Source organism: Microchirus variegatus (assembly GCF_963457635.1).
Source record: "Microchirus variegatus genome assembly, chromosome: 2".
NCBI classification, from domain to species: Eukaryota; Metazoa; Chordata; class Actinopteri; order Pleuronectiformes; family Soleidae; genus Microchirus; species Microchirus variegatus.
The window spans coordinates 1,273,007-1,413,006 of NC_139803.1; the positions used below are offsets into that span (position 1 = coordinate 1,273,007).

The 140,000-nt window shown below is 42.5% G+C and overlaps 7 protein-coding genes across 14 annotated transcripts in view; 3 read left to right on the forward strand and 4 right to left on the reverse strand.

The window, feature by feature from the left end:
- Nucleotides 1-11,636, reverse strand: part of septin7b (septin 7b) — a 14,120-nt gene extending 2,484 nt beyond the window's left edge. Inside the window, exons 1-12 of one of the 3 annotated variants that reach the window (XM_083909725.1) lie at nucleotides 11,540-11,556; nucleotides 10,510-10,539; nucleotides 9,859-9,965; nucleotides 8,406-8,506; nucleotides 8,142-8,276; nucleotides 6,729-6,846; nucleotides 5,331-5,423; nucleotides 5,152-5,248; nucleotides 4,158-4,209; nucleotides 2,853-2,981; nucleotides 2,530-2,550; nucleotides 1,433-1,568 (exon numbers count right to left, since the gene is read on the reverse strand). In XM_083909725.1, coding sequence (XP_083765851.1) covers nucleotides 1,433-1,568; nucleotides 2,530-2,550; nucleotides 2,853-2,981; nucleotides 4,158-4,209; nucleotides 5,152-5,248; nucleotides 5,331-5,423; nucleotides 6,729-6,846; nucleotides 8,142-8,276; nucleotides 8,406-8,506; nucleotides 9,859-9,965; nucleotides 10,510-10,539; nucleotides 11,540-11,549 — 1,029 coding nt within the window. In that variant the 5' untranslated portion in view covers nucleotides 11,550-11,556. Of the gene's footprint in view, nucleotides 1-1,432; nucleotides 1,569-2,529; nucleotides 2,551-2,852; nucleotides 2,982-4,157; nucleotides 4,210-5,151; nucleotides 5,249-5,330; nucleotides 5,424-6,728; nucleotides 6,847-8,141; nucleotides 8,277-8,405; nucleotides 8,507-9,858; nucleotides 9,966-10,509; nucleotides 10,540-11,539 lie in introns of all 3 variants that reach the window. The other 2 variants (XM_083909727.1, XM_083909726.1) reach the window with 2 other exon arrangements.
- A 12,888-nt stretch (nucleotides 11,637-24,524) lies between these two features.
- On the forward strand, nucleotides 24,525-40,250 carry LOC310944579 (adhesion G-protein coupled receptor G2-like; the record flags this gene model as incomplete). Its single annotated transcript, XM_083910380.1, has 18 exons — nucleotides 24,525-24,811; nucleotides 26,790-26,920; nucleotides 27,000-27,075; nucleotides 30,343-30,470; nucleotides 30,604-30,718; nucleotides 30,883-31,106; nucleotides 32,403-32,607; nucleotides 33,882-34,035; nucleotides 34,203-34,340; nucleotides 34,419-34,535; nucleotides 34,657-34,702; nucleotides 35,490-35,593; nucleotides 35,679-35,803; nucleotides 36,596-36,967; nucleotides 37,050-37,333; nucleotides 38,511-38,612; nucleotides 38,712-38,864; nucleotides 40,147-40,250. 18 exons carry the CDS (start codon nucleotides 24,525-24,527, stop codon nucleotides 40,248-40,250), a joined length of 2,865 nt encoding a protein of 954 aa, XP_083766506.1.
- A 497-nt stretch (nucleotides 40,251-40,747) lies between these two features.
- sms (spermine synthase) lies at nucleotides 40,748-50,222 on the reverse strand. Its single transcript, XM_083910484.1, has 11 exons — nucleotides 50,097-50,222; nucleotides 49,127-49,247; nucleotides 47,333-47,420; nucleotides 47,177-47,241; nucleotides 46,896-47,071; nucleotides 45,317-45,465; nucleotides 45,142-45,237; nucleotides 44,215-44,329; nucleotides 44,037-44,116; nucleotides 42,166-42,281; nucleotides 40,748-41,990 (listed from the first exon to the last, which is right to left on the reverse strand). Exons 1-11 carry the CDS (start codon nucleotides 50,140-50,142, stop codon nucleotides 41,960-41,962), a joined length of 1,083 nt encoding a protein of 360 aa, XP_083766610.1. The 5' UTR covers nucleotides 50,143-50,222; the 3' UTR covers nucleotides 40,748-41,959.
- Nucleotides 50,223-54,368: 4,146 nt separating this feature from the next.
- LOC310944761 (ryanodine receptor 1-like) lies at nucleotides 54,369-99,120 on the reverse strand (the record flags this gene model as incomplete). Of its 5 annotated transcripts, XM_083910573.1 has the most annotated exons (107): nucleotides 98,935-99,120; nucleotides 95,942-96,061; nucleotides 95,754-95,852; nucleotides 95,641-95,661; nucleotides 95,453-95,527; nucleotides 95,286-95,364; nucleotides 95,078-95,190; nucleotides 94,886-94,985; nucleotides 93,937-94,033; nucleotides 93,777-93,851; nucleotides 93,534-93,690; nucleotides 93,283-93,447; nucleotides 93,089-93,210; nucleotides 92,817-93,003; nucleotides 92,592-92,727; nucleotides 92,410-92,505; nucleotides 92,172-92,290; nucleotides 91,956-92,089; nucleotides 91,639-91,880; nucleotides 90,416-90,608; nucleotides 90,104-90,320; nucleotides 89,932-90,036; nucleotides 89,740-89,843; nucleotides 88,799-88,882; nucleotides 88,537-88,696; nucleotides 88,272-88,419; nucleotides 86,879-87,084; nucleotides 86,612-86,786; nucleotides 86,322-86,530; nucleotides 85,206-85,564; nucleotides 84,997-85,126; nucleotides 84,745-84,905; nucleotides 84,499-84,661; nucleotides 84,279-84,365; nucleotides 83,962-84,188; nucleotides 83,436-83,874; nucleotides 82,716-83,261; nucleotides 82,440-82,640; nucleotides 82,228-82,339; nucleotides 82,001-82,144; nucleotides 81,641-81,914; nucleotides 81,424-81,538; nucleotides 81,195-81,327; nucleotides 81,013-81,107; nucleotides 80,798-80,933; nucleotides 80,532-80,718; nucleotides 80,331-80,442; nucleotides 80,119-80,239; nucleotides 79,827-79,996; nucleotides 79,518-79,738; nucleotides 79,341-79,431; nucleotides 78,712-78,852; nucleotides 78,470-78,633; nucleotides 78,290-78,368; nucleotides 78,104-78,193; nucleotides 77,881-78,021; nucleotides 77,731-77,808; nucleotides 77,577-77,652; nucleotides 77,387-77,510; nucleotides 77,149-77,264; nucleotides 77,006-77,073; nucleotides 76,792-76,913; nucleotides 76,609-76,658; nucleotides 76,405-76,465; nucleotides 76,193-76,319; nucleotides 75,989-76,100; nucleotides 75,816-75,897; nucleotides 75,609-75,739; nucleotides 75,214-75,534; nucleotides 74,895-75,135; nucleotides 74,612-74,699; nucleotides 74,433-74,525; nucleotides 73,640-73,654; nucleotides 71,580-71,750; nucleotides 71,446-71,505; nucleotides 71,225-71,359; nucleotides 71,025-71,137; nucleotides 70,855-70,951; nucleotides 69,677-69,786; nucleotides 69,541-69,592; nucleotides 69,351-69,446; nucleotides 67,674-67,773; nucleotides 67,503-67,582; nucleotides 67,328-67,404; nucleotides 67,151-67,224; nucleotides 66,573-66,590; nucleotides 65,176-65,256; nucleotides 65,004-65,092; nucleotides 64,783-64,911; nucleotides 64,587-64,691; nucleotides 61,853-61,934; nucleotides 60,437-61,758; nucleotides 60,269-60,351; nucleotides 59,956-60,115; nucleotides 59,769-59,855; nucleotides 59,415-59,687; nucleotides 59,192-59,322; nucleotides 59,071-59,113; nucleotides 58,851-58,984; nucleotides 58,712-58,772; nucleotides 58,421-58,567; nucleotides 56,928-57,062; nucleotides 56,689-56,845; nucleotides 56,267-56,331; nucleotides 55,069-55,169; nucleotides 54,905-54,956; nucleotides 54,369-54,793 (listed from the first exon to the last, which is right to left on the reverse strand). In XM_083910573.1, the coding sequence occupies exons 1-107, from the start codon at nucleotides 98,980-98,982 to the stop codon at nucleotides 54,698-54,700; spliced, it is 15,246 nt and encodes a 5,081-aa protein (XP_083766699.1). In that variant the 5' UTR covers nucleotides 98,983-99,120. The 5 variants fall into 5 exon arrangements, with proteins under 5 accessions (XP_083766699.1, XP_083766700.1, XP_083766697.1 ...); XM_083910574.1 differs by lacking the exon at nucleotides 66,573-66,590; XM_083910571.1 differs by having other exon boundaries at nucleotides 59,415-59,855.
- A 1,372-nt stretch (nucleotides 99,121-100,492) lies between these two features.
- Nucleotides 100,493-107,656, forward strand: nfrkb (nuclear factor related to kappaB binding protein). Of its 2 annotated transcripts, none has more exons than XM_083910396.1 (25): nucleotides 100,493-100,810; nucleotides 100,904-101,105; nucleotides 101,178-101,305; nucleotides 101,407-101,578; nucleotides 101,681-101,785; nucleotides 101,884-101,957; nucleotides 102,035-102,116; nucleotides 102,205-102,400; nucleotides 102,489-102,600; nucleotides 102,696-102,822; nucleotides 102,912-102,989; nucleotides 103,061-103,137; nucleotides 103,245-103,291; nucleotides 103,367-103,430; nucleotides 103,522-103,696; nucleotides 103,787-103,893; nucleotides 103,978-104,101; nucleotides 104,175-104,254; nucleotides 104,341-104,543; nucleotides 104,622-104,892; nucleotides 104,978-105,151; nucleotides 105,252-105,935; nucleotides 106,008-106,114; nucleotides 106,189-106,324; nucleotides 107,365-107,656. In XM_083910396.1, the coding sequence occupies exons 1-25, from the start codon at nucleotides 100,706-100,708 to the stop codon at nucleotides 107,506-107,508; spliced, it is 3,774 nt and encodes a 1,257-aa protein (XP_083766522.1). In that variant the 5' UTR covers nucleotides 100,493-100,705; the 3' UTR covers nucleotides 107,509-107,656. The 2 variants fall into 2 exon arrangements, with proteins under 2 accessions (XP_083766522.1, XP_083766523.1); XM_083910397.1 differs by having other exon boundaries at nucleotides 103,370-103,430.
- A 428-nt stretch (nucleotides 107,657-108,084) lies between these two features.
- On the reverse strand, nucleotides 108,085-113,446 carry tmem45b (transmembrane protein 45B; the record flags this gene model as incomplete). Its single annotated transcript, XM_083909398.1, has 5 exons — nucleotides 108,085-108,193; nucleotides 108,455-108,597; nucleotides 110,010-110,194; nucleotides 111,288-111,500; nucleotides 113,251-113,446. The coding sequence occupies 5 exons, from the start codon at nucleotides 113,444-113,446 to the stop codon at nucleotides 108,085-108,087; spliced, it is 846 nt and encodes a 281-aa protein (XP_083765524.1).
- Nucleotides 113,447-121,960: 8,514 nt separating this feature from the next.
- Nucleotides 121,961-129,886, forward strand: LOC310944581 (neurexophilin-1; the record flags this gene model as incomplete). The annotated part of the gene is made up of 2 exons (XM_083910382.1): nucleotides 121,961-122,032; nucleotides 129,083-129,886. The coding sequence occupies 2 exons, from the start codon at nucleotides 121,961-121,963 to the stop codon at nucleotides 129,884-129,886; spliced, it is 876 nt and encodes a 291-aa protein (XP_083766508.1).
- Nucleotides 129,887-140,000: the final 10,114 nt, after the last annotated feature.

A 140,000-nucleotide genomic window follows, 5' to 3' on the forward strand; every position in this document is an offset into this window, starting at 1 on the left:
AAAAATGCAAGAATCTACTTATACGTGCATGAAAAACACTCAAATCTACTTATTTCTACATGGAAAACACTCAAATCTATTTATTTCTACATGAAAAACACTAAAATCTACTTATTTCTACATGAAAAACACTCAAATCTATTTATTTCTACATGAAAAACACTAACATCTATTTATTTCTACATGAAAAACACTAACATCTATTTATTTCTACATGAAAAACACTAACATCTATTTATTTCTACATGAAAAACACTCAAATCTATTTATTTCTACATGAAAAACACTAAAATCTACTTATTTCTACATGAAAAACACTAAAATCTATTTATTTCTACATGAAAAACACTAAAATCTATTTATTTCTACATGAAAAACACTCAAATGTTATTATTTCTACACGAAAAACACTCAAATCTACGTATTTCATTCATGAAGTAGATATTTGTAATTGTGTTGATTTATAATGTGGACATGCTGGTCCTCACTCTGCCGCAACTACAAGAATGTGTGTAAGTGTGTGTGTGTTCTTGTACTTGTAGCATACTGAGGACCAGTGCGGGTTTTTAACCAACAAAGTGAGGTCATTTTTACAAAGTGAGGACATTTTGGCCGGTCCTCACTTTGTATTCATTGAAATCACTTCCTTAGGTTGCTAAAACAGGCTATACACAATTTGTAAAAAAATTATAAAAAATAATACATTTTGGACGACATAGTATAGTATGACGTATTTGTCAAATTTCGGACCAAATTTTTTTTTTTCAATTTTTGCATAACATGGTATAGAACGAAGTTTTTGTCAAATTTTGGACCAAAATTTTTTGTCAAAGATTTTTTCAAATTTTGGAAGACAGTATAGTATGACGAATTTGTCAAATTTTGGACCAAATTTTTTTTTTTTTCAACTTTTGCATAACATGGTATATAGGATGAAGTTTTTGTCAAATTTTGGACCAAAATTTTTTTGTCAAAGATTTTTTCAAATTTTGGAAGACATAGTATAATATGACGAATTTGTCAAATTTTGGACCAAATTTTTTTTTTTTTTTTTTTTTTTTCAACTTTTGCATAACATGGTATAGTATGAAGTTTTTGTCAAATTTTGGACCAAAATTTTTTTGTCAAAGATTTTTTCAAATTTTGGACGACATAGTATAGTATGACGTTTTTGTCAAATTTTGAACCAAAAATTACAAAAAAAAATCGAAAAAGTTTTCCAGCCCTTTTTGCTCTGGGGCTCCACCTGCAGACATTTTATGGTACTGCAACCAGTAGTTCTTTATTGATGTCATTCATGAAGTAGATATTTGTAATTGTGTTGATTTATAATGTGGATGTGCTGGTCCTCAATTTGTCAGCAACCCAGTCCTCAGTATGCAGCAAGTACAAGGGTGTGTGTGTGTGTGTGTGTGTGTGTGTGTGTGTGTACCTCTGCTTCAGAGTCTCGGAGCTTCTGCACCTTCTCCTTGACTTTCATCTCAAACACCTGCTCCATCTCCATCTCCATCTTCTTCATCTTTGCCACATGTTCTCGCCTCTCCTCCTCCATCTGAGCCAGAGGACTCCTGCGCGCACACACACACACACAGACAGACACACAGACACACACACACACACGCACACACACACACACACCATGAGAAACTAAACCATGTCCAAAATCTTTGAAGACAAACAGAGAGCTGGAGTTCAGGAGGAAAAAAAGGTTGAAGATTAGAAGGCTGGAGAAGCAACAAGGACCAGAACCAGGAGAATCAGAACCAGGAGAATCAGAACCAGAATCAAGAGTTAATGCGTGGAAAAGAAACGTTAGTAAAGCTCAACATGAAGATTTATCTCAGTGGAAGAAAAGAAGCCATGCCGTGAATTTAAAGCTGCAGTCTGCAGGATTATCCTATCTTAACTATCGCGATAACATCGTATCGTGACTTAAATATAGCGATAACATAACGCGATAACATCGTATCTTGACTTAAATATCGCGATAACATCGTATCGTGACTTAAATATCGCGATAACATCGTATTGTGACTTAAATATCGCGATAATCGTATCGTGACTTAAACATCGTGATAACATCGTATCCTGACTTAACTATCACGATAACATCGTAGCGTGACTTAACTATCGCGATAACATCGCATTGTGACTTAAATATCGTGATAATCGTATCGTGACGTAAATATCGCTTTAACATTGTATCGTGACTTAACTATCGCGATAACATCGTATCGTGACTTAAATATCGTGTCTTTTTCTCGTTTGATAAACGTGGCGTTTACGGTGTGACATTTGTTTTAAGCTTTCTCTGCAGTGAAGCCACTTAATTCACAGTTTATCACCAGTGTTCCTGGAAACATGGAACACACACACACACACGCACACACACACACACACACACACACACAGAGGGAGGATGATGGTGATGATGATGAAGAGGAAAACTGAAGAGAGGAACAATCCAAACACAGCCAAGGAGGACGGGAAAAAAAAGATCTTAAAGTGAAAATAAATATGACCACTTACATTCCTTCAACTGTGTCAAGTCTATAAATGAAAACACACACACACACACACACACACGGCATGCAGTGATGAGGTCATGCAGTAAAAATAAACACAGCCTATTAGTCGTGTTGTGTGACTCAAACTGCTCCAGATGATCGGGGAAAAAAATATATCAACTTGAGTGACAGAGATGAGCGTGTGAATGTTTAGCCGTGTGATAGCATTAGCTAGCCGTGTGTGTTAGCGTTAGCAGCGCGACGCAACGTCAGAGCCTGTGGCTTACATTTGGACGGGTAATAATCTACGATCTGTTTCCCCGTCTATGCTGGATTAGGACTTACTTGGTGCACAGTTGACCTTTGGCCCTGTTGTTGTCCACGCCGTTGTAGGTGACGGCTGCCAGTTTCCTGCTGCGGTAGTTTTCATAGTGGACGTTGTTGGTCACGTCCTTCAGGTCCTGCATGTGGGTTCTGATGGAAGAGGAAAAAACACCGGAAAATTAAGGAATTGACAACGTTTTTTTAAAGTTGCTTTTAATGTTTAGTTTAGTCTGATGTGTTTTTCGTGTTTTTCTTATTTGATGCCGTTTTTACTGCTTTTATGATGTATTGTAAAGTGTCTTTGAGTACTTATAAAAGTGCTTCAATTGAATTGTATTATTATTATTATATCTCAGACATACACGTATATATACATATACATGCATATCTACACATATATACACACGTATATATATATATATACACACATGTATATTTATATACAGTATACATACACATGTGTATATATATACACACACACACGTATACATACTGATATATATATATGCACACGTATACACACACACACACATATGCACACGTATACATACGTATATATATATATGCACATGTATACATACGTGTATATATATATATACACACACACATGTATATATATATACACATGTATATACATATATATATACACATGTATATACATATATATACACATGTATATACAAATATATATATATACACGTATATACATACATATATATATACACATATACACACACATATATATATACACACACATACACACATATACATATATATACACACATATACATACACACATATATATATATACACACACGTGTATATACACGTGTATATATATATATATAGATATATATATATACGTGTGTGTGTATATATATAGATATATACACACATATATATGTAAATATATATACACATATATATATATGTATATATATATATATACACGTATATATGTATACACATATATATACACATATATATATATATACACATACATATACACATATATATATATATACACATACACATATATATGTATATATATATACACACACACACACGTATATATATCTATGCACACACACACACGTGTATATATACACATGTATATACACACAAATATATATATATACACACACGTATACATACGTGTATATATATCTATAAACGCATATATACACACGTACATATCTATATATATGTATATATATATATATACACACACATATATACATATATACATACATACATAAATAATTGGGAGTTGTTTAAACTTCTATATTTAAGAGAATCAGAATGAGAAATGGCTGGAGTTTGTACCTGATGAGCATGTCCCTGAGGATGGTGAAGTCACAGTGGTCACCGTTTTCAACTGGAAGGGAAAAACAAACCCAACAACAACAACAACAATAACAACACATTAGTCACAGAAAAGTCGGCCCGCTTCAAACCTTTAAAAACAAACAAGTCTTTTACAAAATGAGTGGGTGCACACGCAGCATTCTTAAGGACAGGTAAAGCTGCCAGAGAGTTCCCACAACACAAACCTGTCATTCACAACTCAAGTCATGGGTCAAATTCAGGCAGTTTTCAAGCACTTTAAAGTTTATTTGTAAGGCTTTTCCAGCACCTTAATATGAATATAAACATACTCAGAATGATTATTCTGCTCTTTCTATCACTCTGTGTTTTAGTATTTACTCCTCTGTCTTATGAGCAAACCTCCGCCAATCCTCTATTTTTGGAACAGAAACACGGTCAAGTATTTGAAGCATTTTTTTAAAGCAGTTTATACAAAATTCAAACCGTGAAAACTCAACTTTAACAAAGTCAAGCAGAGATCAAGTGAACAGCAAATGACTCAAACTCAACTCGAGGGGCGGGCAGTTCAAATTCCAACCGTAAAAACCTGTTTGAGGTCAGAATGTACAGCCTTGAAGTACATCAGACACTTCTTATGTTATTCCCACGAGGCCCAGCAGAGGGCGCTGTGACCACAACGCAAAGTAGGGATCAAATCTGCAGACTCGGCTTTCAGCTCGCAGCTCTGGTTAAGCTACGCGAGACGACTGCGGTCAAGCCTCACGAGGGTTAGGTTCGTTTGTCGTCGTCATTAAACCAGCGTCGACCTCGAGTCATGTGACCTGGGACCGGACGCTGCCCGGGTTCAGGTGATTTATTTAAGCCACATGTTTGTTTATATGTGTTTGTACAAAAGCAGCTCATGAAACATGTTTGGTTGCGATGTTCTCGTGTTTGATTTCAGTTCTGGGGAAAATCATTTCTTATCCACTTTGGCTCCATGTTTTCCTACCTTCTGCAACTCCCCACGGATACTGTCTCCCTCGGACTCTCTTCCCGTTGGCCTCGATGATGGTGTTGCTTCCTACGACAGCCAGTGGCAACTTGTCCTGGTCAAAAAAAAACCACGACATATTGTTTTAAATGGGTCCAGATGGTTGTTTGACGCGTGGACCCAGGAGACGACGGTACCTTGATCTTCTTCACCAGCCTGTTCTCCTCTTCGTCGTCCGTCTCGGGAAACTCGTAGATCCTGATTTTGTGTTCTTGGATTTCCCGCATGATCTGGTGAAGCAGAGGAGGAGAGAACTCTAGTCAATGTGTCAAAGGTCACCGGTTGCGGACGTCGATGTAACGTCTACGCAAGTCTGCGTAACGTCTGCTAACGTCTACGCAACATCTACGTAAGTCCGCGCAACGTCTGTGTAACATCTTTACTGTCTACGCAAGTCTGTGTAACATCTTTACTGTCTACACAAGTCTGCGCAACGTCTGCTAACGTCTACGCAACATCTACGCAAGTCTGCGCAACGTCTGTAACGTCTGCTAACGTCTACGCAACATCTACGTAAGTCTGCGCAACGTCTGCTAACGTCTACGCAACATCTACGTAAGTCTGCGCAACGTCTGCTAACGTCTAAGCAACATCTACGCAAGTCTGCGCAACGTCTGCTAACGTCTACGGAACATCTACGTAAGTCTGCGTAACATCTACTTAAGTCTGTGTAATATCTGTAATGTCTACGTAACGTAGGCGTAATGTCTACGCAACTTGTGTAACGTCTGTAATGTCTATGTAACGTCTATGCAAGTCTGTAACGTCTGCGTACATCCACTTAATGTCTACGCAACTTCTGTAACGTCTACATAACGTCTGCGTAACGTCTACTCAAGTATGTAACGTCTGCGTACATCTACTTAATGTCTACGCAACCTCTAAATAACGTCTGTGTAACATCTACTCAAGTCAACGTAATGTCTACGCAACTTCTGTAACGTCTACTTAACGTCTGTGTAACGTCTACTCAAGTCTGTAACGTCTGCGTACATCTACTAAATGTCTACGCAACCTCTGAAACCTCTACATAACGTCTGTGTAACATCTACTTAAGTCCGCGTAATGTCTACTCAAGTCTACGTAACGTCTGCGTAATGTCTACGCAACTTCTGTAACGTCTACATAACGTCTGTGTAACATCTACTTAAGTCCGCGAAATGTCTACATACGTCTGCCTAACATCGATGTACCGTCTGGGTAACGTCTGGGTAACGGCTAAGTAACGTCTGCGTAACTTCTGTAACGTCTGCGTAACTTCTGTGTAACGTCTCGATAACTTCTGTGTAACGTCTGCGTAACGTCTGCGTACTGCGAGAAAACCTAGCATCGCAGAATCTGCCAACAGGAAATAGCTACAATACACCAAGAGCCAACTCAGTCTTGTGCGCTTAAATCAGGCAAAGTAATTCTGGATTCTTATTTTTGACAAGTTAGGGAAAGACCGGTCAAATATCTGTCGTAGCAGTGGCCACAGTAGGAAAAGAAAATCACATGAGACATAAAAACGTAAATTTAGATCTAAAGTCACTGACCTGCTTCTTGAACTGTTGACATTCCTCTGGGGTGAGCGTGTCTGCTTTGGCGATCAGTGGGATGACGTTGACTTTCTCATGCAACCGCTTCATGAACTCGATGTCCAGAGGCTTCAGTCTGTGGAGAGGCGGAGTCACACACAGGGTCATCAACTCTTAACGCCATCATAGCAGGTCATAACAGAATCACAGTGATGATGGGAACAAATAACATTGACCTTAGACGTGTTGTGTTCAGAGGACTTTTGCATGATCGGGACGGAAAAGAATCAACTTTTGTGTTTGAGTCATCGAATCATTTATTTACAACAAAAATAAATAAATGGATAAAAATCCATGCCCATCTTTCAAAGCCAGATTTAAAGGTACTATTACAGAATACAGACTAATTTGTCTTTTTTAATATGATCATTATTAATATTATTTTTATCTATCATCAAAAGTACTTGTTTGGGCTGTAAAATGTAAAAGAATATGTTGAAATTATGATGTTCTCAAATGTCTGATTCAGGTTTTATGGAGCAAAGAGACTAGAAAATATTCACATTTAAGAAGCAGAAAAATGACAGAAACCTGAAAATATTCACATTTAAGAAGCTGAAAAATGACAGAAACATGAAAATATTCACATTTAAGAAACTGAAAAATGACAGAAACATGAAAATATTCACATTTAAGAAGCTGAAAAATGACAGAAATGTGAAAATATTCACATTTAAGAAGCTGAAAAATGACAGAAACATGAAAATATTCACATTTAAGAAGCTGAAAAATGACAGAAACATGAAAATATTCACATTTAAGAAGCTGAAAAATGACAGAAACATGAAAATATTCACATTTAAGAAGCTGAAAAATGACAGAAATGTGAAAATATTCACATTTAAGAAGCTGAAAAATGACAGAAACATGAAAATATTCACATTTAAGAAGCTGAAAAATGACAGAAACATGAAAATATTCACATTTAAGAAGCTGAAAAATGACAGAAATGTGAAAAGAAGAAGATTAAGAATAAGAAGAGTCAGAAGAAGATTAGGAATAAAAAGAGTCAGAAGAAGATTAGGAATAAAAAGAGTCAGAAGAAGAATTTCAAGAACTTGTGGTCAGATGATGATCAGGTCGTGTTCATCTTCTGGACACACTTGAGTTAATGTGACATAAAGAATAACATCCACACCAACATCAGGCTGAAGGAAGTTAACCTCCACTGATTCGTCTTGATCTCTCAGACGACACGAGGATCTGAACCAGCAACCTTCCACTGCAGTAAACCCACCTCTGAGACTTCCCTTCTTACACTACTCTGGCTCATTTCCTGCCTCTGTTGGCTCTTCCTCTGCCAAACCTTTTCTCCGGTCGGACGTAAAACTGTGATTCACGTTTTTTTCACGTTTCCAAACGCACACTCACCCGTGTCCTGAGGGGGCGATGAAGTACAGGCAGCAGTGGGTTCGGCTGTCGGGCATCCGTCGTCGGTTCACCCGCGATTCCGAGTTCAGGTAATCTTCAAACTTGCTGTCTATGTGGTCGATGATTGGCTGCCAGCTGCAGACGACACACGGACGTTAGGTCGATTAGAAAAATGTCAAATAAACTCAAATATCTCCGTCTGTCTGGTTTGTGTTTGTAGGACCAGAACCTCCACCATCAGACTGAGATTCTGGTGATTCTCACCAGTTGCTGTTGTCGACCGCATCTCCAAACCCAGGGGTGTCGACTATCGTGAGCAGCAGCTGGACGCCGCCTTCCCTCACTAGAACCTTGGCCTGCTCCACCTGAGGACAGAGGACAGAGGACACAGTGAGACACCAAAGCCCTCTGATTCATAACAACAGCACGTGAAAAGGAAAATCATTGTCTCCGTGAAGTGACGGGAGCGTGTGGCGACACGTTAAAGTCAGACGGCGGCGTTTAGCTTTAATGTGCAGGTGAACCAGAGACACGCCCACAAGAGTCTGGAGAGGACAAGGATGTCAGACTGTCAGGAGGACGCAGACGTGAGTGAGACAGATGGTGAGACACATGGTGAGACAGACGGTGAGACACATCGTAAGACAGATGGTGAGACACATCGTGAGACAGATGGTGAGACACCATCATGAGACAGATGGTGAGACAGATGGTGGGACACCATCATGAGGCAGATGGCGAGACAGATGGTGAGACACATGGTGAGACAGATGGTGAGACACATCGTGAGACAGATGGTGAGACACATGGTGAGACACATGGTGAGACACATCGTGAGACAGATGGTGAGACACATGGTGAGACACATCATGAGACAGATGGTGAGACACATCGTGAGACAGATGGTGAGACAGACGGTAAGACACATCATGAGACAGATGGTGAGACACATCGTGAGACAGATGGTGAGACAGACGGTAAGACACATCATGAGACAGATGGTGAGACACATCGTGAGACACATGGTGAGACACATCGTGAGACAGATGGTGAGACACATGGTGAGACACATCATGAGACAGATGGTGAGACACATCGTGAGACAGATGGTGAGACAGACGGTAAGACACATCATGAGACAGATGGTGAGACACATCGTGAGACACATGGTGAGACACATCATGAGACTGATGGTGAGACACATGGTGAGACACATTGTGAGACACCATCATGAGACAGATGGTGAGACAGATGGTGAGACACCATCATGAGACAGATGGTGAGACACATGGTGAGACAGATGGTGAGACAGATGGTGAGACACATTGTGAGACGCCATCATGAGACGCCATCATGAGACAGATGGTGAGACACTATCATGAGACAGATGGTGAGACACCATCATGAGACACATCATGAGACAGATGGTGAGACAGATGGTGAGACACCATCATGAGACAGATGGTGAGACACATGGTGAGACACCATCATGAGACACATCATGAGACAGATGGTGAGACAGATGGCGAGACACATCGTGAGACAGATGGTGAGACACATGGTGAGACAGATGGTGAGACACCATCATGAGACACTTGGTGAGACAGATGGTGAGACAGAACGACTCTGATAACGACTCTTCCCTGATGTTAACGACATATAAACGAGTTAATCTAAGGCCACAAACCAAACTCTTTTAAATCGTGGTGAAACTGACCTGAACGGTCTTTTTGATCCGGTGTGAAGGTCCAGGATATTCTGCAGAGTAAAGGTCTGTGAGGAACAGAGAGTTGATCAACGTGGATTTACCCAGTCCTGATTCACCTGAAACACACACACAGAGGGAAAATCAGATCATCAAGTCCTGCATCCAAACTCCCACGTTTGTATTTTTAGACACAGATAAAAAGAGGCTGAAGTGAAAATCTACAGCACATTTCCCTCATTTGCATTTGAGCTAAACAACGTCCAGTGTTGACCTTCAAAGGTCAACATGTGAGTGTTGACATTAAGTCCAGGACATGAATCCATTCAGATAACAGTTAAAAAAAAAAGGGCTGAAAAGAAGCAACAAGTTTGTGCCATTGTTGTGAGCCTGGTTTCCATGAGCACGGGCACAGAGTCAATATTTAACCAGAGAGAAGTGATGTTTGTTTGTTTGTCTGCTGGACAAAATATATCACCGCACAACAAGAAAGAAAGATGTGACACCAAACACTAAGAATGCACGATATTGGAAAAGCTCGGAAACGAGCATCAACACAGATTGTGTTATTTACACATTTTCTTCCCTACGTCACACACACACACACACACACACACACACTGGTGACGCACTGCGTCGCACAGCGGGAACATGTGGACTCACAACTCGTCAGAGCCAAGACACACCGAGTAGCTGAAAAATGACAGAAACATAAAATATTCACATTTAAGAAGCTGAAAAATGACAGAAACGTGAAAATATTCACATTTAAGAAGCTGAAAAATGACAGAAACTAGAAAATATTCACATTTAAGAAGCTGAAAAATGACAGAAACGTGAAAATATTCACATTTACGCAGCTTAAAAATGACAGAAACATGAAAATATTCACATTTAAGAAGCTGAAAAATGACAGAAACGTGAAAATATTCACATTTAAGAAGCTGAAAAATTACAGAAACTAGAAAATATTCACATTTAAGAAGCTGAAAAATTACAGAAACTAGAAAATATTCACATTTAAGAAGCTGAAAAATTACAGAAATGTGAAAATATTCACATTTAAGAAGCTGAAAAATGACAGAAACTAGAAAATATTCACATTTAAGAAGCTGAAAAATCTAAGAAACGTGAAAATATTCACATTTACGCAGCTTAAAAATGACAGAAACATGAAAATATTCACATTTAAGAAGCTTAAAAATGACAAGAACGTGAAAATATTCACATTTAAGAAGCTGAAAAATGACAGAAACGTGAAAATATTCACATTTAAGACGATGAAAAATGACAGAGAAGCTAGATTTGAAGCTTAAACCCAAACTTGAACCTGTTAAAGTCTATCTGGCTGCTTAAAGACGAGTCTCTGCTGTAAAACTCGACAACGAGCGATACACACGACAGGAAATGGTTTTGACCCGGAGAGACATTTTTCCCTGCAAACACGGACCAATCAGCCGCAGAGGATGTTGGCGCCGAGTCAAACGCACACATCCAAGCGACTTTCAAACAATGCGAGACAAACTTCCAGACCCTGAACATCCAAGATTTGTTCATTTCCAGCACACAGGGCGGTGTAATCCTCTCTGACTCAGCAGTTAAGTACATTTACGCCATCGCAGAATAACCACAGAATAGAGATTAAACACATCAGAGCAGCGTGTGTGTGTGTGTGGGTGTGTGTGTCTCTTACCCACGACCATCAGCGTGAACTCAAACCCCCTCTTCACAGACTTCCTGTACACTTGGTTGGGGAGGCTTGCAAAGCCCACATATCCTTCCAGATTCTTTTGTTGCTGCAGTAACAAAGAAAAAAACAGAGAAATTAGAGGATTAGAAAGCACAAAATAGAGCATGCGTCTTTAACACTTAACTCAAAACACACGCATAAAACACTGAAGCTCGCTTTGTCCCCGTGAATTTTCCCAGAAATTTTTTTAATACATATTTTTGGCGCTGGGCACGTTAGCAGCAGTAAACGGCATCAGCGCTAACGCATGACGCGTTTCCATGGCGACTGACAAGGAAAAAGACGCACGTGACGCGACGACCCGATTGTTAAAATTAGTCGCTAAAAGTAACGCTAAACTTGACACTTACACTGCCCCCTGGTGCTTCTCACAAGTATGGTAACAGCTGGAGTGGACAGCTTCAACTTTCAGATAAACTCTACTACGCAGAGCGCTTACGCATCGCAATAAAAGCACGTGAATAAAAACAAACAAAAAAACCTGACGCTATCGTTAACGCATGACACGTTTTCACGATGACTGACCGGGAAAAGACGCGCGTGGCGCCAAGGTTACGTGACTCACGACTGTTGCGCTAGTTATTTGTTGTGCTGCTCTTTTCCTTTAACAAACAGACCGCTCCAGTTCGACTGTAGGCGCGCTAACGGGCGCTAACGCAGCTAATGGAGCTAACTGGTAATGTAAACGTGACGTCACGCGTGTCTTTTTCCGGTCAGTCGTCATGGAAGCGCGTCATGCGCCAACGTTGACGCCGTTAACCGCCGGTTACCAGCAGAATGGTAAAATAGCCGACTTCCTGTTGAGCTGAGGCCATGGTTACGGTCAACTTCCCATCAATTTTTAGGCAAATTCGGCGGGCGCTATCGAGCTCTTGAGCAACGCACGGCTACGGGAACTATGCCAATGTCGCATTACCGCCCCCAGACCTGACCTCCGTGCAAAGTTTCAAGAGTTTTTCTGGACGTTAGCGCCCTCAAAAATGACTGCAAAGCCACGGATAGACCAATAATCTGAAGGATTAACAATAGGCTCTGAGTGAGAGTACGATCAATTCACGACAACGATGAAGACGCTCATCTTTATCGTCGCCTTGTCGCTGTACGTTGACTTTCTTTTTCATGACGGTGGATTTTTATTTTCCGTATGTGTTCGGTGTTACACTGTAACTGCTGCATCTGTTCATCTATAGTTTTAGTTCAAAACCACGGTTTTAATACAGACTTAAATGATCAAACAGCATTCGTATGTACTGATTTGTTGCACTTGTTTTTAAGTGTTCATCGATGATGAACTAGAGAGTGTTTCTGTGATTTTTCAGCTCATTAAATGTTCTTATTTTCTGGTTTCTTTGCTGGTTTTCTGGACCAAACAATTCCTTGATTCCTCGATGATGAAAACAATCTTTAGCCGCAGTCCTACTTGTGTCGCATCACTTTTAGCGATTGATTTTTGCTGACATTTTTGCGTCTTCTCCGTTACTTTCACGTTGCTCATTTGACTTTTATGGATTCTGTTAACAAACGAATCATACATTCAAGTATAAAAGACGCTTTACATTCAAACTGAACCCGCGTCAAACGGATAATCGCGTGGCGGCGGTAAGGTTTCTGACTGCATTTCGGCTCGTGGAGAAACATGCGACGATGCAGCGGAGGTGAGAAACACTCGGAAGAGAAATATTTCGTACTTACAGCTGTTGGGCGCAGATCGACGCGATGCATTTCCAGAAGCACGGGAATAGTTTCCAGGGTCAGAAAGTGAAACGAGGGGAGAAAAACAAGAGAAGACGACAGAGAGTCAACGTCAGGAGATCAGATAAGAAGAAGAAAAAGAATCTGTGGCGCCTGAGGACAGAGGATTCACCATCTTCACCATTGTCTCTCACACACACACACACACGTTGGCCAGTGCGATGCATAATTATCCACTTCACTTGCTCCTTTAAGGTCAGAAACACCATAAAGTAAAAAGCCATTCATCCTGACAGCTTTGTCTTTTGGCCTGTGGCGAGGACACGATTTGTGGAGCGTCTTCTTCTTCTTCTGCCGACTGACAACAGCCCACGTGTCTTCCGTGTGACGCTGTGAGGTTTAAACTCGCCGTCCTACGGCAACAAAGTCAGGACTATGTTCACATGACAGGGATGACATTTTATGGACTACGAAACTCGAATCGCAGCGAAAGCACAAAAAACAAAAGATATTTTTATTAGTGCTGGGCATCAATAACGCGTTTCCATGCCGACTGGCTGTAAAAAGACGTGTGACGTCACGTTAACATGGCTCCCGATTTGTTAAAATGAGTCTGAAAAGTAACGCTAAACTTTAATAACAGAGGCACACATACGCAGTACACAGGTACGCTAGTTATTTTTAGCGCTGCTCTTTCCCTTTAACAAACAGACCGTTCCAGTTCAACTGTAGGTTGTCGCTAAAGAAGCTAACGCAGCTAACCGGACTCCGGTGTCGCGGCACGTAAACATGACGTCACGCGCGTCTTTTTCCAGTCAGTCGTGATGGAAATGCGCCACGTGCTGACGTCCGTTAACCGCCGTTAACGTGCCCAGCGCTACTTATTTTACCAGTAAAAGGGTAAAATAGTCGACTTCCAGTTGAGTTGAGGCCACGGTTACGATCAACTTTTTTTGTCCGTCTTGGTCGAGATCATCTTCCCATCGAGTTTCGGCAAATTCCGCGGGAGGCCATCGAGCTCTTGAGCAACGCACAGGTCGGGGAGCTATGCAAATGTCGCATTTTCGCCCAGACCTGACCTCCATGTTACTTAAACGCCCTCAAATATGATCGCAAAACCACAGATAGAATAATAATCTGAGGGATTTAGGAAAAGGACAACGATGAAGACGCTCATCTTTAAAATACGAGGTTTGGGAAACACTCTTAGATAGAGGTCAAAGTGTGAAGATAACCACCTTCAAACAAAACACAAAGTGCGAGTTACAAGTTCAAGTATAATCCCGACAGTCTCCTCTTCATAGCAGCTGTGTGAGAACTTCCTGCGTTGTTCCCCCCCCCCCCCCCCCCGACTGTCTGACCTAGATGTTCCAATAACTGCACTTTAATCACATTATTGATCACACACTCGGGGCCGCACAACGACAAGTCACCCCAATTTAAAGGTCACACAGAGTGGTCCTGTTGCACATATATGCGAGTTATGGAGGTCTACTTACATACATTAACTTGTTTTTATGCTCAAAAACCTCCTAGTTGCTGTAAACGAGCCGATAGAAATCTCTCCTCACTGAAGCTCTCCTCAGCCGCGCTATTTCAGACATAAATCTCGCCCGAGGTGACAGACTGTGTTGTGATTGGCCAGGACCCCGGAAGTGACATAATCAGCACAACCCGCTCTCAGAAGCGCAGCTCCCCCCTCTGGAACGGCAGATGCACTGCTCCTCATTATCAAAACATTGTGTTAACAGTGTTTAAAAATAGCTTCTTCACGACTCCCCCTTTGACGACCTTTGACCCTGAGTCAGAAGACACTGTCGCTCGTGAAACACCTCCACAACGGACGTTATTCTGTACGCAACTGGATGTGCCCGGACTAGTGCCCGCGGCAGGACCATCTGCTGTTCAGGAGAACCGGTGTTTACGTAACCGGACCGGGTTTTTTCAGAGATCTCGCTGAGCCCGAGATTACAATAAAACACAGCGTTCTCAGCAGTGGCTGAACTGTTTGTTTTGAACCTTCAGGGCTTCGTAAACAAGGTAATGACGCAGATACACACTAAAAAAACAGCGTTAATTGGAACTTCCGGTCTAGGTCCGCTTTAAATAAAGACTTTGAAACAATCTGCATTGGCTCGTTTCTACTGTATAACAAAAGAAATAGAACTGTAAAAAAAAAAATAGGCCTGAACAAATCTTGAATAAATATTTAATTGTGATTATTTATTAATTGAAAACCAAGAAATATTACTTTATAAATCACTAAGTCTTAAAATGCCTGGTGAAGAAGCAAAAGAAACGCCCCCTTGTGGCACTTCAACACAAATCACCAGGACAGTATGATGGCGAGATAACGGTCTCCCAGGTGAAATATGAGCAATTTTCCTCACAATTTACAATAATCCTGACAATGACAATTCACCACAATCAACTCGCCGTAGCTCCTTTTAACGGCAATCCATCATATTATTATAGTCCAGTCTCACAATGAGCTATGTTGTAAAAAAAAGTCATTTACAAGTCATTTCCTCACACATACATTTGCATTAACGGGAGCATTTTAATCTAAAAACGTGGGACACTAAAACGAGCTCAAATCAGAGCTAAATCTAAAAAGACACTCGAGTGTTAGCCTCACAGTCACAACCGGAGGTTGTTAACGCGGTCCGTAATGTTATATCGTATATATATATAACACGCAAACACGAATAATTTCAATGAAATGTGTGTGCGAAAAGAGCTCAAGGCAGGAAATGACACTGTGGGTTCGGTTACACAGCCCTGCTAGCGAAGCCGAGGATAACAGCTAGAACAGCCGGACGGCTAGGCTAGGCTAGGCTAGGCTAGGCTAGGCTAGGCTAGGCTAGGCTAGGCTAGGCTAGGCTAGCAGCCCATCCAACCGGAGGCGGACGACAGGGCGTTGGTTGCTCAGACAACAGCACACGCTCCGACAGCGGGCAAAGCCGTTCGCCGCAAAGTGCGAATCTACGAGCGGAGCTGCGGTTCGGGATGGGGGGGGGGTGGTGGTGGTGTGGGGACAGCGCGGTTTTCCGGAGAAGAAGAAGAAGAAGAAGAAGAAGAAGAAGCGGTGACAGAAGCTAACGGCAGCGGTTCTCACCCATAACGTTGACGCTCCCTGCCGCCGCCGCCGCCTCTCAAATACCGATCATTCACGACCACGAGCCGACATTCCGCTCTCTCTCTCTCGCTGAAGTCGCTCGAGCTCAGCTACGCACGACGACGCACGCACGCACGCAGCGCCGCACGCAGCGCCGCCCCCCGCGCGACGGCCGCTGCGTGACGGAAGGCCGGCGTAAAAGTGTACGTGAATCGCAAATACCCGAGCGGCACATCTCGGGGTCTTCTCGCGATTGTCTATCGTTGTCGTCGTCATAAAAAAAACAGATTTTAATATCATAAACCAGTAGACTCAAATGATTTTCAGACGTTGATTAATATTATTATTATTATTATTATTATTATTATTATTATTATTATTATTATTATTATTATTATTATTATTATTATTATTATTATTATTATTATAAAGGAAGTTGTTGGAGACGAAGCCAGTGTCTTTTATTTTGAAGGTCACGGCGAAAGGAAGTGATCAGGGGTGTGAAGATGACTCTTGTTGATGACAGCTTGTTTAAAACAGGGTTAAAAACATTATTATTTACCGCAGCTTTCCAATATTACCAATTTTAACCACTTTAACTTTCCTTTTTAATGATTTTAATAATTTTAAAATAATGATTTTAAATATCATTAAAAAAAATTGCATGATTTTAAGTTGTTCAATGTTTTTAATTGTTGATTGTTGATCTTAGATTGTTTAATGTTTTAAATTGTTTTGATTTCATAATTGATTTTTGAATTGATTGTGTTTAAATTTCAAATGATTTTAAATTATATTCATTTCTGCTTGTTTTTAAATTGTTGTATTTCCTGCCTGTAAATACGGTGGCCCAGAGGTGTCAGGACAAATACAAAAGCCACAACACGAATACAAAAGCCACAACGGAAGTGAACGGTACCGGATGTTGACAATTTTGTCAACATCCGGTCCTCTCTACCAGTAGGTGGCAGTTTGAGAGTATTTAACTGTGTGCCTGGTTTGCTCATAGCCAGGTTATTGATACAGATGTATTGAATGATGTTGTATAACATCATGTTATGTTTGGTCTTATAATACAGCCATTCTCAACCTTGGGGTCCCCACCCCAATTTGGGTCACAAGATGATTTCTGGGGGTCGCCAAATCATTTTGGAAAAATATTTAAAAAAAATAATAATAATAAAAAAAAATGATGATTTGGACCCTCAGAAAGCATCTCACGACCACAATTGGACCCCCAGGGATCATCTCGCGACCAAAAAAAAAAAAAAAAAAAAATGAAATAAAAAAAAATTATATGATCATTTTCGAAAAAAAAAAAATATATAAAAAAAGTACTTTTTTTTTTTATATATATATTTTTCCAAAATGATTTGGCGACCCCCAGAAAGCATCTCGCGACCCCAATTACTGTGTAAAATTTCAAGTCATTCCGAGATACTTTTTGTTTTCGAGAAGAAAGTCAGCTCACTGTCAAAGTGCATCAGGGCAAATGGATCATTTCCTGAATTTCAAAAATTCATGAAAATTATTCCTTAAGAGATTTGTTAAAAACCAGCCTTAACCTCTTCTTCCCTGACCCTCTTTTTTGAGTCCCTGCTCTAAAATGACTAGTAAGTAAATCTCTGCAGTCACAAACTCTATGTGGATTATCTTGGTGTCAAAATACTGATTACACTTGTGAGATTCCAGCTAATCACATCATCATTGGTCTGGTTCTGCTGTATATTTCTTATTTCTGTAGGTCTTCATTGTGCTGAATTTTTATTTTTACTCAGTAACGGATAGGATTTATAAAGTAACCAAGTACAATACTTGAGTCAATACGTACTCAAGTAAAATACAAAATCCTGATTTTAAATTGTACTTAAAAAAATACAAAATACACAAAAAAAAGTATTCAACACAGTAACTTGAGTAAATGTATTTTGTTACAAACAGACGGTGAACGAACCGTTTAAACGTGGAGAAATTGTGCAGAAATCTAAATCTTGCATAGTTCCACTTCAAAGTAACACTAAATGTGTCCATTTAACACCAATTCAGAATGGGGATTTGTGTTAAATCGATCAAATGCACTGTTTTACTGTGAATGCTTTACTGTGTGTAAATAGAACCAAGCCATTACCAAATCATAGTAAAGGTAAAGACTTCTATTTACTCAGACACTACGGTTGGTGAAGCTGTCGAACAATGAACAATGAAGTTATATAAAGCTCTGAGGTGTATCAATATTTACGCAGCAATTAGAAAAAGAGATGGGACACAATCTTATTTATTTAGAGGAAGACAAATAACCAGGCGAGAGCCTCAGAGTCCACGCTGACACCATGTCTGTGCTCAGCGTTTCCTCCTCGACGATAAAGTCAGAGAAACGTCAAATGACTTCTAAAGTGAACGGTGAGTCAGTTTGGAGAAAATAAACCCTGGAGTGATTCGCTGTGTCACAACAATGAAAGACATAAAAGAGGCAGTGATTGAGCCACAAGCTCCTGCTCCTCCTCCTCCTCCTCCTCCTCCTCCTCCTCCTACACCTGAAAAGCCGGTGTGTGACAAAGAAATAATGCTCGACTTCTTCTGACGCAATAGCAAAGGTCTTTTTTTGACAGTGTGTGATAAAGTGTGTTACCCTGGGAACTGGTGTTTACAGTCGGTCCGTCGGTGACACACCCTGAGGCGCAACGTCAACGAACAAACAAAACAAGAACACAACACACCTCTGCCATTATTAAACACTTAGTACACGCAACAGCTCACTGGGCATTTGCTCAACTGGTGGGAAACTGAGAGTTTTTCTCAAGGTAAAGTGGATTTACGCGCTCACACGGCAGCTCGTCAACATCTGAAAACTGTGATTTGACTTTGTGATGCTTTGGGAAAAAAGTCAAGCTCCCAGGATTTACTCGTGTGAATCTTCATGGTGGCACAGGTAGTTGGTCTGCTTTGGCTTTGTCCTCAGAGTTAGGATTATTATTATTATTATAATAAGGGTTAGGGTTAGAGTTAGGATTATTATTATTATGATTATTATTATTTATAATCATAATAATAATAATTTTGGAGCACGTTAGGATGGGAACTTTACACAGGGTATCCGCGGGGTCTTAAAAAGTCTTAAAAAGTCTTAAATCCAATAATTTGAATGTAAGGCCTTAAAATGTCAATACAATTTTGAAAGGTCTTAAAAATCTATTAATGTTACTTTTATTTAAAAATGTGCATAAACTTAAACAGTCTCGCTTTGAAATGTTTCTATTTTTGAAAACTTTTTTTTGTCGTCCAAAATTTTACAAAAACGTCAGACTATACTGTGTCGTCCATGATTTGACAAAAACGTCAGACTATACGATGTCGTCCAAAATTTGACAATTAAAGAAAAAAAATAAAATAATAAAAATTACTTTTTGGTCAAAAATTTGACAAAAACCTATGTCGTCCAAAATTAGATAAAATTTTTTTTATAGATTTTTGGTCTAAAATTTGACAAAAACGTCATATTATAGTATGTTGTCCAAAATTTGACCATTTTTTTGATAAAAACATTTTGGTCAAAATTTTACAAAAATGTCGTACTATACTATGTCGTCCAAAATTTTACAAACTGCTGTGTTGTCCAAAATTAGACTTTATTTTTTTTTTTTAATTGATTTTTGGTCCAAATTTGACAAAAACGTCATATTATAGTATGTTGTCCAAAATTTGACAATTTTTTGGAAAAAAACTTTTTGGTCAAAATTTTACAAAAATGTCGTACTATACTATGTCGTCCAAAATTTTACAAAAACTATGTCGTCCAAAATTACTTTTTTTTTCTTTTTTTGGATATTTGGTCCAAATTTGACAAAAACGTCATATTATAGTATGTTATCCAACATTTGACAATTTTTTGGAAAAAAACTTTTTGGTCAAAATTTTACAAAAATGTCGTACTATACTATGTCGTCCAAAATTTTACAAAAACTATGTCGTCCAAAATTACTTTTTTTTTCTTTTTTTGGATATTTGGTCCAAATTTGACAAAAACGTCATATTATAGTATGTTATCCAACATTTGACAATTTTTTGGAAAAAAACTTTTTGGTCAAAATTTTACAAAAATGTCGTACTATACTATGTCGTCCAAAATTTTACAAAAACTATGTCGTCCAAAATTACTTTTTTTTTCTTTTTTTGGATATTTGGTCCAAATTTGACAAAAACGTCATATTATAGTATGTTATCCAACATTTGACAATTTTTTGGAAAAAAACTTTTTGGTCAAAATTTTACAAAAATGTCGTACTATACTATGTCGTCCAAAATTTTACAAAAACTATGTCGTCCAAAATTACTTTTTTTTTCTTTTTTTGGATATTTGGTCCAAATTTGACAAAAACGTCATATTATAGTATGTTATCCAACATTTGACAATTTTTTGGAAAAAAACTTTTTGGTCAAAATTTTACAAAAATGTCGTACTATACTATGTCGTCCAAAATTTGTCTTTTGTACTTTTTTACCAGTATGGATTTGAAATGGGTCTTAAATTGTATTCATTATTATGGAAGCGTATTGCATTCACTTGAAAAAAAAAAAAATCCTGTTTTTCTCAGTAATTAATTTTCTGTTTGATTTTTTGAATAATTTTTTTTTCTGTTTTTCGTGCAAATTTTTTTTTCCCTGTTTTTCTGAGTAATTTTTTTCTGAATTATCGAGCACTCTTGCTACGGTACACACGCCGCCGATTGGCGATTCCGGCGCCTCAGCTGCACACCGTGTGCATCCAATATTTTCAGCAGTCTCCTGATCGTCTCTTGAGTCACAACATAGCCAGTCTGAATGCATTTCAAATGCATCATCTCGTATCCATGGAGCATGTCATATCTGTCCAACTAATCCTGGAGAAAGATCGCTATGTCTAGCAGATCTGAACGGGCTTTTCCTTCTGAACAACCGCAAAGTCCTCAGGTGCCTGCGTTAAGTCGACAAACTAATGATAATACCATCTATCTGACTTAAAGACAGTGTCTTAAACTAAACAAGCCGTCCATGTTGTTATAAAAAAAATTACTCTGAAAAACAGAAAATAAATTATTCAAAAAATCAAACCGAAAATTAATTACTGAGAAAAACAGGATTTTTTTTTTTTTTTCAAGTGAATGCAATACGCTTCCGTACATTATGGTCTTAAAAAAGTCTTAAAACGTCTTACATTTGACTTGTTGAAACCTGCAGAGACCCCGTTTACACCGAGCTACTGTCTTAGGTTACAAAGGTTACATTTTTTTAACCCTCTAACCCAAGGGTCACCAACGTGGTGCCCGCGGGCACCTGGTAGCCCGCAGGCAGCCAATACGGTGCCCGCGGGCTCACTTCACTTCACCTCACTTGCATGTATCCGTATGATCGCTCAGTAAAATATCTTTGATATTGTTTATAAAAACTGGTAATCGTTAGGAGTAAGCACTGGAAGGAATGTGAATGCAGTTGAATGCATAATATTAATCATTTAAATGGTAAACAAACAAAAAAATATTATATGGTAGCCCTCCATATTATTTTTTACCCTTAAGGTAGCTCTCTGACTCAAAAAGGTTGGTGACCCCTGCTCTAACCTATTTTGAAATAATAACATCCTTTTAATTTTAATTTTATTTACTTTCTTTATTTACATTTGTTTACAGAAATGAGGCTCAGTTGTTCTAAGCCGGTCAGGAGTGTGATTTTAATCCATATCTACTCATCAGGTCACATTGATCAGCCTGTTCTTCAGCCTGTTCACTCGCACTGATAATAGTTGTCCTTTTGGTCAACTTAGCTTAGGTTTCAGGGAACTATTGGAACCTTTGTTTAACCCCTGACCCTGACCTTAAGCAGCAGGCAGCAAAGTTTGGAGAGTAAATCAGTTAAACTGTTAAACAGCACAGTTTCAGGTCATTAACGATGAAATCACTGGTTACAGGATGAAGCGTCCACGTATCAGAGGTCTGTACTGGTTAGTGCTGCTCGTCCTCCTGTCAGGTAAGTTCTGACGCTGCAGCTAAAACAAGGTCAGACAATAGAGCTGAGAGGGTTCTATTTATAACACACACACACACACACACACACACACATTCCTCTCTAAATGAACGTGTAACCTGATGATCGAGTTTGTTTGCTAATCACACGAAACTCTACAATACAATTTTTTTCCTCATTGCATTTGTGATTATTGATCAAATCCCAGTAACCACAAAGAAACTGAAGTAACAAAGTGAACGTTTCAAGTGTCTTTTGTGTTTTACAGACTGACTGTATTGGTTTTTTACTCTCATCAGATGAAGCTTCCTGTTCAGAATCAGCTGCTGATCCTGCTGTCGTTGTCATTTCTGATTCTTCCATCATTGAAACCATTCCTACAACAGCTGGTAAACCTTTGAACACTGAGATTAGCTCCTGATTTAAGCCCTAATCCAAACTACTGCTGTGTCAATCCAGACTTCAGATGATCTCACTAAACAATGACGACCAATCAATGAATGCAGATATACGACATAGTACAAGACATAGTACAAGACATAGTACAAGACATAGTACAAGACATAGTACAAGACATAGTACAAGAACTTTTATTTAACCTGCATCGGCTGATTATTCATGAATGAATCAGTTGATTACTACAGTCTACTACAGTCTAGTACATTGTCTAAAGTCTAGTACAATTTCTACAGTCTACTACAACCTAGTACGGTCTACTACAGTCTATTACAGTCTACTACACTCTAGTACAGTCTACTACAGTCTACTACAACCTACTACAGTCCAGTACAGTCTACTACAGTCTACTACAGTCTAGTACAGTCTACTACAGTTTCTACAGTCTAGTACAGTCTACTACAGTTTCTACAGTCTACTACAGTCTAGTACAGTCTACTACAGTCTACTACAGTCTACTACAGTCTACTACAGTCTAGTACAGTCTACTACAGTTTCTACAGTCTACTACAGTCTACTACAGTCTACTACAGTCTACTACAGTCTAGTACAGTCTACTACAGTCTACTACAGTCTACTACAGTTTCTACAGTCTACTACAGTCTACTACAGTCTACTACAGTCTAGTACAGTCTACTACAGTCTACTACAGTCTAGTACAGTCTACTACAGTCTAGTACAGTCTACTACACTCCAGTACAGTCTACTACAGTCTACTACAGTCTAGTACAGTCTACTACAGTCTAGTACAGTCTACTACAGTCTACTACAGTCTAGTACAGTCTACTACAGTCTAGTACAGTCTACTACACTCCAGTACAGTCTACTACAGTCTACTACAGTCTAGTACAGTCTACTACAGTCTACTACAACCTAGTATGGTCTACTACAGTCTACTACAGTCTAGTACAGTCTAGTACAGTCTACTACAGTCTACTACAGTCTAGTACAGTCTACTACAGTCTAGTACAGTCTAGTACACTCTACTACAGTCTAGTACAGTCTACTACAGTCTACTACAGTCCAGTACAGTTTCTCTGTACTAGAACACCTGGATAAAGGTTCCAGATGTTCTGAGAACCCTTTAATCATGTTTTTGAAGATCACTTCCCACCAACTGTGGTCGTCACACACACACACACATACTTTGTTGTCTTTTGCAGTTTACTACTTCCTGGATGTCACCGTGTTTGTCACTGGACCGAAGAAGGACGAATCAGACATTAAGGCCTGGGTGTGTTTGGAAAAACTGCTTCTAGACCAGTTTGTTTTTTAAGTAGCAGATTTATGACGTGGGCTGTGATTAAATCTCATGTGCGTCATTTGTACCTCTAGCTTGATCAAGTGTTGCAAAACAAGCTGGAGGATTGTGCGGCTCCGACAAAGTCAACCACCTCCAAACAAACATCGACAGCCGCGACCACAGCTGCAGACATTACTACAGCAGCGACAACCATCACAGACGGAGCCGCTGCAATAACAGCGGCGACGACACCTACAGCAGCACCGACGACGACCACAGCAACAACAACAACCACAGCACTGTCCGCAACCTCTGCAGAAGCAACAACCGCAGCAACCACCACCGCAGCAGCAAGCACGGCAGCAACCACCACCACGGCAGCGACGGCTAAAGCGGCAACCGCGACAACCCCCGTACCACAAATGACATCGGCAACGACCAGAGCAGCAACACTGACCGCATCGCCGACGACGACCACCACCACGACGGCAGCAACTACGGCGGCGACGACGGCCAAAGCAACGACCGCTCCGGCAAAAAGAACGACAACCACAGAAGCGGCAACGTCAGCAGCAGCAGCAGCTGAGCCCGGCTCAGTCATCGCTCTGCCTGCCGACGCCAGGAAGGACGAAGCCTTAAGGACGATCATGGATCGAATCCACAAAGAGAGGGAAGTTCGTCAAGTCGGCGGCACTTTGACAGAAAGCAGGTATCAACGACACGGGTTTTCATGAAAAGCTAACGTTTTAGTCATTGGAAGCATAGGAATCCCAACATTCTCTCAAGTTTAATCCAGCCGAGGCCGTAGTCTGACCAAGAAAGGCAATCGCACAACTTCAGAGTTTTACGCCTGTAGGGGGCGCATGTTTCACGCCTGCTCTTGTGTTTGCCGCGTTGTCCAAAGTGTTGATTTCAGGCCACAGAAATACACTTTTCTCCTTCTACTTCACGGTCAAAGACTGGGCAGGAAACGGCAAGTCCGACTCCAGTCCGACTAAGCACATCAGACTAAAGCCCAATTTATACTCCTGCATAAAGTGCTCTGCGTAGGCTACGCAGAGCTCTCTGCGTCGTCTCCGGCTGCACGGAATATTTTTTAAGTGTCCGTCACTCCGTCAAGGGACAACGGAGACGGCAAGAGCTGCGATTGGTCCTCAGGACAGACCGAGCTAAGCTGCTCTGTGCCGGCTCACAGTGAGCACCGAGCGTCCACAGAGGGCGGAGCTGAACACCGCCGACTTCGTCGCTGCCGAACTATAAATACGTCATATCTTAACACACACAGCACACGTTTAGACTCTAAATGGCCAATTTCTCGCCTCAAATTATCTTAAAACTGCGTTCCGTGACACAGAAAAGTGAGAAACGGCCACTGTTTCAACAACAACAACAGTCTTTCTCCCTCGGACGCCATTGCTCACTGTAGCCAAAAGCACAACAACCTTGCGCAGCGACCCCTACTGATCGGGCGGGAAATTGCAGCGCCTATCCGTCACCACGACGCAGAAGTATAAAGGCTCGAGTGGTCTACGTGGTGACGCAGACGGATAACGCATTACGCAGTCGGAGAAGTATAATGTGGCCTTAAGGACGCTTTCACACCAACAGCAGTTGGTGCGCACCAAACGATCCATTCCGACCAAAAACTCTAGTTGGTTTGGTTTTCGTCGGTGTGAAAGCATCAATCGCACTGGTGCGGTCCCTCTGGTGAGAACGCCAACTCGGGTCCAAACCATATTCTGCAGTAAATGCCACATGGACATAGCCTACCTTGTAGGTCTTTGGAGCAATCTTCGTCTCATAGTTAGCACGACCACATTCATGAAAATAGCGCGTTATACGTCATCGCCGACTCCAGCGCATCAGCAGATTGTTCTCCAGACGCAGCCGCGACTCATTCTCAAATTGGATATTTTGCCAAAAATGGCCAATACAGAGAATTTTACCGGATTCTTCTCTACCGGAAGATATAAACACATTGATGAAACGTCAATCGGGCCAATTTTGGTTCGCACTGGAGTCATATGTTACATAATAACAAATGTGTTGCCTGGTGCGGATCAAATAATCCAACTCGTGGTGTGAAAGCTCCCTAACTCAACCTGAGTCTGACTGAATCAGGAAAACCAAACCAATGCCTAAAATTGGACCTTGAACATTCATGTAAATGCACCGGCTGTGGATAGAAGGAGAAAAGTGAGAGGTCAAGTGAAAACAAAGTCCACTCCACACTATAGTGGTATGGTCCATTTATGACACTGAAGAGCTTTGTGTTTAAAAAGTCAAGACGTTTTTTTATCCACGTTTGCTCTCAAAGCCTCGTGACAACAGGGTTAACCCGAGGATTCAGTTCTGCTGACTTTAATGAATTATATATTTACACTGTAAACTTCATATCGACTCTAAATCACATTTTCCTTCAACGTCTCAATTCATCTTTTATTCGCAGACTCAGTGAAACGGCTGGAATATTCCAAGTAAGAGGCATCTTCATGATATTTGTGTCTCAGTGTGCGACTGAAAGCATCGTACTAATCACACCACGTCTTTTAACAGGGGACTGAGGTTTCGTGCGACGTGAAAACATCAATCAGGTCACTCATTTATGTGCAAATGAACGCATTCTAACGCCAAACGGTGTAAGACGAGGTCTCTCTGTTGTTGACGCTTGTTTTTTCCCGTTGCAGAGAGACTCAGTGTTCGCTCACACTGCGGCTCAGACAGAGCGTAGCTCCGTGTTGTGTTCTCCGTACTCTGTGTGCAGCCGGGAAAACCTCCTCTAACATCCACGTGGTGGGAAAACAAGCGAGTCCAGTCGGTGAGTCCTGAACAAATGTGAGGAACACAATGAGTCCGAGCTCTTAACCTCCTCACTAACACTCTGTGACGCCAAACAGGTGGACTCAACACTGACTGCGGCAGCAAACCACAGGAAAAAAGCTGCGTCTATAACGGCCCAGTGAAGAAGTCATGGTGAGACTCGTCTTATTTCTAATATTAATACTTTCTCCAATATTTACATGTTGGTCACATTGAATGAGTTTGATGTTGCTAAATATATTTATACTTCAACAGTGATGAGTCTGAGACAGCATACCAGGAAGTTCTGATCCCCTCCACAGGCTGTCGTCCAGGTGAGGTCTTTATGTACTCTGTGTACATATACATATATGGACATGTACATATATACTGTATGGACATGTACATATATACTGTATGGACATGTACATATATACTGTATGGATATATATATATATGGAGATGTACATATATACTGTATGGACATGTACATATATACTGTATGGATATATATATATATGGACATGTACATATATACTGTATGGACATATACATATATACTGTATGTACATATATATGTACATGTCCATATATACTGTATGTACATATACATACTGTATGTACATATATATGGACATGTACATATATACTGTATGGACATATACATATATACTGTATGTACATATATATGGACATGTACATATATACTGTATGGACATATACATATGGACATATACATATATACTGTATGTACATATATATATGGACATGTACATATATACTGTATGTACATATATATGGACATGTACATATATACTGTATGTACATATACATACTGTATGTACATATATATGGACATATACATATATACTATATGTATATATATGGACATATACACATACTGTATGTACATATATACGGACATACACATATACTGTATGTACATATATACCGACATATACATATATATATACTGTATGTCCATATATATGGACATACACACATACTGTATGTACATATATACGGACATATACACATACTGTATGTACATATATATGGACATATACATATATACTGTATGTACATATATATGGACATATACATATATACTGTATGTACATATATATGGACATATACATATACATACTGTATGTACATATATATGGACATATACATATATACTGTATGTACATATATATGGACATATACGTATTGTATGTACATATATATGGACATATACATATATACTGTATGTACATATATATGGACATATACATATACATACTGTATGTACATATATATGGACATATACATATATACTGTATGTACATATATACAGACATACACACATACTGTATGTACATATATGCGGACATATACATATATACTGTATGGACATATACATATATATACTGTATGTACATATATACCGACATATACATATATACTGTATTTACATATATATGGACATATACATATATATATACTGTATGTACATATATACAGACATATACATATATACTGTATGTACATATATATGGACATATGTACATATATACGGACATACACACATATACTGTATGTACATATATACGGACACATACATATATACTGTAAGTACATATATATATGGACATGTACATATATACTGTATGTACATATAAATATGGACATGTACATATATACTGTATGTACATATAAATATGGACATGTACATATATACTGTATGTACATATACATACTGTATGTACATATATATGGACATATACATATATACTGTATGTACATATATATGGACATATACACATACTGTATGGACATATATACAGACATACACACATATACTGTATGTACATATATACGGACATATACATATATACTGTATGGACATATACATATATACTGTATGTACATATATACGGACATATACACATATACTGTATGTACATATATATGGACATATATACTGTATATACTGTATGAGTCTTTGTTTCTCTTCAGTAAAAATGTAAATAATGTTGAATGTGTGTTGAACGGAAAGTCAGAGACTAAATATTTGAATGTGTTTTTCTTTCAGAAGTGAAGAACAACACCTGTAACTGCTCGACTTACTGTAAGGGGACAGGTCAGTGTCCACATTATTGTTTTCATTATTACCATCAGAAAACTACATCTGAAGTGACACACGTTTTATCTGTCATTTCAGATGCATACTACACTTTACGACTATCAACACTAAACCCAAAGACACGGCTGTCGGAGGCGTTGCCTAAAGTAAGTGGCCCTGCTCACACAACCATCTGTTTTACATTTATTTGAATTATCGCTGTAACGTCAAAATGTGATGTTTTTCTTGTCAGATTTCCACAGCAAAAGAAGCAAGTGTTTGTACAGAGTAGGTTGGGTGATTCTTGAAGTTTGCATATAATTATATACATATACACATATACATATGTATGTACGGAAGCGTATCGCATTCACTTGAAAAAAAAAAAAAAAAAACTCTGTTTTTCTCAGTAATACATTTTCGGTTTGATTTTTTGAAAAAAAATAATTCTGTTTTTCAGTAATTTTTTTTCAGTTTTTCATGCAAAATTGTTTCCCCCTGTTTTCCTGAGTAATTTTTTTTCTGTTTTCCTGAGTCATTTTTTTAAATACAAATTTGCATGAAAAACAGAAAAAAAAAATACTCTGAAAAACAGAAAAAAACTCTGTTTTTCTCAGTAATAAATTTTCGGTTTGATTTTTTTAATAATATTTTTTCTATTTTCCTGAGTAATTTTTAAAAATAAAAATTTGCATGAAAAACAGAAAAAAAAATTACTCAGAAAAAAACAGAAAAAAAAATTACTCAGAAAAAAACAGAAAAAAAAATTCTCAGAAAAACAGGGGAATAAAAATTTGCACGAAAACAGAAAAAGATGACTCCAAGAATCAGGGGGAAAAAATTTGCATGAAAAACAGAAAAAAAAATTTACTCTGAAAAACAGAAAAAAAAAAATTACTCAGAAAAACATGGAAAAAATTTGACACAAAAAAACAGAAAAATAAAAAATTTAAAAAATCAAACCGAAAATTAATTACTGAGAAAAACGATTTTTTTTTTTTTTTTTCAAGTGAATTCAATACGCTTCCGTATGTATGTATATGTATAATTAAAGCACATATTTGCTTGAATTCACAATGAACGTTTCCTTCTTTGCAGTGATTCATGTCCATCTGCCTCCATCGCATCTCAATACAAGGTAAGAAGCCAACAAAGCTTAAACTCTGTCACTTCATGTTGTCAAATGGACTCAAATTTAAATTTCCACACAGGAACATAAAATGGAGTGTGAATCTACAGAGTGAGTCTAATCCCATCTAATCCCATCTAATCCCATCAGGAGACGACATGACATGAAACACCTTTAACCATGTTTTGTGTTTTTTAACTTCCAGTTCTCTGAGCTGCAGAGTGATCATGCGTTTTGGTCGTCAGCTTCCCATCTGTAACGTGTCTTCGTTTATGACGGACATGTTTGGGGAAAATGAATTTATCACTTTTGACGGACTGGTGACTCGGGCAGGTGTGTGTGCGCGCTCACCACACACACACACACACACACACACACACACACACACATCTACACATCCATTCATGCAGTAAAAAAAACCAAAGGAGAAACTTGTGTCTTGTGTTTGGTGTCAAATGTAACGCAGCACTATGTGGAAACATCAGCGACAACCCACTGACGTCAGAGTTAGGGTTAACGTGGCATAACAGTGAGATGAAGCCTGCGACAGTTTGCTCAGATCAGCCGCTCACCCTCACCTGGTTTGTATGATTAAACTCATCTAACAGATCACACACAATGTCTTTTAAGTGCTAAAAAACAAAGGCCTCTGGACTCGGGGCTCAACAATTCATCACCATGAAATGTGCAGACACTATTTCCACATCACTACGATGATGTTCATGTGTCTTGTTTTTCTTTACAGTGAACGGGACAAACCTGTGGTGATAGAGCTGCAGGAGCAGTGTGTTCCAGAGACTTTAACCACGGCCAGTCCAAACGTCACCACCGTGGAACCGAACGGCACCAGCTCATCCGTCAACGTGACGTGGACCCCTGTGAACAGCACAGAGCAGACCCTTAATACCACAGTGACAACAACCACCAACACCACTGCAAACGTGTCTATGACCACGACTGCTTTATCAGGTATGTAATCACACTCAGCAGCAGCAGGTCATGGCACCACATGCATATTTTTGTGTCCAAGTCCATTATTGGATCCAAACAGAAGCTGTTTCATTTGAGTTTAGTTGGCACAACTGCAGGGAATGTGACTATATAATGCTGTTCAAAGCCCTAACGTTATCCATGACACTTCTAGAATGTTTATTAGTTTTGAATGGAAAGATATTACACACTTTAAATCATTTTGCATGATAATTTGTACATTTTAGATGCCACTATCACTATCAAAACGTAGTTAATTATTAACAATGATCCAGCTGACAACTGTGCTTTGATTACGAACTACACATGCCCCATGGAACAGCAACTATTAAACGCTGGAAAGTCTCTTTGCGCTAAAGCGAAACTTGGCTGCAGATTATAAACTCCCTGCGACATTGACTTCACACCAGAGAACATTCTCTCTCTTTGAGCAGTTAACTAAAGACATCAGCTCATCTGATGCATCTGTTATTCCATCAATTGCAGCGCTAAAGTGTCTTCTACACAAAGATTGAGAACGTGGAGTGAAAACAATGAAAAGTGAGCTTTAAGAGTCTGTCACCACGTTTTACTAACATCTACCCAGATCCCCCTGCACTTCATCGCGACTGTAGTCGATCCTCATCATAAAGATGTAATGTTATGTGAATTGTTTTTGATGGGTTAGGGTTAGGTTTAACTGATGTCTAAAACACATGTTACTATTTGAAATGAAAATGCAAATAGTAACATAACTAATGTGGTCAGGTGGTGCAACCAATTTAAACCAATAAATGATACGTCAAAGGGACCAAATGGTTTATAAATGTAATGTGTGTAGTTATTATACTGAATATATGAATTTGTGTATTTGTGTGATTATTTTCCTGTCTTTAAATGTAAAATTGGACCAAAAATCTGAATAAAAAAAAAACACAATGATAAAAATAATAATGTTTATCTAGTGTAGACACCTTAAGGTATAGTTTCCAAATAATTAATTTAAAAATAAATATTAGGAATGTTCATGTTTTTTTTATAAATAGTTGGTTGTGCCACCTGACATTTTCATGTTAAAAATACTGTTAAAAAATGAGTTGAAACAGTTAGAATAGTTATTCAATATATGAGAAATGTTCAAACACATTGTTCTGGACTCAAAAATATGCATTACATCTATTTTTAAAAGGTACCTTTTTAGAAGCTTTATTTGTCGTCGACCCAGATACGGTCATTTCATCAGTGTAGCATCATTACATCCAAACATCATCGTCTGGATTTGTGTCCAAATTGCAGCTGAAGACAGAGCCTACATTCTTCTGGAAATGACCAGAAACATGTCCAGCCTGAACACCAGCCAGGTGGATTACGTGGTGTCTGAGCTGGAGGACATCCTGTCGGGTCAGGTCACCATCAGCCTGATCCTGGGAAACATCTCGGTGCATATCGTCAGCAATCTGATCGGTGGTACTCGTGAGAAGCTGGCCAACTCTGCAGCCGGGTGACTGACACACACACACACACACACACTTATTCAACAATCGCTAACACACTCTGTGCTTGTGTAGGAATAAGGTATAAGTACATAGATTAAAGGTCCAACGTAGCATAGCATAGCGTAGCATAGCAACATGTCAAGTGTTAAACAACCTTGAGTTGTCATCAAGACTTAGAAAAGCAGACCATTACAGACCCAGTTCAATCTGAAGGTATGCCAACATGTTAGGTCTCAGAGTTAGGGGGCGCTAGAAACAAAACTATGGATTTCAATGTCATTTTGGATCAAATGCATGAATCGGTGAGCGGGAAAAATAAGATCAGCTACAATCGAAATACAAGTTAGAAATGGTGTAATGGTCGTCACTACTAACACTGCTCATGCAATACATGACGGCGCCACCTGCTGCCTCATACACACATTAACCTCACACACACACACTGACATACAGATATCAGAGTGTATTTGTAAAGCACAGTGGACCAAAGAAGTGATGTACACAATGATAATAGACACAATAAAAGCAAAAAGGCTCAAAACAACTGCAATCATTGAAATAGAATAACTAATGACCCTGAGAGTCAAAGGTCAAAGGTCAAAGAAGAAGAGAGAAAGACACAGTAAATGTTTTACCTTCATCTGTTTGTTAGATGTTCTGCAGTGATTGAGTGTCAGCACCTGCCAAAGACAAACAAATCAACGTCTGACCTTCTGTGCTCACAGCGCCCCCACCTGACCACTCAGTGTTTTTACTCCACCTTTGACCACATTCACAGCAAGAGTTGTTGACTTATGAAATATATGAAATAATGAATTTAAATTTAATGGTAAATATAAGGTGTTAAGGTGTTCGGCCTTCAAAATAAGAGCCCTTGGCTTCTTGTCCGAACCTCTTTTAAGCCAACAATAAATTTTTCAAACAAGCATTTATTTTGGTACTTCCTGTTTGAAGCTAAACATTGATGTACCCCATAACCCCAAAAAGATCGACGTCAGATTTAAAAGGAATGCATATTTTTATTTTTTTATTTTTTTAAATACGGGACGTCACGTGTAATCCAGGACAGTTGTCCACGCTAATTATTCATATTCATTTTATTTTGAAGTGATTATACACATATATAAGCATACTTATGGGAAGTCCATTTAATCACTGCCAATGGACCTTTAATGTAGTTTGAGTACGTTTTCTTTGAAATGAAAGGAAAGGCGAGTATAGTATAGTATATACTTATACTTACTTATACTTACATACTCTTTCTGTGACGTTCCATCAGCGTTATAGGGATCGTTGACACAGTTGGACTTAACCTGGTCCTGGATCAGACAGAGACGCTCTTGTCCCCAGACCTGGCGTTGGCTGTTAAACCAGCAGATGGCAGCAACTTTCAGGAGACCAGCTTCTCCATCTCTGAGCCCAGTAACGTTCAGGTGAGCCATTGGATATTTGACATGATATTATTCAATAGAACTTTGCTGGAAGAAACTTACTCCTTAAAAACATCCCTACGGTTTCTTCCTTTTCGTCACAGCGACTCAATAAACGATGGATTGTCATGAGTGAAAGTGGCTTCGGCCGGTTTTTCCTTGTGTTTCAGGTCCGTGGAGACGAGTCCAGAATCCCTCAAGGCTCCATCACGCTTCCCTCCTCCATCACGCGCAATCTGACCTCTGAACAACAGCAGCTGGCTTCAAGGGTCCAGTTCCATTTCTACCAGAGGAGCACAGTGTTTCAGGTCATTCAACGGTCATCGTGTGAAGCAATTTCACTGTAAACACTGCGTTTGTAACACTGCGTTTCCTGGTCTGTGCAGGACACGTCTATGGGCAAACTCAACAGTGGCATCATAGGAGCGAGCGTCGCCAACCTGTCGCTGTCAGGACTGAAGGACAACGTCACCATCACTCTGAAGAACACAGGACCAGCTCCAGTCAGTCCTTTACTCACTCTGATATACTCTGATATACTCTGATATACTCTGATATACTCTGATATACTCTGATATACTCTGAGTTCTTTCACATCACTAACAGCCTCTTTCTTGACTCTAGGAAGACTTTGTGTCCGTGTGCGTTTTCTGGGACTCTGCGTCCAACAGTGAGTTTGTATCTTTTCCACCGTTTTTAAAGCTCACATAGAGTGGTCCTGTTGCACATATATGTGAGTTATGGAGGTCTACTTGCATGTATTAGGTTGTTTTTATGGTCAAAATCCTCCTAGTTGCTGTAAACGAGCCGATTGAAATCTGTCCTTTTCGAAGCGCTTGTCAGTCGCGCTATTTCAGCCATAAATCTCGCCCGAGAAGACAGAGTGTGTTGTGATTGGCCAGGTATCTGGAAGTGACGTGATCTATCACGTCAGCTCTCAGAAGCGCAGCGCCCCCCTCTGGAACGGTGGATGCACTGCTCCTCATTATCAAAACATTGTTTTAACAGTGTTTAAAAATAGCTTCTTCACGACTCCCCGCCACAGTCCCTTTGACGACTTTAAACCGGAGTCAGACCCAGAGTCAGAAGACACTGTTGCTCGTGAAACACCTCCACAACGGACGTTATTCTTCTTCTGCGGTTCAATGTACGTAACCGGATGTGCCCGGACTAGTGCCCGGAGCAGGACGATCGGTGGTTCAGGAGAACCGCTGCTTACGTAACGTTAACGGGATTTTCAGTGATCTCGTTGAGCCCCGAGATTACAATAAAACACAACGTTCTCAGCAGTGGCTGAACTGTTTGTTTAGAACCTTCAGGGCTTCATAAACAAGGTAATGACGCAGATACACACCAAAAAAAACAGCGATAATAGGAACTTCCGGTCTAGTTCCGCTTTAATCACAATAAAGTGAACATATTTTCATATATTCTTCTTCTGTGTTTTGCACCAACAGAAGGCTCAGGTGGTTGGAATCCTGAAGGTTGCTCCGTCCTAAACAGCACAGACAACGTAACCATTTGCAGCTGCAACCATTTGACCAGTTTTGCGATCCTGCTGGTAAGAAGTTTCTAGTATTTTTATCGATCTTAATGATCTGCACTGTGTCGTGACGACTCCTCGTTGTTGTTCTTTGCTCTTAAAGGACCTCGCCAGAGAGACTCTGACCGACCGAGTTCACGCAACAATCCTGTCCTTCATCACGTACATCGGCTGTGGAGTCTCAGCCATCTTCCTGTCCATCACACTCCTCACCTACTTGGCCTTTGAGTTAGTATTTACAGCCGTACATTCAGCCGTTTAATCGCTCGTGGTGCATGAAGTGATGTTGGCTGCGTTTCTTAGAATTAACCATTTTTATGCTCGACGAGCGACGCGGAGCATAAAGCGTTCGCACCATTCCGTCAGTCCGTCCGGACTAAAATGAATACTTTCCTGTTCGCGTACGTCCTTCACATTTTGCAGGATTGTTTAGTGGGTGAATATCTCCAGGCGTTTTTTTTCGTTTTGTCCAAAAACCTTTTTTTTTCTATTTTTCGTGAATTTTTACGCGTTTTTTTGCGGGGAAATGTGAGAAGTGTGTAAACGGCACTTTACAAGCTTGTCAACGCGATAACTTGACAAATATTCGACGTATTGATGTCAAACTGGCACTGTCCACGCCTCTTACAAGTATCTTGGACAAGCTCGAAGATGGGTGACCTTGACCTACTTTTCAAGGTCACAGCTGCACTTGAAACTTGGAAAATAGCCAAAAAAACGGCACTTTTAAACCTTGTCAACGCGATAACTTGACAAATATTTATTGTATTGCTGCCAAACTGGCACTGTCCATGCCTCTTACAAGTATCTTGGACAAGTTCGAAGATGGGTGACCTTGACGTTCTTTCCAAGGTCACAGCTGCACACCACATCCTTCATTGCCTATGCAAATTTTGCTTTAAAATCGGCAAAAAATGTGGGCGCATGGACTCAGCGCGGAGCATTAGTAGTCGTCGACTATCACCCCTCTAGTTGACAATGAACGCGACTCAAAACTATTTCAAACGTTCTTCCCTACAGGAAGCTGCGTAAGGACATTCCATCTAAAATCCTGATCCAGCTGTGTCTGGCTCTGCTGCTGCTCAACCTGGTCTTCCTGTGCGACGCTTGGCTGGCTCTCTACCCGGAGGCCGTGGGCCTCTGCATCTCCACCGCCTGGTTCCTTCACTACTTCCTTCTGGTTTCCTTCACCTGGATGGGACTGGAGGCTGTTCACATGTACATGGCAGTGGTGAAGGTCTTCAACAGCTACGTGTCGCACTACATGCTGAGGTTCTCGCTGGTGGGCTGGGGCGTCCCCATGCTCGTGGTCATTATAGTCATCGCCATTGACAAGGACAACTATGGTGTGGTCTCCTACGGAAGGTTTACCGATGGGACCAGCGACGACTTGTGAGTTTTATTCTCAGATGTTTGAACTTGTGTACTCAGACACTCGGACGTGAACTGATCCTGGACTCCTTCTCTCCCACAGCTGCTGGCTGAAGAACGACGTCGCCTTCTACGTTGCAGTCGTGGCCTATTTCTGTGTCATTTTCCTCTTCAACTTTGCCATGTTAGTCGTGGTGCTGGTCCAGCTGTGTCGCATAAAGAGGCAGAACCCTCACAACGCGCAGCATCGCACCACCTTTCAGGATGTGCGCAGTGTGTTGGGCATCACCATCCTGCTGGGCCTCACCTGGGGCTTTGCCTTCTTCGCCTGGGATCCGGTGAACCTGGCCTTCATGTACCTCTTTGCCATCTTTAACTCGCTGCAGGGTGAGATTTACACATTTTTACTCTTTTCTTATGTGGATTATCTTTTTGTTGAATGGTTAATCCAATGACTATGTAAACAAACTAACATGTTTGGATTCCCGTGTACACAAGAAGCTCATTTATATAATGTGAAGACAAATGGAAACATCAGCAAGATCATCTCTTTCTCGGGGAAATCCAGAATATAACAAACTCACAGGGTGACTCCGAGACGTTCGCCTCCGAGACGTTCGCTTCCGAGACGTTCGCTTCCGAGACGTTCGCTTCCGTGATGTTCCGAGACATTCGCTTCCGAGACGTTCCGAGACGTTCCGAGACGTTCGCCTCCGAGACGTTCGCCTCCGAGACGTTCGCCTCCGAGACGTTCGCCTCCGAGACGTTCGCCTCCGAGACGTTCGCTTCCGAGACGTTCGCTTCCGAGACGTTCGCTTCCGTGATGTTCCGAGACATTCGCTTCCGAGACGTTCCGAGACGTTCCGAGACGTTCGCCTCCGAGACGTTCGCCTCCGAGACGTTCGCCTCCGAGACGTTCGCCTCCGAGACGTTCGCCTCCGAGACGTTCGCTTCCGTGATGTTCCGAGACATTCGCTTCCGAGACGTTCCGAGACGTTCGCCTCCGAGACGTTCGCCGATGAGACGTTCGCCGATGAGACGTTCGCCTCCGAGACGTTCGCCTCCGAGACGTTTGCCTCCGAGACGTTCGCCACCGAGACGTTCACCTCCAAGACGTTCACCTCCGAGACGCTCACCTCCGAGACGTTCACCTCGGAGGCGTTCACCTCCGAGACGTTCGCTTCCGAGACGTTCCGAGACGTTCGCTTCCGAGACGTTCCGAGACGTTGGCCTCCGAGACGTTGGCCTCCGAGACGTTCCTCCGAGACGTTGGCCTCCGAGACGCTCGCCTCCGAGACGTTCACCTCCGAGACGTTCACCTCGGAGGCGTTCACCTCCGAGACGTTCACCTCCGAGACGTTCACCTCGGAGGCGTTCACCTCCGAGACGTTCACCTCCGAGACGTTCACCTCCGAGACGTTCACCTCCGAGACGTTCACCTCCGAGACGTTCACCTCCGAGACGTTCACCTCAGAGACGTTCACCGCTGAGACGTTCACCTCTGAGACGTTCACTGCTGTTTCACTGATCATTTCCACATCTCTGTTCTCGTGTTCTTCTTCAGGTTTCTTTATATTCGTGTTCCACTGTCTGGTGAAGGACAACGTGAGGCAGCAGTGGAGAGTTTACCTGTGCTGTGGCCGACTGAGACTGGCAGAAAACTCAGGTTTGTTCTCGTGTGTCAAAGTTAAAGAGCCATGCACAGGCGGTTTGGTGTGATAACGCGTTACCTGAGAATGACAGAAGAAACGTTGTCTCTGAACAGAATGGAGTCGCACGGCGACGCAGAAGACCACGAAGAAGTCGTCAGTGAGCGGATTGACGTCTGCGCAGTCGTCTCGGTCGCTGCAGTCCAACAGTTCGTCGTCCACGTCGTCCTTTCTGGTCAACGACACAAGGGAGAGGACCAACGGCATTGGTGAGTTTCATCTTTGGTTAGTCACATAACACCGTGTATATAGATCAGGGGTTCTCAAAGTGTTGATACCTGAGGGCCAATTTAGGAACCCAACATTGGACTGAGGGCCAATTTAGGAACCCAACATTGGACTGAGGGCCAATGTAGGAATCCAACATTGGACTGAGGGCCAATTTAGGAATCCAACATTGGACTGAGGGCCAATGTAGGAACCCAACATTGGACTGAGGGCCAGTTTAGGAACCCAACATTGGACTGAGGGCCAATTTAGGAACCCAACATTGGACTGATGGCCAATGTAGGAACCCAACATTGGACTGAGGGCCAATTTAGGAACCCAACATTGGACTGAGGGCCAATGTAGGAACCCAACATTGGACTGAGGGCCAATTTAGGAACCCAACATTGGACTGAGGGCCAATTTAGGAACCCAACATTGGACTGAGGGCCAATGTAGGAACCCAACATTGGACTGAGGGCCAATTTAGGAACCCAACATTGGACTGATGGCCAATGTAGGAACCCAACATTGGACTGAGGGCCAATGTAGGAACCCAACATTGGACTGAGGGCCAATTTAGGAACCCAACATTGGACTGATGGCCAATGTAGGAACCCAACATTGGACTGAGGGCCAATGTAGGAACCCAACATTGGACTGAGGGCCAATTTAGGAACCCAACATTGGACTGAGGGCCAATTTAGGAACCCAACATTGGACTGAGGGCCAATTTAGGAACCCAACATTGGACTGAGGGCCAATGTAGGAACCCAACATGAGGGTCGCCAAAGAAAAAAAAACAGAAATAAATCCCATTTGTAATAACTTTAATGACCAGATTGCAGTTCTACAGTTTAGCGTTAAGTAATATAAGTGTTAATATAATAACGCTTTATAATTTACTGGGTAATTACCCAGTATTTTGGCCATTGTTCTTACCTTCTAATTACAGGTTAATACCAAGTAACACATTTCTGTTACCATATATTTACTGGGTAAATAGCTAGTAATTGGGGGCTGTAACTACCTGCTTATTACCAGCTTATAACCCAATAATACACTAAAATTCACCATATAGAAACCAGGCAAATACCCAGTATTTTTGTTTACACTTGTTGGTCTGTATCCAGTAATGTCCAATAAACATTTAACAAGCTTAGTAATTCATTGCGGGGCCGCCAGAAATGTTTCTGTGGGCCGCCATTGGCCCCCGGGCCGCACTTTGAGAACCAATGATAAAGATGTTTGAGTTGAACTAACCGCGTCCACGCCGTCCTGCAGGAAGTCCGTTTGTGGACAGAATCATCACGGCCGACGAAGAACCCACGCTGGACGTCGTGGCCAACGAAGTCAACGCGCAAAACAGGAACCAGCACACGTCCTGATCCACAGGCCGCTCGTTCGTATCTGCTGTACATTCGCGGACAAAGTAAATTATTTTTACACATATATTTACGTGCCACTATTAACACTAATATTTAGGATATGTTAAAGTACCACTGCTGCTGCTGCAGAGACAGAACTACACTTCTGATAATGAAGTAGATCAGTTTGAGCTTCACGAGCAGAAATGTTGTGTCGTCCATTTCAAAACAGTCCGGCAATTAATATCACATTACAATGAGCATTATATACTTTATACTATATCACAGGTTTTTTTATATATATTAAACTTTTACATAACAGTTTGTTGGCTTGTTTGTTTTTGACTCCTATAATTCACACTTATTATACATATATATATGACTCTAATTACATCCATGTACACTATCAACACTGACCATTTTAGTGTTAAATAAAACACAAACAAAGTCGAGACAGTTTTTCCCCCCAAAACATTTTTATTGTTGAAGATCACAAACAAATCTCTCGTGTGGGACAGAACAGCATTGGATGAAAATTATACGGAATAAATTAAATGTAACTGAGTCCCAACAGAGTGGAAAAACACGTCGGCCGTGATTTCTACTGTATTTGCAAGCTACATTCACCGTCCTTTACATGCACCCAACGCAGTCTTAGAAAAGGCTTAAATAGAGGAGGAGAAACCCGAGGCGCGACTAAAACAGGACATAAAAACAGCGCATGCACACGCGATGCAACACTTTCCCTTTTAAAACACATTTGGACTTCAAGAAAATCGGCAACGCGTTCGAGCGACAGTAACGAAAGCAGGAGAGTAAAAGCTGAACTGAACCGAGCGTCTCATTGGCCAAACAACATTAGAGCTGAAAACTCAATAGAAATGTAAAAAAAAAAGAAAATAAAAAGAATAAAAGATCCCAAAGGAACAGAACCCACCGGTTAAGTTGACTTCCACATCGTCAGTGTACGAAATCAGTGTTTAAACATTCGACAGTTGAACAGAGCACACATGCAAAAGGACGTCCCACAACCAAAGGAAAACGAAAGAAATTACAATTCAAATGGAACCGTAGTAAACAATGGTAAAAGACTGGGGAAGAAAGCTTCACACGTGTGTTCAGACTGAATGTAAAGGAAATGGACTGGACTGGACTGGACTGGACTGGACCACTGGAGGGTTGTTGTACTAAGTTCAAGCAGAGACGACGTCACGCGTGATATAATCTCATAACTGTGGCCATGTTGGCAGGAAAAGAGCAGATTATAGAGCTGTACGTCGCAGCAGAGATCTGCGTCTGTGGTCACGTGATCGGATTAAAAACCCCCCGACTCTAACCTTCGCCGAGGATTATTTGTCCACCAAACGGAAACAATCGGATCAGATATTTGCCTCAAAGTTACATTCAGGTTACGGTTAGAGAGAGAGAATTCACGTACGCGCGCGATACATCGGGGAAGCTTCTGTGTGATTGTGTCGACTCGACATGAAAAACCCATGAACAGTGAAGTCCGGGGTCAAAGGTCAGGGTAAGTATTCACTACTAAGACTAAAACATGCGTGTGTGTGTGACATCACAGGAAGTGTGTTTTTGTTTCTCTAGAATGTGTCCTCGCAACGTCCTCAGGCCAATCAGTGACGTCACGTTCAGTCCGAGCACAGAGCCTCGAGGCCGCAGCAGAAGCTCGACTCGAGCGTTCACACGTTCCAGCAGATCGTCTTCACTTCACTTTACTTCTTCCACACGCTGTAAAAAACCCATCTGAGCGACAACCATTAAGGACTTTGCACTCGAAAACGACGCGAAGGACAAGGAAAATCGCAACCACAGGAAGTGATGGAGAAACAACAACAACAACAACAACAACAACAACAGTTTCTGTCTGAACCAATGACTGAATGATGATGATGATGATGATGACTTGATTAAAGGATACAGTTCTAAGTAGGAGGGCACACTCACCACCTCTTTGGAGAAGTCCACCCGACACGAGAGCTTTCCCAACTGTTCTTCATAGAGACTCAGTGACTCTGACTGACTGAAGCTGTTGCCCTGAGACGGCAAATAATACAGTTACACAACAACAACAACAACAACAACAACAACAGCACAGCGGGTGACAGTTGATATTAGAAAATGAGAAATCACAGTAGAGTCCTCACAGGTGTAGAGTTCTGTCCACGGTGTGTGTGTGTGTGTGTTCTTGTACTTGCCTCATACTGAGGACCAGTGAGGGTTTTTAACCAACAAAGTGAGGTGTTTCAGTGTGTTCTTGTGTCTCAGTGTGTTCTTGTGTCTCAGTGTGTTCTTGTGTGTCAGTGTGTTCTGGTGTCTCAGTGGGTTCTTGTGTGTTCTTGTGTGTTCTTGTGTCTCAGTGTGTTCTGGTGTCTCAGTGTGTTCTTGTGTGTTCTTGTGTGTTCTTGTGTCTCAGTGTGTTCTGGTGTCTCAGTGTGTTCTTGTGTGTTCTTGTGTGTTCTTGTGTCTCAGTGTGTTCTGGTGTGTTCTTGTGTCTCAGTGTGTTCTTGTGTCTCAGTGTGTTCTGGTGTCTCAGTGGGTTCTTGTGTCTCAGTGTGTTCTTGTGTGTTTTTGTGTCTCAGTGTGTTCTTGTGTCTCAGTGTGTTCTTGTGTGTTCTTGTGTCTCAGTGTGTTCTTGTGTGTTCTTGTGTCTCAGTGTGTTTTTGTGTCTCAGTGTGTTCTTGTGTCTCAGTGTGTTCTTGTGTCTCAGTGTGTTCTTGTGTCTCAGTGTGTTCTTGTGTGTTTTTGTGTCTCAGTGTGTTCTTGTGTCTCAGTGTGTTCTTGTGTGTTTTTGTGTCTCAGTGTGTTCTTGTGTCTCAGTGTGTTCTGGTGTCTCAGTGTGTTCTGGTGTCTCAGTGTGTTCTGGTGTCTCAGTGGGTTCTTGTGTCTCAGTGTGTTCTTGTGTGTTTTTGTGTCTCAGTGTGTTCTTGTGTCTCAGTGTGTTCTTGTGTGTTCTTGTGTCTCAGTGTGTTCTTGTGTGTTCTTGTGTCTCAGTGTGTTCTTGTGTCTCAGTGTGTTCTGGTGTCTCAGTGGGTTCTTGTGTCTCAGTGTGTTCTTGTGTGTTTTTGTGTCTCAGTGTGTTCTTGTGTCTCAGTGTGTTCTTGTGTCTCAGTGTGTTCTTGTGTGTTCTTGTGTCTCAGTGTGTTTTTGTGTCTCAGTGTGTTCTTGTGTCTCAGTGTGTTCTTGTGTCTCAGTGTGTTCTTGTGTCTCAGTGTGTTCTTGTGTGTTTTTGTGTCTCAGTGTGTTCTTGTGTCTCAGTGTGTTCTTGTGTGTTTTTGTGTCTCAGTGTGTTCTTGTGTCTCAGTGTGTTCTGGTGTCTCAGTGTGTTCTGGTGTCTCAGTGTGTTCTTATGTGTTCTTGTGTCTCAGTGTGTTCTTATGTGTTCTTGTGTCTCAGTGTGTTCTTAAGTGTTCTTGTGTGTTGTTGTGTCTCAGTGTGTTCTTGTGTGTTCTTGTGTCTCAGTGTGTTCTTGTGTGTTCTTGTGTCTCAGTGTGTTCTTGTGTGTTCTTGTGTCTCAGTGTGTTCTTGTGTGTTCTTGTGTCTCAGTGTGTTCTTGTGTGTTCTTGTGTCTCAGTGTGTTCTTGTGTGTTGTTGTTTACAAAGTGAGGACATTTTGGCCGCTCCTCACTTTTTTTTTTCAATGAAATCTCTTCCTTAGGTTGTAAATGTGCTATGCTCTGATTTTTGGTACAGTTTGGTACAAATACCCGTTTTCCAGCCCTGGTGTTTCACACACTTTTCACTCTGGGGCTTCTTTTCTAAGCAGCAAAGAGAGTTTAAAACCAGATTTACCTGAGTGAAATATTTCCCAGAGGGGTGCAGGACTTTGATTGACAGGTCTAAGATGAGACGCAGGAACTCCCACGTCGAGTCTAAAAAAAGAGAGGATGACGACGTCTTTATACTGCACATAAACATACTATACTACACATTATATACACATGTGGATACGTGAGTCAAATACACAAACCTTCTTCTGGCTCCGTGGATATTGGAACTGCAGTGAGATCATTAATGACGTAATCAAACATCCGTCCGTCCAGGACGTACTTCTTCAGCACGGGGACACAGTCCTCAATGAGTATCTGCAACAAACAACACAACACATTTATGTATTTATATAATATAATATATCAGAGTATGACATTTACTGCATGTATATAAAAGAGACTTCATACACTTCATACGTTAGTTTATTTATTCTTCATTGTTTTTCAGCGGGATTCACAGAATCATCCTAAATATCACAGTTAGCTCCGCTAAAGATCAGTTAGCTTCACTAAAGATCAGTTAGCTTCACTAAAGATCAGTTAGCTTCACTAAAGATCACAGTTAGCTTCACTAAAGATCAGTTAGCTTCACCGAAGATCACAGTTAGCTTCACTAAAGATCACAGTTAGCTTCACTAAAGATCAGTTAGCTTCACTAAAGATCGCAGTTAGCTTCACTAAAGATCAGTTAGCTTCACTAAAGATCAGTTAGCTTCACTAAAGATCGCAGTTAGCTTCACTAAAGATCACAGCTAGCTTCACTAAAGATCACAGTTAGCTTCACTAAAGATCACAGTTAGCTTCACTAAAGATCACAGTTAGCTTCACTAAAGATCAGTTAGCTTCACTAAAGATCAGTTAGCTTCACTAAAGATCACAGTTAGCTTCACTAAAGATCACAGTTAGCTTCACTAAAGATCACAGTTAGCTTCACTAAAGATCAGTTAGCTTCACTAAAGATCACAGTTAGCTTCACTAAAGATCACAGTTAGCTTCACTAAAGATCAGTTAGCTTCACTAAAGATCAGTTAGCTTCACTAAAGATCAGTTAGCTTCACTAAAGATCACAGGGTGATAACAGTGAGATTATACAGAGATGAAACAGTGATTATAATCCTAACACTCACTTGGTAACAGTCCCCCTTCAGGTTGTCCAGAATATTGCCACATGTTTTCCTCATGTGTGTTTTGCATCCGTCGATCACTTTCTGGTCAATGTTGATATTTCACTAAGGAAGAATTCCGAAGAACGTGAGAAAACAAAGACATGTGAGGACGTGTGTTTTTAAAGGATATCTCCACCATGGTGACCATCTTTGGCTTTAGCTTGACCAGCTCAGCGAGGATGCCTCCATCACCTCCTCCTAAGATCAGCACCTCCTTTCCAGCATAATTCTCTTTTCCACCGCCCATGATGGCTTTGGTGTACGACAAATCACTCTCGGACAGATCTGCACGGGGAAAGATCACAGTTAGCTTCACTAAAGATCGCAGTTAGCTTCACAGTTAGCTTCACTAAAGATCGCAGTTAGCTTCACTAAAGATCGCAGTTAGCTTCACAGTTAGCTTCACTAAAGATCGCAGTTAGCTTCACAGTTAGCTTCACTAGAGATCACAATTAGCTTCACTAAAGATCCCAGTTAGCTTCACTAAGGATCACAGTTAGCGTCACTAAAGATCACAGTTAGCTTCACTAAAGATCGCAGTTAGCGTCACTAAAGATCACAGTTAGCTTCACGAAAGATCGTGGTTAGCTTCACTAAAGATCACAGTTAGCTTCACTTAAGATCACAGTTAACTTCACTAAAGATCGCAGTTAGCTTCACTAAAGACCACAGTTAGCTTCACTAAAGACCACAGTTAGCTTCACTAAAGATCGCAGTTAGCTTCACTAAAGATCGCAGTTATCTTCACTAAAGACCGCAGTTAGCTTCACTAAAGATCGCAGTTAGATTCAATAAAAATCGCAGTTAGCTTCACTAAAGATCATAGTTAACTTCACTAAAGATCATAGTTAACTTCACTGAAGAGCGCAGTTAGCTTCAGTTAGCTCCACTAAAGACCACAGTTAGCTTCACTAAAGACCGCAGTTAGCTTCACTAAAGATCGCAGTTAGCTTCACAGTTAGCTTCACTAGACCACAGTTAGCTTCACTAGACCACAGTTAGCTTCCCTAAAGACCGCAGTTAGCTTCACTAAAAATCGCAGTTAGCTTCACCAAAGATTGCAGTTAGCTTCACTAAAGATCACAGTTAGCGTCACTAAAGATCACAGTTAGCTTCACTAAAGATCACAGTTAGCTTCACTAAAGATCACAGTTAGCGTCACTAAAGATCGCAGTTAGCTTCACTAAAGATCACAGTTAGCGTCACTAAAGATCGCAGTTAGCTTCACTAAAGATCACAGTTTGCTTCACTAAAGATCGCAGTTAGCTTCACCAAAGATCATAGTTAGCTTCAGTTAGCTTCACCAAAGATCATAGTTAGCTTCACTAAGTAAAACACACAATAACACAGATTAAAGCACTGAGACCAGGTTTAAGGAAACACAGTGAGCTGCAGTTGTGCCTAAAAAAAAGCCTCACATTAGCGACATTAGCTGTGGAGGTGGAGCTTTAATGCTTCTATTTAACGTTTGTACAGCCTGTGATTGTTGATCATGTGTTTTTGATGTCACGGCAAAATGAAGTGAATAGATTGTGTGTTTAGAATGAAACAAACAGACAGTGGCTCAGTTGTGTACGATAATGTGATAAATGAACAGTGTTCACAAACACAACCTCTGCTCTTGGAAACGTTGACTCTACGACGTTTTCAACGGAGATGTTTGAACGTTTTTTGAAGGTGGTTTGTTGACATCAATGGATATAAAATGTACTCACTAACATCTCCGTCCAGTAACAGAGTATTCCCAAACTCTTTTGAATGATATATTTTGATGTTTTGGTACGGAGATTCCTCCTCGTACACCACCTGGTCAAAGTCGTACTCCAACAGTCGGCCGTCGACCGAAGGCCAGTATCGGTCGACTTTGGCTCCACGTACGAGGGCTGGGAGTCTGGAGGTCAGAAGAGTCGACAACACAACTCGCATTATTATGACGACAACATGCCCGTCACTCTACGACAACATCGGCAAACGCACAAACCCCAGCGACACTTACCTTTTAATTCTTGTTATATTGTCATTCAAGAGAACTTTCAGTTTCTCTTCCAGTGCATTTAAAAGCTGTGAACACACAGGTGAGGTGGTGAATACTTATACATACACACATTGTTGTTGTTTATTTTAGTTGTATAGAGTTTTCTAAGTGACTTACATTGTCTAGTTGTGCAACGTTGTCCTCGTCATAACACTGCAGGTCAATGGTGATCAGGCCGTGGGAGTGAACTCGCAGAACCACCAGCCTGAGTCAACAGGAACACAGTCATGAATAATAATAACAATCACAAAATCACTATACACATGTAGCAATAATGTCACTAGACACGTTGACATTGTTACATGTGTATAGTGTTGACATCGTTACATGTGTATAGTGTTGACATTATTGTTACATGTGTATAGTGTTGACATTGTTACATGTGTAAAGTGTTGACATTATTGTTACATGTGTATAGTGTTGACATTATTGTTACATGTGTATAGTGTTGACATTGTTACATGTGTATAGTGTTGACATTATTGTTACATGTGTATAGTGTTGTTACATGTGTATAGTGATGACATTGTTACATGTGTATAGTGTTGACATTATTGTTACATGTGTATAGTGTTGTTACATGTGTATAGTGTTGACATTGTTACATGTGTATAGTGTTGTTACATGTGTATAGTGTTGACATTGTTACATGTGTATAGTGTTGTTACATGTGTATAGTGATGACATTGTTACATGTGTATAGTGTTGTTACATGTGTATAGTGATGACATTGTTACATGTGTATAGTGTTGTTACATGTGTATAGTGATGACATTGTTACATGTGTATAGTGTTGTTACATGTGTATAGTGATGACATTGTTACATGTGTATAGTGTTGACATTGTTACATGTGTATAGTGTTGACATTGTTGTTACATGTGTATAGTGTTGACATTATTGTTACATGTGTATAGTGTTGTTACATGTGTATAGTGTTGACATTGTTACATGTGTATAGTGTTGTTACATGTGTATAGTGTTGACATTATTGTTACATGTGTATAGTGTTGTTACATGTGTATAGTGATGACATTGTTACATGTGTATAGTGTTGACATTGTTACATGTGTATAGTGTTGACATTGTTACATGTGTATAGTGTTGACATTGTTACATGTGTATAGTGTTGACATTGTTACATGTGTATAGTGATGACATTGTTACATGTGTATAGTGTTGTTACATGTGTATAGTGATGACATTGTTACATGTGTATAGTGTTGACATTGTTACATGTGTATAGTGTTGACATTGTTGTTACATGTGTATAGTGTTGACATTATTGTTACATGTGTATAGTGTTGTTACATGTGTATAGTGTTGACATTGTTACATGTGTATAGTGTTGTTACATGTGTATAGTGTTGACATTATTGTTACATGTGTATAGTGATGACATTGTTACATGTGTATAGTGTTGACATTATTGTTACATGTGTATAGTGTTGACATTGTTACATGTGTATAGTGTTGACATCGTTACATGTGTATAGTATTGACATCGTTACATAGTGTTGCAGATACAAAGTCTCTCACACAGCCTCTCATGGTCCTGGATCAGTTCTCATCATTTGAACGTATTTCTTTAACCTGTTGTGTATTTAGCGTATTTATTTTTAAGCTCTCCACACTTAAGCACAACTACTCTCCTCTTACCCAACACAAATCCAGTCATGAAGCAAACACAAGAATACAACTGTTGACATAGCAACGGCTTTTATACTATGGCAACAAGAACGTGCGAAGAACATGCACCAAACAAGTGAAGGCCACGCCCTCATTATATATTATTACTGTTTTTATGGATTTGATCAACTCAGTGCTCTCCATACTGACTTTTATTAGACTTCTGTCAAAATGGAACATGGAATAAAGTAAATACAAAACAAAGGGTGACAAATGTTCTTACCGTCCATTCTTGCCTACAAAAGTAGCGAGGTATCCATGTCCATTGGTGTCATGGACAGTTTCTGTCATTTCCTGCTCATGAAATATGGACAGAAGTCCAGGAACTGTTGAGGCAGAGTCAACTGATAAAAACACAGAGAACACAAGAGTAAAAATATGACGATGAAAACACACACACAACGGATGATCTTCTCAAAGTCCTGTTCAATAAACTCATGGTTTTAAAACCATGAAGAGGCTCAAACTGAACGTTCACACACTCTGATCACATCCACACGTTCACCAACAACAGCTGGAACAGATGTTTCATTGGCCTTTAATTTGCAGATATTAAATATTGCAGATTATTGCGGAATAAAAATGTCTTTGCTGCCGATAAAGACTTCTTCCAACACAGTTACGTGGTTTCTCAAACTTTCAATCAGGACATTTTATTACTGTACTTAATGTGTGAAATGTCCAGTTTTTCAGGTGCATTTAAAAAGTGGTCATTCTGGGCGGATTTCGACGCTCAGACCTGGCAACCCTGAGCAGTGTGTAACTGACACTGAAGAGTAAATGTGTGACTTTACACACACACACACACACACACACACACACACACACACACACACACACACACACCCACACACTCGTGTAAAAGACATTCAAATTAAACACAAAGACCCCTTTAAAGCCCACGTTGTCCAAAAACACATGGACGTGTGCGGCGTGAGCCAGAGCTTCACCGGAACCAGGAACCGAACTCTTTTCAAGGGCAATGACAGACTAGCCTGATGCTATTAGCATGCTAGCCAGCTAACTAGCATGCAGCCCCCATGCAGGCGGCTGCACACCGGGGGAACAGTCAGTGTTCACCGGTCACACGGGCAGCCGCACGCCGCTCTCAGGCAGCCGCACGCCGGACACAGGCCGCTGCGCACGCCGCCGTCGGGACACCGGTGACCCCGCCGCGGTGCTGTGGGTCTTACCTGCCGCAGAGAGGCTGAAGTCGAGGGTGTAATGTCGCAGTGCCATCGTGTCTATGTGCAACCGTCATCCATGCCTGGAAAGACAGGCTGCTTTTATTTATTTGCACAGAGGCAGCGAGAGGGAGGGAGAGAGGCGGGGAGGCTGAGAGGGAGGCGGGGAGGGCTCGACTCGACTCGACTCGACTCGGCTCGTTCCTGCTCTTCACACTTCCTCTTTGCCCCTGAGGGGGGCGGGGCTTCAGTTTCAGTGCACGCCTCTCTTATCTGCACGGACTGAACGCTGCTCTTTAATTCCTTTGGTTCACTCACTTCTATTTTTCGGAACCAGAACCAAAAATATACATCCAACACATTAAAAAACATAACAATGAACAAAAGAACGGAGAGCACCGTTTTCATCAATGGCTCAATGACTGAGCTCTTCAGGATCAAGTGGTTTCACAAAGACCAGGATGAGCAGACATGGATTCATCAAGTCAGGTTCAACTAATCCTGGATCAGTGCACACACTTTTTTTTTTTTTTTTCTGTGGTGTGTATAAATATAACATTTCTGTGTAATTATTGTAATCGATGATCACAAATGTTACACAGAGTGTAAAGTTAGAGTGAACAGAGTGTAAAGTAAGAGTGAACAGAGTGTAGAGTAAGAGTGAACAAAGTGTAGAGTTAGAGTGAACAGAATGTAGAGTAAGAGTGAACAGAAGTTGTGTTACTGTGAGGAATGTGAAACAGCTGTTGGTGAAACATTTGTTTTTAAAAACTAAACCCACCACAGTCAAAAGCATCAAAATCAGAGTGAGCCACATCAAAGTCAAAGGTGTTATAATGAGGGGAGTCGAGTGCAGCGCCGCCACTGTGGTACGTTCCAGCCCCTCCCACTTCAGAGAACTCCGCGTTGACTGACAGGTGGGGGGCCTCGGCCTCCAGGTGAGAGGGAACACCTGGGCTCAGGTAACCCAGAGCAGAGGAGGCAGCAGCTGCTCCCATCAGCACATAGACGGCCTTCACTGCCTCAGGGTTACTGGTGTTTCCATGACGCAGACACGTCAGCGACTGTGGACGACCTTTAGCAAACACTCCCTGAGGAGGAGAACGACTCTCTCCTGGTTCAACAACAACACAAGACACAACAAGCATCGTTTGACATCGTGTTCTTGTTACGATCCGAAAACAATGCACTTTACAATGGACATAATTCACTCAACTAATTATATACAAAGAGTCACAGCAGTGATAACATCAGCTCAGGGCTAAAACTAAACTGACCTTTCTGGTTTGGTGAGTGTGTGTCACCAACAGGTTTGTCCGTCATCTGCTCAGGAACCAGGTCACAGAGAGTCACAGAGAGTCCTGGTCCTGGTCCTGGTCCTGGTCCTGGTCCTGGTCCAACCTGATGTCTTTGACAAGGCCTCAGAGAGGAGGAGAGACTCTGTCGAGAAGAAACAAAACTCTATTATCTTTAATATAAAGAAAGAAAAGAGAATAGAGTCACGATGTTTCACTGGATCTCACCTGTTTGACTGTTTTCAGCACATTCAGCCACTGACTGAAAAGTGACAACAAAGATATTCACTCATTATTCCTATTGTTCTACAATTCACACGTTCACTTTTCTTTCTTTAATCTTACAAATCGAGTGAATTCCTTTTTGCATCAAGGTCGCCCCCTGGTGGCTAATGATCACTTCTGTCCAGACCTGTGGTAAATTACCCAGAATCCCTTACTGTGGGCTTGTGTGGGCCTTTTCTACAGCGCCATTTGGAAAGCGATGAATTCGAAAACATTAAAAATGCAAAATTACAAATAAAATAATTGACATTTTGTCTGGTTATAAAGGATAAGAAAGCATGCAAAGTGTATTATGTATGTAGATCATATATGTAAAACTGAAATTAGGAAAAAAAACATGTTTTTCAATGACACTGTAACATGTTTAAACTCGGGCTGGACCATTATGGCAAAGATATTAGTCACAATTATTTTTGACTGATCATGATTAATAGACACGATATTCAGAGTATTTATTGAACCACCAAAACTCAACTTTAAATATAATTTAAAAGAACAGCCAGAAATTACGGAGCCCCCGAAGTGACATGAAAAAAAAGTAAGAGTGTAAAGTAAGAGTGAACGGAGTGTAAAGTAAGAGTGAACAGTGTGAACAGAGTGTAAAGTAAGAGTGAACAGTGTGAACAGAGTGTAAAGTAAGAGTGAACAGAGTGTAAAGTAAAAGTGAACGGAGTGTAAAGTAAGAGTGAACAGTGTGAACAGAGTGTAAAGTAAGAGTGAACAGAGTGTAAAGTAAGAGTGAACAGTGTGAACAGAGTGTAAAGTAAGAGTGAACAGAGTGTAAAGTAAGAGTGAACGGAGTGTAAAGTAAGAGTGAACAGTGTGAACAGAGTGTAAAGTAAGAGTGAACAGAGTGTGAAGTAAGAGTAAACAGTGTAAAGTAAGAGTGAACAGAGTGTAAAGTACGAGTGAACGGAGTGTAAAGTACAAGTGAACAGAGTGTAAAGTAAGAGTGAACAGAGTGTAAAGTACGAGTGAACGGAGTGTAAAGTACAAGTGAACAGAGTGTAAAGTACGAGTGAACGGAGTGTAAAGTAAGAGTGAACAGAGTGTAAAGTAAGAGTGAACAGAGTGTAAAGTACGAGTGAACGGAGTGTAAAGTAAGAGTGAACAGAGTGTAAAGTACAAGTGAACAGAGTGTTAAGTACGAGTGAACAGAGTGTAAGGTAAGAGTGAACAGAGTGTAAAGTAAGAGTGAACAGAGTGTAAAGTACGAGTGAACGGAGTGTAAAGTACGAGTGAACGGAGTGTAAAGTACGAGTGAACGGAGTGTAAAGTACGAGTGAACGGAGTGTAAAGTACGAGTGAACGGAGTGTAAAGTAAGAGTGAACAGAGTGTAAAGTACGAGTGAACAGAGTGTAAAGTAAGAGTGAACAGAGTGTAAAGTAAGAGTGAACAGTGTGTAAAGTACGAGTGAACAGAGTGTAAAGTTAGAGTGAACAGAGTGTAAAGTACGAGTGAACAGAGTGTAAAGTAAGAGTGAACAGAGTGTAAAGTACGAGTGAACAGAGTGTAAAGTAAGAGTTTCCAAAAAAATATGTAATTTTTTTTTTTTGAAAATAATCTTTTTTTCCATCATTTTTTGGAAACTCGAGATCTCGACCTTCCCCCAAAAAATATGATTTTTTTTCATTCAAATATATGAAATTTTTTTAAATTTTTTCCCCTCACACCGCCGCGCCATGCGGCGCATTCTTTGTTTTTTCCTGGATTCCTGGATTATAATGTTTTTATGATCGTGAGAAGCCAAAAATCAAAATCATGAATAAGATTCCATTAATGGTCCAGCCCCAGTTTAGACCCCCCCCCCCTCAAATGTTGCCTTTGAGGCTTTCAGGGGTTTCTGGAGTGTTAATCATTGTATTGTGTTTCGCACACTGGAGCTTTAATCCCCGGACTCTGATCCAGTCGAACAAAGTGTCCACACCTGCACTCTGCGGCGCTCTCAGTCAGCAGCAGCAGGTATTTATTCTGACGGAGGATCAGAGCGAAGCAGCCCTCCCTGCATCCGTCAGAGGGTAATCTGGGCAGGTCCAGGATCTCCTTTCCGTCCACAATGGCCTCGCAGCTTCTGTGCAGGAGAACCATCTGGTCGGGAGGAGACGACGCGTCGCGGCTCACGAGGACGCTTCCTTTAGCCGTGAGCAGAAGAAACCTCCTCTTCCACTGTTTGAAAATGAAGCCACCTGGTGAGAAAAGAGTTAGTTTTTAGCCACAGCAGGCTGTGATTAAAGCATCCCGTCATCCCCTCAGATTACACACTGTCAGTGTGGTTGGATGTGACGCTGGAGCAGAAGCTCTGGACAAACATTTTAACGTGAAATAAACCACACGTTTCACAATAACAAGGAGCGAGCGATCGTCCGTGAAACGTCGTCACCACAGCGTTCGTGACAAAGAAGAGGATCCTCTCACCGTAAACCCTGAGCGTTCCTCTGTGGATCTCTGACTCGTCCATGTTCACTCACCAGGAGACAAAGTCACAGCATCACAGAGACGTTTTCAGGAAGGAAAACCACGTGTTAGAGCTCAGCGTTAATCCTCATTCAGGGAGCAGCTTTACAGACTCTGATGATGATGATGAGGATGATGTGAAAAACGTTAAAGGTCAAGTGTGTGCACAACGTCACACACACTTGACCTTTATCTACACACGGACATTTCTGCGTGAAAAAGTCTGAATTATTACAACGACGTTTATTCTTGAACAGAATTCAAACAACAATAAATAAAGTATGAAGGAAGGAAAGAAAGAAAACACTCCGTGAGAAATAAACAGTGAAAATGACATTTGAATGTAAATGTTGTTCATAAACAGAGAGAAAAACGTTTATGTCTATTATTAAATGATGGAGAGCAAAACAACACAATCTTCTTTCACTGGTATTTTCTGTGGAGGTTCCAAAAACATCTGGTCATGTCTTTGATTGTGTACTTGTACTTGTACTTGTACTACTACTTGTACTTTTGTCAGGAATGAAGACAAACTTCTTCTTCTTCTTCTTCGGGCTCGGAAACAAACTTGTTGACTAAGAAAGTTGATCTTCGTATTGTTTTCTGAAGCAGTCTCCAGCAGGAAAGAAGTCCCAGCAACGTTCCTGGTACATTTTCCACACGTACGACTCCTGAGAGACAGGATGTAACAACAGTGAGGACACGAGGACACGAGGAGACGAGGACACGAGACAAGACGCTGACACCAGTGACATAAATCCAAATATATGACCCTCACTCACCTGTCCAGTGTGCTCCGTCTCATCTTTGTTGATTAGGTACATTAAGAAGAACCTGGAAAGGACTTGCATGTTATTATTTTTGCATTTGGGTTAGGGTTATTGTTAGGGTTAGCCTAAGCCTAAGCCTAAGCCTGAGCCTAAGCCTGAGATATCACATGACTCACATGTAATTGGCCAGATTGTGCTCATCAAAAGTGTGCGTCTCAAAGCCGTGAGGTGTCGTATCAAAGTAGTCACTTCCGATGCCACAGATGAAGCACTTTGTCTGCATGGACACCAAAGGTGACAGATGAAGCCATGTTGATATAATGTGATATAATGTGATGTAATGTAATATGTGATATAATGTGATGTAATGTAATATAATGTGATGTAATGTAATATGTGATATAATGTGATGTAATATGTGATATAATGTGATGTAATGTGATATGTGATATAATGTAATATGTGATGTGATATAATATGATGTAATGTGATATAATGTGATGTGATATAATATGATGTGATGTAATGTGATATAATATAATGTGATGTGATATAATATGATGTGATGTAATGTGATATAATGTAATGTGATGTGATGTAATATAATGTGATGTAATGTAATATAATGTGATGTAATATGTGATGTAATGTGATGTGATATAATATAATGTGATGTAATGTGATGTAATGCAATGTAATAATATAATGTGATGTAATGTGATATAATGTGATGTAATGTAATGTGATGTGATGTAATGTAATATGATGTGATGTAATGCAATGTGATATAATGTAATATGATGTAATGCAATGTGATACAATATAATGTGATGTAATGTGATATAATATAATATGATGTAATGTGATGTAATGCAATGTGATATAATGTGATATAATATAATGTGATGTGATATAATGTGATGTAATGTAATATGATGTGATGTAATGCAATGTGATATAATATAATGTGATGTAATGCAATGTAATAATATAATGTGATGTAATGTGATATAATGTAATGTGATGTAATGTAATATAATGTGATGTGATCTAATATGATGTAATATGATATAATGTGATGTAATATAATGTGATGTGATATAATATGATGTGATATAATATAATGTGATGTAATATAATGTGATGTAGTGTGATGTGATATGTGATATAATATAATGTGATGTAATGTGATGTGATATAATATATGATGTAATGTGATATAATGTGATGTAATATAATATAATGTGATGTGATATAATATGTGATGTAATGTGATGTGATATAATTTGATATAATGTAATGTGATATAATGTGATATAATGTAATGTGATGTGATGTGATGTTTGTCAGTGTAATTTCCAAGTCTTCTTGTACCTCCATGTCCTCCTTGACCTGCTCCTGTTGGTCTCTGAGTTCTCCAAAGGCGTCAATGATCAGACCTTCAGGATGTAGACGTTATAGTTTGAGATGTCTTTGTTAGTACTATGGAAGCCTGAGAGGATTCATTATTTAAGTGTAAACATGTGAAAAGTTGAGTTTAACCACACACACATATATATATATATGTACAGTATATATAGTGTGTAAGCATGTGATGAAACAACATTCATTTGGATAGAAGTGTTATTTAAATGAGCCAAAGCTTTAGAAAAGATAATAAAAAGAACAGTTGCATGTTTGACAAAGGCAGGCCTTTCACTGGAGACTTATTATTGTACTTAAGTCATTATTTGAGTTCATCCTCGATATGTTTGTCTTTGCATCACTGACCTGAGAGTCGACATGAAGGTCTTTACCTTGAATGATAGCCAGCAGAATGACGATGACAAAGAAGAAGAAGGTGATATCAAAGACCACTCTGTAAAGCTCATATTCATCTCCAGCAGGATCCTCGATCTCATCTCCAATTCCTCCACCAGCACGGACTCCCACGTACATGTGGAACAGGTAACACTGTGAAGTAAAGCTCATTTACAAAGTGCTGCAGACTTCAGTGTAGAGTAGCGTGTTCTGATGTGACTTTAAAGTGACCTACAGTCATCATGTCATCACATTTCATGTCGGGCTCATCCCCGTCCTCACTCTTGTTGTAAAACTTGCGGAAGAAATTGAAGGCGACGACCGTGTAAAGGTAAACGACCACGGCCAACAATCCCACTGTCATCATGAGCTGTGAGGCACAGACACGTTAGTACAGGTAAACAACAACAATCCCACTGTCATCATGAGCTGTGAGGCACAGACACGTTAGTACAGGTAAACAACAACAACCACTGTCATCATGAGCTGTGAGGCACAGACACATTAGTACAGGGGTCTGTTTCACAAAGCAGGTTTATTGAAAACTCTGAGTCTGTTAACCCTGAAATGAGGGAAACTGAGTTTTCAGTTAGAGGTAGGTAGAGGGAGGTAAGTCAAACCAGAGAAAATCAATTTTTTTTCAGAGTAGATCAACTCAGAGTTCAGGGTTAGACTCAGAGTTTGTTGAACCTGCTTTGTGAAACAGACCCCTGGTTTGCTCATAGCCAGGTTATTGATACAGATGTATTGAATGATGTTGTATAACATCATGTTATGTTTGGTCTTATAAAGCAGCCATTCTCAACCTTGGGGTCCCGTCCCCAAATTGGGTCGCGAGATGCTTTCTGGGGGTCACCAAATCATTTTGGAAAAATATATATATAAAAAAAAAAGGACTTTTTTTTAATATATTATTCCAAAATGATTTGGCGTCCCCCAGAAATCATAGAAGAAAAAAAAAAAAAAAAAAAAAAAAATTGCTTAAAAAAAATGTAAAAAAAATATTAAATTTTTTTTTTTAATTTTTTAATTTTTTAATTTTTTAATTTTTTGATTTTTTAATTTTTTTCCAAAATGATTCGGAAATCATAGAAAAAAAAATTATATATATTTTTTTTAAATCAAAATTAAACCGAGCGGTTTTCCAAAATGATTTGTCGACCCCCAGGGTTGCATGTGTGTGTGTGTTTGATTGAATGAGTCCTGGGGAGTGTTGAAGTCTGTTCTGTCGTCTACATTACAAGTTATATTAGGTGGAGACTATTTTCACTACCATGTGCTTTTGACAGTGATCCCGTGGATGAAGGTGCAGCATTACTGCGCTACTTTTCTTTTTGAGCGGTACAGTTTCACGTCACAGTTCATCATTTACATTCACAACCTAATCAGTCCTTACATTTCAACATTAACAACCAGAGTCATGCTCTCTCATCATGAGCTGTGAGGTACAGACACATTAGTACAGGTAAACAACAACCACTGTGAGGCACAGACACATTAGTACAGGTAAACAACAACAACCACTGTCATCATGAGCTGTGAGGCACAGACACATTAGTACAGGTAAACAACAACCACTGTGAGGCACAGACGTGTCAGTACAGGTAAACAACAACAACCACTGTGAGGCACAGACGTGTCAGTACAGGTAAACAACAACAACCACTGTGAGGCACAGACGTGTCAGTACAGGTGAAGGACCTGATGAATGACTCGGTCCACACTCACCTGTTTGCCGTTGTGTGTGACTGAGGACAGGATGGTGCGCAGAGTCTTCACTCCCATCGCGATGTCCAGCAGGTGACAGGCGAAGAAGAAGTTGTTGTAATGTCCGAGCAGAGACATGATCAGGTACCAGCAGAGATAAAGGAAAGTCTGCAGAGAGAAAACAAAACACCCTTTACTTTAGACTGATGTCATCACTAAATGATGTCCTCTGTGAGTTCTCATGATCTCTGTTGTGATCTAAGAAGCTTTGACAAACACTGTGTGAGAACGTCAGAATAAGGCTTTGCTTACACCGTCTGTGAACACCACACCAAACTTCCAGATCTGGTACTTGATGTCAATGGAGGTGGCCCTGATGAAGCGACAGACTGTCAGTTATAGGTTCTGGTTCTTCGATCAGAGCAGATCTACGTGGTACCGTCGTACGTACCATGCAAACACCGAGTTGTCCGGCTCTTCCTGTTTCTTCTCATGTTGTTGACTCACATCCAGAGACGCCAAGTCGACGCCGAGCAGTTCAGCGATTCTTTCTCTGCCGTAAATGTCTCCATACTTATCCAGAACCTGGACACAAGCGGAACAACATCACACACAAACGAGCTCAACATTTTAAAAAAAACAACCGTTCAAATCGACGGCAACTCTCTCACCTTTCGTTTGACAAATTTATCCCAATAATTGTTTGGGAAAGAGCTGCGAGAAAAAGAGACAAAAAGTATGAATGAATTGAAGAAAGACAATCTTTAGGGTCCAGAGAGTTTTTCCACGTACGGCGTGTTCAGGACCAGTCGATCCCACTGGCCTTTAATGTCGTCGTCCTCCGGCTGCTCGCTGATGTACATGCCGTCAAACTCCAGCTTTCTCGCCAGCTCTTTCTCCCGTTTAAAGATCACAAGTGGAATCTGAGGACAGACGTTTGTGTTTCACTACGTTTGTGGAGGTTTTTCACGATAAAAGTTTGCTTCGTGTAAAAATGTTAAAAAAACGTTTCTACCTTGAGACAGTTGTAGCCGATAATGCAGATGAACGAGATGACCGTGTGCAGGATGGCGACGAAGGCCAGCGTGGGCTGCATGTAGCCCGTGCTCTCTTCTAAATAGAAATACACTGCCACGTCTTCATCGTCCTCATCTCCACCCTCATCCATTCCAGATGCCTCAAATTCTTCTCCTGAACCTTCAAACGACCCAGAGCCTTCAAACAGCCCACTTCCCTCCGACAGTCCAGACCCTTCCAGTTCCTCAGCATCGGGCGGCGTCTCAGACACCTGAAGAGAAACAGAGTCTTCAGACTGGCACGGGAGAACTTTGTGTTTCTGGACTTCATCGCGACTCCGTTTCAAAATCACCTTGTAGAAGAGCAGAATGAAGTTCAGGGCAAACGCAAGGAAGAGAGCCAAGAACCTCAGGTTGTAGAAGTTTCTGGAGAGGTAGTTCTACGAGGCAGAAATGGATATGAATGATTAGGATTGAATCGTATATATATATATATATATATTATATGAATGAAGACAGTAACAGTTCTGAAACACAAACCATAAATTTATTTCTTTGTGTTTCCAGCTCGGTCCAGATCTGAAAACCACCTCCCTTTTTCTGCTTCTTCTCTTTCTTGGTTGCAGACTTCTTCACTTCCACTGGCTGAGTTCTCTCTTTGCTCTGGGATTCTTTCTCTGCTTTCTCTCCACTTTCAACACTGAAAACCAAACCGTCAGAATCCTCGTGATGCACTAAAGCTTGACACTGGTACAGATTAAGATCTCCATACTTCAAATGGATGATATTATTATATACTGTACATACAAGTGTTGACAGTGCAGTATTTTGCCAGTTAACACAAGTTTCTTACTCTGCCTTTTCTGGTTCTGGAGGAGGCTCCGCTACAGGAACAGGTTCAGGAGGTTTCTGGCTGGAAGCCGTCTCTTCTGGTGGCTGCAAGCAAAATATAAGCTTCCCTTTTATCTCTGGGTTATCTTCGGGGACATCAGGTCAACACAAACGGCTGTAGCTGACTCACCGTTTTCCTCTTTGTTATGGGGGTTCCTTCAGGAGTTGGAGGTTCAACAGGTGCCTCTACACCCATGTCTCCGAGCCCACCTGGAGCATCAGTGCCAAATATCCTGCCGCCCTCTTTTTCCTGGGTGTCCTCCTCCTCCTCCTCTCCACTGCCAGTCTCTCCAGTGTCCGTTAGGCCTCCGGTGTCCTGCTCTTCTCCTCCCTGATGCTCCCCTGGTCCATCTCCGTGCACATCATCCTGCGTAGGGTCTGGCATGCTGGCTAAAATCTCAGTCACTGTGATATTTTTAGCGCCCTCCACTAAACCCCCTCCAAACAAAGTTTGCCAGATGATCATAAAGAAGCCCTTGCATATGTTGTAAATGAAGTGCAGTATGCTCATGAGGATGGTCCAGAAGAAAGTGGACAGAGCCACGACGATCTCCTTGAAGGTCATCTTCCTCACTCTGCGATATTGTCTGCGAAGGTTACGGAAGGTGAAAATGCTGAAGAAGCTCAGCAGACTGTTTATGAAATCTGCAAAAGCAGAGCTGGATTCAGGCTGTCCTTCCTCTCCGTTCATGTCCTCGTCACCTGCTCCACTGGCGCCCCCTGCTGGCCCTGCCTCACCCCCACCTTCGTCTCCTTCGTCATCTTCCTCTCCCTTTCCCCCTTCTTCCTGCTCCGAAATCTGTGACGCTATGTTCATCTCAAAGATGGTGTCCTCGCAGAAGTTGACAAACATCTCCATCTTCTCCGATTCGCCGCCCTCGTTGACGACGTCGAAGATGAACTGTCGCTTGGACTCTCTGACCTGAGGCATCTCCCACTGTCTGCGGTTGACCTCACTGATCTCAAAGTAGATGCGCTCGATCTTCCTGCTCGCGCCCATGATCTCAATGCGACCCAGGAACGGACGGAAGTAGTTCAGCACGCTCTCCGCTTGTCCCAGGAAATTCTTCAGCCTGGTGTCATGGGGGACGTGCTCAGACAGGTTGGTCAGCAACACTGCGATATTGAAGCCGATGTCTTTTGCAGGTTCCTGGAAGCGACTGGCGAACTCCTCATAGTTGATCATGTCGTTCTCGTCTGCCTCCGAGCAGGACAGAAGAAACTGGATCTCAGACGGGGAGTACTGCTTCTGACTGTCCATAGACTTCTGGAAGTCCTTCTTGGAGATCAGTCCTCGAGGGTCCGTGACATAATCGCGGAACGCGTCCGAGGCCACGATGTCTTTCAGTTTAAGGAACATGTCAAAGAACTTGAGGATCATCTCCACGTTGCTGGACGACTCGACCAACATGTCTACCATCTGGCGAGCAATCGTACCGTTGACCACGTTGCCTGAATAATACAGAGTGAAATTCAAACACGGGTGTGAACGGACAAGATAAGAAGAGACGTTTGAACGAGAAACAGTGGATAAAAAGCCTTTTACCCTCCAACAATGAGAGCAACATAACAACCATGTCTTTCTGCAGATCAAGAAGCTCCTTCAGCAAACCAATCTGGCTGGAGTCCTGTGACCATAAGAAGATGCAGAAATCTTACAGTAATAACAATAGACTTCATCACACATGTATAGAGATGCCAAAGGTGAAGTTGTGTCAAAGTTATCACACAAAAACTATCTCAAATACTTGTTATGATCGGGGAAAAGAGGTTAATTAATTTGTCAAAAATTCAGGTTTAATCCAGGTTAGTTCCTCTTGTCTGAGTCATTAGAATACAGTTCCTTTGTGAACATACACCTTAGCATTTCAAATGTTCATATCACCTAAAATAAACGTGATATATGTTTGTGTGTGTTATGTTTCTGCCAAAGCAACAGAGAAGACACAAAGCAAAGCACCACAGATGGTGTTAATGATTAATGGAAAGACAATGGCAACCGAATCATAACCTTCAACGTGTGTTACAACACCAGATTATCTCAGATTAAAGTGTATATTCCAGCAGTGGATGTTAAACGTCAGCCTCCCCTCACAGGATGTTTTCATCTGTCATGAAGTATTACATCATCATGTAATCATTCACTATTTCTTCATTTTTAATTTAGTCTGAAGTAGAAAACTGTAAAAAGACATAAAAATGTCACATATGTTTTCAGCCTGCTGCATACAAGTGATGTAGATCATGTATGAGAGTATTATGGGCTGGTTCTGACACTTTGGCGGTACATTGACTCTTTTCTGAGCACTGCACATAAGGTTAGTGGATCAGCATCCATATCATTTTAATATGATCATATATAATACTGAGCTGCCACATTCACTTCACTGATTGGCACAGAGAAAAGCACCTGCTGCCCTCTGCTGGACAACTGGGAAAATCCTCTCCAAATCAATATTCATGACATGTATTTCTGATTTCTCTGTCCATGTATTCATTCAAAGCAGGTGGGTATAAAACAACCTGATGAGGGGAAACCAACAGTGAATAAAGAACAAACTAGTAAACACAATAAATCACAACAACAGATAAATAAAATGGATACATACTTTACCCTGCATTGACCATGTGGAAGACAGTTTGAATAATGAATCAATTATTCAGTTACACTTACACAATTACAATCATGACAACAGTATTTAAGTCAAACAGTACGGTATAGATATATATATGACACTCGAAGGGCCCCGTTTTAACCACACAAACACAGGGACCGGCACCACGTGGAACACCAGGTGGAACACGAGGTGGAACACGAGGTGGAACACCAGGTGGAACACCAGGTGGAACACGAGGTGAAACACGAGGTGGAACACCAGGTGGAACACCAGGTGAAACATAAGGTGGAACACCAGGTGGAACACCAGGTGGAACACCAGGTGAAGCACCAGGTGGAACACCAGGTGGAACACCAGGTGGAACACCAGGTGGAACACATGGTGAAACACCAGGTGAAACACCAGGTGAAACACCAGGTGGAACACCAGGTGAAACACCAGGTGAAACACCAGGTGAAACATCACGTGTTAACCTAGGGTTACCCTCAGGTGCTAACCCCACAGCCAGTCCATGTGTTTGGGGATGTCTCTGGTGCACAGCGTCATTTTGCATATGATTAAAACAGAAGAGCCCAAAGTTTGGTCAGAGTAACAGGTCAAAAAGGGCAGCGCATGGGAAAGTCATTTTGTGTTAAGTGCATCACTGGTTAGTGTATGCTGAGCTGGGGGCTGATAGACGTGTGTGTGTGTGTGTGTGTGTGGGTGTGGGTGTGTGTGTGTGTCGCTCAGCTTTTAATCTCCACGTTTGATTAAAAAGTTACACACATGCAAACACTTAACTAATGACTTCACTGCATAGCGACAAAAAGTCATGTGATTTCTTTCACAGTATTTTCACCGTATATATTTGCAGCATTAAAGCTCCAGTGCGTAACTCGTATTCTCTCGCCGTTTGTGAGCAGAAACAAACGCGCGGTGCACAGACGGGCGGGGACGAGGGCGTTTGTGTTTTCCCGTTTCCTGTAACCTTGCTTTACTTTGTGTGCCGACTCATCAACGATAATCACTTCCTGTGTGCAGCACTGGAATGTTGCTCGGTGAAAGGAGAGTCTTAATTTCTTATTGTTGGTGTTGAAAAAAGTTACGCACTGCAGTTTTACAGCTGCGCCGCGAGGTCTTTGTCAAAGTGATCCCACAGTCAGATTCCACAAAGTTCCCGTAAACACACTGAATCACATTCATAGACGTTGCTGAAGTGTTGAACTCAGGCGTCGCTGATAACATCGATGATGTCTCCGTTCAGTTCCAGTGATTCACTGAGGCCGAAGATTGAAAGACACAGTGAGCCGACATGCACGAGGACCAACAACCCTGAAACTGAAGCAGCTTGCACGGGATTCCACCATGATCGATGTTATCTTTACACCGTCGGCCGTTCAGGAAGAACGTGAACATGCGGCATCACTTTGACAAAATTTGGTGGAAATACTCTGCCTATAGAAACCCAAAGTAACTCTACTAATGTATTATAAAAGCAGAGTATATGCAGTGTTGGTCAGGACTGTGAAAGCTTACTGAGATATATCATGGTACGAGTCCACTGAAACCAACAACATTACACATGATAATGAAGTGATAACCGGCTGATTTTGCACACGCTAGCTTACGTCCACATGTTCCCGGCTAATAAGTGTTTTTCGGTGTGCATTGGTTTGTGTGTACCTGTGCCAGCTTCATCATCATGTGGGCAAAGACGTGAAGGAATCCCACGATAGCGTCCCACAGCCTGCTGTGAGCCAGCGACTGCTGGTTACCAGTGCACGGGCCCTAAAGACACAAACTGTGCGTTATACGAGTGCACGCAACACAACACAACACAACAGCAACACAACCATGTCTGGTGCGGTTCAAACGTTACCTGAATGTATTCAGTCAAACTGTTGAAAATCTGTTTGGCCACCGTCATGGCTTTGGAGAAATTCTTTTTGCCTGGATCGTCGATGACATCCTTCCCAGAGTAATACCAGTAGAAATCACTGATGGACTCCTTGATTTGGGAATAAGATTCAGCACCTGTTTTTAAACGCTAACGGCTGCAGTTTTACAAACTTTGCAGACCACAATATGCTCAGGCAGTACCTGGAGTCGCAGGAGATAATCTACAGTGCAGATGATGACGTTGATTGTGGTCGTGCTGCCGGTCTGTGTCCGTAAATAGTTCTGAAAATCTGCGGAAGAAAACGAGAAGAGAAGTCAACTTTGACAGCGGTTGCGTTTGGTCGCAGACGGGATTTCCTTTCTTTCTTCTCACCGTTATTGTGACCTTCACAAAGCAGCTGTAAGAAACGGAAGAGGTCACAGGTGAACTCGTCGTCCGCCATCACTTTCTCATCTAAAGAAAAGTGTTAAACACATCAGTCATTACAAGAGTCAATTAAAACTAAAGGTTTTCCTCAACTTGGAGTCATCTTTCAGAGGAGTTTAGTCAAAAACAAGTGTGTACATTTAAGGAGTCATACTTAAAGGTCACATAGAGTGGTCCTGTTGCACATATATGTCAGTTATGGAGGTTTATTTACATACATTAACTTGTTTTTATGCTCAAAAACCTCCTAGTTGCTGTAAACGAGCCGATAGAAATCTGTCTTTTCTGACGCTGTTCCTCAGCCGCGATATTTCAGACTCAACTCTCAACCCCAGAAGACAGAGTCTTGTGATTGGCCAGTACTATTCAGCACACCAGCTCCCCCCTCTGGAACGGTGGATGCACTGCTCCTCATTATCAAAACGTTGTTTTAACAGTGTTTAAATATAGCTTCTTCACGACTCCCCGCCGCAGTCCCTTTGACGACCTTTGACCCAGAGTCAGACCCAGAGTCAGAAGACACTGTCGCTCGTGAAACACCTCCACAACGGACGTTATTCTTCTTCTGCGGTTCAATGTACGCAACCGGATGTGCCCGGACTAGTGCCCGGAGCAGGAGGATCTGCTGTTCAGGAGAACCGCTGTTTACGTAACCGGACCGGGTTTTTTCAGAGATCTCGCTGAGCCCGAGATTACAATAAAACACAGCGTTCTCAGCAGTGGCTGAACTGTTCAGGGCTTCTTAAACAAGGTAATGACGCAGATACACACTAAAAAAACAGCCTGAATAGGAACTTCCGGTCTAGGTCCGCTTTAAGTATAATATAATGTAATATAATCATGTTAATGCTGTGGTCTGACAATGGTGCGACGTTAAAAATCAAAAGCCAAACAATCTCCAACAGGCATCGGCATCACATGCATACACTCAACACAGAAACAAAAAGTAAACTCACGTTAACAACATATGTAAACACTCAGCAGATGATGATAAATTACACCGTAGTCACATGATCTGGTTATCTCAAGTGCCACCACACACACACACACACACACATGCAACACACACGCCAGTGTTGCACTAGTGAAGCAAAGGCAGACGTCAGAGAGGACGGTGCACTGTCCATCAGAAGATGAATAACAGGTTCAAAATGAACCTGTTATTCATGTTGTGAAATAAGGGGAACTCTGAACACTGTTGAAGCAGGAAAGACCAGATCTTTTCTTCAATGAAGATGAAATGTGAGCTATGGACACAAACGATGGACAGAGGCATCCGGTCCTCTCTTTGTTAGAAAACAGAAGGGATGGAGTGAGAGAGGGAGGGAGGGATGATGATTTACCCCGATCGAGGTTCAACTCTGAGGACCGTGAAAGAGGAGACAGTGATCATGGAGAAGGAGAGAGGATGTGTGAAGACAACAGTGGACGACGAGGGGAGATGAACGACATTCGTGGCATTTCAAATGAATCAAACACTGGTGAACGTACTGAGGAGTAAAGTCACGATGAATGGATGGATGATCAACAATGTCTTCAACGTATTTGTTAATGTATGTCAAATTCACTGGGTTTGATGATGAGGTCAATGTTTTACTGTGTAAAATATGTGTTGATCACATGAGCAGGATTCTAACTGAGAGCCACAGCACATATATCTTTACCTCCTCAAATATCGACATAATCTCAGACATAATCTCAGACATAAGACAATCCCAGAGAGTACGGCACTGTTTCAGCACATCACTGTAGAGGATTCTACTTTTAATCTCAATGTTCAACTCTGGAATTTAAATTGCATTCTTGTGTATTTGTTAAATGAAGTAACAACTATGGCGCGCTGTGTTCTCTGCTCTATCGTAGTAAATCGTATAATAATATACGTATAATAATAATAATAATATAAAGTGTGGAGACTTACTTGTGCCCTCCTCTGAAACCATACCAAGACCTTCTGCCTTGTTCTGCCTCTCAAAGGCGTTCAGATCCAGGACGCTGTAGAAAACATGAGCTCACTGTTACAAATGAAAACACCTCTATGACTTCATATAATGACGATATATATATATATACTGTGTATATGTGAGTGTTGACTGACCAACATGTCTGCATCAGAGCTTGGACACTTAAAAAGAAACCCACATCTTTCTTATCCTTCAGGTACTCCAGCATTTTCTGACATAAAGAGAGGTCATAAGATCAGAGAGAGGTAAGAAATCATTTCAAACTCAGAATAAGTTCTGTTAAATAATGTTTGTTTTTCGGACACATACTCGTTGAACCTCGCTGTTGCCTCCGTTGAGGATAGAAATGCCCAGTTTCAGTGTGGTCGACACCATGGGTCCAGTCTCGCCTGCAAAAAACAAAAACAACAACAAAGTCAACAACGTGGCAAAGCTAAAAGCGACGCGTTGAGAACCGCGAGGCAGAAGAGAAGAACGGACCTTTGCACGCACTGATCATCTGCAGAACCATCTCTGCAGCTACACGATTATGAAGCCTTGACTGCTGGTACAGGAGCCTCTGCTTCTCCGTTTCTTTTTCCTGAGGTGGAAACACAAACATCATCAGCACAAAATGGACGTCTGCTCAAGATCAACAATCTATCAGCACTTTTACTCTAGGGGCTCATGTTCACCTCGTTTCTTACTGATAAACTTACCTTTTCAACAAGTATTTATCTTTACATTCTACATCTTTAAAGGAGAAATACTCCATACATTTTGTGGATTATCTATTCATACAATTATGGGTTGTTACCGTCCATTTGAAACAATAACTTTATTAGTCACGGAGTTGCTACATTACTTCTTCACGTTTGCTGTGTGGAGCAAGCGTAAGACTACAGGAAACAGCCTTTGAGCCACAGCTCACACAAAAGTGTTGTAAATGCAGTGGTGGACATCTGAGATACTTCAGTGGCGTTTCATGGCGTGCTGTGGCTTAAATATGAACGCGTCGTATCAAAAAACGTTTCTTTAAAACCTGTGCAACACTTCATTCACAGCACAAAGCCGACTGCAAATGAAATGCCACTCTTCAGAGGACAGGCTAACATTCCTTTGTTCAGCCACAACACAAATCAACTTGTATGATATCACACTCTTGACCCTGGACAAACACCCACACCTCCCTCCCACACCTCCCACACCTCCCACACCTCCCTCCCGTCCACCCTCATATGCCTGGCCGTGTTTTACCCTCTATGTGTCAGGCTGCAGCTGGACCTCAGAGGTTCTACTGCTGTCCCTGAATATCTCATCAAACTCTATGTGATGCTGGTGGACTGACACAGAGTCTATGGTCTACACTGGCTTTCGCTGTAGTCTGTAGTCAGTATGCTATGTGAGTGGGGGGGGGGAACATTGATCAGTTTCATTCAGTGAATAAAGACTGGTGTTATTTAGGGTGAGAGAGATTACATGGAGGAATGGCCAGAGAGACAGAGAAAGACAAAACGAGACAGTTGTAGAAACTGTGAGGAACGACGTGACTGGTTCATGACTGTGTTCAATCACAGGCACTTAAAACATGTGACGACAGAGCTGTTTTTCTGCTGCAGCTGAATCTATCAGTGACAGAGATGACTGACCTGGGACAAGGTCAGAGGTCAGAGGTCAACTGTAAAGTATGAACAACTCTTTGAGCGACATGTTTTCACACATTTCCTTAACTTATCCATTTAAAAAAAAAAAAAAGTTCATTGTTATTACATTTATTATTCTAATTAGTATTATTTATAGTGTTATTTTTACAGCCATTAGGTTTAATCTTAGTAGACCCAATCCAGATTCATGCAATGCAGACCAACTGGTCCTTTGGAACTGGAAAAAAAACCCTCATTGTTTCTCAGATTTGAAGTAAACAGACTTTAGTTTTGAGTCCCTGTAGTTTAGAGGAAAACATAACTCCATCTAGATTGGATCTTTGTTTGTAGAAACAAGAAATGAAGCATACGACACAGAGACAGAAGAGACACGGACAGAACAGAGGCAATGAGACAAAGAAAAGAAGTGATGTGGCTGTGAAATAATGTTCCAATGATATGAGGTCACTCATGGATGCGTCGAGAGCTACCGCTCCACTGTGTTCCTGGTCCCTAGCCCCTGGTCGCCCATTACCAGTTCTGACTGTCGCACCTCAAAGGACATCTCATCCTCAGTATTTTCCACCATTTCCTCTCCTCCTCCTTCTTCTTCCTCACCAATATGGCAACTCTAAACACAGAGAGAGACAAAACAAAACCATGAGCATGTTTGTGTACGTGTCAAAACTCAGCCAAATAACCAAAACCTGCCACGCTGACTTCACCTTTGCCATAATATCGGCATAAGCCATGTAAAGATGATCTGTGTCCAGTTTACTGCAACGGGACAAGAAATGATGACGTTACACCGTCGTGAATTGGGAATGCGAGTGTGGTTTTACAGTTTCACTGAGGTCCAACCTCTTCTCCGTCAGAGCAGTGCGACTGAAATGCAGAATAAGCTGGTGGAGTGGATCTGGCTTCGTTTCCCTCTCCTCCTCTTCATCGCCTTCCTCTTGCTCCATTGCTTTCTGCGGCACCAGGAGAGGAAAGGTGAGTCATGGCAGAAGAAGAAGAAGAAGAGGAAGACATCTTGAAGAGCCCATATTATACCCTATTACCCCAAGTTAAAGTAGGTCCTGATGCCCTAATGAACATGAACATGAACACAACAAAATATCACAAGGATGAAGCACAATAGCAGTTCAATAACTCTGTCAAAACAGCCTTTTTCAGAACGCTCGGTTTTGTGCCTGATCATTTACATGTGAATGAGACCCAGGTAAACACACATCCACTGCTTCCAGGGGAGTGTTGATCTAACTTACTATCCACAGCCATACTGTCGCCACTTATCACCTATTGTCATGCAGCGTCGTCACAACCCCCGCTCCATATACCCCATAGTAATGTCCGTTTACCCGTTGTTACTGCGTTTCACCGCAATGCATAGAGTGACCACGATTTTTTGCTTCTCGCGATCATAAAAACATTAGAATCGAAGAAAAACAATTAATGCGCGGCACGGCCTGTATGTAAATTCCTATGCTAGAAAAACACCTTGAATGCACCAGTGTTACTGTGGATCAACAACACGAGGAGAGAACGTGGAAACACGACAGAAAGGCAGCCTTTGTTTGAGAAGAAATGTAGGACAACATCTACATCTTTCTGCAGTGCTTTCAAACACGTGCTTTTCATATTATTGATCCACACATGTCACTCGCTAACTGCAGGCACGTAACTGGTGCGTTCAAGGTGTTTTTCTAGCATAGGAATTTACACACACGATCAACAACAAAGGGCTTGTGAAGCTTGTGAACATTCTTTTCATAAATAAAATATATCCACTGGACACACAAATCCTCTGAGGCTGGAAGTTTGTGTAAAACACTGTGCTCCGCTGTGCAGCCACTCTTCCTCCCTCGCCTGCACTCTCGTATTTCACAGGGACAAGAAGGAGCTACGGTGGAGCTGTGAAGTACTCTGTGAAGTACTCTGTGAAGTACTCTGTGAAGTACTCTGTGAAGTACTCTGTGAAGTACTCTGTGAAGTACTCTGTGAAGTACTCTGCCTGGCGGATGTGCGATGTCACTCACGGATAAGTCGTCGATCATCCTGTCTTCAAACGAGTAACCCTCCGTGTGAACCCAGTTGCGTTTGTATCCCTCCAGGAACATATTTGAAGCTCTGTGCCTGCAAGGCAGAAACAGATCATCGCATTCCATCGTCATTACGTCGACACCACCATCATCGGGTGCATTCTTACCTGGGAATGTTGTAGAGTGGGGTCATTCTGAAGCAAGCGACCACAGCTCTGCGTCTCTGCTTGGACAACAGTTTGTGCCACACCATCTTCTTGGATTTAAACGGGTGCTCCGTCTATCAGGAGAAGAGGAGGCAGACAATCGTAATAATACGACAATAATACAAACAAATGAAAAGGCAAAGTCCCGGTTAACTGCTCACCACTTCCAGGTGGTAGAGGACAGCAGACACCTCCTGAACTCTCTTGACAACCTTCACAGGAGCATCAGCGTCTTCAGCCTTGCCTGCCATCTCCTTGTACAGCGCCATCTGCCAGCGCATGGAGGGATTGTCCACCTTTCCACGACACAGGCAAACAGAGAGTTTTTAGACCGTTTTAACGACTGATTATCTAATAACACACGTCTGTACAGGGAGTCTACCTTTCCCTGAAGCTGAAGGTTGTTCTGCAGAAACTCTCTTACTTCTTCATCGGTGTCTCTCTGTCAAATAAAAAGGTTTATCATTGTCCCACGAAGATCCCAATGAAAATACCAGACAAAGAAGAAACAACTACCAAAGAATATCGGATCTTGGCCAAGTTGATGAGCTCCTGATCGGCAGGAGAGCACATGTTCAGGCCGATGGGCAGCATCTTTTTCAGCGCAGCCACAATAAGTGAGGTCTGCACTGAGTAACGGTCGCCGCGTTTCTTCTTCTTGGTGCGCTCGGTATCTGAGCCTCCACCCTAAGACAAGGGAACAATCGACATTCACAGGATCTGATGAAAAGTCAGCGGTGCAGCAGGAACAACAACAACATCACAGCCCTGATCCAAAGTCAAAGTCATGGACATAGAGTAAGCCCTCAGTAGTCACTAACTATTTTCCCTTAGTGCCAGGACTGACTGCAACACTAGAGCAATAAAGCAACTAAAGATAAACCTGCAATTGTTTTCATTTGAATGAACATCATAACTTTGAGCAAAGACTCAGAAGTATTATTAGCCAATAAGATCTAACCTTCTACCTTCTAAACGTGCTACTGACATCAGAGTTCTTCTGTGAGCTCACAGTGGTCAGTGGAGGGTGTGGAGGAAATGTGAGGGCAACAGGAAAAGCTGAAAGGAGTGACTCTTACAGCAAAGGCAATCATTGAAACTGAGTTCATAGAATGTGCAAAAGAAAACCGAGCCCATTCAGCATTCCATCAGTCAGATGAACTGCTAAAGCAAACAGTGGTGCGTTTCATTTTAATGATGTATTTATTCATTTTTTTTACAGCAGCAGCAGCAGCCCCTAGTGACGGATTATGAGATTAGAATGAGTTAGAGAACAAAACACTTGAAATGAGAGTTTGACTCGTTAGTGCAGGCTGTGAGTCACACACTGAGAAACATCGGTGCGCTCGCTTCTGTTCAGTCCTTCTGCTCTTTCTGAAATCCTCCGCATATGTGAATATATACATGTAAATATAAATGCTTATTACTGTTACTGATACAGTATGTTCAGCCTTCTATGGCGTCATAAAATCCAAAGTCAGTGTGGGTCAGTGTTTGCACAGCAGCCATTACTGATCACGTTAACATCGGCTCTGTTCAGGAACTGATCCGTCCTTAAATGAATGATTGACGGGTCCATTCAAAGACATTCTACATATTACAGCTGCTGTGGTAGAGGCTTGCTCGTGTGGTCACAGACAGTTAAATCAATGTAAACGGCCTCAGCTCATTCAGTGCATCAGCCACTGCTTTAGCTCGACTTCAGTGGCAGACGCAAGTGTGTTATGAAGGAGGAAAAAGGGTTCAAAGCATTGCAGGGGAATATTTTAGACAGTAAGTGTGAATTAATGTCATGGTTAGGTTCGTGGAGATCCTCTCCAGTGACGGTAAACATGGAGCCACGTGTTAGTGTAGACACCGGAGAGCGTACAGGAAACTAAACCATGACGTTTGCCATGGCATTTCCAGGGAGGAGAGAAGAAAGAGCACAGAGAAGACTAACATCATCCCCTAGTGGCAAAAAAGCTGCATTACATTGTCAACCATTCTTCAAGGAAAAGAGACAAAAGTCATACTAGAAGATTTCAACTCAGTGACGGGATGATGGCACCGTGCTCTCACTGCCACCTCGGGCTCGGTGTAAAGCCCAGTGCCATGAGCCCAAGTCTACAGCTGAGTACTTTCATCAAGCGCCTCCAGACTCCCCCCCCCGTCACACACTGGCAGGACTGTGGAGGCCCAGACATGAGCCTGCCCTTTGGTCCGCTGATCCTGGGTGAGTGTGTCTCTTCTCTATGGTTAGTCAAGCGTGTGTAGAAATACATCATACATGGCAGTGTTCCATGATCTATGAAATATCGACATAGGTATAGCTACTGGGTGTGTTGTTCCTCTGATAACACACTGCAAAGTATTCATGACGAAGCAGCCACAGCTGCATGTAGAGAAAAGCATTTTGTCAGCACCACTGATTTAGCTGAGGGTCATGTGTCTGACTGGAATGTGTGTGTGTGTGTGTGTGTGTGTGTGTGTGTGTGGATCAGATGTGCCAGTGTGCTGGAGAAGTTGATGAAAAGCTCCCCCAAAGTGAGGTGCCATGCGGTCAGCACAGCGGTCGTGCAGAAACAAAGTCTAACCTCTGATTCCCCGCCCTGGAAACCCAGCCGCAACCCAAAAGAAGAGGACAAGGGACAACCACAGAGAGAATAGTGTTAACACAACTGCTGCAGCTCTCAGAGGTGAGAATTCAGAGCTACTGTCGGCCTCGTTATGTTCAGCTGACTCAGTTACAACAAATCAATACAGGAAACAGGAAAGAGATAGTTCAGGGGGTATAATAGGCGACGTGTGCACAGCCAGTGTATTCAGGATTCAAGATGTTGAATAGGAACATCATTTAACACATTTAAATTCTTCTTCTGAAGGAAACCTGAAACTAGTGAAGAGAAGGGAGAATACTCGTATTCCCTTAGACATTTACAGTCTGTGAGTGAACCATGTTGTCACGTGATGACCCAAGCACAACATAGAATTTTGGTTTAAAAGTAAAATAACCCTCAAAATAAATGAAATGATTAAATGAATGACGCTTCCTGTCAGGAACCGACTGTATATATGACACTAGCTGTGCATACGTACCTCTCACTCACACCCATACTTTAAAAAAAAACCTGGACTATCCCTTTAGACGAGAAGAAACGTCTGAAAACCTGAACCTGGTAAAGACGATGCACTGTTTTAGATTATCAGTGACATATATACAGTAAATATACAGTATTGACAGAGTATGACAGGGTTTATAAGAAAAAACAAACACAGATTTGTTTGTACAATATACCTGTGACATATAATCCAAAGGTTATCATCATCATCATCATCATCAGCGGCAGCAGCTGTCCTGCAGCACTGACGCCGTCTCAAATCACTCACCTTGCTCATTTTGCTCTTGCTGTCAGCGGTGAGGAATGACATGTTATTGATCTCATTCATCACCACAAAGTTCTGCTCCTCTCGCTTGAAGTTCTACAACAGAAACGTGAAAATAGAATGAGCACGTTGAGCTGCTCCGGCTGCATTTAGGGTTTAACCACGGTACGAAGCACACTTACATGAGATTTGGACCAGAAGATAAAGACTTCTCCGACCATTCGAAAGAGCTCCTCTGCATCGGGGTCACGGAACGTCAGCCACCTGGCTCTGTTGAAGAGGGTTCAGGTTCAGGTTCAGGTTCAGGTTCAGGTTAGCAGCTTACTTTAGAGGTGTGGCACATTTGTTATCAGCTGCTCTCTCACTGACCGCAACAGTTCACTCTGAACGAACATGTGCTCCAGGCAACATTCAAAGTTCTGCATTTTTAATATGACATACTGTAGTTTTAAAGAAACCCTTCACCTGTTGTTGTCCACGTAGCGAATAAGCAGAGGGTAGAGAGCATACAAGTCTCTGCAGAGGACAGCAAACTCATCCCGTATGGTGCCGTCCTCTTCGTCTCCCTCCGATTTCCCCTCCATCCTCAGGTGGTCTTCTTCAGCCACCACTTTGGAGGTGCGTTTCTTCAGCTTCTCCATCGTAGGGATGAAGTGGGACTTGAGCATTTCTGGCTTCGCCCTGCTGACGATGGGCTGTGAAAACACTGGGGGAGAGAGAAGAGAAAAAGTGTCGCCTCCTCACTCGTTTATGAGCGACCGGAGAGAGTTTGATCAGTGCTCACCAGCAAGCCTCTTCATCCACGAGGCCTCGTCGATACCCAAGTTATTGACCACAATCTTCATGATGCTGCCCAGCAGCTGGTTCAGGTGTTCTGATGTGACATCAGTGCACAGCTGGCTCTCCATTTCTGGGAAGTTTTCCAGTCCTCTCTCCCACCAGCGAGGCAGGTAGTTACACAGCATAGGCAGAGTGATTTCGATCACATGGGGCATCTCAGTGTAACGAGCCCCCGACTCTGCCAGGTCCCCGATCTCCTTTAAGAGGGCGTCCAGCTCTGGGATGTCTGGGCAGAGTTCCTGGACCTCACTGGGAAGTCCCAAGACTGGAATCACAAGAGAACGAGTGAAGAAAGGGAAATTGACAAACAGGACTTTGTTCAACTGTCACTGCACTCACTGGCTCTCTCTCTCGGTGTCTTTGTGGTGTAGACCGAGAAAGAGTTGAATTCATTCAGATGAGGTTCCAAGTAGGCGACAGGCATCGCTGCTGCAAGGTGAGCCAAACACTCTCCAAGAGCTGGCCTCTGCCTGCAGACATAAGACACAGATGAACATGAAACGCTCTGAAGAGACTGACTCGAGTCTAATGAAGGCACATACACACCTCTCAACGTGGGGATTCTTCACAGTCCCTAAGGAGTAGATGCTGCACATGATGCGATAGCATGACATCTGTAGATCGTCCACTGTGGGCAAGCAAACCAGACAAATGCTAAACCCATAAATACTGTACGTGTGATGTGAACACAGAAATGGAGCTGGTGTGAAAACACGTACACATGACGTCATCTCCAAACTGGTGCTGAGCGATGTGGTCAAACAGTGACGTCAGCACCGGCAGCAGAGCGATGGTGGTGTAGTTGATGTTCTGGGAAACGCCTTTCACTTGCTTTAAAGGAGAGAAGAATAATCTCCTGTGAACGTGGACACGGGAGATTATCGAGGGCTCCGTGTTCATCACACGTTTGGTTTATCTCTGACCTGATTCCCTTTGGAGACTTTGCCCAGTTTGAGGTTTTCGACCATCTTCTCTATATCGTCAGCAGCGCTCTCGAAGAATGAGCGCAGACCTGCTTTGACGATCTCTGGCCCCGACTTCATTACAGTCCTGACAGAGCAAAGCAACACAAGCTGTTATGAGAAAACTAAATATATTTATCTTTATGATGTGTGTGTGTGTGTGTGTGTTTAACCTCGCATCCAGTGACCGTGCCAGAATGTGAAGACAGTTCACAATTGCCGTAGCATCCGTTCCTGCATGTGCAAATACACGTTATCGTGGATGTCGTCGTGTCTTTTACAGACAGCAGAACACCGCACACACTGTACATTCTCTACCGTGAAAGAGGTAAGAATAGAGTGAAGGAGGAGCACACACTGACTCTGAAGAACCTTACCAAAGAGAGAAACTCTGTGTCTCACCAGGGCGGACATTTTACAGAAGATACTACGACGAGAAGGAAAGGAAAGGGAGGAAAAACAGAAATGCCAAAGAAAGGAATGGTGATAAAAAAAAAGGGGAAAGTGCTATGCCAAAAGAAAACCTGAGAACATATTTATTTTCCACGATATTTAATTACCTTGCAATCATTTCCTTCTCCTTATTCGAGGAATGACCACCACTGCCCAGAACCTTTGCAGGTGTTGACAGAAAGTAGAGGCAGTGGTTTTTGAAATACTGGTTGATGAGAGGCATCAGGATCTGAGAAGGAGGAAAGTTTCCAGGTAGAGTGACTTTTTTCTAAACTTCAAAACCGTGCCCACTATTCAAGCAGCTTACAGCGATAGTCTCACCTTGGCAAAGAACTTAATTTCCTGCTCGTGAGGAGACTTCTCCACTCGCCCACTGCTTACGACAGCCTCTGCAAACACATGGTAAAATATGACAGCGCTGCAAAAGATGCACCATTTCTACCACCAAGTGTTCATCATAATACCAAGATGAGCGATGAATTCCTGTGCAATCTCCATCCACTTCAACAGCTTCTGCAGGAAACCGTACGCAAATCTCTTCTCGATAGATGAAATGTCTGACTCCATGTCCTTCATGCCCCTGAAGTGACACAAAGTCAAGTTCACATGTATCATTTTCTTCCACCGCAATGATTTTGACGCTAATACAAGAGGGCAGATTATGGTTATTATATCACAAAATGTGACCTCTCGCATCGTTACCTAGTGACAGCGTATCCATTTAGCTGCAGGAACTTGAGCAGTTCATAAGCCTTCTCTCGATCGCGGGCCTTTTCTTTGGCTGTCAGAGTGTCATAGGGCACCAGAAGAGGATGTGTTCCACCTCCTACACAAACAGAAATAAAACGATTGAAACTCTTGAAAAAAGCAAAGTGTAGAAACACTCTCTTACCTTTGGCCTGCAGCTCCATCTTCTTCTTCCGTCCCCAGGTGTTATGGTAATTTTCTGCCAGTTGCTCGGCCATAGACTGAGAACAGATAATAAGTCAGACTCCTGACCAGATGTTGGCCATTATTAATGTATTCATCACTCTTCAGTGCCATACCTGCAGGTCTCTTGAAAGAGCCATGTGTGTGATATCAATGGGCTGTGGACTGTAACCATGACTTGGGTCATAAGTGGCCTAGAACAGAAAGAGGAATCTGTATAACCTGAACAATGGTGACATCAGTGCGAGTGCTTTCATCCTCTTTACCTGAGCAGTCTGTGAGATTTTGCGTGAAGCCGCCTTCTTCTTTTCCGACTCTTCCTCCTCTCTGGCTTTCTCGATGTTCCACTCCCACGCCGTCATGGCTTTGACCGACTCTTTGATCGGCCAGCGATAGATCTCTTTGTCCTTCCAGAAGAGAAAGAAAAACCCACAGTGATCAGAGGCAAAGGCCAATCGAGTCAAAGTCCAATGAGACTGGAGAACCTACTTTCTCTGAGAAGGTTTTGTATGGTCTGAGCATGGGGTGGTTTTTTGCATTTTCATCCAGCACCTCACCGTAAGACCAGTTATTCTGAATCTGAAATACACAAACATATGCGACACGTATGACAGCTGTTGGATAAATGTTGCTGAGAACATAGTGAGTGATTTACAAGACGTTCAGCAGCTCTACCTTCTCAAAAGCCCATCTGTCATGTGTATATTCAGCATATTTGTTGATGAAGGGATCCAGTCTCTCTGGTATGATGGTGCTATTGTTGGAGGAAGGACAGAGGAGAGTTTATTTCATGTGTGTTCGAGTGTTCATGTTTTCCTTGGGTCAGTGAAAGGCATCATGAGAAAGCCCTCTCACTTTGTGGTGTCCACCGGTTTAGGATCAAAGTTTCCCTCTGCATCCACTGAGGCCTTCTTCTCCGTTTTGGACGAGTAGCTGGCGTCGACATAGTCAGGAGGAATGGCTCCAGCGATGGAACAGATGCACGGCATAGAGATTTTGAAAATCTCAGCATCAAATTTCTGGAATAACAATAACAAGGGGGTTACGATATGCACATGGAGCGTTTATGATATGGAAATCTAACGTCACATTTCCACCTTGTGAGCAAGTGACTCAAAGATTCCCCAGAAGAGTTTTCGGGTCAGATGCAGCTCCTCCTCCGACGCCACTCCAAAGTTGGCCCAACCATTCGGGAGGCAATAATATTTCCAGCAACGCTCATAGTGATTTGTCAAAAGCTGCAGGAGGCAAAAGTTAGAAAATGAACGACAGAAGGGCATATTAACTCTGAAGGAAGTTGCTTCTAGAGCTGCAACTAACGATTATTTTCGTAATCGATTAATCGGTCGATTATTTTCTCGATTAATCGATGAATCGTTTGGTCCATAAAATGTCAGAAAATGTTAAAAAACGTTGATCAGTGTTTGTCAAAGCTGAAAATTATGATGTTCTCAGAAGTCTTGTTTTGTCCACAAACCAAAATGATTCAGTTTTAAAGATTTCTTTGTTTTGAGGAGCAAAGAAACCAAGAAAATATTCACATTTAAGAAGCTAAAACAATCAGAAATCTTGTTTTACTGATGAAAAAAGCTTCAAACCGATTAATCGATTATCAAAATAGTTGGCGATTAATTTAGTAATCGATTAGTAATCGATTAATAATCGATTCATCGATTAATCGTTTCAGCTCTAGTTGCTTCTCATATTTTAAAGGATTATCATATACCTTCAGTGGCATTTTGGCGTACTCATTGAGAATGGGTACATCAAACACCAGCCGTCTCAGCAAGTGCTGAAGCATGGACGGACGGAGATGTCTGGAAGAAAGACAAATAAATGTCGCTTGTGGCAATATGAAATAATAATAATAATAATGTCAGGTCTGCAATGAGCTTAAACCCACTTGCACAAAGCCATGAGGCACTCTTCGATGATGTCTCTCTGGGCCTTTGTGAAGGCTCTGCCACGAGACAGACGGTAGATCGTGTGCAACATGGAGTCGATCATGATGGCTCGGTGGTCGCTGCCAGCAAAGAGTGGAGCGCACTTGGTGATGAGCGGCAACACGGCAGAACACAGGTAACGGTTCAGAGCCAGGGCCATCTCTGTGGTACTGAAAGCGACCTGGTGGACAAATACTCGATCAGTGTCTCGCGGTAAGCTCACAATAACTGCAGTTAGAATGCACGTTTGTCAATCGCTTGCTGCTCACCGTGTCCAGAGACGCCGCAGCCCTCATGTCAGGCAGAAAGCCCACCTCCAGCACATGGAGCAGGAAATCCTGGTTGTCGATGCCATACACTCTGTCCAGGAACAGCACCATGGGAGCCTTGTGATCGGGCACAAAACTAGCGGACATCTTTGGTTCGATGATACTACTGTCTGAGCACAACATAGAAAAACATGTGGAGTCATTTAAGTATGTATAAGTGAGTAAGCTTCTCCATCAGCTTGGTCTTCATGAGCAGAAATAATGTTCATAATAACTGAAAACAGACTCTTACCTTTTCCAAAAGAAGGAATCTGAACAGGGAGGCTGATGACTCCCACCAGATCCTCAATAGGGACAAGAGACCTCAGAATGGCCCTGATCCTCAGAGCTTCGCCTTTACCAGCCTGGATCAACTGTGGAGACAAGAGCAGCTTCTCATTATATATCCTACCTTTACTTTGCCTGTTTAATAAGTCCAGTCTAGAAGCTAACGGCTAAGCTCACATGCATCTCTGGAGCACAGCGGCCCAGCAAGTCGATCAGAGCAGAATAGAAAGACATGATGGCATTTCCCAGATGCACCCTGTTCTCCTCGTGCTGCTCCTCTCCTCCAAACCTAACACAACCATATTGTGGCTATGATGATTTGCAATAATTACCAAAATACAAAGACAACCAGAAGAAAGCCACATTAGGAGCCGTTACATAGGGAAGCGTCTGTCTTTCTTAACACTTGGTCCATCTCGTGCAGGGTCCTCTGATATTTTGATGGCCTCCTCTATTGCAGCCAGCAGACCATTGCCGCCCTCCCCTCTCAGGGCTGGACCAAAGCACTCAGGTCTCCGGATGAGGAGACGGACCACCACATTGGCATTTTCTTCTACACTCTCTCCTACAGGAGGGAAAGAAAGACACAGCGATGTCAGCAAGGCGGAAGAAGGAAGAAACAACTGGGCATCCGAATTCCATACCATTGACAAACACAGCAAAACGAAGGAAGTCGAGGTATTTTTCTCCACCACAAGGATTCCAGCCAATGTCAGGGTAGCCTTTAGACAGCAGCATCGGACAGCTCTGCAGTCCACACCCAGCTAAGTACTTCACCACCTGAGAAGGCATCAGTGCACTGAAGTGATGGACCATTCTGCATCATGCTCGCTTTGTACACATATCGATTACTTCCTACCATTTCAAGGTCCTGCTCTTGGAGAGCCAACGCAAGCTCGTTGTTGTCGATGCAGGAGGCTGCGGCCACATCCAGGGGAGTGGAGCCTCGCATCCCTAAAGAGCAGCACATCGTGTAAGGCTTTATCACACATCTCCACTAAAACATTAGAAATCATGCTGGAACTGGACTAAAACATTCACCGAGGCCGATGCCACTGTTTTGGAGGAGGTAGCTGAGGTGGTCGAACATAGAGCGCTGGTTTTGGCGACTGATGCGACAGAAGTAACAGAGAAAACGGCAACAGTTTGTCACCACTCGAGGGAATCTGATCTCCTGTTGGAAGAAAGCATGTCGCAAATGTTCATTTAAGTTGTCTATCAAAAGCAAGGTCTGTGTGTAAATGTCACATTTGTGAAACCAAAAATATACCTTGGAATCCCCGCCGCCCAATACATTCACCATAACCTCCATGACAGTTTCATGCATGCCCAGAGCTCGCATCAAGTTGGGATGCTGATAGAAAACTTTGTTACTCATGATGTTCCTGAAGGAGACAAACATTTATTTACCATATAGTACTGTGATACACATTTAAAAAGTACCTCATTACCTAAGATATTCATTATTAAATGACTCTTATATTCACCCAATGCTTTGAATCATCAGCCTCTCCTCTTCTGCACCCATCTGGACAATGAGCAGTGATCGAATCTGGCCCAAGCACTCCAGCAGATCCATGGTGTCCTGAATCGATACCGCATTGATGGTATAGGCTTTGGGAAGGGCTCGAATAAGCTCACCCAGGCCGTCGTACTGCCTGTGGAGAAGGCTAAACATCATGCGCACCAGCTCAGGGTTCTGAATAAATGACTCCTGGGCCCAGTGGATCATAGTGTGAGAAATCAGCTCCTGCAATGTGCCTGGTAAAATAGGAGCAGTGGAGTCACGGTTAGTGTGTAAATACTCCTTAGTTATATCCATCTACCACACATACAGTGAGACTCACTTGGTTTTTTATCTTCCTGTGGCTCAGGCTCCAGCTCCACCTTCTTCTCGCGGAACTTTTTGACTTTTTCCAACAAGCGGCACAGTCGTCCACGGAGAGAATTGTCCACCTCCTCCTCTTGTTCCTCCTCTTCAATATGAACACCTGAGAGTGAGTTTCAAAAGAGATGCAGTCACCGAAATCTACGTCTTAAATCCCGACGTCAGCAAACGTGAGGGGAAACTGACCACAGTGCACCAGCAGAGCGTTGTGAAAAATGAGCAGAGACACTCGGACATCGTCGGGAACGGGAGAGTCTTCGTCGTCCATACAGTTCTTAAAGTTCATGAGCATGTTGACCTTCACAGGCAGAAAGAAAACGAAGAAGGTCGTGCATGAATGAAGGGAAGATCGCCACAACAGAAAATTCAAACACAAATGTGCTCCACTCTGTGTGCACCTGCTCTTGTGGAGGTGATCTAAACTCTCGGGTCTTGCGGGCCGTCTCCGCAGCACTCATGGTGAAGGCCTGCATGAGTTCATTGTAGCGCTGCCTCTGATTGGACTGTATTTGGTTGACAAACGTGTCTGAAAAGGCAATGATTGCCTCCACTCTGTGACGTAGCTCGCAGTCGCAGAAATACTGCAGGAGTGTACACATCTGAGAGGAGGAAAGCAAAGTCGATCACCAATGAACGCCAGACACTAACAGTATCGTTGTAAAGAACAGACGTACCTGTAATTTGACGGACTCTGGGAGCTTCATCTGGAAAAGTCCTTGATCCAGATGTTCTTCTTTAGCCTCCACACACGTCTCTTTCTCCGTTTCCTCTGCACCCTTTTCGCCGTTTACTTGCACGGCCATCGTTTCATCGTGTTTCATGAGTGAGTCAATCTCCTCGAACTCTTCCTCCACTTCTTCCTCATCCTCCTCGTCACCCAAGCCATCATCCTCAAATTCCTCTTCCTCTTCTTCCTCGACAGCTTCCTGCTCTTCTGCCCTCACTGTTGGAGAAGCTTTTTGTTCCTTCTCGTCCTTCAGCTTGGCGTGTTCCTCAGCGGGTTCATCTGCGTTCTTGCCACTGAAGACCGTGGGCTCAATCATCTTTAGGATGTGCTTGACGTCTTCGTCATCGAAGACACCCATGATGAGGAGGGTACTGATGAGCTTCAGGATTGGGACAAAGTGAAACTCAACACTGCCTCCCACAGGATCTCTCATGGCTTGACCTCCATCTTGTACGGCCTCAGTAAGCATGTTCAGAGCCTTGGTCTTCAGCACCTGGAGATACAAGCAAAGGTATGTTATATGTGAGTAGAATTGCTAGTAGATGGATGGATGGATGGATGGACGGATGGATGGATGATGGACAGACGAACAGGTAGATAGATTTGTTTGTTACCATCTGTCTTTTACACACTTTGACCTTTAAAAGCCGAATGTGCTGCACCTCACCTGTAAGGGAATGACTGGACTCAGGGTGTAGATATCTTGATCTGCTCCAACAAATCCAATGGAAGAAAAATGGAGCTTCGGACGCAGACAGGTGGTGAGTCCGACTCCAGGCAAAGCGTGAGCTTTATCAGTGTACAGAATAATACTGCGTGTTGCGTCCGTCATTGGAACGATGAATTCCTTGTTGGTTCCCAGCCGGTTCCTCTTGGCAGATTCCAGGTGCATACTGATGAGCAGGTCGTAAAAGCCGCTCCTCATCGGTCCGGGCAGGTAGGTGTTCTCGATGGCGTAGAAGAGCTGGGACTCATCCACGTGACTGCACAGGGCGTGAGCCACGCGGTTGTTTCCCAAAGCGCACACCGAGCCGTAGAGCTTGAGAGTGTGATAGTGGAACTTCAGCAGGTCCATGCGTTCGGACAGCTCCAGGATGTCGATACACCTGGAGAACACAAAGTGGTTCGTGATTGCTTCTACTTTTAAAACATCGATGTTTCCTCATTCCTCAAAAATGTGACATAGCTCTGACTTGTTCTCCTCTGGGATGTGGAGGGCCATCATGGTCAGGGGCTCCTGACACTGCACCCCCCAGCCCAGTCTCTCACTGATACGCCCCGTCTCTGGAGACAGGAAGTGGTTGGGCATGCGGCTCCAGATGACGGGGGTTAACATCTGGACATCCAGTCTCGGAGGACACTGGGGGACGGGGTTCTTGCGTTCACTCCGGAACATGGCAGCAGAGATCGGCATAATGTTCTAGCAAGACAAGAGGATAGAACATTCATCACAAAAGACAACCGCAGGGAAAAGTGGTTCTCTCGACTGCGAGGACAGTCGCACACTAACCTTGAGCTTGCCTAGTTCAAACTGAATCATGTTCTGATTGGACGGGAGGACAAAGACGGCGGGGAACAGTTTTGTGTTGGGCTCCACCTGCAAGAAGTGAAGTGAAGAAGGGAAGGGTGAGGTGAGGTGAGGTGAGGTGAGGGATGTTCAGCTACATTGTGCACCTTCACCAATAGATGTTGCTTTATAATGAACTGTGCAACAACGAGCCGTCTCTTACCTGGTAAAACGTGTTAATCTCTTTCCCATTTGCAGTGAACGTCATGAGTCCCGTGTCCAAATCGATGAGGCAGCCGATGACTAAATCCTCCTGACTGACTCGGGTCTGCTGGGAGCTGCTGAACTCCCCCCCGCACACCATGTAACAGTTGCTGCGTTTTATACTGAGGAAGACGGACAAAAACAATCTCATTGAGACAATATTATCGAGATAAGAACAGATTTTTTTGTTCCTTCAAGAACACACCTATCGTGGATGTTGCCCTTATCATCGCCGACAGTGACCGTTACATTTCTGACTTTGCTCAGATCATAATGAAGGTCATACTGGTGATAGTCAGGCGTGATCCAGCCCACCCAAACTCCACTGGGCTCCTGTCCTGCAAATACTCGCACTGAGTAGTAGTACTGGTAAAACAAGAACAAAGCAGGGTTTTGATGAGTCAAGATAGACTTAAGTTTCAAGCAAAGGAGGAAACGTGATCAGTTAAAGTCATACTGTAGTGGTGTTGAGGATGATGTCGACGTCATCTCTGTCGTCCGGCACCACATCCTCCATTAAGCGGGGCATGGTGGGAACAACGGGGGGTGGCGTGATTAATGCAGCCTTTTTAGCCTTGAACAGGAATCTGTAAAACAGTAGCAGTTATGCTCCATACGTGGAAAAAACTCTCAAACCTTCAAGATTGACTGCATAAATGATTCTACCCTTTCTTCTTGCTTTTCTCAGTTGAAGCGTCCTTCTCGTTCTCTCCATTTTTGATGGCGGGCATCTCTTTGGGCACAGAAGGTTCCTTCTTGTCCTCCTCCTGCTCTTTGCGAGTGGCAGACTTCTTGAGTATTTCAAAGTCGGAGTCTGGGTCCACCTCCAGCACCTCATCCTCAGGGATGGTCAGAGCACGGGTCAGCAGGGTGGTCCCTGCTGGCACTTTGAAGAACTCGTGGAACTCGACTGGCATGCTAAGTCTGAAGAACAGCAGATCTGTGTTGGCGTTCTGAGATCCAAACGTCTTGTGGGTCACTTTGATGCAAGGGGCAGTTTCCACTGTCCCATCAACACGGGACACCTGGGATGGAAATACAAGTACAAGTATAAGTGTGTGTTTAGGAAACAATGGCAACATATAACTAGAGGGGTGATAGTCGACGACTACTAATGAGTCCATGCGCCCACATTTTTATGCCAATTTAAAAGCAAAATTTGCATAGGCAATGAAGGCCACTTTGGACATGTGGTGTGCAGCTGTGACCTTGAAAATTACGTTAAGGTCACCGATCTTCGAACTTGTCCAAGATACTTGTAAGAGGCATCCACAGTGCCTGTCAATTCGACATCAATATGTCGAATATTTGTCAAGTTACCGCGTTGACAAGGTTGAAAAGTACAGTTTTTTGGCTATTTTTCAAGTTTCAAGTGCAGCTGTGACCTTAAAAAGTAGGTCAAGGCCACCCATCTTCGAACTTGTCCAAGATACTTGTAAGAGGCATGGACAGTGCCAGTTTGACATCAATATGTCGAATATTTGTCAAGTTATCGTGTTGACAAGCTCGTAAAGTGCCGTTTACACATTTCTCACATTTCCCCGCAAAAAAAACGCGTAAAAATTCACGAAAAATTCAAAAAAAGGTTTTTGGACAAAATGAAAAAAACGCCTGGAGATATTCACCCACTAAACAATCCTGCAAAATGTGAAGGACGTACGCGCACAGGACATTTTAGTCCAGACGGAACCGTGCAAACGATATATGCTCCGCGTCGCTCGTCGAATAAAAAATAAAAAAAAATAAAAATTAAATTAAATTACAACAATTCATGCAAAACACCTCAAAGTGAGGATGATCAGTCGGCACCGGGATAAACTGAGGGAGGCTCTTGCTGAACCACATTGTGATGTCTCGTTTCATGTTGATAGCAAACGGCTCGAATCCCTCCTGCAGACCACAGATGGTGAAGTATCGGAGGCTGCTAACATTCTGACCCAAGTTGATCCTTCCCACCTGGGACAGGCCCAGGCTGCACACAGGAATGAAGCCTATATGACACAAAGCCACATGTATTAGTGTTCACCGTCTCTCCCTGAGATCACGAGCCGTCATCTCTCTCTGGGACTTACCTTCTCCTATCTCAATATCTTTGAAGGCCATCTCAGAGCCCGAGTCGCTGATCAACATCTCTCCATTGAGTGTGAACATGATGTTCGTCTCTGTCAGGTCGATCATACAACCCACCACGTCACCAGATTGCCACTGACGACCAAACGACTCGCTTCCCACGTGCCAACGCTGGGCCTGAAAAGGAAAGCACGTTCATGTAAGGATTTGGGAGTACAGAAGCTGTGTGGTCCTTTACAAACATGTGACGACGGAGGTCTTGTATCCACCTTGAAACCATTGAAGACGTACGCCAGCTCATCTCCACCAAGCTCAGTGTCTGCACGAACACTGGGCCTGGCCCAGCCCACTCTCATCTCCCCAACTGTGACAGCTTCAAACTCAAAGTACCACTTCCCTTGTGTGACAGCGTAAGATTTCTCTGCTCTGAACACCCTGATCTTATCTCCACGGGAGCTGCCGGGTCCATGATCGCCTACACGAACACAAGCACAAGAGGATTACGGGGGCTATGATGTAAGACATGCATATGGAGTTAATTAAAACAGTTAAAAATGTTTTTAAAAAGTGTTTTTACCCCTCTGCCCCTCTTCCCTAGAGACATGAGGTTGCCAGGTATGAGAATCCAATCCCACAAATCACTAATCTACGAGGAGCTACACTCACACCCCTTTTCCACAATATAAACATGAAGAGAATTTGCAGGCTGTGGATTAAATTATAAATATACAAGCTCAACAACATTGTTGTCAGACAATTCAAACGATTTTTGACTTAACGATTCGATACATTCCGCGATTTTTTCACTTAATGTAACATTTAATAACAATATTTTTGGAACACTGTGAACAGATTTGAACATAAATAAATAACCAAAGATTTCTCTCTTTTCTGTAACAAAATAATACTGTTGAAAAATACAAAGTAAATGATCAATCAGACTGGGATTTGTCCCCAAAAGCATGCTGGGAAGTGTAGTTCTTAATGAGAAGCAGTTGTGTTCCAGTGGAAATAACTTGTTTTGATAAACAGCAAAGGTAAAGACAACATTTCGCGCTTGTATTTCTTGAAAGTCAGTTGTTGTTTTTGTTCTTATTTTGGGGCTGGATCTGTGAATCTTGTTCGTAGAGTGATAAAAATCTGTGAATTCTCCGCTGTTTACATAATCACGCTGACGCTCCGGTGCCGCTTTTAAAGTGTCCGTTCCTGCGGGTTTGATCCGTCTGTGTTTTAACTGTGTTTGGTGAACATAAGAATGGTTTATATGAGCTTTTAGCTGAGTTTCTGACCTTTCTGTGGGTATGCAGCATGTCTGTGTTTGTTAAAAGTTAGACGTGGTTTTATGACGCTTTTGTCGATGCGTCTGACGCCGCCGCCGGTAAAGAATAGATTAACGCGATTAAAAAACATAACGCGTTAATGACGACTGTAATTAATTCATCACAATTAACGCAATAATTTGACACCCCTAATAAAAACTGGAAAAATAACTGGGAGTTAGAAAGGGCGTTTCGCGTTTTCTCACGCCACGAGACAGGTTCGTGGCTCCGAGTATCGCGATTTTGATTTCGATACGCATATCGTTACAGCCCTTCATATCATATCATTTTATGACTTAATACAATCAGGTCATCCCTCATATAAACGGCAGAGCAAACTCACTGCTCTCCTGGTCAGGTGGTTCAATGTTGTAACCGTATCCGATGAGCGTTCGAACGGCTGCACAAACTGTGTCTCTGTTGGTCTTTTTAGTCTTTTCATCCAGGAGGTTGTAAGGAACCAGACGAGGGTTTCGCTTGTTCATTATATCCTACGTGGGGGAATGACATCACATAGGAAGAGTTAATAGAATGACGTTTATTCACCATGCATCCACCAAAACTGCACGCTCCGTATAATCACGGCAATACGAGTGAAACACTGATACCTGCACGATACTGTAAGTCCAGCCCTGGCGAACTCGATCTCTTGCCCACACATTGTGCCCATTCTCTGCCAGTCTCTCCACAAGAGTGTTTTGATTGGGAGTCAGCTTGACGTGGTTGAGGTCCAGAGGAGCTGGTTTATATCCATTACTCTGCATGTAACTAACAAGCAAAGATATGGCCAGAATGGTTTATTAGGAGTGTTTACAAGGCTATTAAAAGGCCAAACAATTGAAGAAACTAAACAAATGAATTGCATCTCACGTTTTGGGGAGCTTGTTCCTTTTCAGATTCTCCTCTGCTTTCTCATCTCCCATTCCTACGTGACAGCCGAGAGCCAGCAGAGTCCTTTGCGTTCAATCACATAAAGCGTTAGGATTAAACTAGAGGGGGGATAGTCGACGACTACTAATGCTCCATGAGTCCATGCGCCCACATTTTCGTGCCAGTTTAAAAGCAAAATTTGCGTAGGCAATGAAGGCCACATGTGGTGTGCAGCGGTGACCTTGGAAATAGGTTGAGGTCACCGATCTTCGAACTTGTCCAAGATACTTGTAAGAGGCATGGACAGTGCCAGTTTGGCATCAATACAATAAATATTTGTCAAGTTATCGCGTTGACAAGGTTGAAAAGGGCCGTTTTTTGGCTATTTTCCAAGTTTCAAGTGCAGCTGTGACCTTGAAAAGTAGGTCAAGGTCACCCATCTTCGAACTTGTCCAAGATACTTGTAAGAGGCATGGACAGTGCCAGTTTGGCAGCAATACAATAAATATTTGTCAAGTTATCGCATTGACAAGTTGAAAAGTGCCGTTTTTTGGCTATTTTTCAAGTTTCAAGTGCAGCTGTGACCTTGAAAAGTAGGTCAAGGTCACCCATCTTCGAACTTGTCCAAGATACTTGTAAGAGGCATGGACAGTGCCAGTTTGACATCAATATGTCGAATATTTGTCAAGTTATCTTGTTGACAAGCTCGTAAAGTGCCGTTTACACATTTCTCACATTTCCCCGCAAAAAAAACCGCGTAAAAATTCACGAAAAATTCAAAAAAAGGTTTTTGGACAAAACGAAAAAAATTCCTGGAGATATTCACCCACCAAACAATCCTGCAAAATGTGAAGGTCGTACGCTACGGTGCTAAAGCTATATGCTCGAGCGCGGAGCATAAAAAAGATGAAATAACAGTGACTGAATAAAGACGGACTTACTTGAGAGTCTCACCAGACATGGCTAAGTTGTAGGTCTTCTCTGGTTCAGGCAGACTCTGGAAATCCACCAGGCACGGGTGCAGCTTCTTGTTGTCGTCGCGAAACTTTGACGTTGATTTGAAAAGGAAAAAAAAAATGTGAAAACATTGACGAAGAATATTGTTGTTGGTTGTTGGACACGTTGTTACTCACTGGTCCGAAGGTCCATCCTTGTTCGATGCGAGTAACAGCCCATAACTCGTGGCTGTTTTCTGCAAGCTTCTCTCGAATGCGCTCCAGGTGAGGAGGAAGCACAATCTGAAAGAAGGTTCATCTCAGTGCAGTGAAAAGAAGCAATGGAGACAGAGATGGGCTCAGGCTTTACCTGTATAGTGTCCACAGGGCAAGGAGTGAAAGCTGTGTGGGAGAGGGACTGATGCGGACCCAACAGGTTGCGGATGCCGTCGAAATCATGCTTGTATTCTTTGATGGGCTCAATCCGTAGACGGTCCCTGGGCAGCACGGCCTCGTAGCACGGAGCATAACCTGGAGGTGGGAGGAACTTGAAATCCCCATGACGCCCTCCGAGAAGGAATCGAAACCTTCACATTCGAGGAGAGTATTATTCTGATGTCATAACTGTGCTCTGTGCTTAATGGTAAGAAAAGAAAAAGAAATATAATGCAGAACTTCCTACTTCACGCCCGCAGAGAAGCTGACGGCGGGGAAAAACAGGCCGTCCAGGTTGAAATTCTCAAACATTCCCTGAACTGGGTGGCCATTGATGCGGAAGGAGATACTGGGAACGCTCAGATCCAAGCAGCAGCTGACCACGTCCTCCGCTGCCAGGACGTGCTGATTGGGTGTGGAAACGTGTCGTGGGACACGTCCTGTGGACAAACAACACCAGGGAGTGAGTCCCGATCTATTTAAATCTGATCTTTAAGGGTTAGGGTTAGATGTTTGACAGCAGCACGACTGAAAGTAAAGGCCTAAAGAGTTCATACATGTTGGTGTAGTAACACTGCTTTACTGTAGTGATAACCCATACTGAGAGACGCAGAGAGAATCATGTGGAGCTGATGGGCTCAACTCATCTGACAATGTTTGAATTGAATGGACATTTGTTTATATTCAAAGTTATGCACTACAGTTATTTAAAGCGGACCTAGACCGGAAGTTCCAATTAACGCTGTTTTTTTTAGTGTGTAGCTGCGTCATTACCTTGTTTATGAAGCCCTGAAGGTTCTAAACAAACAGTTCAGCCACTGCTGAGAACGCTGTGTTTTATTGTAATCTCGGGCTCAGCGAGATCTCTGAAAAAACCCGGTCCGGTTACGTAAACACCGGTTCTCCTGAACAGCAGATCGTCCTGCTCCGGGCACTAGTCCGGGCACATCCGGTTGCGTACATTGAACCTCAGAAGAAGAATAACGTCCGTTGTGGAGGTGTTTCACGAGCGACAGTGTCTTCTGACTCTGGGTCTGACTCTGGGTCAAAGGTCGTCAAAGGGACTGAGGCGGGGAGTCGTGAAGAAGCTATTTTTAAACACTGTTCAAACAATGTTTTGATAATAAAGAGCAGTGCATCCACCGTTCCAGAGGGGGGAGCTGCTCTTCTGAGAACGGGTGTGCTGATTATGTCACTTCCGGGTACTGGCCGATCACAAGACTCTGTCTTCTGGGGGTGAGATTTATGTCTGAAATATTGTGGCTGAGGAGAGCGTCGGAAAAGAGAGATTTCTATCGGCTCGTTTACAGCAACTAGGAGGTTTTTGAGCATAAAAACAAGTTAATGTATGTAAGTAGACCTCCATAACTAACATATATGTGCAACAGGACCACTCTATGTGAGATTTAAAGGTAGTGGTGATGCAGGCAAAACAGTACTAAAGTTAAATGATATGATAAAGTACTTTACCTGACCAAAGGTGAAGGCCATCAAAACCATAGGAGTAGAGGTCATCTCCGACTCCATTCCCCCCCCAGCCTTCGCCTCCACCAGGGTAAGGACTGTAGCCCTCGGTCAGAGCCCAGCCAACGCGCAGGTGATACGGCAGAGCGGTTACAAACGGCTCCACGTGGTCCACCATCACCTCAAAATACCACTTCTTATACTGAGTGGATCCTTCACATGTTCCCAGGAAAATGTTGGGTCTCATGCTGAAAGATCATAAGAACAAAAACTGTAGTTTGATGACAGAGAACATTGGGCATTCTGAGTGTGTACTTTCTCACCTGGTGACATAATTGATAATGCTGGTTTGAAGGAGGAAGTCCCGTCTTGGAAGTAGATTCTCTGTGATGAGATTCTGGTTTGAACGCACAGCCACTCCATTACAGACACAGAGAGAACAGAGCACGTCCAAGACCTGAAGGAACCAGGGAGGCACAAACCCATGAGCAATGTTCATTTTAAAGAACACCTGAACATCGCTTTCAACGTTTCTTGACCTTATGGTTGCGTCCATGCTTGTCCAGCAGAGAAATGATTGACTTGATGTGATTCTCCTGAATAATATTCAGCACCTCTGGACTCTCAATCAGAACACAGTACAACACCTCCAGGATTCCTGTCAGGAAGACGTACGATCACAGCAGAGAAATACCTTCTACTTCCATTTCTAATGACAACAGTTGTGTAGTTGATATACTGTACTCTGACAACAAGAAGCCAAGATGAAGATGATACCTGAAGACGCCTCCAAACGATCCAATTTACTGACGAGCCAGTCGAGGTTATCGCAGAAGAGTGCACAGTTAGCACGGTTACCTCGGATCAAAGAAGCTTCATGAAAGAAGACAAGCACAGAAGGTTGTTAGTTCATACAGAAAGACAATAACAGTATCACAGGGTTAACAGACATACAGTACCTAAGAGTTCATACAGTAGATTGACTATCTCCTTCCACGACTCTGCAGCTTCCTCCCCAGCGTACTCTGAGAAGTGTGCAGCTGTGTTGTAGACGTTGAGTCGATCCACACAGTCCAGAACAAGTGTAATCATTCCCTGTTTGAACCGATAAAAATCTTAAAGACATCTGGGGAAAAATGCGGCGGCTAAAACGTGTTATCCCTCAGAAGTGCAGAGTAACCAACCTCCTCCTGGAAGAGGTTCTGTCTGTTCTTCAGGGAGCGAAGCTTGAACTGTTTGTCCTCGTGCTCCAGCTCCTCCTCCGGGGGACGGAAGTAGAAAATCAGGTCTTGTAAGGAGAGCACCACTGCGTCCATCGGCAGAGACGGAGGGTTGGCAGATTTGTTTTTCCCACTCAGAGCATCTAGACCTCTGGACACACACACCACAGCAAACATCACAACAACTCCGCTATGAGGGGTTGCATTTAGTAGAGCGTCAAGGAAAAGTGTGTTACTTGATGAACTGGTTGAAGAGGCCGGTGGTGCTGAAAATCATTCTGGCAGCTTGGGACTCTTCTGTCTGAGATCGAGCCACTGTGAGAGCATCATCCATGTGACCTTCTTTGTGGAGTATGGCCTGAGAATTGAAGACAGATGGCACATATACAGTACATCTGTATGCACTTCTGAATAACGCTCAGTGTTCTACCTTTCTTTTTAAAGGGCCGAGACGAGCAGATTTAGCATCGACGGCAGCGTACGTCAGCCAGAGGCCTGATGAGACATGCTGCACGAAGCACATGGACTCTCCATATTTGATTTCAGGGATGCCCATGCCTTCCACGTCTCTCTTCTGGGTCACTTCAATTTTATCCTGTCGTTAAAACAAAAACCATTGAGTAAAAAAAAAAAAAATGCTGCAAAAAAATGGCAGAGTGAACTCTGAAGCCTGAAAATGACCTTTGAGATTCTAAAGCAGAAGGCGGACATCTTGGAAACAGCCCTCTCTGGGTCCACCAGCTGCAGTCCCTTCTCTTCATCCAGACACAGATACCTGCCCGTCGTTATGTGACGGATCCGGAAAGACTGGCCCCATTTAATGTGACCTCCGCTCCAACTAGCAACAGGTAGATAATAGGTAATAACATCAGAGCATCAGAGTACTGTGAACTGCCACTGACAGTGGAAATAAATCACACTCACCCAATACGCAGAGGCTCAAGTCTCCATAAGGATCGTGCATGACTGCAGACTGCACCACCTTCATAATGAACAACTCTGGAAAATATTTAAGGTATGTAGCTACATCATTGGTTGAGTGTTCCATATTATTTTGTTATTATAGCACACAGCTCTGACTCACCTGCGCTGGTCGTCGCCTTGGTCAGCTCCTGGAAGCGCCAAACATTCATCCATGTGACCATGGAACAGCCTGAGCACATATCCTCCAGTCAGAAATCCTACAGGACGACACAGAGTCACACAGAGTCACACAGAGTCACACAGAGTCACACAGAGTCACACAGAGTCACACACAGTCACACACAGAGTAACACACAGTCACACACAGTCACACACAGTCACACAGAGTCACACACAGTCAAACACAGTCACACAGATTCACACACAGTCACACAGTCACACAGTCACACACAGTCACACACAGTCACACAGAGTCACACACACAGTCACACAGAGTCACACACAGTCACACACAGTCACACACAGTCACACAGAGTCACACACAGTCACACAGAGTCACACAGAGTCACACACAGTCACACACAGAGTAACACACAGTCACACACAGTCAAACACAGTCACACAGAGTCACACAGAGTCACACACAGTCAAACACAGTCACACAGAGTCACACACAGTCACACACAGTCACACACAGTCACACAGATTCACACACAGTCACACACAGTCACACACAGTCACACAGAGTCACACACAGTCACACAGATTCACACACAGTCACACAGTCACACACAGTCACACACAGTCACACAGAGTCACACACAGTCACACACAGTCACACAGATTCACACACAGTCACACACAGTCACACAGAGTCACACACAGTCACACACAGTCACACAGATTCACACACAGTCACACAGTCACACAGTCACACACAGTCACACAGTCACACACACAGTCACACAGTCACACACACAGTCACACAGTCACACACACAGTCACACACAGTCACACACAGTCACACACAGAGTCACACACAGATTCCCTCTGCTCAGAGACACTGGTCTTTTATGAGATTATTTTAAAGGGACAGCAGATATACAGACCTTCAGCCAGCTCACAGCCTGACATTACTGGGGTCATGGTCCACAGCGTTTGCATGAAGGAAGCGTCGACCATCAAGTCACCACTGGCGTATGAAAGATGCTGAAGAGACACAGAAACACATGCGCTCAGATTAACAGTGGTTATTATTTACAGAAGTCAGTACGAGTGGATACAAAGTCACGTGTGGTTACCAGGTATCGCTCTGAAGAAACACTGACAAGAATGAGGTCATCTCCCACCCTGACCTTCTCGCCCTCAGACCTCTGCTTAGAGGCTGGATGTATGGTCCACCAGCAGGCCTCTCCTGCACAACACACACACACACATGTTCAGTCCACAGAATCCACGTTTTGGTTTATCAGACGAAGAAGCACAGTGACAATGAACTCTCAGAAGCACCTGTGGAATCCTCCTGCAAACCCACGTCAAACGCCAGTTTGTCCGTCAGCGACCGTGACGTGGTCAAACAGCTCAGGTACTGTGGGAGAGAGAGAGACGAGGATCGTGGATTCATTTACACACGATTTAAAAGAACAATCACCTGCAGTTAAATGGACTGTGCTCACCATGCTGGAGTGAGTGTGTTTCAGGAGAATGGCGTGACCGTACAGGAGGGTTCGATGACCTCCGCCTTGTGATGACTGGAGGAAGAGAGGAAGCCTTCAGCGTGCTAGCTAAACGGCCGAGTCCGCGCTGACATAAAGAGGCTTTTAAAGTCTTATGTGGTGAAGTTACGACACAAACTCAAACTTACCCATTTGTCCAGATCGACGGCCTGCGTTTGTCAGAATCGTGAGATCAGAGTCAAAAGTGAGTTTGAATGAACAACATCGCGTGTGTGTTAATGCGACAGTGCCTGTGCCTCACCTCGTCCACAGAGGAGTTGGACAGCATCTCCTGCAGCGCTCGCACAGACAGGGACTGCTCCAGGATGAAGCAGCAGATAGCCAGGTCTGGAGGGACGTTCTGAACATTCACAACAAGCAGGAAAAAGGGTGAAGACCGGCGGCGGCACTCCCAAATCAAATCACGAGACGAAAGCGTCCTTTCACTACCTGAGCGTTTGAGGTGGTCTCGAGGAAACAAAGACGATTCCCGAAGCCTTCGCAGGACAAACACAACTTGATCTGTTCTTTCAGTATAGACGCCGTGCACTGCAGCACCACCTGGTCGTCCTACACAGACAAAACAAGTCCAGAGTTAACAAGGGCGGTAAGGTTAGGGCAGGGGTCTGCAACCTTTAGGGCGAAAAGAGCCATTTTTGTCATCTCTCCACCCAAATAAAATTCTTTTGGAGCCACAAAATGAAGATAATAACACGTATAAAGGTTTTTATACAGACATACTATATACAATAGCAATAGTCTCTTTCATTTATGACATTTAAGAACAACAACATGTTCAGTTTATACCCAACCTCTTATAAAGTGGAGCAAAAACAAAACACATATTGACGTAGACCTGGTTCTTCCATTGTTTCATTGTTTGTGGCAAATTAAAGAAATGAAAATGAACCCATTTTGAAATAAACGAGGCAAATATTTGGATTGTATGTCGTTCATAGACAGGACACATCCAAACGTGTACTTAATATTGCATTTTACATCAACGTTGGATGTGATGCAGAACATATTGAAACACTTTTATTTGTCGCCTTGATCTCTAAAGCTACAAGGAGCCACTGCAGAGTGGCTGAAGAGCCACATGTGGCTCTAGAGCCGCAGGTTGCAGACCCCTGTGTTAGGGTAAACATAGGGTAAACATTGGGTTAGGTCGGGTAAAACAACAAGCTCCAGACAGAGTGATCTAAAGGAAATAAAGCATTTTGGAACCCCAGCATTACACACTGGATCCTTGAGGACTGTTAAAATGTCTCATGTGATAAAAACACAAATAACAGCGTGAAGCTGAAGCAGAATATTTAGCCACGACGACAGATTTGAATGCGATGTCCATAAAATCCATAAAAGTGAGACTAAATATGTGTGGTGGAATAATCCCAAAGTGTACTTGTGTTTTTCGCCTCTGAAGACGGCGTACAATGCAGCAGCTGTTAGTTCCGCGCGTCCGTCGGTGACCTTCAGACATATTTTTGTCAGTATCTACATTTGTCTGTTGGAGTCAGTGGCTCAGCTCTATTTCAGTGGCTGCACCTGCTGTTCACACCTCCTCCCTCACTCTGTGGAAACCTGCAGCCGGGAAACACACCGCCTCACTTTGAAGAGCTAATGATGACAAACATTCAAACGCTCGAATGTCACGCTCAGCTGTTTATGAGCTTTTATCTGGAGATCAGGCAAAGCCTTAAATACAACGGTTAAATCAGAAGTAATGGTTACGGCGCAGAAAGTTTACACTACAAATGTCATCAGCTTTGATATGTGACACATGATATGTTACCATATGTGTGTACATTTACTTTGATCGTCAATTCACCATTTTTCTTTTAATTATTAAAAGAAGCTCTTTGGGTTTTGAAGCCTTTTATAGGTGAACATGTTCTGGTTTCTTTGCTCCATTTAACAAAGAAATTACGTGGAAGTTTTCAACATTGCACGACCCAAACAATGGATCCATTAGGAAAGAAAATAATGGTCAGAGTGATTGATTATGAAAAGAATTGTACAAACTCTGAAACTACTAAGACAATCCTTCACTGAAACACTGTGTGGTCTTTGCTTTTAGGGTTAGTTCTGTGGCCGCAGTGACTTACATGAAGTGCATTCATGTAAAGGCCTGTGTGACAGGGTTAACAGAGAATGCAATCATCAGCTTTCACATAAAAAAGTCAAGTCAGAGAAAGAGAGAAAGACAAAAGACAAAGTGAAACTCTGATGCTTCCAATTTAAGAGCTCCAGGAAGCAGCAGAGGACAGTGAAGACTGAAGTGAGCAGCTGTTGAAGTGGGCCAAGTATGAACGTGATAATCTTCACACAGTAAATATAGAACAGTAACAGACTGACAGAGACTTCATGACAGGAATAATGTCCCGTGAATGCATGTGTATTGTGGAGCAGATTCAAACACAGGTTCGTCCGAATCAGTCAAAATGTTCAGGGAACGTTTGTGTGACAAAGAAGAGACGCTGCAGCTTCTTATATTCACATTGATCAAAACGTCTCGTTTTTAATGATCATTTTTGACTCTTTCCAGGACTAAAACGCCCAGGGTGTAAAGTCAAAGTGACACGATGTGGATCATCCTCAGTCCACACAGTTGGACTGGACAGGAAACTCGGCGCTTCCAAAGATCTAAAGAGGAAATGTGATCGTTCAGCACTGAACGATGCAATTAAAATAAACTAATAAACCTATACTTATCATAAACTACTTTACACAGTCTCTACTGTAAAAACTCTCACTCAAAATATACTATAAAATAAAAAATGTTAACAACAGAATTCATAGAATATAAAGTTCAGTAGAAAGGTGACTGACTCCCTGTGGATTTACTCAGTGTGTCCATATCACGTGTCACTTATTATAGTTCACCAAGAGTCACAGAAAGAATGATCCTTAATCCAGCTCAAATATGCCCCTCTGGGTTTACCACTCATCCATATTAGAACAAGAGGAATATGCCAAATTAAATCTTCATACACACACACAAACAGAAACAATAGCACGTGTCAAAAAAACACTTTGAAACTTCCTGTTTTTGACTTTTTAAAGTTATAGCGGGACATATTTAATGATAATGATGATGATGAAAGTCTCTCCCGACAAAGGCTTAAGTGTGTTTTCGACGGTCACGTCGATCACAGGTGAAGTAAAATCACTACAAACTATAGATACCAACTGTGATGTGTTTGTGTGATACGTGTCACCAGAGACGTTTCTCTAACACTGACATATCATGGGATATAAATAGAGAACAATGCCAAGAAAACACACCACCTGTCCTTGTCAGTCTGTGCTCCGAGTACACAGAGTAACACAACACCTTTATCTGCTATGAAGCGACACTTTAAAACACAAATGTTACAGTGAATGGTTGAAAAGTGTGTTTAAGTGTAAACATCTGTGTAAAAACAGACAGCATCACTCACCGTTCGCAGGAACTGGATCTCTTCCTCTCCATCTGCACCTTCGGCCATTCTCCCAGGGCTTTAAGAGCTAAACCTTCAGAGAAATAGGAAAACAAACGTCAATCTCACAGTTGTGTGACTGCTGGCGTCGACACGTGAGCAACATGAGGCGAAGACAATGTTTGGTGAAGGTTTGTGAAGGAGGCTAACGTCAGAGCTGCTGTGGCTCTCTCCGTCTGAGGGTTTGACTCTTCATTCCTGTTCAATACAGCATCATCGAGAGAGGTGGAGCAAAGCCCACCAACACGGACCAATAACAATAACAATGTACACATTATTCATCATTTCATTTCAGGGATTCTTCACATTTGTGACAGATTTGGCGACGCATGATATTAAAAACATGATATTACTATTTAAAATGAATTATGGGATACCAGCCGATATGATAGTGACAACATTAGGCTAAATAGGCTGCTAACCTCCTTGACTTCTATGCTGGCAACTTCTGTGACTATGATTTCTTTATTTTGATTACATTATGTGTTATTAAGTATTAATGTTAATTTCACTACAGAAAAGACTAAATGAGTGCAGCTGGGCACAGGGGGAAACTTTTTACAATTATGCTATGAAAAGTTCAATATTAGCATGCATATGTATAAATAATGTAATTATTAGCATAAGAACATAATAAACAAGTGTAGTCAAATAAGTTAAAAGTGACGGCTTCTCTCCGGCACAAAGTTGTAACAAAATAACAATTAACTGTGTAAAATTAACAATTTAAAAGCAGATTTTCATCATTTTTATTTGACACTTACGTATTAACTTCCAGTAGAGGGCACCAACATCGTTAGTAGAAGAAGAAAATGGTACGTCGTTCAAATCGGTCCCCTGTTTCCGGAAGCGATAGCCTTTTTAGGGTTAGCGCTAATAGCAATTTTTTAAGCAACAGTTTAAAGAGAACGTAAATAAACAAACAGCACTATCTCACATTATCTTCTATTAAAGGGGAAAAGGAGAATCCAAATGTGTTCGCTTCATGTCGCTGGACTTAGCTTGTAGCTTAGTTAGCTTGGTTTACACAGCGGCTAATGTTTTGACTTTGTTGCTATAAACCTATAAACCGTCAGTGTTTGTAGTTTGAATGGTGGAAGAAAACACGTACGTTATACATAAAAAAGTGATACTACAGGCTTTTCACTGTTAGCATACATACGTATAACTAACTAATTTAAGTTTTAACATAACAACATAATAAACAAGTGTAGTCAAATAAGTTAAAAGTGATGGCTTCTCCCCGGCACAAAGTTGAAACAAAATAACAATTAAAACCACAATTAACTGTGTAAAATAAACATTTTAAAGGCAGATTGTCGTCATTTATATTGTACAAATACGTACTACCTTCCAGTAGAGGGCACCAACAAACCCAGCGACATTTATTTGTCCTCGGTAGAAGAAGAAAACGGGACGTCGGTAAAAATCGCCCCCCTGTTTCCGGAAGTGATAGCCTCTGTAGGGTTAGCGCTAATAGCATTTTATAAGCAGCTGTTTGAAGAGAACGTACATTAAAAATAGCATTATCGACTATTATCTTCCGTTAGTATCCAAACGTGTTAGCTTCATGTCGCTGGACTTAGCCGTTAGCTTCGTTTACACAGCGGCTAATGTTGGTGACATAGGTGAATGTTGACCATTGTTAGTCATGTGTAGCTGAACGGCTATAAACCTCGTAAGGAAACTCGTACGTGAATAGACTTGAATAATAATAATAATAATAACAACAATGGACGCCCTCGCACACATACTTGATCAAAACGACGGACAGATCACAGAAGAATGTTTGTTGGGGAACTGCAGAGTGAATCTTCCCGAGGATCTGCTGGAGGACGTGAGTTAATGAAACGCTTCACCGTTGTTCGTATTAAGGTGTCATAATAATGCAATAACACACACGCGTGAAAACACGTTTGTTCTCCAATAGCCTGACATTTTCTTCGCTGCACTGAGCGAAAACACCTGGACTGAAGTCCTGTCAGAATCCCAGAAGCAGCATCTTCGTCAGTTTTTACCCCAGTTTCCAGAGAACAACGTGACGGAGCAGGACGACACCATCAGTGACCTGTTCAACAACAACAACTTCCACTTTGGAAATCCCCTTCATCTGGCACAGAAGCTATTCAGAGGTTATTATTATTTATCCGCAAACACGTTCCACTGATTCAAACGCATGTTCATCCTCGCTCATCTTCACACAGACGGTTACTTCAACCCTGAGGTGGTCAAGTACAGACAACTGTGTGCCAAGTCTCAGAGAAAGCGACAGCTTCACTCCCTTCAGCAGTATTATCACCGGCTGTTGAAGCACATCCTCGTCTCCAGAAAGGTTTGAGGGTTTTTATTTTTTTCCTTGTCAAATTTAAATAAAAACAAAAACCTCCTCGTGTTCAGGTCCGTCACGTTGACCGCGTCCTCTTCTTCCTGTAGGAGCTGCTGGAGTTTGCCGTTCATAACGGACAGGACGTTCCACCGAAGAGAAAGTCACAGACCAAGACCAACGCTGAGAAGCGAGAGCCGAGGGTGAGGAGAAGACTGAGTCGTATATTAAAGGAGGTGAAAACCGAGTGCGGAGACAGTAATCCTTCATCTGATGATGACGGTCAGTCAAAAGAATCCCTCACCCCCCCCCCTCCCCCCTCCACGCTGAGGTCGACGGCAAAGTAAAGAAGATGAAGTGATTGATAATAACTTGTCTCTGCAGACATATCCTTATGGACTCCAGCACCACAGTCGCCTTCTTCTCCCACCACCACGGTTCCTCTCAGAGTTTTTCCCAGCCTCTCCACTCAGGACATGAAGGCGAGCGGTCAGTGATCTAACTCCAGACCAACTGCTGCGCTGACTTTGTGTTTGAACACGGTGACAACACGTTTAATTTAAAAAAAATGACTTCTTTCTCAACAGAAAAAGTAGAACTAGGCGAGCAGGACTTGAAAACCATGCTGCTAAACCATCGGGAGAAGAGGAAGCGACAACCTGTAAGTTATATTTATATATATATATATGTGATATATGTCGGTGTGTACTGAGTAAATGTCATATTTGATTTCTTCAGGACCATCCTGACCTGATGACCTCCGACATCCATCTTGGAGACGTTCTTTCAAGAGCAAACGTCGGTCGTAAGGGGACCATGTGTGAGTAGCGACACCGAATTCTTATATAAATCAAAACAAATATCTCTCATGTGACGGTTTTGTTTGTCTGTTTATCCGTAAAAAAAAGCCCTCTTTGACCTGGCTCTGCCCAAGAAGAAGATGAGAGATGAGAGGAGGAAAAAGAAAATGAGGACAATCAAAGTGGAATGCGAGGATCCGTTTGAGAGTCTCGCTCCTGCGGAAACGCTGTCGGCCGCAGCGGGAAACGCGATGACCTCTGTGGTCGACACGCCGTCCACGCCACTGACTCACATCAAAGAAGAGTCAGTCCACGTACATTATCACTATTATTATTATTATTATCGTTCATGAATGTTCCTCCCGATGTGAACTCCAGCGTCGTCTGTGCAGGGTTGTGGAGGAATGTCAGAGCAGTCCAGTGACGGTGGACGAAATCGCCGTCAGTTTCTTCAGTCTGTTGGAGAACATCCTCAGAGCAGAGATGTTTGTCACCACTTCAATGGTACTTCCTGTCTCACTCGCACACACACACACACACACACTCTCACACACACTTTTAAACTCTAAATGCTAACCCTTCACGTGTTCATCTGTCAGCTGGAGGACAAAGTTCTGACATGGCAGAACACTCCCAGCAGTTCCCTGAACGTCTGGTTCTCTTCTGCCTCCTGCTGGTCTGAACTGGTTCTCCAGGCTCTGCAGTTCCTCGCAGGAGAAACTAAAGGTGATTCTTCAGTCACGACAAAGTGAGAGGCTTTTATTTCCTCCTGGTTTTTTTTTTTACTCCTGATGTGTTTGATGTCTGTGAATCAGATGGAATGATGGCGCTCCCCAGTGGCTTCTGTCCGTTTGTGGAGTTTCTGGATGAATCGCAGCAGTGGAGGTGGATCGGTAAGAGTTTTTATTTTGTTTATTGTTCAGGAACGGTGAATTCACTGAGATTAACATGTGATTTATTTTAGGTCCCACTCAGGACACAGAGAAGGACCTCAGTGCTCTCTGTCAGCTGTGGCTGGACTCCAAAGACCTGGTTGTCAAGGTGCCACAGTTCTTCTTCTTCTTCTTCTTAAATATGAGCTCACGTGTGTCACCCGTTAGCGTTTGTGTTGTTTCACGTTGATGTTTTTTCCCTTTTGTCGTCCACAGACAGAAAATGAAGACATGTTAGAGATGACTTCGCCCGTGCAGAGACTGTAAGACCATTATTTCTGTTGATCAAACACTTGATGACGGTTGTTTTTATTAACGCTGAAATGTCTCAAACCAAGCAGCTCGACCGATTACGTGGTTCGACCGAGCACTGGAGATGAAAAACAAGTGTTTCAAGTGCAGGTTTGTTTGTTTCTGCTGCTGCTTTTGTTCAACTGTTGTGCGTCTCTTTGACACAAACTCATGCTTGTTGTTGTTGTTGTTTGTGTAACAGGAGCTGCAGAGATACAACCAGCCGCACAAAGCCTTCACCTTCAGGATGCACGGCTTTGAGTCTGTGGTGGGTCCAGTTAAAGGAGTGTTTGACAAAGAGATGTCTCTGAACAAAGCCAGAGAGCACACGCTGCTGCGCTCAGATCGTCCTCCTTATGTCACCATCCTCTCTCTGGGTTAGTCGGAGTTAATTGGGGTTAGAGCTTCAGCTTCTCTCAGACTCTCCAGCTCTTAAACGTCTAAACTCCTCTTCATCCTTCCTTCAGTGCGAGATGCAGCGGCGAGGTTACCAAACGGAGAAGGAACCAGAGCAGAGATCTGTGAGCTGTTGAAAGACTCTCAGTTTCTGGCTCCAGACGTCACCAGTGCTCAGGTCTGATATACGATCGGTGTTTTTAAAGACAAAGTCCTTGACCAGCGATAATCCTCTGAGTGAGACGCTGTGTTTCCACGGCAGGTGAACACAGTCGTCAGTGGAGCTCTGGATCGACTTCACTACGAAAAGGATCCGTGTGTTAAATACGACATCGGACGCAAACTCTGGATTTATCTGCACCGCCATCGCACGCAAGAGGAGTTTGGTGAGCAACGTGAACATAGAAATATACGAAATATAATCTGATATCATCTTGATGTTGTTTCCTTGTCCTTCAGAGCGGATTCACCAGGCTCAGGCTGCTGCTGCCAAAGCCAGGAAAGCTCTCCAGCAGAAACCTAAACCTGCATCTAAACCCGTCAGTCTGCTGTTGGTTACATGTTGATTAAATGTCTGCTTACATCTGCTTGTTGATGACGATTGTGATTCACGTTGATGTTTCAGAAGTCTGGAAGTAAAGACGGAGCCACTAAAGCTCCTGGATGTTTGGAGGGAACGGAGATGCCCTCTAACCCCATGTCACCGACCCCAACAACAGCCACTCCAAACACGCCCGGAACGCCAAAGTCTCCTTTACCGTTACCCTGCACTGCAGCTGCCACACCAACAAAGACTGCAGTGACGGAGTCCATGAAAAGCAGCTCAGGGTCAGTGTGACGCCACATCCTTTTACTTCCTGTTTTCTTTTGGACACTTGTGTAACAAACGTCTCCCCTGGTTCCCAGTGTTCTCCTGGTATCTCCTCCTCCTCTTCCTCAGCTGGGAACCATCTTACCCAGCAGTCAGGCCGCGACGGCAGCGTCGCAGTCGCTCAGCTCCCAGCACACGGCTCGGATCGTCAGTCATCTGGCTGCAGGAGCTCTTCCTCAGGTCCGTGTGGTCTCTGCTCAGACCGGACTGAGCTCTGCAGCCGGGACTCAGCAGACCACTCTGGTTCATCAGAGTCCTCACCAGATCAGGATGCCGGTGTCTGTGGCAACCAAAGGCATTTCACAGGTGAGCAGGATGTCCCCATGATTCAGGCGTGGGTGAAGGAAACATCACAGATGTGTTGACTGTGAGCTGTGCTGGTGTCTTTCAGACGGTGGTGTCTGTGCCTCTGAGGACTCCGTCTGCCAGTAGTCCGGTCCAGGTTCCAACCTCTCTGTCTGTGTCTGCTGTCGCTAAATCTCAGTCTGGATCCCCGGGCAGTCCGGCCCACAACCCGACCTCCCCCGCTGTGCTGCAGGGAGTCGGCAGCCCCAACATGAAGCAGGTGAAGCAGTTAGTTTGAAATGTCAGGCTCTGTCTGAACAGCTGATCCGGGGTTTGATGATTTGACGTCTGGTTTTCGTCTGCTCTGGTTTTCCTTGAAGGTTTCCATCACAGGACAACTCGGGATGAAGACTCCAGGAGCAGGAATTCCAATCACAGCCACAAACCTGCGCATTCAGGGCAAAGACGTCCTCCGTCTGCCGCCGTCGTCCATCACCACAGACGCTAAAGGTCAGACGGTGCTGAGGATCACTCCTGACATGATGGCCACTCTGGCCAAATCTCCTGTGGCCACAGTCAAACTCAGCCCCGACTTCCTGGGCTCTGCCGCCTCCGGCAACAAAAGCATATCAGCCACTCTCCACGTGGCGCCGTCCCACCATTCACCTTCACCTTCCTCCAGTGCCTCTTCCTGCTCAGGGGAAGTCCAGAGCACCAAAGCAGGCCACGTGGCCTCCACCTTGTTGAAGGCTGCAGGAGACTTACGCCTGATGCCCACGCTGTCCGTCACCGCTGACCAGAAATCCAGAACCTTCACCGCCGTGGCCTCCCCTGACAAGAGCGGCGCCACCATCAGGATCATGCCGGGACTCGGCGTGATCCCACAGAAACAGGGTCAGACCATCACCGTGACCACCACCACTGGCACCAAAACACTCACAGCGTCCACATGTGCTAACGTGGTTAGCATGGCAGCTAAAGGAATCTCTGTGGCCCCCGGAGCGTCGGGGTCACCTCTGACCACAGTCAGGCAGGTTCCTGCGACTGTGGTCACCACACAGACGGTAAGACAACGGACTTCTGTCTTCATTTAGGTCACATGACTCATGACTCACGCCTGCTCTTTGTCTCTGCAGGGGAAGCTACCTGCTCGAATCACTGTGCCGCTCTCTGTCCTCAGCCAACCGCTGAAGAGCAAGAGTGTGGTGACCACGCCCCTCGTGAAAGGAAGCATTAATGCAAAGTGAGAGCACGTGTTCATGATCTGATGTTTAGAGTCTGTGCTGCCAGAGCTTTAAACGGTCTTCTTCTTCACAGCATCAGCAGCCTGGGCAGGAACATCATCCTGACCACCATGCCTGCTGGGACCAAGCTGATCGCAGGGAACAAGCCGGTCAGCTTTGTCACAGCGCAACAGTTTCAGCAGCTTCAGCAGCAAGGACAGGCCACACAGGTCAGTGTTTAACCTTCAGCAGTAAGGACAGGCCTCACAGGTCAGTTTTTAACCTTCAGCAGTAAAGACAGGCCTCACAGGTCAGTTTTTAACCTTCAGCAGTAAGGACACACAGGTCAGTTTTTAACCTTCAGCAGTAAGGACAGGCCTCACAGGTCAGATATTAAAGCTTCAGCAGTAAGAACAGGCCTCACAGGTCAGTGTTTAACCTTCAGCAGTAAGGACACACAGGTCAGTTTTTAACGCTTCAGCAGTAAGAACAGGCCTCACAGGTCAGTTTTTAACCTTCAGCAGTAAGGACAGGCCTCACAGGTCAGTTTTTAACGCTTCAGCAGTAAAGACAGGCCTCACAGGTCAGTTCTTAACGCTTCAGCAGTAAAGACAGGCCTCACAGGTCAGTTTTTAACGCTTCAGCAGTAAAGACAGGCCTCACAGGTCAGTTCTTAACGCTTCAGCAGTAAAGACAGGCCTCACAGGTCAGTTTTTAACGCTTCAGCAGTAAAGACAGGCCTCACAGGTCAGTTCTTAACGCTTCAGCAGTAAAGACAGGCCTCACAGGTCAGTTCTTAACGCTTCAGCAGTAAAGACAGGCCTCACAGGTCAGTTTTTAACGCTTCAGCAGTAAAGACAGGCCTCACAGGTCAGTTCTTAACGCTTCAGCAGTAAAGACAGGCCTCACAGGTCAGTTTTTAACGCTTCAGCAGTAAAGACAGGCCTCACAGGTCAGTTCTTAACGCTTCAGCAGTAAAGACAGGCCTCACAGGTCAGTTCTTAACGCTTCAGCAGTAAAGACAGGCCTCACAGGTCAGTTTTTAACGCTTCAGCAGTAAAGACAGGCCTCACAGGTCAGTTCTTAACGCTTCAGCAGTAAAGACAGGCCTCTCAGGTCAGTTTTTAACCTTCAGCAGTAAGAACAGGCCTCACAGGTCAGATATTAAAGCTTCAGCAGTAAAGACAGGCCTCACAGTTCAGCTCTTAACTGTAGACACACACACACACACACACACACACACTAAACAAACGTGTCTTTGCTCCTGCAGGTTCGTATCCAGACAGTTCCAGCTCAGCAGCTGCAGCAGCACATGTCCTCAGCTTCTCCTAAATCCGTTTCCACAGTCGTGGTCACAACAACAGCACCGTCCACCAAATGTTCCCCTGATCCCCCGCCTGCACCACAGCAGTGATCCAGACCTGACTCACAGGTCCACTCAGACCAGGATGTGACTCCGTCATTAAAGTCCTGTCAACGCAGTAAATAAACGTTCAGCACGTCATCTGTCCAGGTCTTAAAGAGTCATAGATGCAGATGACAGTGATCAGAAGAAAAGGTTTTTCACCAGTGTTTGAAGAAGCAGTTGTTTGAATAAAGAAGTTTCTCAGCCGACGTTTACTCGACTCGCAATATTTAACAATTATCGCGTGTTCACGATGTTTGTTTGAAGCGAGGACAGTTTTTATACCAGTAATAGATATAGATATAAAACCAGTTCTCAAATGTCATTATTTTGAGTTTTCTCTGCTCCAGAACAAAGAAACCAAACCGACTGACAGATTAAATCTCTGAGATTATCTTTGCTCCGTGAGACTCGTCCATGTTTTTGTGAATGATTCAAACGACACGACAGACGTTTGTTTAGTTTTCTTCATTTCACATCATTAAAAACACCTTACATTATTATTATTATTATAATAATTATTATTATTACAAAGAGCAGCTTTGTGTCAAACAGAAAATAAACATCATCAAAAAACAAACTAAATCACTCTTCTTCAGATTCTTCGAGCAAAGCTTTTTGACAACTGGACGTGGACGTGGTTCTCATCCCAATCTCCACGTTCCGCGACCGTCCTGGGAATCTCTTCAGTGTGCTGTTTAACACAAGACAGAGTTCATCTTTTTAAACACGTGCTTCACCTAATCCACCACTACTGCTGCTGGGTTTAATCTGGGAACTCAACGGAGCGTTAATCCAGGTTAGAAGACCAACTGTTGGATTATTAGTTTTATGAATTTCAGACGTTCAATTTTAGACGGACATCGTCATCGTCTGTGTGAAAGTTTCATAATCTCCTAACCCTTGGATTAAAGCACAAAAGAACAAGCGTAGATTAAGAAGAACAGATACGTACAAACAAACCAGAGACGACGAGACGCAGACCAAGAGCAGAGCCACAGCCAAATGCCAACAGAAGCACATGGTGACGAACATGATGTTTCCGTGATCTTCAAGGTCCCAGAGATTACCGTTCAGAGGGTACAGAACAAAGCCAATCTGAAAAGAACAACAGAGATTACCGTTCAGAGGGTACAGAACAACCCTAATCTGAAAAGAACAACAAAGATTACCGTTCAGAGGGTACAGAACAACCCTAATCTGAAAAGAACAACAAAGATTATCGTTCAGAGGGTACAGAACAACCCTAATCTGAAAAGAACAGCAGAGATTATTGTTCAGAGGGTACAGAACAAACCTAATCTGAAAAGAACAACAGAGATTATTGTTCAGAGGGTACAGAACAAACCTAATCTGAAAAGAACAACAGAGATTATTGTTCAGAGGGTACAGAACAAACCTAATCTGAAAAGAACAACAGAGATTATTGTTCAGAGGGTACAGAACAAACCTAATCTGAAAAGAACAACAGAGATTACCGTTCAGAGGGTACAGAACAAACCTAATCTGAAAAGAACAACAGAGATTACCGTTCAGAGGGTACAGAACAACCCTAATCTGAAAAGAACAACAGAGATTACCGTTCAGAGGGTACAGAACAAACCTAATCTGAAAAGAACAACAGAGATTATCGTTCAGAGGGTACAGAACAAACTTAATCTGAAAAGAACAACAGAGATTACCGTTCAGAGGGTACAGAACAAACTTAATCTGAAAAGAACAACAGAGATTACCGTTCAGAGGGTACAGAACAAACTTAATCTGAAAAGAACAACAGAGATTACCGTTCAGAGGGTACAGAACAAACTTAATCTGAAAAGAACAACAGAGATTACCGTTCAGAGGGTACAGAACAAACCTAATCTGAAAAGAACAGAGATTACCGTTCAGAGGATACAGAACAAACCTAATCTGAAAAGAACAGCAGAGATTACCGTTCAGAGGGTACAGAACAACCCTAATCTGAAAATAACAGCAGAGATTACCGTTCAAAGGGTACAGAACAAACCTAATCTGAAAAGAACAACAGAGATTATCGTTCAGAGGGTACAGAACAAAGCCAATCTGAAAAGAACAACGGAGATTACCGTTCAGAGGGTACAGAACAACCCTAATCTGAAAATAACAGCAGAGATTACCGTTCAGAGGGTACAGAACAACCCTAATCTGAAAAGAACAACAGAGATTACCGTTCAGAGGGTACAGAACAAACCTAATCTGAAAAGAACAGAGATTATTGTTCAGAGGGTACAGAACAAACCTAATCTGAAAAGAACAACAAAGATTACCGTTCAGAGGGTACAGAACAAACCTAATCTGAAAAGAACAAAACTGTCAGTCAAACACATCGATGTACGATCATGTATCGTGTGATCTTTTAAACAAACTCCTGAATCATCCTGTTCTCTCCTGTTCACGCTGTAATCCAAGCTACGTCTAATCCAAAATCCATCTTCAATCAATAATAAGCCCAGATTCTAACTGAAACAGACGAAGACGCTGATCCTGACCTGATAGAACCAGGATCCCTGCAGGATGAACATTGCGGCCTTGAAGAGCTCCAGAAGGACGTTGTGTCTGATGAAGACCTCCATCATGGACCCCACAGATCCAGCAAACACAGGGAACAGCAGCAGAGTGTGGACGTGTGTGTCCAGAGGAGGACGGTTGTGAAGGTGGTAATAGAAGAGGAAGCCTGGACACACACACACACACACACACACATAGTCAGAGTCACACACACACAGTCAGAGTCAAACACACACACACACACACACACACACAGTCAGAGTCAGAGTCACACACACAGAGTCAGAGTCTCACTCACACACACACACACTCAGAGTCAAACACACACACACACACACACACAGTCAGAGTCAGAGTCACACACACACACAGAGTCAGAGTCAGAGTCACACACACAGTCAGAGTCACACACACAGTAAGAGTCTCACTCACACACACACACACACACACACACTCAGAGTCAAACACACACACACACACACACACACACAGTCAGAGTCAGAGTCACACACACACACAGAGTCAGAGTCACACACACAGTCAGAGTCACACACACAGTAAGAGTCTCACTCACACACACACACACACACACTCAGAGTCAAACACACACACACAGTTAGAGTCAAACACACACTCTCACACACACACACACACACACACACACACACACACACACACACACACACACACACACACACACACACACACACACACCTCACCTTCCACAAACAGAGCCACACACACAGTCTCACTCACACACACACACACACACACACACTCAGAGTCAAACACACACACACACACACACACACACAGTCAGAGTCAGAGTCACACACACACACAGAGTCAGAGTCAGAGTCACACACACAGTCAGAGTCACACACACAGTAAGAGTCTCACTCACACACACACACACACACTCAGAGTCAAACACACACACACAGTTAGAGTCAAACACACACTCTCACACACACACACACACACACACACACACACACACACACACACACACACACACAGTCAGAGTCAGAGTCACACACACACACAGAGTCAGAGTCAGAGTCACACACACAGTCAGAGTCACACACACAGTAAGAGTCTCACTCACACACACACACACACACACACACACACACACACACACACACACACACACACACACACACACACACACACACACACACACACACACACACACACACACACACACACACACACACACACACACACACACACACACACACACACACACACCTCACCTTCCACAAACAGAGCCACAGACAGACTCAGTGTATCCACAGCAGCAGGAACAGTTCTAAACTTAGTGCAGAGAACCAGAGCAGATCCTGAGAACCCGAAGAACAGATACATGGTGCTGTGCTGCCAGTTCATCAGCTTCACCCACGACCTGCTCTCTGAACTGTAGAGCTGAGCGTGAGGACCGTCCACCACAAACTGCTCCACCATCATACCTGTGAGAGGACAGAGGACATGAGAGACAGAGGACATGAGACAAGAGACAGGCGTCAGGACAGGAGACAAATGAATTAAGACAGACACAGGTGAGGACAGAGGACATGAGACAAGAGACAGACGTCAGGACAGGAGACACAAGAGACTGCTCTCTGAACTGTACAGGTGAGCGTGAGGACCGTCCACCACAAACTGCTCCACCATCATATCTGTGAGAAGACATGAGAGACAGAGGACATGAGAGACTTGAGAGACAGACGTCAGGACAGGAGACAAATGACAGAGGACAGACACAGGTGAATTAAGACAGTCACAGGTGGGGAAAGGTGAATGAAGACAGACACAGGTGAGGACAGACGACAGACACAGGTGAGGACAGGTGAATTAAGACAGTCACAGGTGAGGACAGGTGAATGAAGACAGACACAGGTGAGGACAGGTGAATGAAGACAGACACAGGTGAGGACAGGTGAATTAAGACAGTCACAGGTGAGGACAGGTGAATGAAGACAGACACAGGTGAGGACAGGTGAATGAAGACAGACACAGGTGAGGACAGGTGAATTAAGACAGTCACAGGTGAGGACAGGTGAATGAAGACAGACACAGGTGAGGACAGGTGAATTAAGACAGTCACAGGTGAGGACAGGTGAATGAAGACAGACACAGGTGAGGACAGGTGAATGAAGACAGACACAGTTGAGGACAGGTGAAGGAAGACAGACACAGGTGAGGACAGGTGAATGAAGACAGACACAGGTGAGGACAGGTGAATGAAGACAGACATGGGTGAGGACAGGTGAATGAAGACAGACACAGGTGAGGACAGGTGAATGAAGACAGACACGGGTGAGGACAGGTGAATGAAGACAGACACAGGTGAGGACAGGTGAATGAAGACAGACACGGGTGAGGACAGGTGAATGAAGACAGACACAGGTGAGGACAGGTGAATGAAGACAGACACAGGTGAGGACAGGTGAATGAAGACAGACAGGTGAGGACAGGTGAATGAAGACAGACACGGGTTAGGACAGGTGAATGAAGACAGGAGGACAGAGGACAGACACAGGTGAGGACAGACACAGGTGAGGACAGATGACAGACTCAGGTGAGGACAGAGGACAGACACAGGTGAGGACAGAGGACAGACACAGGTGAGGACAGGTGAATGAAGACAGACACAGGTGAGGACAGGTGAATGAAGACAGACACGGGTTAGGACAGGTGAATGAAGACAGGAGGACAGAGGACAGACACAGGTGAGGACAGACACAGGTGAGGACAGAGGACAGACTCAGGTGAGGACAGAGGACAGACACAGGTGAGGACAGACACAGGTGAGGACAGAAGACAGACACAGTTGAGGACAGACACAGGTGAGGACAGAGGACAGACACAGGTGAGGACAGACACAGGTGAGGACAGAGGACAGACTCAGGTGAGGACAGAGGACAGACTCAGGTGAGGACAGACACAGGTGAGGACAGAGGACAGACACAGGTGAGGACAGAGGACAGACTCAGGTGAGGACAGACTCAGGTGAGGACAGACACAGGTGAGGACAGACACAGGTGAGGACAGAGGACAGACTCAGGTGAGGACAGAGGACAGACTCAGGTGAGGACAGACACAGGTGAGGACAGAGGACAGACACAGGTGAGGACAGAGGACAGACTCAGGTGAGGACAGACACAGGTGAGGACAGACACAGGTGAGGACAGAGGACAGACGTGAGCTCAAACTCACCCACAAATGAACCAAAGATCAGAAATCCTCCTTCAACATAGTCCATGTTCCTGAGGACAGACGACGTGTCCTTGTCCTGACGTCCTCTGGGACGACTCGTCCTCCAGTTGTGTTGGAGAACGCGTTTGACGATCAGCCAGAAACCAAAGAGGAGGAAGAAGGACCCAGGGATGGCATGTCCTCCAAAGTTAGCCATGGTTCGTCTTTGAGGACGAGACACAAAGACAAAGACGGACAAAGACAGTTTTGAGTTCAGCTCCACGAGAACATGAGGTTAAAGTACAACACTGAAGTTTTTATGACGTTTTTATGACGTTTTTATGGTGTTTTTATGGTGTTTGCAGCTCAGACCTGACAAACAGTGTTTCACCGTCATTCATGACATTATTTTAAAACACGTGTGAAGTCAGACGTCTTTATCTTTGTGGGTTAAATTCACACGTCTACAGTTTAGATATATTTACATCCTGACATTACTTTACCTTTAAGATATATAGTATGTAAGTATGTTGTGAACACACACACGCACACACACACTCATTAAAAATGTCACTTCCTGTTGGAGTGGTCCGTGCTGCTGAGTCACAGCTGAGCTTTAATCTCACTTCAGTCAAACAGGTTTGACTGAAGTGAACGTTCCTGTTTCTCTGTGACACACACACACACACACACACACACACACACACACACACACACACACACACACACACACACACACACACACACACACACACACACACACACACACACACACACACACACACACACACACACACACACACACACAGACACACACACACACATTTTTAAAAAGCTTCACTTCTAATGTCACGTTCATATTTGAAGCAGCAGTAAATTCCCCACAGACCCTGAACACACCCTGGATTAGGATTAAAAAACAGAAGAATTTACCTTATTTAATCCCAAAATGATCCGATGAGACGAGGAACAGTGTGTGTGTGAATCCTGCAGCTGCAGCAGAGTAAAGAGACACCTGTTCACACACACACACACACACACACACCTGTTCACTCTCACCTGCTCTTCCTGGTGTTGACATCATAACAAAGACACACCCATTATTTGCATTTCATTGACTGTGGAAAAAAAGCAGAGACAAACAGGACTGTGTTCTCGCCTCAGTCTTTAACAACAACAACAACAACAACAACAACAACAACAACAATGATAATAACAATAAAAACAGATCATCTGTTGAAACGTAGTTAATGTTTAATCTGTGAGCACAGACGACACAGAGACAACACTGCAGTGAACTCTGATTTTGAATCAAACTTTATTGACATGATGACGTGATCAAAACAGTCCTCACATTAAGTTACATGTTATTAGATGATGACACAGAATATTAAATGTATTTAAATATTTACAGAGTATAATTAGTAGTAAAAATGTTTACAGAGTATAGTAAGAAGTAAAAATATTTACAGAGTATATTGAGAAGTAAAAATGAATATTTCCAGAGTATATTAAGCAGTTCAAATATTTCCAGAGTATATTAAGCACTACTAATATTTCCAGAGTATATTAAGCAGTACAAATATTTCCAGAGTATATTAAGCACTACTAATATTTCCAGAGTATATTAAGCAGTACAAATATTTCCAGAGTATATTAAGCACTACTAATATTTCCAGAGTATATTAAGCAGTAGAAATATTTCCAGAGTATATTAAGCAGTACAAATATTTCCAGAGTATATTAAGCACTACGAATATTTCCAGAGTATATTAAGCAGTACAAATATTTCCAGAGTATATTAAGCAGTAGAAATATTTACAGAGTATATTAAGCAGTTCAAATATTTCCAGAGTATATTAAGCAGTACAAATATTTCCAGAGTATATTAAGCAGTAGAAATATTTCCAGAGTATATTAAGCAGTACAAATATTTCCAGAGTATATTAAGCAGTACAAATATTTCCAGAGTATATTAAGCAGTAGAAATATTTACAGAGTATATTAAGCAGTTCAAATATTTCCAGAGTATATTAAGCAGTAGAAATATTTACAGAGTATATTAAGCAGTTCAAATATTTCCAGAGTATATTAAGCAGTTCAAATATTTCCAGAGTATATTAAGCAGTAGAAATATTTACAGAGTATATTAAGCAGTACAAATATTTCCAGAGTATATTAAGCACTACGAATATTTCCAGAGTATATTAAGCAGTAAATCCATATCTTATATACAGTAACTCATCACATTTTTCACGTGAAATCTTTAATTTGACGCTAAATTCAATTCAATTCAATTCAATTCGCTGATGAAATCGCTGAATTCACGACGACGCAGAGACGTCACTGCAGCTCACGGCCACTAGATGTCAGCGTCTGACCGCGCTCTCCCAAAGAAAAGTTGACCGTTTCAAAGAAGTCTCTTCTGGTTTCTCTCCTGCTGCCTCACTCACTACTCTCCTGTCACCTCCTCCTTCTCTCCTCCCTCCTTCTCTCCTCCCTCCCTCTCTCCTCCCTCCCTCTCTCCTCCCTCCTTCTCTCCTCCCTCCTTCTCTCCTCCCTCCCTCATATAAACCATCCCTCACCAGTGACACATCCACAAACACCTCGACTCTCACCACAGCGTCTCTCCTCTCTCCTCAGTGAGCTGAGAACATCCATCTCCTCACTCGCTCCCTCGCTCCCTCGCTCCCTCGCTCCCTCGCTCAACCTCTTCACCTTGGAGGAGATTTTTCCTCTTCTTCTTCTTTTTTTTTTGTTTGCTCCTCGTCCTCCTCTTCTTGTCTTCTTTGCAGCGGAGAGACGATCGGGGACAGTTGGACATGAGGAGACAGTGTGGACGCCGGGACATGAGGAGCACATGTGTGTGTGACCTCCTCCTCCTCCTCCTCCTCCTCCTGCTGCTGTCAATCATCTCTCTGGTGAGTGGGTTTTTTTTTTTTTGTCCAGTGATGAATGTTTGCAGGGACGCGAGGACGCGAGGACGCGAGGACAAGGAGACATTTTGAGGAGTAAAACTGAACAGAATTTTTTTTTTTTTTTAAATGGTCTCGAGACGATCGTTTTAAGAGTTTTCAGAATAGATTGGGTGTAAAGTGAGGTCATTTTTTATTTTATTTTCCCTGAAAACAAATCCATGTGAATTATAAACCATTTAAGAAGAAGTGAATTCAGTGGATTGATATTTTTTAAACGACATCAAGCCTGAAAACCAGGAACTAATTAGCATAATCAACCTTTAAATGTTAGGCTATTATAATCGTTTTCCGTAAAATTATTATGAGTTTCCATTTTTTTTTTTAAAAACACTGATTTTTCTTTTTCTTCATTATCATATTTTTTGTGTGTTTTTTTTGTATTTTTAAAAACTACCCTTTCAGCACCTTAAGGCCAAAAATGTCCAATCTGTATAAACTGTTATTAACTTCTTTTTCCCCCACTATGACTGAATATATTTTTAATAATTCATATTTAGACTATAGGCTTCAGTGATACGGGCAGCCCGCGACGCACAAGAGGAAAGGAAACGGGCTCGTAATTGGGGGGTTTGCCGGTTCAAATCCTAAGGGGTTGTGCGTCACCCTGGTGGATTACCAGAGAAACATGTCAGAAAGATGATAAATCATTGAACATTTGATCCCAGGACTTCAGAATAAAAGTATGACACCACAGAACATTTGGTTTCATGTTCTAGAAAAAAGGTGCATTTTATGTCCTTAAGGTGCTGAATGTAACTATTTCTTCCACACAGTGTAAGACATACGTCATAGGTACAGAAAGCAAAAATTGTATATATTTGTTTACTTTGGCAAATGCCATACCGTATGAAACAACACAGACAAAACTATCAAAAAACAATATTCACTAAATATCCACCGATAACGTGCAAGAAAGTGTTATCTAACCTCGGTAAAAGCTTTAAACGTATTCACGTCACGATTTGTCTTTATCTTGTTAATTTAATCTTACTTTATAATTCTTTTCATATATCTATATCTATATCGTTCATTCTCGTGTGGTCGAGATGTTTTTGAGATCGGTGCTGAGGCTTTCTAGGTTTGATAACTTTTATAATAACAGAGTTTGGAAATGAAACATGACTCGCGCCGTTAAATACGGTCCTTGCGACAATCGCATGTCTTCTGATTTTAGCCTGATTTGAACAGATTATCCTGTAGCGCGAGGGATTAACGGACGCACTGTTTTTAGCCTCATCGGACGCAAAAATGGGTCACGAAGGTTTCTGCGTCTGTGGTTAGTTTGAAGATGGACTGTCGGACATTTACGTGATCATCAGAGAGAGACTCGCGTGAATTAACAGATAAAAAGTTCAGATTCTCCTAACAAGAAAAAAGGGGAACCAATCACAAACCTTTGGTTACTGGAGGCGGGACTAACACAACGACAACACTTTTGTTGTAAACATCCAACATGGCCGCCACTGAAGAACAGCTGTCTTTGGATTCCATTTTAAACAACTTTCCCAATCTAATCTAATCCAGCTCTAAATTTAAATTATGCATGGTTTGTGTTTTCTAGTCTCGATGACCAAAACCACTCGTCCATTTTTAAATCTCGAGTTTCCAAAAAAATATGAAAACGTTTTTTTTTTTTTGGAAAAAAATATTTTTTTCCATATTTTTTCGGAAACTCGAGATCTCGACTTTCCAAGAAAAATATGAAAAAAAAATTTTTTGAATAAAAAAAAAAAAGTTTTCATATTTTTTTGGAAAAAATGGATAGTCGAGATCTCGAGTTTCCAAAGTATATGGGGAAAAAAAATAAATAATTTTCTATAAAAAAAAAAAAAAAAAAAATTCCACACACGTCACACGCTTGCTGCAGCTGCACGTAACACGGGTGCATTCAAGGTGTTTTTCGAGCATAGGAATTTACATACACGCATTAATCGTTTTTCTTCGATTATAATGTTTATATGATCGTGAGAAGCCAAAATCAAAATCATGAATAAAATTCTATTAATCGTCCCGCCCGAGTTTAGACCCCCCTCAAATTTTGCCTTTGAGGCTTTCAGGGGGTCTCGAGTGTTCGCACAGTGCTTACATGTATATATATATATACACACACACACACACACATACATACATATGTACATATATATATATATACATATACTGAGAGACACAGAGCGAGCCGTGTGGAGCTTACATACTACAGCTTTAACAAAAGACTCCATTTCGGGGAGTCTTCTCTTCTTTTTTTTTCGAGTCTACGTGAAACTGAAGTTTATAAACCGCTCGCTCCGTTTGTGTACGGACGCAATTTTTTTCGGCCGTCGCTCTGTCCGGACCGAAATGACGCCGAGACGCAGGCGTTACGTAGAGCGTCTTTAACGTCCGCGACTCGACGATATCGTCGAAAACGTCGAGGCTTTGTCCACGCAAGCGTCCGCGTGCTTCAACGTTTCCTCCTGTCCTGCTTTTACCTTTCGCGTTTACAGACGCGCCTTTGAGACACACACACGCACACACACGCACACACACACACACACACACACACACACACACACACACACACACACACACACACACAGTGTATGAGAGCAGCCCAGAGCCCATTATGACAGAACACAGCAGAATATGTTCCTAACTCGACGCCTTGACAGTTTGTGACAAACCAATTCCTTTTAATCCTGGCAGAGACAGTAACCCCTCAACCCACAGATAAATCTGTCAACAAAGCAATCAAAGCACAACACACACACACACACTTCCTCTCTGTGTGTGTGTGTGTGTGAGGGGGAAAAAAAAAAATCCCAATAACTTTAATCCCCTACAAACTTCGCTGGCCTTAAAAAGCTCCCGTGGTGTTATCTGTGTTTAATTTGCATAGTGATGGAAAGAAGTCAATTACTATTAATTATTCTCTACAACTTAATACCCATTATCGAATTGAATTCAATGTCTTGAAAAACCATAAAGTCAATTTCACAGCTGACTAAGCACACTAATCATTTCCCCTCCTCCGCCCCAGCGTCGCTGCTCCTTTCTGTTTTATTCGTATACTTTGAGAATCTTCTTCTTCTTCTTCCTGTTTCTGTACCAACACGACGACCACGGCGACCACGACGACGACAACAACGACAACAATGACAACAACGACAACAATGACAACAAACACGAACACAACGACCACAAACACAAACACGACCATGACCACAAACACGACCACAAACACAAACACGACGACGACAGCGGCGACAACGATGACCACGACCACAACAACGACCACGACCATGACAACAACCACATACCCAATCACGACAACAACGACCATGACAATGACCACAAACACGACCACGACAACGACCACAACAACGACAACAACAACAACAACAACCACAACAACGACAACAACCACGACCACAAACACGACAACGATCACGGCGACCACAACAAGGACCACGACAATGACCACAAACACGATCACAACGACAACGACAACGACAACGACAACGACAACGACAACGACAACGACGACAACAACGACAACGACAACAACGACCATGACAACAACGACCACGACAACAACGACCACGACAACAATGACCACAACAATGTGACAATGACAATGACAACGACAACGACAGCAACAACGACCACGACAACGACAACGACAACGACAACGACAACGACAACGACCAAGACCACAAACACGACAACGACCACAACAACGACCACAACAACGACAACGACCACAAACAGGATCACAACGACAACGACAACCACGACAACAACGACAACGAAGACCACGATGACCACGGCAACGACCACGACGACCACGAGACAATGACCACAACGACGTCTCTTCGCTTCAACATCACGTTCACGCACAAATGACGATGACGAATGAATAAATGTCATTTTTTTGTTTGTTTGCTGCCAAATTGCTCGGCTATGCTTTAATGAGATGGTGATGATGATGATGGTGACGGTGATGATGATGATGATGATGATGGTGCTGATGATGATGATGATGATGATGGCGTGGAGCCTGCAGCTCCTCCGACAGATTGACAAACCCGTGGGAAACCTCGCAAACTTATTTTGGCCGCCTTTGAAACCAAGTGGTGTGTGAAATAATATGATTATGCAGTTTCTCCTCTGGGTACGTCGAGGGAGAACTGGTGGCCAAGTTTCCTCCTCCTGCTCCTCTTCCTCTATCTTCCTCGTCGTCTTCTTCAAACCGGCTCTAATATCTGTCCACACTCGGTGTTTATCCTCCCTCAGAAGTCACGCTTCATAATCGTGCCCCGGCCGCTCAAACACTCTCAGCTTCCTGTGATGTCTTGACACACTTTTTTGATTTGTCATCATCTCTGACCTCCCCCCCCCCCCCCCCCCCTCAGGTAACACTTTGATTTCACTGAGCAGAACTTAGACTAGAGCTTAGACGAGAGTTTAGACCAGAACTTAGACGAGAGCTTGGACCTGAACTTAGACGAGAGCTTGGACCTGAACTTAGACGAGAGTTTAGACCAGAACTTAGACGAGAGCTTGGACCTGAACTTAGACGAGAGCTTGGACCTGAACTTAGACCAGAACTTAGACCTGAATTAGACCTGAACTTAGACCTGAATTAGACCTGAACTTAGACTAGAGCTTAGACCAGAACTTAGACCAGAACTAAGACAAGAGCTTGGACCTGAACTTAGACCAGAACTTAGACCTGAATTAGACCTGAACTTTGACCTGAATTAGACCTGAACTTAGACTAGAGCTTAGACCAGAACTTAGACTAGAACTTAGACCTGAACTTAGACCTGAAATTAGACCTGAACCTGAACTTAGACCTGAAATTAGACCTGAAATTAGACCTGAACCTGAACTTAGACCTGAACTTAGATCTGAACTTAGACCTGAAATTAGACTAGAAGTTAGACCTGAACTTAGACCTGAACTTAGACCAGAACTTAGACTAGAGCTTAGACCTGAACTTAGACCTGAACTTAGACCTGAACTTAGACTAGAACTTAGACCAGAACTTAGACCTGAACTTAGACTTAGACCTGAACTTAGATCTAAACTTAGACCTGAACTTAGACCTGAACTTAGACTAGAACTTAGACCAGAACAGACCTGAGCCTAGACCTGAACTTAGACCTGAACTTAGACCAGAAATTAGACCTGAACTTAGACCAGACCTTAGACCTGAACTTAGACCCGAACTTAGACCTGGACTTAGACCTGAACTTAGACCAGAACTTGGACCTGAACTTAGACCTGAACTTAGACCTGAACTTAGACCTAAACTTAGACTAGAACTTAGACCTGAACTTAGACTAGAACTTAGACCTTAACCTGAACTTAGACCAGAACTTAGACCTGAACACTCAGAGAGAGTCACATACTCTGAGCCGATCCATCAGCTTAGCGACGGGGGGGGGGGGGGGGGGGGAAACCTCGCAGATAAACTCACCGTAAAACGACTGTGACGACAATCGCACAACAACACATCTCACTCAAGTGATTTTTTTTTGTCAAATGGAGCAAAGAAACCAGCAAAATATTCACATTTAAGAAGCTGAAATATCACAAAGTTTATGTCAGCATCTGCAAAGACGGGTTGTGGTGAAAGGAATGTCAGTTAGCATGAATTACTGCAAAAAAAAACAATAACACGACATCTGATCTTCAAAGACATCTGAAACAAAGGAGTTTCAGATGTTAGCGAAGCGTCAACTCCTCTGAGCTCTGAACACAGCGTCAGGATGCTGAAGCGGCAGCAGAAACCCGCCGCCAGCCCCCGCGTCTCCTCTTCTGTGCTCGCCGTGGAGCTACGAGTGTCGCATTCGCAAAGTCCTCTGCACACAGGAAGTGAAATGAAAAGTGACAAACACTTTTCATTCTCCCCTCGCAGGCTTTCTGTGCCGCGCCGAGTCATCTCACTCCTCTGCTGCTTTCTATTAAAGCACAACTTTGTCGGAGCTCCATCCCATAATATCTCCCCGAGGGAAGCCGGGGGGGGGGGGAGGGGGGGGTTTATTTATCTTCCTCCTCCAAAGAACGGACGTCTGCTCCTTATCACAGTCTCACCACTGACTAGAGACTATTTAAGGTTTGTCCAAACAGCCTGTTTGAAAACGTCCTCGCTTTCTGAAAAACATCCTCTCTTACCCAAAACATCCTCGCTATCCAGAAAGCGTCCTCGCTTTTTGAAAAGGTCTTCGCTTTTTGAAAAGTTCCCGAAAACGTCCTCGCTTTTTGAAAAGGTCCTCGCTTTTTGAAAAGGTCCTCGCTTTTTGAAAACATCCTCGATTTTTGAAAAGTTCCCGAAAGCGTCCTCACTTTTTGAAAAGGTCCTCACTTTTTGAAAAGGTCCTCGCTTTCCCCAAAACGTCCTCGCTTTTTGAAAAGTTCCCGAAAGCGTCCTCGCTTTTTGAAAAGGTCCTCTCTTTTTGAAAAGGTCCTCGCTTTTTGAAAAGGTCCTCTCTTTTTGAAAAGGTCCTCGCTTTTTGAAAAGTTCCCGAAAGCGTCCTCGCTTTTTGAAGTATCCTCGCATTTTGAAGTATCCTCGCATTTTGAAAAGTTCCCCAAAAGCGTCCTCGCTTTTTAAAAAGGTCCTCGCTTTTTGAAAAGTTCCCGAAAGCGTCCTCGCTTTTTGAAAAGGTCCTCGCTTTTTGAAAAGGTCCTCGCTTTTTGAAAAGTTCCCGAAAGCGTCCTCGCTTTTTGAAAAGGTCCTCGCTTTTTGAAAAGGTACTCGCTTTTTGAAAAGTTCCCGAAAGCGTCCTCGCTTTTTGAAAAGGTCCTCGCTTTTTGAAAAGTTCCCGAAAGCGTCCTCGCTTTTTGAAAAGGTCCTCGCTTTTTGAAAAGGTCCTCGCTTTTTGAAAAGTTCCCGAAAGCGTCCTCGCTTTTTGAAAAGGTCCTCGCTTTTTGAAAAGGTCCTCGCTTTTTGAAAAGTTCCCGAAAGCGTCCTCGCTTTTTGAAAAGGTCCTCGCTTTTTGAAAAGGTCCTCGCTTTTTGAAAAGTTCCCGAAAGCGTCCTCGCTTTTTGAAAAGGTCCTCGCTTTTTGAAAAGGTCCTCGCTTTTTGAAAAGTTCCCGAAAGCGTCCTCGCTTTTTGAAAAGGTCCTCGCTTTTTGAAAAGGTACTCGCTTTTTGAAAAGTTCCCGAAAGCGTCCTCGCTTTTTGAAAAGGTCCTCGCTTTTTGAAAAGTTCCCGAAAGCGTCCTCGCTTTTTGAAAAGGTCCTCGCTTTTTGAAAAGGTCCTCGCTTTTTGAAAAGTTCCCGAAAGCGTCCTCGCTTTTTGAAAAGGTCCTCGCTTTTTGAAAAGGTCCTCGCTTTTTGAAAAGTTCCCGAAAGCGTCCTCGCTTTTTGAAAAGGTCCTCGCTTTTTGAAAAGGTCCTCGCTTTTTGAAAAGTTCCCGAAAGCGTCCTCGCTTTTTGAAAAGGTCCTCGCTTTTTGAAAAGGTCCTCGCTTTTTGAAAAGTTCCCGAAAGCGTCCTCGCTTTTTGAAAAGGTCCTCGCTTTTTGAAAAGGTACTCGCTTTCCCAAAACGTCCTCGCTTTCCAGAAAGCGTCCTCGCTTTTTGAAAACGTCCTCGCTTTTTGAAAACGTCCTCGCTTTTTGAAAAGGTACTCGCTTTCCCAAAACGTCCTCGCTTTTTGAAAAGTTCCCGAATGCGGCCTCGCTTTTTGATAAGGTCCTCGCTTTTTGAAAAGGTCCTCGTTTTTTTAAAACATCCTCGCTTTCCGAAGACGTCCTCGCTTTCCTCAAAACGTCCTAATTTTCCAAAATTGTCCTCGCTTTCCCGAAAGCGTCCTCGCTTTAGGAAAAGTTCCCGAAAGCGTCCTCGCTTTTTGAAAACGTCCTCTCGTCCTCGCTTTCCCGAAATCGTCCTCGCTTTCCCAATTATTTTCTTCTTCATCTTAATCTTAATCTGGTGCAGTTATAATTTGAGCTAAAAGCGTCTGTTACAGACGGATTCACTTCAACATGTTTGATATATTTTCACAATCACACGTTGATATTGGAGCAAAAAAGTGAAATAATCCTAATAATCCTGCGTTGTTTGTCAAAATAACAGCAAAGATGAAGCCATGTTTTTATATAAAAAACGAACAACAACAACGACTGGAATCAAATAAAATCCCTGAAATTTCATGATAAATCAAACATAATTAAGCAGATAATACGCTTCACCTTTGTCTGCAGAGGATTTGATATTTAATAAAAGCTAATCTCTGTTAATCCCGGCGTGATCAGAGTGTGACTGTTGACCTTCACGTCCTCCACTCCTCGTTCCTCTCGCTGCGAGGTTTGTGATGGAGAGAGAAGAAAAACACTGACGTCTCAGTGTTTCCTCTGATCTGACTCTAATCTCCGCCGGCTGGATTACAGGTTGTGCTCTAATCCGCGAAGTGTGTTCTTCAGCGAATGTGAGCGTCTGCGTCGGGCGGTTCGGATGAAAGCTAACGACGTGTCACAGTTTGGATCCTGAGCGCAAACAGAAGGAAAGGACTTTAAACGTGACCACGACTGGGCACCAGATCCAGATTTATATGCTGAGTCGCTGTGATAATCTGGCGAGAGGAGACACGTCGTCGCCGTCGTCGTCGTGGAGTGGAGTCGCTGGAAATGTAATTTCTCATCTGACAAAATCATCGAAAAAAAGGTCTATAAAAGTCGCACATAATAATAAATACATAAACTTCACACAGTTTCAGTGACATTGGATCAAGACGAGAGCGGAATTATTATTATTGTGAACCAGAAAACGCTCGCGTACCACAGGTGGTACACGCACCACAGTTTGAGAATCATGGGTCCAGGTATTTATTTTTTTTACATATTTGTTGATTAAAAAATACATGGAATCGAGAAAATTATGTTAACTAATTTTTTTTGGGTAGATTTCGGAATTTTAAGTAGAATTTGGATCTTTAAGTACATTTGGAACTTTAAGTAGATTTCGTGAACTTTAAGTAGATTTCGGAACTTTAAGTAGATTTCGGAACTTTAAGTAGAATTTGGAAATTGAAGTAGATTTCGGGACTTAAAATAGATTTCAAAACTAAGTAGAATTTGGAACTTTAAGTAGATTTCGGAAACTTTAAGTAGATTTCAAAACTTTAAGTAGAATTTGGATCTTTAAGTAGAATTTGGAATTTTAAGTAGATTTCGGAAACTTTAAGTCGATTTCAAAACTTTAAGTAGCATTTCGAACTTAAAGTAGATTTTGGAAACTTTAAGTAGAATTTGGAAATTTAAGTAGATTTCGGAACTTTAAGTAGATTTCGAAACTTTAAGTAGATTTTGGACCTTTAAGTAGAATTTGGAAATTGAAGTAGATTCCGGGACTTAAAGTAGACTTCAAAACTAAGTAGAATTTGGAACTTTAAATAGATTTCGGAAACTTTAAGTAGAATTTGGAACTTTAAGTAGATTTTGGAACTTTAAGTAGATTTAAGAACTTTAAGTAGAATTTGGAATTTTTAAGTAGATTTCGGAACGTTAAGTAGATTTCGGAACTTAAAATAACATCTTTCATTCTCTATAATTTATAATCAGATAACAAAGTCAGGTCATGTTGAGCGTGATCGCAGCCAAACCCTAAAATTATCTGAATTTGTTGGACAGAAAAAAACTGAAAGACGATACAAAGACACAGCGTTTTTTTAAAGCCGATAAACGTCACGTTGGAGCGTTTCACTCATTCACTCATTCACTCATTCACTCATTCACTCATTCACTCATTCACTCTGAGTGCAGAAGAAAAACCATCTCACTGAAGGTTCACGTCCTCGGGAGCTTTTTCCTTGGACTGTAATGGAGTCAATAAATCCTGAGCGTCGTCTCCGTCCACTTCATCTTTTCTCAGGACGTCGGCACAGAAGCTACATGACACACTTTTTGTTTTGCAGCCATAGAAGTTCATGAATGCTGTTTCACTGCAAATTCTCCATCTTCAAACTCTGACATGTGCTGTGACCATGTTTCACCACTAGGATGCGCCAAAGCCGCCTAAATGTTCATCACCAGTTTGTTTACTTCAATTAAAATATAATCTGATTGGATTTATTTCTAATGTATATTATGTACACGGCCTGTATCGTATTGTTTTACTTTATTAATTAATTTTATTTTCTACTTTTATGTTTAATTAGTTTAATCTCATTTAATCTAATCTAAAGCTCAAAATCACCAGATTAAAAACCTTCAGTCACGATCATAAATGACGATATTTATAGTAGGTTTGACACAGAAAGTTTCATAAACACAATTTAGATATAACACAGCAACATTGTTGAAATTCTGACTTAAATCTCAAAATTATGAGTTAAATCTCAGAATTCTAACTGTAATCTCAAATTCTGACTTTAGTCTCAGAATTCTTACTTTAATCTCAAAGTTATGACTTTAATCTAAAAATGCTCAATTTAATCTCAGAATTCTGACTTTAATCTCAAAATTCTGACTTGTTTCTCAAAATTCTGACTTTAATCTCAGAATTCTCTCTTTGGTCTCAGAGTTCAGATTTTATCCTCAAAATTCTGACTTTAATCTCACATTTCTGACTTTAGTCTCAGAATTCTGACTTCAATATCAAAATTCTCAATTTAATCTCAAATTTCTAACTTTAATCTCAAAATTCTGACTTAAAAATCAAAATTCTCAATTTAATCTCAAAATTCAGACTTTTTTCCAAAAACTTTAGACTTTAATCTCATAATTCAGATTTTTTTCCCTCAACATTCTGACTTTAATCTCAGAATTCTGAATTTTTCCTCAAAATTCTGACTTTAATTTCAAAATTCTGACTTTAATTTCTAAATTCTGACTTTAATTTCAAAATTCTGACTTTAATCTCAGAATTCTGAATTTTTCCTCAAAATTCTGACTTTAATTTCAAAATTCTGACTTTAATTTCAAAATTCTGACTCTAATTTCATAATTCTGACTGTAATCTCATAATTCTGACTTTAATCTCATAATTCTGACTTTTTTTCCTCAAAATTCTGATTTTATTCTCAGAATTCTGACTTTGATCTCAGAATTCTGACTTCTTCACATGGCAACACTCTAGCGCCCTCTCTGGCAGAGCAGCCACAGGTCTGTTACAGTTATTTAAAGGAAACGCTGGGGTTGTTTTCCTGGCAGAATGAAATCCAGCAGCTCTCAGAGTCTCCACAACAGCCACAGAGCTAATGGTCGGCCGGCGTCAGGTCGTTCATCATCGAGGCTTCTTCACAAACAGCCTCAGGCCCAGATTTTCAAAGTCCTTCAGAGAAGGAAGACGATCGCAGCACAGCGTCAGTCAATGAGAGAAGAACCTCATTTCACTGAGTATCGATCGCTGCGTGAAGGTAGAAAACGTTCACGCTCGCACCACAGATAGATCTGCTGTCACCTTCCACCGCCGCTCTGCAGACGTCACTGTCACCGGGCGGCGAGGCGGCGAGCGGCGAGGTCCACGCACAAGCGCGGCCTCTCTGTCTCACCTGTGTGATTGTTGGACGAGTGAATCGTAAATCATCCACTCAGGTAACAGGAGAAGAGCTTCGTTCATCTGGACGAGTGGCAGGAATATCTTTAATCTTGATTAAGACGTTTCTCACACACAGAAAGACTTTCACGTTAAGAGCGTTTCTTACAGGTGTTAAAGGACACGCGTGGACAAATAAATCATCCGTATTTGTTCTTTTCTCCTTGTCAACAACCGAGCAAACGTCCCGACCGCTGACATTGGACAAAAACAAACACAGATTACGTTGAAGGGAAAGTGTTTGACGCTCGTATCTAACAAAAGCAGGAGGTGGATTACGTGGATCGGACACGGTCTCAGCCTTCAGGACAAGTCCTGACATGGTCTCACATGGACTTAATGAGCTGGTGGTAGAAGTTCATGTCCACGAGGACTTGTGTAGTCCTGGTCCACGGTTTCTGTGTCAGTCCACAACCTGTTTCTGTATACAGTCAGATGAAAAATGTAATTTTGTAATTTTTCATCAGTTTAAATATGACGTTTCTGATAGCATCTATCTATTAAGCAAACATAAGTTTAAAGTTAACGTAGCATTAGCTCAAATATGCTATCGATCAAGCCAAATCTTATCTTAAAGTTAGCCTAGCATTAGCAAAAATATGCTATCTATCAAGCCAAATGTTATCTTAAATTTAGCTTAGCATTAGCTAAAAATGCTATCTATCAAGCTAAATGTTAGCTTGGGCTTAGCATTAGCTTAAATATGCTATCTATCTCGCCGTCAAGCCGAAAGTTGACTTAATTTTCACAGCAGTAGCTAAAAATGCTATCTATCAAGCCAAATGTTAGCTTACATTTAGCTAAGCATTAGCTAAAATATGCTATCTATCTCGCCATCAAGCCAAAAATTAACTTAATTTACTCAGCATTAGCTAAAATGCTATCTATCGAGCCAAATGCTAGCTTACATTTAGCTTAGCATTAGCTAAAATATGCTATCTATCTTGCCATTAAGCCAAAAGTTAACTTAATTTAATTAGCATTAGCGAAAATGCTATCTATCCAGCCAAATGTTAGCTTACATTTAGCTTAGCATTAGCTAAAAATGCTATCTATCCAGCCAAATGTTAGCTTAAAGTTTGCTTAGCTACAATATGCTATCTATCAAGCCAAATGTAAGCCTCAATATAGCTTAGCATTAGCTAAAATAAGCCATTATTTGGATATTAGTGAGGACGTGGAGAAAAACCTGTTTGAAACTGAACTATAGAGCCGACAATATCAGTCTCATGTGACTACGCTGTGGGTGCAGCAGAGGGCGCTGTCGGCACAGATTTGCCTTGAATCCACTTTGTTTCCCAGTTTTTCCAGTTAATATTCTTCTTGTTTGTTTGTTTGTTTGTTTGTGCCAGGTCACCTGTGCCGTTTCTCCAAGTTCAGGAAGTTCGGACTTAAGGGAGAGCTCAAAATCCAAAGTGAAGACGTACTGGAGCGACAGCAGCAAGGCCTTCTCCGTCAGCCGCCTGCTCTCACAGTCGCTCTACGACAAAGACAACTTCACCTCGCTGGACCTGAGCTACGGCGACGCCGACGCCTTCTCCAAACAGGAGCAGTGGAGCTGGCTGCACAACGCCTCCAACCACCGCGACCCCCGCTCCAGGACCAAGCGGCGGCCGATCGTCAAGACGGGCAAGTTCAAGAAGATGTTCGGCTGGGGCGACTTCCACTCCAACATCAAGACGGTGAAGCTCAACCTGCTCATCACCGGCAAGATCGTGGATCACGGTAACGGCACCTTCAGCGTCTACTTCCGCCACAACTCGACGGGCCAGGGCAACGTTTCCGTGGGACTGGTTCCTCCGACGAAGGCCGTGGAGTTCCAGGTTCACCAGCGGCACCATCAGTACCAGCAGCAGCAGCAGCAGCAGCAGCAGCAGCAGCAGACGGCGCTGGAGACCAAGGACGCCAAGCTCTTCAACTGCAGGGTGGAGTACGAGAAGGTGGAGAAAGGCACCAGGAACTCGCTGTGCGCCCACGACCCGTCGCAGAGCTGCCCGCAGGAGCAGACGCAGAGCCACGTGTCCTGGCTCTGCTCCAAGCCCTTCAAGGTCATCTGCATCTTCATCACCTTCTACAGCACCGACTACAAGCTGGTGCAGAAGGTGTGTCCAGACTACAACTACCACAGCGACACCCCCTACCTGCCCACCGGGTGATCGCGCAGAGGCGTGGGGAAAAAAAAAAGACTGTCAGGCTGTCGGTTTCCCGAGCAATGTCAGAATATCTGAGGGAAACGGAGTCGAGACTCTTCAACGACCTGAGAAGTTGACAGGTTTTTATTCCAGCTAACACATCCTGATATTGCTCCGATGAGCAGCTCTGCCCTCGGGTCACTGTCAGAGCGTTTCGTGGAGGCGTTTATAGCCTCGCAAAAAAAAAAAAACACTCATACTATTATGCATAGCTGCTTACTGCGGGAAAAAAATCCTCAAGCCAACCATGAAAATACACTGATTGTATTTATGTAAATATCGTGGATTCCACACAAAGGCCAGGAAACGATTGTGTTTACGTTTTTTTCCTCCAGCGTTTCTGTGGAGAGTGTGTGTGTGCGTCTCCGTCTCAATCGCGCTTCCACGTCTTTTCCAATCAGTCTGTGACGATCACCGCTAACGCGTAAATGTCAACGCTAAGAAGAAGAAGAAGAAGAAGAAGCTGTCAAGTACGCGTTAGACGGCCGAACGTAAACGCTAACATGTTTTTCAATGGTGTTGTTTTCTGTCGTAGTCGTCGTCGTCGTCGTCGTCCGTGCATGAACCAGGTCTCTGTCCATCAAATAATCTTCATCAAGTTTTTACGAGAGGAGGGAAACATAGAAGAGGTTTAAGGTTTAATTCTGTGTCGTGTGATTGCAGTTTGAAGAATTCTGAGTTTAATCTCAGAGTTTTTACTTTAATCTCAAAGTTCTGAGGTTTTTTTTTTTTCTCAATTCTGAATTTAATCTCAAAATTCTGAATTTCATCTCAGGATTCTGACTTTAATCTCAAAATGCTAACTTTAATTCTGACTTTGATCTCGAAATTCTGACTTCTATCGCTAAATTCTGACTTTAATCACAAAATTCTGACTTTAATCTCAGAATTCTGACTTTAATCTCAGAATTATGACTTTAATCTCATGCTAACTTTAATCTCAGAATTATGACTTTAATCTCAAAATTCTGATTTTGATCTCAAAACTCTGAATTAAACTCAAAATTCTGACTTTAATCTCAAAAGTCTAACTTTAGTCACATAATTCTGACGTTAATCTCAGAATTCTAACTTTAATCTCAAAATGCTAACTTTAATCTCAGCATTCTGACTTTAATCTCAAAATTCTGATTTTGATCTCAAAACTCTTAATTAAACTCAAAATTCTAACTTCTATCTCTAAATTCTGACGTTAATCTCAAAATTCTGATTTTGATCTCAAAACTCTGAATTAAACTCAAAACTCTGAATTAAACTCAAAACTAAAAATGACAGGCGGTCGTTAAATGACATTAACGAGGAAACAGTAAACGTGTCAGAAGATGAAACAGATGAATGAAACTGCTCTAATCCTGTGTTTCCATTTTAGACATTTTGACAAAAGCTCACATGATAGTTCTAGTAGGAGCTAATCTTAGGGAATTGGTCCTAATCCCCTGGATTGAACACCAGGAGAAAAGAAAAGAATAAGTGAACTGATGTAAACACTAATAAATATCACGTAAACGCTTCAATACGCACAGACGTAAAGAAGAGAGACGTCATGTGACCAAGATAAAAGAAGAAGAAAATCAAATCAAGCAAAGTGTGATTTTGTTTATTAAAAAAAAGATGAAATCATGAAGGAGCAGCAGCTTTTTCATTGACTCATTTTCTCCATGATTTATTTGAACGCTTTGATTCTTTCTGTAAAGTTTTCAGCTTCTTGAGTGTGAATATGTTCTGGTTTCTTTGCTCCATGAAACAAATAACTGTCAATTATCAAGATTGAGATTAAGTTTGAAACTAAAATCCAAGTGAATGTTTTGTGTTAAAGGTGAAAGGATTCACGAAATGAAAAGTTCACAAGGTCACAACGTTAGAGCCAAACTGAACAGCAAAGAGTCCAGGGGTCTGTTTCACACAAAGCAGGTTCAACAAACTCTGAGTCTAACCCTGAACTCTGAGTTGATCTACTCTGAGAAAGGAAACTCTGAGTTTTTCGGTTTCAAAAACAGCTGATTTGAGTTAGTTTGTTCAACTCGGAGTAGTTTCAGTTTTCAAGTATAAAAAGACAGCATGAATGGAGCCACGTTTCACCGAGTCACCATGACAACGAGGAAGCGGAGGGTGACGTCATTCACCCACTGGAGCTGGAAAATATTAACGCGTGAGTTTGAGCAAGTTTTTAGAAGGAAGTGTAACAGCAGCAAAAGAGAGGGAGACGACGTCGGAGAGAGAGAGAACACTGATGATGATGAGGAAGTTTAAATGTCGTCCTTTGCACAATCACAATAATATTACAGCGGGAAACTGCTTGAGTTGTAGATTATTAATTTATTTATTTAGGTGTAATCCCACGGGGGAGATTCAAGAGGATCCTTCGTTCACCTGGATTAAAGCCAAGTCCAAAGTCACTGGATTGAACTCGTCTTTCGAACCAAGCGAACGAAGGATCCTCCCGAGGTTCTAAGAAACCAGGGTTCCCCGCGGGTCCTTGAAAGCCTTGAAAGTCTCCCTGGTTTGTTGCGACGCCGTACGTATAGACGACGAGGCCTACGAGGGACAAACGTCGTGGACTCTGCCGTTGACGCGCGATTCCGTTGCAGAACAGCGAGCGAGTAAAGTCGAGCAAACAGAGAGCGACGTGAGCCCGAGGGGCAATCGGTCGTCCAGACGCCATCGTGGACGAAGAAGTCGTGCTCTCGTCTCGAGCTGAGTCAGCACATTCCGGTCCTTGAGTTTGAGGGGAACGGGTCCTGGAAAGTCCTTGAAAGATTGATATCATGTATTTGAGACGATCGAGCTCTCGTCGCCGGGAAAACGAAGAAGATTCAAGGTCAAACGCTGCTCGTTTATAGAAAACCAGCAGCAAAAAAAAAGCTGATAAAGAACAAAAAACCACGTGAGAAGTGATGAATTTTTAACTCCAGATGAGTCAACGCGAACGTCGGAGGAGGAGGGGGGGGGGGGGAAATAACAGCAGGCGCTAATCGCACATTCCACCTCGCTAACGTTATCACACACACACACACACACACATAAAGGGAAAAAAAGGCAAATTGTGGATGAGACGAACACTGGGCTTTTAATGATATTGGATGTTCCAATTGGCCATTAAAGCTTCATTACGTAAACTGGGAGCCGGTGGCTGCGCGTGAAGCATTTAGTGGAAATGAAGCTCGGTGTAAGTGAGAGATCTGCAGAGTCGACACCACGGAGAGACGGGGTTAAAAAAGAAGGTAAAAGACGTACAAATGTGCACCAAGAGGCACCATCACTACTGACGCTCAGGTGTGTGTGTGTGTGTGTGTGTGTGTGTGTGTGTGGTTTTGTACTTGCAGCATACTGAGGACCAGTGAGGGTTTTTAACCATCAAAGTGAGGACATTTTGGCCGGTCCTCAATTTGTTTTCATTCAAATCACTTCCTTTGGTTGCTATAACATGCTATACTCAATTTGTAAAAAAAAAAAAAAATTCACATTTTGGACGACATAGTATAGTTTTTTGATGTTTTTGTCAAATTTTGGACCAACATTTTTTTTTCAAAATTGTTTTCAACTTTTGGATGACATAGTATAGTATGACCTTTTTGTCAAATTTTGGACCAAAAAATTTGGGTCCAATTTTGGACCAAAAAATTTGGGTCAAATTTTGGACCAAAAAATTTGGGTCAAATTTTGGACCAAAAAATTTGGGTCAAATTTTGGACCAAAAAAAATTGGGTCAAATTTTGGACCAAAAATTTGGGTCAAATTTTTTTTCCAATTTTGGACGACATAGTATAGTATGACATTTTGGTCAAATTTTGGACCAACAATTTTGGGTCAAAAATTTTTTTTTTAATTTTGGACGACATAGTATAGTATGACGTTTTTGTCAAATTTTGGACCAACATTTTTTTTTCAAAATTGTTTTCAACTTTTGGATGACATAGTATAGTATGACCTTTTTGTCAAATTTTGGACCAAACAATTTGGGTCAAATTTTGGACCAAAAAATTTGGGTCAAATTTTGGACCAAAAAATGTGGGTCAAATTTTGGACCAAAAAATTTGGGTCAATTTTTTTTTTCAAATTTTGGACGACATAGTATAGTATGACGTTTTCGTCAAATTTTGGACCAAATTTTTTTTTTCCAATTTTGGACCAAATTTATTTATTTTTAGTGTGGAAATGCTGGTCCTCACTTTGTCAGCAACCCAGTCCTCAGTATGCAGTGTGTGTGTGTGTGCGTGCGTGCGTGTGTGTGTGTGAACCTGGGCACCGTCCAAACTGTCAACGTGAGCTGTATTTCCTGACGTGACGGCCGACTCTCCGCCTGTGGGATGATTGAGCATAAAGAGGAATTTATGACGTGGAGGAACAAGGCTGCCACAAATTACTGGGAGCACCTGACTCGTAAATTGAGAGCGTGTTTTCTGCCACAGAGAAAAAAGAAGAAGAAGAAGAAGAAGAAGACGAGGCCGGATGCTCTGGGGCCTAAAAGGCGAAGTCGGAGACAAGTCTTTGATATTTCAGGGACGGTTCGCTCGCTCGCCTCCCGAGGACCAAGACGCAGACAATGGCGGCGGCGTTCTCGTTATGTGACGACGAGGGTAAACAGTGTGGAGTGTTTGTGGAGCGAGCGCTGGATTATGTTCTGACACACACACACACACACACGCAGTATCTTTAACTGTTAGACAGACTTTAACAACAGGAAACTGACGTTTGTAAACCACTCACTCTCCTCACACCAAAGTCAGCAGAGGCAGCAGAGTACCAGCAGCTCCTGTGTCCCTGTGAGCTAAAATCACTGGTTTTCTCTGTGAGGTTTGGATCGATCAAAATTCGATTTTATCCTCTTTAAAAAACAATCACTTCAGCTCAATATCTTAAGAAAGTGTTGAAACTGACGTTTGTAAACCACTCACTCTCCTCACACCAAAGCCCACAGAGAAAACCAGTGATTTTAGCTCACAGGGACACAGGAGCTGCTGGTCCTCTGCTGCCTCGTGTGGTCACTTTGTGTCACTGAGTTAAGTCTAAATTAAATATTTTAAAAGCCGAATTCACTAAAATCAGTCATTGTAAGTTAGTGATGGAGGCAGCAGTGGATCAACAACTCCTGTGAACTCCTGTGTCTCTGTGATGTTAAAATCACTGGTTTACTCTATGGACTTTGGTGTGGGAGAGTGAGCGGTTTTACAAAGAGACACAATGCTTAGTTTCAACATAACTTTCTGCTTATGGACACATAACAACGTGCATAATGTAGCCGCTGACAGTCATATCTGTAACATTATTACGAATTGAGAAACAAAACTTCCCAAAAAAAATGTTTTGGTACCAAAAAAAATCCACCCTGTGACCCATGTGAGGGTCCCAACCCAGTGTTTGAGAACCACTGCCACACACACACACACACACACACACACACACACACACATCAATGAACACGTTAATCCACTAAATATACATTATTATGAGGATCATTGTTGCCGTTTCTGATCTTAAACTCTTCTCTAACGGAGTTTTAATCTCAGAAGCTTCGTCTTTTTCTTTTCCTCCAGAGCTAAATCTTTTATTAACTTTCAGATCAGCGCTCGTACCTTCAGCAGAACTCTGTGAAATGATCAGACGGAGGAGGATAAAGAGAGCAGACTTATGTTTTTATTAAATTAAATTCACTTCTTATTTATTCATTTAAAACTGAGCAGAAGACGACGACGACGAAGGGAGAAGTTTTCCCTTCGTAAAAAATTATAATTAGCTCAAATATTTAACGTCCTGAATCCAAATCTCTGAGACGTCGGCTCTTGAAATAAAACCACGTTAAATTTAAAGGCGCCGTATGTAAGAATGTGGCCAAAAACGGTTACTACATTCAAATTCTAAATACCGAGGTCTTTTAGGTCGTTCGTTTTCTGACGTAACTGGCAACCCGTGGTTGCTCGGCAGCTGAGACTCTACTGACTGCAATGACTGGTAGACGGCGGTAGGTGGCGCCACATGACGCCAAAACATGATTATTTTTTTTTTAATGCAAATATTTTGTCTGTACTGTTGTTGTTGGTGAGTTCAGTTTGTTATATGAACATTATTCCTGAGTCTCTGTGACATATTAGGTGCATTATATGATTTATCACATAATGCACCTTTAAATAAAGATTGACCTGGAAACAACGACAAAGAAGAGAGAGCAACAGAGTCCTGATGTTCTCTCTGGATCCAGATCTGATGCCTCACTTCAGTCCAGTCTGGAGGCTGAAGTCGCCCATGCCTGCCGTCTGCACCCTCACCCTCTCACCCTCTCACCCCCTCACCCTCTCACCCCCTCACCCCCTCACCCCCTCACCCCCTCCCTGATGAATGTGTTGTGGGCGGTGCGCTGTCACAAAATGGCAGAGAGGATCATGGGATTTCTCCTTCAGAGTCCCAATGACACCCAGCAGCTGTGAGAGTAAACAGATGACTAACCACTGGCCTTTCAGCGGCCTGTGGGAGACACACACACACACACACACACACACACACACACACACACACACACACACATACACATACACACACGCGCACGCACACACATTCTTGTACTTGCTGCATACTGAGGACTGGGTTGCTGACAAAGTGAGGACCAGCATTTCCACTTTATAAATCAACACAATTACAAATATCTACTTCATGAATGACATCTATAAAGAACTACTGGGTGCAGTACCATAAAAGGTCTGCAGGTGGAGCCCCAGAGCAAAAAGGGCTGGGAAACTTTTTCAAATTTAAAAAAAAATATATATTTTTTTTTTTGGTCCAAAATTTGACAAAAACATCATACATATACTATGTCGTCCACAATTTGAAAAAAAAAATTTGACCCAAATTTTTGGTCCAAAATTTGACAAAACGTCATAATATACTGTCATTCATAAGTTGATAAAAAAATTGGAAAAAAAATTTGGTCCAAATTCTGACACAAAAAGTCATACTATACTGTGTCGTCCAAAATTTAATTTTTTTTTGACAAATTGAGTATAGCATGTTATAGCAACCTAAGGAAGTGGTTTCAATGAATACAAAGTGAGGACCGGCCAAAATGTCCTCACTCCGTAAAAATGACCTCACTTTGTTGGTTAAAAACCCTCACTGGTCCTCAGTATGCTGCAAGTACAAGAACACACACACGTTCTTGTATTTGCTGCATACTGAGGACCGGGTAAAATATGCTGACAAAGTGAGGACCAGCATTTCCACTTTATAAATCAACAAAATTACAAATATCTCCTTCATGAATGACATCTACAAAGAACTACTGGTTGCAGTACCATAAAATGTCTGCAGGTGGAGCCCCAGAGCAAAAAGTGTGTGAAACACCAGGGCTGGATTGAGGAGCTCTGTTAAAAACAGACTATAGCATGTTTAAAACCTAAAAAAAGTGATTTAAATGAAAACAAAGTGAGGAGCGGCCAAAATGTCCTCACTTCGTAAAAAATGACCTCACTTTGTTGGTTAAAAACCCTCCCTGGTCCTCAGTATGCTGCAAGTACAAGAACACGCGCGCGCGCACGCACACACACACACACACACACACACACACACACACACACACACACACACACACACCCTCCAACGCCGCGCTGACATTTCGGTGGATTACAAAGTTCTAGGGTTCTGCTCTCGTGGTGTCAGAGGTGGTCGGCAGTAATTATCTGCGGCTTTGGTTTTTCCTGCGTTTGACTCCGCCCCCCTCCTCCTCTTCCTCCTCCTCCTCCTCCTCCTCCTCTTCCTCCTCCTCCTCCTCCTCGCTCGACTGTGGGGAGGAAATAAAACGTTTGGTCAAATGAAACGTCTGAGTTTGAAACATCTTCACATCATAGACTTCAAAAAGGTCAGAGGGGGCGTGGCCACTTGTCCTAAAAAATTCAATCGCACACAGAAAACCTCCTTTTTAACAGATTAAGAAAGAAAAAAAAACTCTTCACAAAACACTAATAAACCTCTGGAAATGTTGAAGTTTGTAAACCACTCACTCTCCCACACCAAAGTCCATAGAGAAAACAGTGGCAGCAGTGGATCAACAACTCCTGTGAACTCCTGTGTGCTGTGATGTTAAAATCACTGGTTTACTCTATGGACTTTGGTGTGGGAGAATGAGTCAGTTAGTTGTGTTTTCTTTCTTTATTTCTTTATTTTATTTTAAATCAAAAGCAATTACTCTCCTCAAAACACGATTAATCCTCCGGAAATGAAAACTCACTCATTGTGAATGTTCTCATATCAGGTAAAAAAAAATACAGAGAGAGAATTAATTAACCTTTGTCATTTTAATTGCTTTAGTGACAGCTGTCCTAACACACACACACACACACACACACACACACACACACACACACACACACACACACATTCTTGTACTTGCTGCAAAGTGAGGACCAGCATTTCCACTTTATAAATCAACACAATTACAAATATCTACTTCATGAATGACATCTACAAAGATTTACTGGTTGCAGTACCATAAAATGTCTGCAGGTGGAGCCCCAGAGCAAAAAGGGCTGGGAAACTTTTTTTTTTATTAATTTTTTTTATTTAATTTTGGACCAAAATTTTTACAAAAACATCATACTATACCAAGTCGACCAAAATTTGAAAAATAATTTGACCAAAAATGTTTGGTCCAAAATTTGACGAAAACGTCATACCAAAAAAAAAAAATGGACCAAAATGTTTTAGTCCAAAATTTGACAAAAACGTCTTATTAGACTATGTCGTCCAAAATTTGTAAAAATCTTTGAAAAAAATTATTTGGTCCAAAATTTGACAAAAACGTCATACTATACTATGTCATGCTAAAGTGGATTTTTTTTTTCTTTCTTTAAATTTGGTCCAAAATTTTACAAAAACATCATACCAAAAAAAAAAAATTGACCAAAATGTTCTAGTCCAAAATTTGACAAAAACGTCTTATTAGACTATGTCGTCCGAAATTTGAAAAAAAAAAATAACCCAAAATTTTTGGTCCAAAATTTGACAAAAACATCATATTATACTATGTCGTCCAAAATTTGTAAAAATCTTTGAAAAAAATGATTTGGTCCAAAATTTGACAAAAACGTCATACTATACTATGTCATGCAAAAGTTGAAAATAATTTTGAAAAAAAGAATTTGGTCCAAAATTTTACAAAAAAATCATACCAAAAAAAAAATTGACCAAAAATGTTTGGTCCAAAATTTGAAAAAAAATGTCATACTATACTATATCGTCCAAAATTTGCATTTTTGACAAATTGAGTATAGCATGTTATAGCAACCTAAGGAAGTGATTTCAATGAAAACAAAGTGAGGACCTGCCGAAATGTCCTCACTCCGTAAAAATGACCTCACTTTGTTGGTTAAAAACCCTCACTGGTCCTCAGTATGCTACAAATGCAAGACCACACCCACACACACACACACACACACACACACACTGTGAGTCTGTCAATTACTTTCCCAGTGAATAGATTAAAAAGGCCACAGAGGACAGAGTCCTTTCATCAGTCAGACTTTAACGCCTCGCAGACGCAACCAGGTACGAGCAGGTTTCAGCCCGACTCGGCAGCGCCACCAACAGGACCACGAGGCGTGGCGTGAAGTGAAGCTTTTCTTACGCTGCTTCCGTCACGTGTTCTGTGTGCGACGAGCGTGAAAAGGAAGAATATTCTGACAAAGCTGCGAAAGACGCTGCTGCTAATTATTGCTCTAATGGATGTTAACATGATAACACTGACAGCAGCTGAACACCACCTTTAATCTCATGATCTGATGGTGATGATGATGATGATGATGATGATGGTGATGGTGATGATGGTGATGATGGTGATGATGGTGATGATGGTGATGATGCTTTCATCGCCTAATGTCTGTGAGATCCATCACGTGGTGAGAAGAAGAAGAAGAAGAAGATAAACGACAGTCTCACGTACGATCTACGCCTCTGAATAATACAGTAAATAACACAGCAAATGTATAACAGTCTGTGTATAAAGTACCTTAAAAAGCACCTTAAAGTCATACTTTCACAGTAAAAGTACAGGAATGTGAGCGGGAAATGACTTTGGCAGAAGTTGAAGTCACTT

Excerpts from the sequence above, each read along its gene's own strand:
- sms (XM_083910484.1), bottom strand. The coding sequence starts at position 50,142 with ATGGCACTGCGACATTACACCCTCGACTTCAGCCTCTCTGCGGCAG. Across the intron at positions 47,072-47,176 it reads AATATAACAAGAATTAAAAG|ACTCCCAGCCCTCGTACGTG; the intron begins GTAAGTGTCGCT and ends TCTGACCTCCAG. Across the intron at positions 45,466-46,895 it reads GTTACTGGACGGAGATGTTA|ATCTGTCCGAGAGTGATTTG; the intron begins GTGAGTACATTT and ends TTCCCCGTGCAG.
- nfrkb (XM_083910396.1), top strand. The coding sequence starts at position 100,706 with ATGGACGCCCTCGCACACATACTTGATCAAAACGACGGACAGATCACA. Across the intron at positions 101,306-101,406 it reads ACATCCTCGTCTCCAGAAAG|GAGCTGCTGGAGTTTGCCGT; the intron begins GTTTGAGGGTTT and ends TTCTTCCTGTAG. Across the intron at positions 101,579-101,680 it reads TCCTTCATCTGATGATGACG|ACATATCCTTATGGACTCCA; the intron begins GTCAGTCAAAAG and ends TTGTCTCTGCAG.